The 104,464-nt window shown below is 43.3% G+C and overlaps 17 protein-coding genes across 23 annotated transcripts; 5 read left to right on the top strand and 12 right to left on the bottom strand.

Moving 5' to 3' along the window:
* Window positions 1-9,480: 9,480 nt before the first annotated feature.
* On the bottom strand, window positions 9,481-17,832 carry LOC136944786 (RNA-binding protein 5-like). 2 transcript variants are annotated; one of them, XM_067238690.1, is made up of 25 exons: window positions 17,542-17,832; window positions 16,998-17,040; window positions 16,717-16,885; window positions 16,436-16,591; window positions 16,257-16,326; window positions 15,770-15,843; window positions 14,910-14,993; window positions 14,610-14,670; window positions 14,120-14,188; window positions 13,865-14,025; window positions 13,670-13,767; window positions 13,431-13,518; window positions 13,260-13,328; window positions 13,112-13,178; window positions 12,882-12,985; window positions 12,645-12,783; window positions 12,406-12,497; window positions 12,107-12,310; window positions 11,801-11,944; window positions 11,543-11,623; window positions 11,275-11,463; window positions 11,001-11,075; window positions 10,809-10,912; window positions 10,255-10,384; window positions 9,481-10,006 (listed from the first exon to the last, which is right to left on the bottom strand). In XM_067238690.1, exons 2-25 carry the CDS (start codon window positions 17,012-17,014, stop codon window positions 9,881-9,883), a joined length of 2,571 nt encoding a protein of 856 aa, XP_067094791.1. In that variant the 5' UTR covers window positions 17,015-17,040; window positions 17,542-17,832; the 3' UTR covers window positions 9,481-9,880. The 2 variants fall into 2 exon arrangements, with proteins under 2 accessions (XP_067094791.1, XP_067094797.1); XM_067238696.1 differs by having other exon boundaries at window positions 12,645-12,780.
* Window positions 17,833-18,073: 241 nt separating this feature from the next.
* Window positions 18,074-20,007, bottom strand: brk1 (BRICK1 subunit of SCAR/WAVE actin nucleating complex). Its single transcript, XM_067240948.1, has 3 exons — window positions 19,825-20,007; window positions 18,872-18,954; window positions 18,074-18,794 (listed from the first exon to the last, which is right to left on the bottom strand). Exons 1-3 carry the CDS (start codon window positions 19,940-19,942, stop codon window positions 18,768-18,770), a joined length of 228 nt encoding a protein of 75 aa, XP_067097049.1. The 5' UTR covers window positions 19,943-20,007; the 3' UTR covers window positions 18,074-18,767.
* A 2,285-nt stretch (window positions 20,008-22,292) lies between these two features.
* necap2 (NECAP endocytosis associated 2) lies at window positions 22,293-25,012 on the top strand. Its single transcript, XM_067235192.1, has 8 exons — window positions 22,293-22,460; window positions 23,191-23,291; window positions 23,423-23,527; window positions 23,692-23,773; window positions 23,872-23,980; window positions 24,092-24,236; window positions 24,382-24,469; window positions 24,830-25,012. The coding sequence occupies exons 1-8, from the start codon at window positions 22,366-22,368 to the stop codon at window positions 24,870-24,872; spliced, it is 768 nt and encodes a 255-aa protein (XP_067091293.1). The 5' UTR covers window positions 22,293-22,365; the 3' UTR covers window positions 24,873-25,012.
* A 3,691-nt stretch (window positions 25,013-28,703) lies between these two features.
* On the top strand, window positions 28,704-44,105 carry LOC136941936 (rootletin-like). Its single transcript, XM_067234614.1, has 36 exons — window positions 28,704-28,822; window positions 28,932-29,077; window positions 30,099-30,287; window positions 30,547-30,630; window positions 30,708-30,808; window positions 31,034-31,199; window positions 31,323-31,429; window positions 31,517-31,744; window positions 31,928-32,018; window positions 32,104-32,190; window positions 32,286-32,495; window positions 32,770-32,969; window positions 33,255-33,437; window positions 33,621-33,765; window positions 33,848-33,994; window positions 34,104-34,334; window positions 34,538-34,731; window positions 34,847-34,974; window positions 35,174-35,343; window positions 35,523-35,702; window positions 35,953-36,087; window positions 36,224-36,367; window positions 36,508-36,746; window positions 36,863-37,022; window positions 37,185-37,352; window positions 37,569-38,004; window positions 38,096-38,253; window positions 38,450-38,570; window positions 38,894-39,057; window positions 40,042-40,257; window positions 40,370-40,594; window positions 40,680-40,829; window positions 41,157-41,357; window positions 41,507-41,638; window positions 42,912-43,085; window positions 43,350-44,105. The coding sequence occupies exons 2-36, from the start codon at window positions 28,943-28,945 to the stop codon at window positions 43,434-43,436; spliced, it is 5,886 nt and encodes a 1,961-aa protein (XP_067090715.1). The 5' UTR covers window positions 28,704-28,822; window positions 28,932-28,942; the 3' UTR covers window positions 43,437-44,105.
* Window positions 44,106-44,327: 222 nt separating this feature from the next.
* mfap2 (microfibril associated protein 2) lies at window positions 44,328-48,883 on the bottom strand. 3 transcript variants are annotated; one of them, XM_067239026.1, is made up of 9 exons: window positions 48,822-48,883; window positions 46,918-46,984; window positions 46,725-46,772; window positions 46,186-46,212; window positions 45,929-45,994; window positions 45,749-45,784; window positions 45,553-45,640; window positions 45,378-45,451; window positions 44,328-45,239 (listed from the first exon to the last, which is right to left on the bottom strand). In XM_067239026.1, the coding sequence occupies exons 2-9, from the start codon at window positions 46,946-46,948 to the stop codon at window positions 45,136-45,138; spliced, it is 474 nt and encodes a 157-aa protein (XP_067095127.1). In that variant the 5' UTR covers window positions 46,949-46,984; window positions 48,822-48,883; the 3' UTR covers window positions 44,328-45,135. The 3 variants fall into 3 exon arrangements, with proteins under 3 accessions (XP_067095127.1, XP_067095136.1, XP_067095146.1); XM_067239035.1 differs by having other exon boundaries at window positions 48,827-48,831; XM_067239045.1 differs by lacking the exon at window positions 46,186-46,212.
* A 937-nt stretch (window positions 48,884-49,820) lies between these two features.
* Window positions 49,821-53,342, bottom strand: sdhb (succinate dehydrogenase complex, subunit B, iron sulfur (Ip)). The gene is made up of 8 exons (XM_067233788.1): window positions 53,231-53,342; window positions 52,479-52,612; window positions 51,563-51,648; window positions 51,208-51,344; window positions 50,884-51,000; window positions 50,694-50,795; window positions 50,495-50,617; window positions 49,821-50,370 (listed from the first exon to the last, which is right to left on the bottom strand). The coding sequence occupies exons 1-8, from the start codon at window positions 53,300-53,302 to the stop codon at window positions 50,290-50,292; spliced, it is 852 nt and encodes a 283-aa protein (XP_067089889.1). The 5' UTR covers window positions 53,303-53,342; the 3' UTR covers window positions 49,821-50,289.
* Window positions 53,343-53,623: 281 nt separating this feature from the next.
* Window positions 53,624-55,198, top strand: mrpl20 (mitochondrial ribosomal protein L20). Its single transcript, XM_067241823.1, has 4 exons — window positions 53,624-53,829; window positions 54,087-54,197; window positions 54,385-54,462; window positions 54,696-55,198. Exons 1-4 carry the CDS (start codon window positions 53,743-53,745, stop codon window positions 54,867-54,869), a joined length of 450 nt encoding a protein of 149 aa, XP_067097924.1. The 5' UTR covers window positions 53,624-53,742; the 3' UTR covers window positions 54,870-55,198.
* A 338-nt stretch (window positions 55,199-55,536) lies between these two features.
* On the top strand, window positions 55,537-61,603 carry atad3 (ATPase family AAA domain containing 3). The gene is made up of 16 exons (XM_067232573.1): window positions 55,537-55,809; window positions 56,347-56,423; window positions 56,576-56,677; window positions 56,898-56,957; window positions 57,044-57,113; window positions 57,225-57,390; window positions 57,490-57,559; window positions 57,663-57,818; window positions 57,972-58,028; window positions 58,238-58,363; window positions 58,583-58,707; window positions 58,860-58,911; window positions 59,040-59,110; window positions 59,209-59,376; window positions 60,241-60,349; window positions 60,756-61,603. Exons 1-16 carry the CDS (start codon window positions 55,611-55,613, stop codon window positions 61,266-61,268), a joined length of 2,121 nt encoding a protein of 706 aa, XP_067088674.1. The 5' UTR covers window positions 55,537-55,610; the 3' UTR covers window positions 61,269-61,603.
* A 915-nt stretch (window positions 61,604-62,518) lies between these two features.
* tmem240b (transmembrane protein 240b) lies at window positions 62,519-65,435 on the bottom strand. Its single transcript, XM_067232597.1, is given in 8 exon segments — window positions 62,519-62,693; window positions 63,254-63,263; window positions 63,265-63,300; window positions 63,302-63,345; window positions 63,348-63,440; window positions 63,443-63,462; window positions 64,977-65,083; window positions 65,300-65,435. Coding segments are annotated over 8 exon segments (519 nt in total). The 5' UTR covers window positions 65,354-65,435; the 3' UTR covers window positions 62,519-62,538.
* Window positions 65,436-66,421: 986 nt separating this feature from the next.
* Window positions 66,422-70,400, bottom strand: ssu72 (SSU72 homolog, RNA polymerase II CTD phosphatase). The gene is made up of 5 exons (XM_067232584.1): window positions 70,150-70,400; window positions 69,032-69,175; window positions 67,763-67,902; window positions 67,506-67,624; window positions 66,422-67,302 (listed from the first exon to the last, which is right to left on the bottom strand). The coding sequence occupies exons 1-5, from the start codon at window positions 70,227-70,229 to the stop codon at window positions 67,201-67,203; spliced, it is 585 nt and encodes a 194-aa protein (XP_067088685.1). The 5' UTR covers window positions 70,230-70,400; the 3' UTR covers window positions 66,422-67,200.
* A 269-nt stretch (window positions 70,401-70,669) lies between these two features.
* fndc10 (fibronectin type III domain containing 10) lies at window positions 70,670-72,175 on the bottom strand. Its single transcript, XM_067244084.1, has one exon. The coding sequence runs from the start codon at window positions 72,079-72,081 to the stop codon at window positions 71,350-71,352; it is 732 nt and encodes a 243-aa protein (XP_067100185.1). The 5' UTR covers window positions 72,082-72,175; the 3' UTR covers window positions 70,670-71,349.
* A 2,789-nt stretch (window positions 72,176-74,964) lies between these two features.
* On the top strand, window positions 74,965-76,200 carry ora4 (olfactory receptor class A related 4). Its single transcript, XM_067252614.1, has 2 exons — window positions 74,965-75,051; window positions 75,205-76,200. Exons 1-2 carry the CDS (start codon window positions 74,965-74,967, stop codon window positions 76,198-76,200), a joined length of 1,083 nt encoding a protein of 360 aa, XP_067108715.1.
* Window positions 76,201-76,500: 300 nt separating this feature from the next.
* On the bottom strand, window positions 76,501-78,777 carry LOC136957376 (olfactory receptor class A-like protein 4). The gene is given in 5 exon segments (XM_067251675.1): window positions 76,501-76,719; window positions 76,853-77,098; window positions 77,267-77,545; window positions 78,459-78,726; window positions 78,728-78,777. Coding segments are annotated over 5 exon segments (1,062 nt in total).
* Window positions 78,778-80,749: 1,972 nt separating this feature from the next.
* LOC136956384 (olfactory receptor class A-like protein 4) lies at window positions 80,750-84,473 on the bottom strand. The gene is given in 5 exon segments (XM_067250652.1): window positions 80,750-80,968; window positions 81,102-81,347; window positions 81,516-81,779; window positions 84,155-84,422; window positions 84,424-84,473. Coding segments are annotated over 5 exon segments (1,047 nt in total).
* Window positions 84,474-86,125: 1,652 nt separating this feature from the next.
* LOC136955490 (olfactory receptor class A-like protein 4) lies at window positions 86,126-88,200 on the bottom strand. Its single transcript, XM_067249551.1, has 4 exons — window positions 87,898-88,200; window positions 87,259-87,522; window positions 86,893-87,147; window positions 86,126-86,564 (listed from the first exon to the last, which is right to left on the bottom strand). Exons 1-4 carry the CDS (start codon window positions 88,198-88,200, stop codon window positions 86,352-86,354), a joined length of 1,035 nt encoding a protein of 344 aa, XP_067105652.1. The 3' UTR covers window positions 86,126-86,351.
* Window positions 88,201-88,717: 517 nt separating this feature from the next.
* Window positions 88,718-91,960, bottom strand: LOC136943332 (cyclin-L1-like). 3 transcript variants are annotated; one of them, XM_067236610.1, is made up of 11 exons: window positions 91,681-91,959; window positions 91,336-91,410; window positions 91,077-91,186; window positions 90,747-90,870; window positions 90,495-90,559; window positions 90,269-90,368; window positions 89,765-90,026; window positions 89,573-89,610; window positions 89,520-89,536; window positions 89,293-89,358; window positions 88,718-89,072 (listed from the first exon to the last, which is right to left on the bottom strand). In XM_067236610.1, exons 1-11 carry the CDS (start codon window positions 91,903-91,905, stop codon window positions 88,898-88,900), a joined length of 1,257 nt encoding a protein of 418 aa, XP_067092711.1. In that variant the 5' UTR covers window positions 91,906-91,959; the 3' UTR covers window positions 88,718-88,897. The 3 variants fall into 3 exon arrangements, with proteins under 3 accessions (XP_067092711.1, XP_067092727.1, XP_067092718.1); XM_067236626.1 differs by having other exon boundaries at window positions 89,520-89,610; window positions 91,681-91,960; XM_067236617.1 differs by lacking the exon at window positions 91,336-91,410 and having other exon boundaries at window positions 89,520-89,610.
* Window positions 91,961-93,679: 1,719 nt separating this feature from the next.
* Window positions 93,680-99,938, bottom strand: LOC136945577 (von Willebrand factor A domain-containing protein 1-like). Of its 2 annotated transcripts, XM_067239494.1 has the most exons (7): window positions 99,894-99,937; window positions 99,515-99,590; window positions 96,678-97,223; window positions 96,059-96,355; window positions 95,510-95,785; window positions 95,022-95,303; window positions 93,680-94,763 (listed from the first exon to the last, which is right to left on the bottom strand). In XM_067239494.1, the coding sequence occupies exons 2-7, from the start codon at window positions 99,552-99,554 to the stop codon at window positions 94,744-94,746; spliced, it is 1,461 nt and encodes a 486-aa protein (XP_067095595.1). In that variant the 5' UTR covers window positions 99,555-99,590; window positions 99,894-99,937; the 3' UTR covers window positions 93,680-94,743. The 2 variants fall into 2 exon arrangements, with proteins under 2 accessions (XP_067095595.1, XP_067095585.1); XM_067239484.1 differs by having other exon boundaries at window positions 99,515-99,938.
* Between the last annotated feature and the right edge of the window lie 4,526 nt (window positions 99,939-104,464).

Genomic DNA, 104,464 nt, shown 5'->3' with positions numbered 1-104,464 from the left:
CTTGGTTAACTAAAAGGATCATTTGGCTACTGATCTTGATCTCGACTCTTCAAGGTTTTTAGTCTCGTCCATTCTAATATCTGTTTCGACAAAGCAAGCTGCCATATGACTGCATGACTGACATTGACGCAAAGTGCCCTGTCAAAATAGAGTAAAATTACACCCAATGGTGGTCTCATTCTTCTCAAATATCGTATCCCATTTCATTGTCAAATTCACGGACATGGATTATTCCTGTTCGGGGCGGAATGATGCAGCCACATGCAATGACCTGCTTTGAAACCAAGCCAGTGATGCCGTGCAAAAAGGTACACGGACTCGCCTACACACCGTTTCTGAGTCATAGACTAAACTATTTATGAGACAGCCTGCGTTCTGATGTCACACTGCTCGAGGTATCGTTTCTCTTCTCGTTCTCACGTTCTACCTGCCCGCTCGTGATATACCTATCCAGTTTGCAGCCCTTGTAATTCACTCCCATTCCCACTAGCTTCATATTATTGCGTATTCGGGGTTCCATTTATACTACTATCGGAAAACCATACATTTTTCATTAGACACGTTGCTTTCAATGTTGCATTATCCGAACTATACCCCACTATAAACACCTGAAGCAAAAATATGACACGTTGCTTTCAATGTTGCATTATCCGAACTTTACCCCACTATAAACACCTGAAGCAAAAATATGACAACGTTTTGCCATAAGGTATAGACACCAACACCACAGTCAACCGAACAAGTCTCAGTGACCTTTGTGATTTACATAGCTGAGACTCAATATCCTTTGAAATGGAAGAGAGCTGAGAACATTTCAACTCTGGAATCCATACACTCAGCATCTGCTCAGTGTAGGCCCAGTGGGAAATTCCTGCCCTGGAAGGAAGGGCCAGAGAGTCAAACGGCAGGACCACGCAGAGTTCATAGGTCATTTTAGGAACCAAACAGATGGAGACCAATTCCACGGTTATGCTACAATACAGACAGTAACACAGCAAGGTAATGGGTATGGACTGAAGATGTTTGTAAGCACATCTTTTGGGATTTACAGTAAATGCAGTGGTTCTGGTATTTTGATCATAAAACTTGTGACATCTCACATTTGAGAAGAACAGCTTTATTTTTATTTTCATGAATTATGTGTAAGAGGGAACAGGTACAAATCACTGTATGTGATCAGTATTTGTAATAAAAATGGCAGGTAGAATCTTCATTTTCAAACTAAGCTCTCAATTTGGTAATAACTTACAAGTAGAGCTGACATTGCCAATCTCAGTTTTTTCAGCCAAGTAATTATTCAATTGATAAAACCGATGCTACGAGTAGATAGGTGGATTTACCCAGCAAATGTAGTACTTTCAGATAGTGTTCTTGTATGAAAATGGTCTTAGAATCCAATTCCTGTTCATTTGAACTAAGTAACACATTTTCTTATACAACACATAATTGATCCTCTTTAAAGGAAAGTGTGGTAGATCTGACATAACATTGTAGTTCATCTTCAGGTAATTACATCACTTTAATTCAGTGCACGCACTCTATGATATACAAGGCCTGACTTCAATCCACACTTTTGTCAGCCTGTAAGGTCTCTGGGGAGACCTCTGTTCCATGAGACAGAAGCCTCTCTCCAGCAGACTGGAGGTTGCGGACAAGGGGCCTTCCTTCAGTTCTCTGCCCATGATGGCCCTACATCCATCCATATAATGAGGGAAAGAGGAAGAAAGGATCTCCTCACAGATCGCTTCACTCATTCAGTCTGTTGTGCTGAGTTCTGCTAGATTCTATAGCAGCTAGAAGATGTTACCATCAAACTCAATTAAGGTCAGTGTCATACAGAAGGCCCCCCTGGTTTCATCATTTGGGAGAGAGATGCACTGACCACTGTCAACACAAACGACACGGTACCCATTCAATATATGAGATCCCGGGAGGACTATTTCATGTGGTTATTCAAAATATCTATATTTCATGAGCTAAATACCATTCTTATCAAAATTCTATTTTCACCTGAGTTGGTTTCTGAAATTATTCTTGAATAGAATAATTCCACTTCAGTGACTAGATTATGGTGCAGAATATGCAATGCTATGGAAACTGAGTGTAGCCAGTGACTCATTAAAGCCTTGTGAGTGGTGGGGAATCTGAGAGCAGCAAACACTGAGAAAACTTGACATGCTGCTCTTGGGATGAGTGAGTCAGACCCTGTAGGTGTTTCTGAGGGAAATGATGGTGTTCTGCCTGGTTGGTAAGGGTCATTAAATGATGGTCTGCTGCCTGGTTGGTAAGGGTCATTAAATGCAAGATACATCTGCATTCATGTAAACCGGTGCAGATTATATTTTATGTGAAGGGTTGATCACAGACATGCATCATGCTTCCTGAGGATGTCTCAAACTCATTTACATTTAGCAGACGCTCTTATCCAGAGCAACTTACAGTAAGTACAGGGACATTCCCCCAAGGCAAGTAGGGTGAAGTGCCTTGCCCAAGGACACAACATCATTTGGCACGGCCAGGAATCGAACTGGCAACCTTCAGATTACTAGCCTGAATCCCTAACCGCTCAGCCACCTGACACCCCCAGTGATTTACCACTGTTGTCATTAAGGGGGGTTTATAAGGGACACTGACACACATTTTCAGAATAGTTTCTGATGGTTTATGTGCTAAAGTGTGTTGACTACCCTGTACCAAGACAGCGTATGACATTCTGAGATGGGTCCATCCTTTTCTTTCTGATCCTGTTGTTTCCCTGTGACATTAATGCACACATTAGTTTTTCTCATGGTATAAGGGACACCTTCACATTAACTCTTTGCTATAGACCCTCCAGTAGGTTTTTATTAGTTTAGTGATAAAGCTCCTTGCAATAACACATCAATCAGACTTAGAATGTGGAGTCATCTGAGTCATCACGCATCAGCTATAACAGAATGACATCCATAAGATCGCTGTTGTGTTAATGTGCCATGAATGCTTCTTCAGTATGTTAATCTTGGATTTAGAAAGAGACATTTGTACACTAGTAGAGAAATTACATGATACAATTTAGAAGATGATGATTATGGAGGCAAGTCTATCTATGATTTGTTTAATGGCAGTGAAAAAGTAGGATACAACCATGTTATGGCCTGGTGGATGATTTCAAACTATTTTCTAAACACTACTACAGCTTCTCTGTCATCTCAATTTGATCAATGCACCGTAAATGCTGTCAAGTGTCACAATCATCATTTTGTGAGAATGGATTTCTGCATGAATCGTCAATGAACTTTCCTCCAGATATTGTATATCAATACAAAGCAATTGAAGTAGTAGACAGTACTTATGGCTGTTACATAATACAGCACCAGCCAGCCATAGTAATCAGCAGAGCCTCTAAAGCATTTATCAACAGGAGACATCTGTCATTCCACTGAAGTGCTGTTTGTTATTTCCTCCAGACTTCAATCATCAGAGAAAGTTTTCACAGAACAAGTTCAGAGAGCACCCCTCTCACACACATAAACACTCATAGAGGGACCACCTGCCCCCGCCCCTCTCAGGCCAGCAGAGAACCTGCGCCACGGTTAACAAACGCTCTGCTGGATACAAAGAACCCCTGAGCATTGTTCCTCTCCGCGGGAGGAATTCCATGAAGGGAGCAGCCAGGTGGCTCTCAAGAGAGAGAGCAGACATGGGGACAAGGGCCTAACAAGGAGAAAGGTGGGGGTGGAAGTAAAACTGAACATAAATAGACATTTTGAAAGAGAGGATTGTGGACATTAAACATCAGACATACTTGTTTTGTTGTGTATAGTGCACAATATAGCCAAATATTCTCAAATCTGTTTACGTGTTAATAGACATGAGAATTGCCTATTTCCTTGCATCGGGCTAACTCTGTGACCCTGCTATGGAACTGTATGGATTGATGGAGCCCACCCCGCTGACGTGTCGTCCAGTGGGTTTTTCACAGTGTTCTGCTGAGGGTTCTGAGCCCAGTGGGCTGTGTGAGTAGAATGTCTGCAGACTGAACACTCAACTCAACCCTGCCAACAACAACTGATGGGGGCAGCAGCAGGAATGCTGGGAAGCGACGGGACAGGGAATGGAGAGATAACGGGCAGCTTTACAAAGACACACCAGCTGAAATCTCTAAGATAAGAGAATAGCTTTTATTGACTTGGGATGTAATTGTGGAAATAACTTGATTTTGTTAACGACCGACTTTCCAAACACACAAATGTCTTTAGTCCATACTCCTGTATCGACAGTATACGTACTGTCCTGGAAATTATGTCCCCCTGAGCCATGAGTGATTTTATTTATATTTAGTTTAAAATAACTACCATAACTACCATAATGTCAATTTGATTGAATACTATTCCAGGTCATTCAGTTTACATATGAACTGAAAAATGGAACAGAAACCTTTGAAACTACAAATAATTCCCAGACTGGGCGTAGTCCACCTTGAGTAGTGGAGTTGTTGTGTGTAAACAGAGGAAGACAATACATGGAAAGGACACTGATCTTAAAAGGAACAACAGCAACATGAAGACAGTTGCAGTCAGCACAATACAATTAGAGCAGCGTCTGCTGCAGTAGCCCTTGGCCTTGTGCTTTAATCAGCAGTCGAAGTAAGATGTTACTTAATTGGTCTAGAATTAGAATGTGACTTCAATAAGCTCCTGAATAAACACTTAGCATCCTTCAATAAAAGCCTCATTGGAAATGTCACTGCTGAATGTTAAAATGATCATGAACCTGCATGAAGAACCATTAAAGGTTACTGTCATTTCATTCAATGTGCATCCAAGGGATGCACATTGAATATCTGAAACTTTCCCATGAAACAGTGTACAGTAAATCTACCTGGAATGTCCACAACAACAAAACATAATGAACCAAAGGCATGACAGGAGAAAACACCCCGTGGCTGTTTTTTAGGAAAAACAGATGAAGAATAGACACATTTCTGAATCATGATATGAGTACAAAATTTCATAAAAGCTCCAAAGCCTTTTTAAATGGATATGTGCATTGCACTGTATGTTCATTTAGAAGTAATTGGAATCCGATGCTTTTTGTTTAGACAGCTGGCCAGACTAGTAGAAAACTGGCCTGCATGACCAGTTTGGTTACTTCTTTTTTCAGAACTTCTATGTGAGAATATTTTTCGTTTAAGTATTTTCAAATGAAGACAATGTTAAATTGCAAAAAATCCCTTAGCTTTCCAGTTGTCCACTGTAGACATTGCTCACGAAATGTATCATACAGTATATTGTGGAAAATACTTACAATATAACATTACCTAATACCAAACTTTTTTCTGTGGCTTTCCACCCTGAATCCCGGCCTTCAGAGCCTTGCAGGTCTGTCCTCCTAGTGGAGCAGGAGACAGGCAGGGATTCAGGAGGAGTCACACCACAACACCAGGGATCATCCCTATATTATTGATACAGATTTACATCACAGCCACAAATCAGGATAAAGCTGTAACTGATGCTTCTTAGGTAACATTTCAAGGACTGGAAGTAAATGGCACATTTGCCACTAGCAGAATGACAGAACTAGACATGTCCATTTATGACTTGACTGACACACTACCAAGAACAAGTCACAAATCCCCTGTTCAGCTTGGACCTCAGTCAGACACACACTACTGGGGTGACAGATTTGTGGAGTGTGACTGTGCTCTGACAGGATCTGACAGCCAAGTAGATGTAGCCATTTCACACACAAGTCTGTGAGAAGATATAGGCTATAGGAATGAGGATGCATAAACATTCTTAAACTCTTGATTGTTAAAATCACTTATTTTGAAAATCTGGACAAACAGTAAAACATGAAAAGTAAAATCTTGACAACATTTATTTATCCCCTCTTGGAAACATACACTACATAGATCAGTTTAAGTCATGCGGAATTATTACAACTGGCACGATGACTGTTTTGCTGTTATGTTAAAGGCCTAGTACACTGACATATTTTAGTAAGTTGATCCAGTGCCAGATTGACAACTGTCAGTATACTTGCATGGACTCTCAAGTAGTCATAGGCCCATTTCATTCAGTACTGAAGCAGTAATCAACATGCAGTTCAAAGCTGGCCAGCAATTGTAAGAGAACTGTCAGTTAATCTGTGGGGGCTTGGTCATCAGTTTAATTTAGAGAGCCAGGAGACTCCGAGCAGCTTGAACTGCCAGACCATTCAGTCACACGCAACCTGATGTGGCAGTATGAAAGCTGGTGCTAGTGGCTGTGTGGGTAAGTACATCTCAATTTTTCCCCTTTGATAAATAAATGAAAGCGACAAAAAACTACACTAATTTGCTGCTGCTGTAAAGGAATGTGTGGGTTTTACCGCCCGCCACGGGTTTAGTCTAATCCACACAATCCAGCCCACCCTGTGTTCAACCAGGTCACTGATGAATAGGTAGAGTGGGAAGGGAGAGGGGAGGGTGTTGGTCTGGAAATATTAGGTGCACTTTTATGTTGTAGAAAACCACGTCTGTGCTGCATCATAAAGGCAGAAGTATGAAAAACTACAGTGATGTTTTGTCATTAGATTATGAGTCTCCTACTGTCACAGTGGAGAGAAGGGGTCACTTCACATTTGACACTGTGTCATATCAGCACCAGAGCCAACTAAAGTCTGAACTTTAGCCAATTATCTTATGTAAGAATACAATTATCCATCAGGAAAAAAAGAAATAAATGATTAAAAAAAAGATTCACTCATGAAAATCTGTTTGGATGCGACTAATACTGATACTGCCCCCTGGTGATGAAAATAAAATGAAGCTTCCTGAATGACAGGCCAGGGTTTAGAGATACGCAATATACAAAATCCACTGCACTTGTAAGAATGCATAACATCTACAACTGCATTTTATCCAGTGTTAGAGTATATGGAATTCAGTATTCCATAAGGCCTATTGCTGCAGACCTCAGAGGAAGGAAGTGATAGAACTGTAGTGGGCGTTGGGAGAGAGCAGGGACTGAGCCACCCCGTCTTGGTCACCTGTTCCTCTGGCGGTAAAGGATGAGGAGGATAGGTCCATGACAGCAACAGGGACCGGGTCATTCTCTCCACCAGCCCTCCACCACCAGGCCCTCCAACAGATCCGCTGCCTGCCCCCTCCTCCCCCCCAGGCCTCCAGTTTCCTCCTCAGCAGATACAGGTTCCACACCAGGAAGTGACAGGCAGGCAGGCAGACCAGAGAAAACCCCAGGATACACAGAGACGCAAGAAGGGGGCGCCCTCCAAAATCCAGCATCTTGTAGATGTATGGTTGCCCACTGAGGTTGGTGCACCCTGCCAGCCAATAGGTTACAACAAACAGGATGTAGAGACAGCCAATGAGGAGCTGATAGAGGTAGTGGGCCAGATGGACAGGCGCGGCCGAAAGGAGGTGGTCCAGGAGGGCCTGGGCGGAATTCCCAGCATGCATATTGAGGTTGAAGGCAGAGAGTGGGTGATGCTCTATGGGGTAGTCGAAGCTCCAATAAAGAAAGGAGACAGTGAGGGAGAAGGTACAAGAAAGGCTGTAAAGAATCCACTGCAGTCTCAGCAAGGCACTGAGGTGAGGGGGAAGGAGGACAACACAAAGGGACTCTTCCGGGCTTCCAGGTTCTCTACCAAACCCTATGAAATAATAGCAGGTAATATATCATCAGTATCATTCATGATATAGTTTGAACCACATGATGGGATGGTGCATTTATGTCAAAGACCAACATTGCCCTCATACCTTAAGGATGTCGTATTGATCTAATGGATTGATAAAGGGAGTCTGAGGTTGGTTCACAGCATTTTCTAATGCATGTTTATTTCTGCATCTGCCACCTACCTTCACAGCGGTTCTGTGTGTGGTTCCTGCCACAGCGTCTGACCATAACTGTAACATACAGAAGGTTACAGCAAGCCACCAGGTGGTAGATACCTAAGAGGCAGTAGGTAAGGTGGCTGAAAAAGATTAGCCACTTAGGTGTGAGGAACAGCAGGCTGGAATATAAACACCATGCCAGGGTGTACAGCAAAATGGAGAGTCTATAAAGCATCCAGACCAATGGAGGGATGTTCCACTGTGAGAGAAAGAGAGATGGATAGATGGAGATAATGAGTCACATTCTCACAGTCTGCACCTGCATTTGACAGATTCAAGCCTAGCTGGAGAGTAGCATGGTTCAATAGTGAAGAATACTTTGAAAAGTTGAATGGATGACACCAGTGTGTGTGTGTGTGTGTGTGTATACACCTGAGGTTGGAGCAAGAGTTCAGGCCTAACAAGAGAGAGGCGGAGCTTCGTTATTTTGAGTTCCTTCTTAAACTCTTCCAACCAGCATCGTGCCCAATTCAAACCCATGTGAATAGATGGTTGCAGCTAGTACTAAAAGAAAAGACTTCTCAAAATCTGTGTTTCATCATCAGCTTCAGTCCAACCAACCACAAGTTTACAACCCAGGAGCTGGCACTGCATGGACAAAAATAGGTTTACTTCAGGCGTCATGTTAACTAAATTACCCATCATTCAACTCTCATGACTTGACCCAAGTTGAGAGACGACCCACTGTTAGAAATTACTTCACATTCTTGCCACATTTGCTAATAAGATAATTTGATCGAGCAGTAAAACACTTACTGGAGCCCAATTCAATAAATCAGAATGGTGCAAAGTATTTTCCTTTCATTCTATTTCCTTCATTACTCCCTACACAATTTACAAAAATGATTGTTTAGGTATAAGCTATGAGCTGTGCCCTAAGTTAGTTGGAAATTAATCATCTAAGGCTGTTGGGCAAATACGTATGCAACTTAACAAAACTAATTAAACCGCAAATCCATAGCTACCCAAGCTTAAACTAAGACTTTGACTCAAGTAAAGGTCTAACTCTAGACTCAAGTAAGATTTTTAACAAGGCATCTCTACTTTTACTCAAGTATGATTAATGGGTACTCCTTTCACCACACATTCCATTTAAATGCACTTCACAACTGTGTACATGTAATCTATAAACAATATACTGCTGGCACTCCGATGAAACCCTCAAACTCATTTAATAAACAGTATACCTGCTACTTTCCAAAGTTATATTTAAAAAAAGTTGCAAATAAGTCCATCTGGAATGGATAGATTCCAGATTTCAATTAATTCAATATCAGATCTTACCTGTTTTTGCACAAAGGAAGCAGGAAAGATGCAGGTAGATACTGCAAGTTGTGAGGATAGTTGTGAGGATAGTTGTGAGGATAGTTGTGAGGATAGATGCCGTAACGTCTAGATCCGTCTCAGATACGGCACAGAAATACTTGGCGCCTTCCTTTTAGTCTGCTTACCAGAGCACGCCTTCTTAAAGCATACCTCTCTAACAAACACAAACGCACGAATCCATAGCAGAAATGAATGTATCATGAAACATCACCTCATTTGTGGTTCTGTGGGGAGTGGCTTGACGATGGTGTGGAACACCAATTAAGGACTTTCAAATGTAAAACAAACAAACTGTCAAGTTTTATTGATGTTTTATTTTATCTCTCAAAGACAAACACAGCAGAGTCACACCATTCCTATTCTGTACAACAACAAAAACTATACACACTGTACATTCTCATGTAAAAAAAAAAAGCATGACACATTCGTACTATATGTCATGAATAGTTTGGCCTAGGAACAGATCTGTCAGATACCTTCAACATCAGTTTCTCGACCCACTAACCCCCCCCCCCCCCCCAACCCAAATCTGGAGCTTTTCATTAACCAAAAATATACCGAATTGGTGGATATTCAATTATAACGAAACATCTGTAATAAACACAAGGCAGCAGTAAATTATATTCAATAAACGATGTATCTCGTATTGTTCAAATTGTGAAAAAGCAGGTACATGGTTTACTCTATTTCAGTAAAGCGTGCAAACATGGCTTTGCGAACAGCATCCTTGTAGGTGTCAGATGCTGAGAGTTCATAGGAGCTTCCTTTGATGCCCAAGCCTGTACCCTTTGTCCTTAATGAGGCCTGCGGAGGAGGGGGAGAGAGAGAGAGAGAGAGAGGAGGAGAAAGGGGGAAAGAAAGGTAGATGTTTATTGAAGCAGACAGACTGGGTAGAGTTATGCTTCAGGTAGCTCTGCTAATTGGGCTTCTTCACAAAGTGAGCGTGCATGCTTGCATCTGTCAGGAGGAGCCTGGGGAGCTGTGGTGGGATCACACCACACCAACAACACCGTCTCCAGGTGACATGTGTTCCTGGATCTGGGCTGACTCACCGAGATGGGCGCTGTGATGCCCTGCTGGTTGCGCCCCAGACCCTTGCCCTCCTGCCAGCCCATGGCCTGCAGCATCTTGTTGCCGATGTTGTCACTCGTGAGGCCATCTTTCGTGGGCTGCTCATAGTTCCTGTGAGGGAGGGCAGAGGGGATGATGAGTGTCCTGGAACTACTGGTATGTTGCAGGGTCAAATAAAGGGAAGGTCTAAAAATGCTCTTCAAAAAGCAGGGTAGGTAAGTTTGATGAAACTCGTCATTTTGGCTTGAGTTTGAAAATATAAAACCCAAAACGCATGTACTGACTAGTGTTTATTACAGTCCTGTGACGGCCACAGATACCAGGTGTATTCTATTTTACTGTCAGAGCATTTGATTTATTGATTGCCATCAGGATGTGTCATATCAGAAGTTTATTTAATCAAATATGACAGAAAGTGCTTCTAAAAAACATGCCCTACCCTGCTTTTAACCTGTTTAACCTGTTCAATTTCCCCATGGGGATATGTAGTACCTATCTATCCATACAAAACTATTTTTAATGGTTGAAGACTCACACAGTTGGGGTGGGAGGCTGATAGAATTTCTTCTTCTTCGGTGCTGGAGGTTCAGGAACTCCATATTTTTCCCTTCGTTCAGCAGCCCTGTCTCGATACTTCAGCTTATATCGGGAAAAAAAAGAATTTTAATTAGAAGACATCTATATTCAAGTAATCTACACATTTTACAATTCATCAAAGTGCTAATACCTCCGTCTCCTTCCTCTCCAATTCCTCAAGTTCCGCCTCTGATAGTTTAGATCGTCTGTGAATTTCCATGTTTTGCTAAAAATAAATGAACAAGAACATTATGGGTTAAGGTATCGCATCTTTGGTTCAATTCCATTCACAAGTCATTTTCACATCTTCGAGAATACACTGTACTTTCTCACCTTGCGCTAAAGGGACAATTCTGGCCCCATGAGCAGATGGCTAGGCCAAAAATACACAGTGACTCAGTGAGCCTGCCGTTTGGCCATCCTACCTTGTGCAAGTCAGAGAGCTGTTGGTGGCGCAGCAAGGCCTCTTTGTTGGGGAACTGTCGTCGGCAGAGCAGGCAGGCCATCTTGTTCCAGTCCATCAGCTTGTCACTTCCTTCCTCAGACCGCTCAAAGGACGCCGCCGCTGCCTCCTCTGGGTCACTGTCCCCACTGTAGGCTGCCACCAGGCCACTCTGAAACACGCATCACATCAAACCTCTCCTCCAAGCACCCCCTCCTACTGACCCAGTGCTGTCTGAGCCAACAACTCACCTTGGCTGGGATCACCAGTTCTGCACTCTTCACCTGCTCAGGGGGCAGCATCAGGGGCTGGGCCTCAAACCCTGCACCATGCTGCCAGAGGAAAACACACAGGCTCAGGTACTGCTCCACCTATCCCTTTTAAACACTCAAACCTCGCTTTAAAATATACCACAGGACTCATACTGATCGTCATCATAACCTATGATAAAACACTCGCAACTCACAATGACACGGGGAATTCCATGAACAAATGAAAGGAGTAGATACCTTCTCGAACAGTGTGAAGCCAGCGTCGGCCGCAGCAGACTCCCTCTTCTCCTCCTCCCTGCCCTGCAAGGTCTGGAAGCCGCTCTTGAAGCTCTCCTTCTGCTTGTTCAGACTCTTTGCCCAGCGCTCCATATCTTTAGCAATCTGGAATTAGATGGGGGAAACAGATATTACAGTCATCTCAACTAAGAAAGCTAGTTGTCATAATTGATCTGCATGGAAATGATCATTCATGACACATTGGTACACACTGAACCCTGGGTTGGCCCAATACATCCACAGGGGGTCAATCTTCAATCCCTGTACCTGCTGTGCAGACTTGCTCTTGGGCTTGTCCTTCTTCTCCTTGGCCTCTTTCCCAGGTGTGGTGGAGGCCTGCGCTGTGGAGCTGGAGGCAGCAGCCTGCTCTGAGCTGCCCTCTGCTGGGGCTGCTGCTGCTGGGGCAGGGACGTACGCCTGCTGCTCACTGTCCCAGTACAGGTACTGCTGGGTCTGGGAGTTGTAGTAGTACTACAGCAAACACACAGGGACAATCAGTCAGGTCATGCTCTTTGACGGAGCAGAAGTGACGAGGGGAGGGGGGGGGTGGTAGCGGGTCTTCCTACCTGGCTGTTGGAATCATAGTACAGACCAGTCTGTGGGTCATAGTAGTACCCTGACGCCTCATCATACTGGTAGGTAGAGATGTCAGGAACAACTGGGAGGTGAAGGAGAAGAGAAGCGGCGTGAGTGGCTGCTGACTGTCGGGAGCACGTCCCCCTCCACCCATGTCTCAAGGTGCTGGGAGTGTGTTACAGCCCAAACAGCAGCCCGGCCCTCTACCCAGTGACGAGCTCCATCCTACCGTGGGTTTTGTCAGTGGGAGCAGCGCTGGGAGCAGCGCTGGCAGCCGCAGAGGGTGCAGCCGTACCCAGGGCTGAGGAGGGAACCAGGACTGCTGCCTGGTGGGCCACGTCTAGGTGACCTAGCAGCGGGTGAGACTGCTCGGGAAGACAAGAGAGGAACAAGAGTCATTTGGTACGTGCGACCATGCATGTATGCAGGGGACAGGTGTGCGTCAAGGTTTGCTACCCAAGGTTACCTGCAGCGCTGTCTGAGTGAGGATGTGAGGCTGGTAGACTTGGGCGGTCTGGGACACGACCACCCCTGCGGCTGAAGGGATCAGAGTCTTCACTCCTGGGGCAGCTGCCGAGAGAGACCGGGCCAACTGATCACTTGTCACACCACTGACATCCAATTTAGAATTGTTTTCTCAATCAATTATTATTGCTCCAGTTATTTCATGTTGTGGAGTAGGATTCTCAATCTAACCTCCTAATATTCCGTCCCCAAGAGAAGTAGTGGCCAGTCCTTCCAGCTGGGGCCACGGCTGGTAGTTCTGCCAACACATGCAACACTCAGTAAACACGGACAGTCTGATTCAATTGATTAGTATGTTGATGGGCCTCCTGCCACTGACCTGTGTGTACTGCCTGTAGCCCTCCTGCAGGGCGCCATACTCTGTGGTTGCACCCAGTCCCTGCTGAAGCTGAAGGACAAGGGAGCAGGGTGTATTAGGAGAGAGAGAGAAAGCAAGAGAGAACAAACCAAAGGACACATGAACAGAGCAGCAGCAGGAACGCTGCAGTACCTGGCTGGAGGACCACTGGGCAGCAGCGATGGCGGTGCTCGCAACAGAGAAGGCACTGACTCTGCTCCCATCTGGCGTCAACAGGTCTCTGACGGGGGGGGACGCCAAACACAATCACTTGTATATGTAGAATGAGTTACTCATAGACACCATTTCTTAGCATGTAGGATCACGCAATTATGGGATGAACCCAAAGGGAGACAGCAATAAAAAAAGGCCTGATTATTCGGATGACTCACTTCCTGGCACTCTTGGCGTAGTCTACACCTATGGTCTTCCCATCCAGTTTGAGAGGAGGCTGTAGGCCCTGGAGAATGGTGAGAAGCTGGGAGGCCTCCTGCAATGGAAAACATCAGCCAGTGCATCAGCCACCACACCTTCCCCAGTAACCTCAGTACCAGTGACCAGTGAGGAGATATGGAGTAACAACATACTAGTGGAGAAGAGAGCTGCACGAAGGCAAAGCCTCGGTTCTGTCCGGTCTGCTTGTCTTTGATGAGACGGATGTTGCCGGCAGAAAGGTGGGCGTAGGGAGCCAGCATGGTCAGGATAGCCTCAACGCTGCTCAGGGGGGCGATGTTCCTCAGAATGATAGCTGTCGAAGACAAGGACAGTCAAATGAATCCTACTGTTGTCCGACTTATCCATTCGATTGGGTTGGTTTTGAAAAGCTACTTTTTTAGACTCACTGTCTCCATAGAAATCTCCGGTGTGTTGAGGCTCTGTGTTGACACCACTGGGACCAGCAGACTCTCCCTCTAGAAAACACAGCACATCACCATCAGGGTGGATCCTCAGCTAGTATGGCCAGGGGCCCAGCCTCTGGACTCTCACACCAACTGTTTGGAACATGTAGTGCAGGAACGTTGTCCCAAACCAGCCCCTAAGACCTAAGTGGGTTAGGTTTGGGTTCTAAATAGCAGCAATCATCTAAAAGGGTATTGGAGCTAATGCTACACTTCTACTCAGAATTATAGTAGTACACATGTTAGGACAATGTTAGAACTTTATTTGAAACAGAGCCCCAGTCGGGGGAGTATTAAAGGAATAACGCGGTACATGTTCTGAAGGGTACAGTGCATATTACCATCACCCTTACGTCTCATGTGGCTTCTCTTGCTGCAGGGTGCCACATAGGGGGTGCAAGTCCACATGGGGGTGGGGGGGGGCTACACTCACCAACTTTGACTGCTCCACACCTGAAGCACTTCAGCCTCTTCCGGAAATTGTACAGGCCGCACTGCAAGCAACCGGTCACATTGTTTTTATTCAGTTGCATGTAACTAAAAAAGGTCAAATCTGCAACTTGGGTAAAGCTGTCTGCCAGAGAGGCAGTCTGAGGGCCATGTCTTCAAAGTAAATAGAATCTCTGGATACCCATATGTTCACAAACACAGATTATACCTCCTGGTGTTGAAACTCAGCTTTTTGGCCGTACAAAATAGTGGTTCTCAGAGGCTGTTGGGAAGGCATACTTACAGAGTTGCACAGCCAGTTTTCAAACTTGTGTTTCCGATTGCTGTAGTGACAGGCTATGCTCTTCCCCTGGATCTCCAACTGGTTCTGTAAGGGATCAAACAAAACCAGTTATTTCAGCCCTCCAAATGCACACAGCCACACGGGCTGGTGAGGTCCTGATACTATCCCACCCCATGAGAGCAGGGTAGGACAATGAGTGGCTAGGCTCACACTCACTTAGGCAGAGCACCTCAGAGAATACAGGGGACAGGTGAGGGAGAGAAAGAGAGTGAGATACAGGGAGATATAGCAAGAGAAAGAGATCAATAGGTATGTGGGAGTGAGTATGTATGCGCTCAAGAGGACTCTAGCAGTGTGTCGGACCGGAGTGCTGCCAGCCCGTCCTTGACCCATCCCCTCGTCTTCGGACATTAAGGTGGAGGTGTGAGATGGGCCAAGAGACAGAGCTGGAGCAGTGTGTGCTATGAAACACTGGGGCAGCCATGGCTAAACATGACACTCAGACACTCAGAACCTGTTAGCACCTACACTCTAAATTAAATGGAAATTCCTCTACTTGAAAAATCCTATTTTAGGTTTAAGATAGGTTGTCTTGAATAACATTTTATGCCCCATTTTTTGACTAAATACTTAAGACGCTTAATAATATTATTTTCGGCTTAATAAGTTCTGAATGCTTTCCTCGACAAGCTATGGTAGTTATACAACGATTTACTACCTGAGATTTACTTAAACTTCTCTATGCAGCACCCTTAGCAAAATGTTATTAATACAGCAAATAAAGCTCAAATGGGCAGTCTCAGTTATTTCGGGCTCTGAACTCCTGGAGAGAGTCTAGACTTTGTGATTGTTGAAGCAACCTGATTGGTCTCCATCCATCGGGTAGCATCTTGCAAGTGATAAAACTCCACGAAGGCGAAACCTCGGCTTATACCTAGAGACAGCATTCAAATATAGACGGGAGGTGTGTTAGTCAGAATGCTATGGAACAACATTTAAACTCTCTGTCACAGTCTTCTGCAGAGATCATGATAGGTGAAACAGTGGGGGGGACTCTTTGAAGAGGTTGGAAGGGGAGTGGGGGTGCCCTTTACTATAACATGAAAGGCCTCAGATGATTGATTGGCTGTCAATTATTTACACAAAAGGTCAGATACATATCCTTACCTGATTTCAGCAGCTATACTCTGATAATATTGACAGAGTAAAAACACTGTGCAAAAAGACCAATTATGGTTTATCTGCTATGGTAATGTAAATGGTATTTGAGACACTAGTTGAGGGAGGTCAGGATTGTTGGATGTAGAGTGTGGGGCCAAGTTTAAGGCCCCACTGACAAACCCTCACCTGTTCTCTTCTTCATCAGACGGATGTCCACAGGCTGGGGTCCCTGCAGCTGCTCGAGGGCTACCCGGATCTGAAACACATGAGACAAGTCTTTCAGAACTGTTCCGTAACTTGAAATGAAGCCCACTGGTTGTCATTATTGGTGTTGCTGATTTACAGCTACCCATAGGAATCCTTACATCCTCCTCTATGACGTTGAGAGACAGGCCCCTGAGCATGATAGTTTTGCTCTCCTCCTCCTGCTCCATCCTGTAGTCGGGGTCCTGGTCCTGGTAATCACCATCAGAGTGATAACCATCTTCCGATCTGTCACTGTTATGTCGCTTTCTCCCCCTCTGCAGGATCAAGTTATAATGCAATCAACTCAAGAGGACTTTAAACTTTACATCAGAAACCCTCTTTCAAGATGGCTTAGTGGGAGTGTAATTGGCTTAATTAGAATTTGATTCCTGGCATGCACCTCTGGGCTTTCTCTGTCTCTGCGATCTTCATATCGATCTCTTTGTCTCTCATCTCCCCAGCGCCGATCATAGTCCCTTTCTGGGTCTCTGTCCCGTCTCTCACGCCACTCTGAGTCCTCGCGACCCCCATCAGAACCATATCTCCCGCTACGTTCACTGCGACCTAATCTGTTGGCAAAAACCGAACCCAGACATGAAAGATTACACAAAGACAGTAAAAAAGTTTCTATATAAATAGTTTTAGAAAGTTACATTTCAATGCCACGAGGGAACCCTATACCTTTTATCTGCTCCCATGGTAAAGTGTTGGGAAGTTTGCAGTACTGTGGAAGAGTAGGCCTCAGCGTTAAACAATGTTAAGCATGTCATATATAGCTATAGCCTATATAAAACACCAAATTATTTTAGCTAATTGCATGCTAGAGTAAAGGTTACACCTGCAACAACTGTGGACAACACACACAACTCAGACGAGCTTGTCTGGACTGAAGACAATGTACTAGGCTAGGCTATTGGCTAGCTAATCACCTATGTGGCTAGCCTCCTAGCCATCTCTTCATTACACAATTTCAAATGTCAAACGTAAAACCAAATTTTAAATGGCTACCTGGTTACCTAATAATTGAGTATACTGCCAAACTAGTTCATACAAGTCAGATAACTAAGTAGCTAAAATAATTGTTAGAGCTAGTTTTATGGTAGCTAGCCTCGTCCCTGTCAGTATGGCGTAATAAGCTAGCTCGACTCCAGACAGCAACTGTGGTACTACTACTAGTAGTACTAGCTATCAAACGTTAGCCCCTTGCTACGTAAGCGTTAAATACCTTTTCACTCCAAATTTGGCCACACTCGTCAAAAGATACACGAACGCTGCAAACGATAATGGCCTAGATTCGTCTATATTATTCCTCCAACTCAGTTCATCATATAGTGTTGATCCCCTAGGTGACTCGCTAAAGTGGGGCTGTTGTTGTGTCTGATTAAAGATGGCGATGTTTACGACGAGGGACGCCCTTGCAGCGGCTGCTTCTTCTCGGCTTCTTCTTCAAATTTGCTTTGCAATTCTGCTGCCGTCAACATACTAGTTAGCTATCCTCGGCTGCCAATGTCAATGACTTCCACTTTTGTGGGTTTTAGTTTTAAAGAAGATTACGAGCAATACATGTTTTTCTGACTAGTAACGCATTTGCGCACTGTAGGCCTACCAGTTTAAGAAACAGTCAAATATTTTCTTATATTGATAATAGGCCTATGGTGATGGATCGATGTGGATGTCACGTGTTGACGCTCAAACGTGCACAGCACAACAAGCATGCACAAATTCAAATACCTTGAAAAAGCCTCATACAAAGTATATGAATTTTAAAATAAGTTTATTACATTTGGAGGAAAAAAAACACCTGAAAATACAATTATTTTACAAGCACACACGGAGGGGACAGATAAGCAGAATATCCACAGTTCAAGAGCTGACTAAAAGATTTGGCACTTCCTCTCCCTGTGGCCCACATTATCTTTAAACTGTTAAGAGGAAGGGTATCTGTTCATGGATTGTATGACATAGTTGCTTCACAATATTAGATGGAAAACCTCACATAATCACTTAAGCATGAACTGAATGGTGACCCCAAACGTTGCTATAAGATCGTATGAGTTTCATATATATACTTTTTTATAGACGTCTCATGTAGTTATGTTCATTTATGATAACATTACAGTAAGTACAGTCTCACTGTCCAAATTAAAAGACTTGACATACAATAGAAATTAAAGTTAACACCGTTGTATTGTTTTATACCTAAATGCGTGCCTGAATTTGTTATTTATAATTAATAGGCTATTGAAACTATTAGGCTATATAATGTTCACCATCCAGTTGCCGTGGCCCCAAAGATTCATTCAAGAATGCGAGGAGGTGTTGCGTGGTTTGACAGCATACAAAACTGTAAAAATACATAGTTAAAAAAGGATAAACATTATGGAAGTGGACACATGTAGGCGGCAATCCTCTGTCAGGCCACGAACACCCAGTCCATCACGACATCTTGATTTAGGTCAAAGTCTCTCCCTTTGTGACCTAAACAAACATGACATTGTTAAACACTGACACTACCAATTTTTCCCACAAAAGACTACACACTTAAATATACTTACCCTGGCCTCAATGTACTCAATTCTCCTTTCCAGTGCAGTCAACTTTTCATTCAGAGTGGCCAAACGGGACCGGCAGGACATATCTAAAGGAATTTAAATAAATAAAAAACACATTATTGTCTGACCTTTGTAAACGAGTACAGTACTGTACATTCTAAACGTCAGTTTGCACATGAAAAGCAACAAATAGCCCTGTACGTTGCTAGTAGGATATACCTATTACTGATTATGATAGTCTTTTAAGCTGTATAGCTATCTTACGGTTATTTTACAGTATGAGAGCTAGTGACTGCAAAAATAGTTGCTTCTGTTATGTGATGCCTGGTCCAGACATTTGCCCAGACAGTAGCAGCCCCTCCCAACCAGCTAGCCGGCGATCTAGTTCCCAATTATGAAATTCGCAAATCACCACGACAGACACATTCTTAAAAACAGTAGGCTGGATCAATTCCATTTATAATTCTAAAAAGGTCTATTTGTGATTTCCTTTCTAAGGAATTATATCTACTCAATGCAAAAAATGAATACTAGAGCACTACGAAGAGTTTGGGTTAGATTGATTATGTAGCACACTGCTGCGGGGCACTACAATATCCCCATCAAATACAAGCTCCCGACTAACACAACTCGGCGGTGTACCGCGGGGTTGGTCCAGCAATTCGTCAGTGAGCCCACTAAGCGAGCATGCTAACGGCAAGCTACATAAACTGTCCACGCTACGCTAGTTGTTTAGATGTTGGATTGACAGCATATATGTTCGATATACCTAAATTAAAATATCAAAACCCAAACTAAAACCACGTTAACAGCTAACTGCCTAAGGAAACCATATGTTGAAACAGTATTAGCTGGCTACTTACTGTACAGTAGTTAGCGACTTAGCCGAGCGAATAGGCCGCTCGCATACTGTACTAGTATAGCAATACAGAAATATGATGATGATAGATACTTGCCAAAAGAATTGAGAAAATCTGCTATTTTCTTGATGCTGCTAGTGATAACTTCAATATATTCTCGATTTGCCCAATCCTGGTGGATCTCTCTCTGAACAGGATCTTCCTGGCCTGCCATTGTCGCTAGCTAGAGGGTGTATGTAGCTAGCTATGTTTTATTTTTCTGAAGATGCTGCTTCTGTATTTAGTCAACCCCACCTCAATTCCCATTGATTGACCTGCAGATGGCAGCAAACACCACTAGAACTTCTAGGGGGAGGCCAAAATGGTAAACGTTCCAAAAATGTTTTGAGAAATCATGTAGGCCTAAAATAACGTTTTATAATAAATTAATAAAATATACCGCCTAGGCTAGTTTTAAATAATTTCATTAGGCTCTAGATACGTTTTATCCAGTTGGATACACTTAGGCCATATAGTCAAGTTAGCAGTGGCGATTTTAGACCCTTTTTAGGGGCGCTCAATAAAAAAATAAACATTATTATTGTTTATTATCATTTGATGCTGGTAGTTCATGAAGAAAGGGAAATCCTTATTTTTTTCATTCAATATTTTGCATAATAATAAATAAATGTATTAATTGTTATCCAGTGAAATTAGGGATTTATTAGCAAGGAGGTTTAACACTTTTGGCACTGTATTCATGTTGTATTCTAATTGGGGGCTGAGCACCCCTAAAGGTCTGATCCTAGAATCGCCCCTGCAAGTTAATCATATCTGGCCTTATGTTTTGGCCTACACATCTCCACGTTCCATCATGATTGCAAGCGTTTGAGTGTTGACAACATTCTAATATCTTTTTTTATTTTTTAGTATTTTGAGTTGCCTTCATAGAATATAACAAAGAGCATATTTTTTTAAATTCTGAACATGTAATTTGTTACATTTAATACATTAGAGTGTACCCTGCTTCTTACATTTACATTTATTCATTTAGCAGACGCTTTTATCCAAAGCGACTTCCAAGAGAGAGCTTTACAAAGTGCATAGGTCACTGATAATAACAACAAGATAGCCACAAAAACATTGCGAGTAGCCAAAACATGAAGCACATATTGTGAACAACCAAAATAAGTGCCAAAGGAAAGAACCATAAGAGCATGTAGTTAAACAAGTTACAATTAAACAACATGAACCGCTATAAGTGCAAGTGTACCTGTAGAAAAAAAAACAAACAAGTAACAATAATAAAAACAATATATCACAGCGAGTACAAAAATTTAAATCATTTACCACTAACCACAAGAGCAACAAGTCTCTAAGCAAGAGTCATTGTGATCCTTGAGGAAACTAACATCGGGTCAAGCGAACCATTCCTAAGTACCGTTGTACTCCCGGAACAAGTGCGTCTTGAGCCTTCTTGAGCCTTCTTGTCCAGCACAAGGTGTTTTATCTTGTCTGCTGACGACATGAAACAATGCTCACTTCTCAGGCAGTGGCTGAGTTCACTTGTGATGTCCTAAGGGTCAAATGACCTGGCTGTCACTATGCATTACTGACACATATTGCATTACTTTTACTGGAATGATACCAACATTAAAAAAGGGGAAAAATCAGCTGTTCCTATTTCCATGAAAACTGTACACCACAAGCTGTGCACTGCAAAAACGCATGAGAAAAATGTATTATGCTGCAGGTGATTTCTGATACAGAGTCCATAAAGGGGCTGTAGATGAAGAATTTACATTTCATAAATACGACAAACATTCAATAGCCTACTTCTATATAATAATTTGGTGAGGACAGGGATGTCTGCTGAGCTGGAAAGTGAGCCGTATGATTGGTGGTAGAGATATTATATATGACTTGGTCAAGCAGATTAGCTGTTGAGCTTATTAGTTTGCCTTCTGTGTCTACAACTGTTGAATTTACATATTGTGATAGGCTTCTCTAGGTGGAAGCTATAGCTGAACTGTTCTGTTTCAATACTAATATATGTATTTTTATTGGGGGTGGTCTCCCCATGAATACGTTTTTATTATGGCATATGACACTATTTTTCCAATGTCGTTATCTGTTACGTTTCCATGGGTTATAAATAAAATGTGTCCCATAATGTAGGCTAGTAGTCTATTAGCATTTTAAGGTACACACTAAAGAAAGAAAATGCGATTAACGTAAATGAATAAATAATAATAATTGGACATAACGCTAGACATTTTTTAAAAACAGCTAAAAACTTACCTTTTTACCAAAGCATTTAACAAATTTTATCTCAGAAGGGTTTTACTACTTTTATTAGTTATATTATTGTTTTCTATTTTAATTATTACTTTTATCACTTGTATTATTGTTTTTATTGATTCTATGTAAAGCACCTTGAGCTGCAATTCCTGTATGAAATGTGCTATATAAATAAAGTATTATATTATAAAGGAACTTTCTAGTCTAGTTTGCGAAGGCTTTAGTATTTTCAAGCCGTGAAATGACACAACGATTGTCCTTATAATTCTTACCAGAGGGGCGCTCTGACACGGGTCAATGTGGGTGTTCAGGTTTTACAGACCAGTTTAGTCAACAATTAGTTTTACACTTGTTAAAATGGCAGAGGAAAGCGGATACGAATCGATTGTCTGTGTAAAGCCAGAGGTCCATGTGTACAGAATTCCGCCCCGCGCCACTAACCGCGGTTATCGGTATGTTGTCGACATAGCTTTAGACAAGGTGGTTTTCCCAAAACTTTTTTCTCGGTGTTTAGTTTGCCTACTGTGCTAGCTGAATGCCAGTTTAACTCAATGCTATGGAAGGATCCGGGAAGAGCTGATATAACTAGCCAGCTAATATTAAGTTGCAGTAATAGTGTCTGAGCCTGTTTGCAACTCCGGCTGGATGCTTGCTGCTGCATCATCATTTCTAGTTTTACTATCTAGGCTAGGCTAGCAGCTAGCACCAACTTAAATTGCTAGACTAGCTTCGTAGCTAGAAATGTCACCTGTTGCTCAGCACTGTCCAGTGAACTGATACTAGATATCTTGCTAACCAGCTACACTAACGTAGTGTTAGCTAAAACGATGTCAAGTTTTTACAGTATTTTTTTAACGGGCCATGGTAGCTTATGTTAGTCACTTATGTGACATTTATTTTGGGCTGTTGGCTAATGTGATACCACTACTAGTGGCTAAGTGTTCAGCCAGAGATTGCTCGCTTTGCTGAACTTACTGTAGTAGTGTAGGATTAGCAGTAGGGATAGCAACGGGCAGAAGTTACATAATATTACTGAAAGAGAAAACGGGTCTGTACTTTTTGATGTTATGCAATAGCCCGATCAAGGAGACCCAGTGCATGCCAATTTACGATACAATGACGCTTAGATACTGATTCACCAACACTAGGTGATATTGTAGAGTAATTTGGTTACATTTTTAGGGCTGCAGACTGGAAGTTGGATGAGCCTTCATGGAGCGGTCGAATGAAAATTATCGCAAAAGACAAGGTGTGCTTCATCAGGCTGGAGGACAAAAACTCAGGTAACCACTACAACTTCAAGTCGTGTCTCTTTATTATGGGTCAGTACAAATCTGTGGCCATTGACAGAGTCAAATCATTTTTGGGACTTATCTTATGGAAACTGAAATTAACATAACAATTGTTTTTTCAGGAGAGCTGTTTGCCCAAGCCACCGTGGACACGTATCCTGGAGTTGCAGTAGAAGCGGTCACTGACTCCAGCCGGTATTTTGTTGTGCGGATACAGGATGATACTGGTAAGTCACAGAAAGACAAGTTTAACATGAAGTTCAGTGTACCACTTTAACAACACAGTAGCAAACGCATAGGAAACCTCTTAGAACACCTCTACCTGATAAATACACCTCAAACGTTGCCTAGAGCATACCTCTTTCAAGTCATTGTGTTTTGTTTACAAAAGGACGTCATGCGTTTATTGGCCTGGGGTTTGCTGATCGCGGGGACTCCTTTGACTTCAATGTGGCTTTGCAAGACCACTTTAAGTGAGTCAGCTTCCTGATCCAACTTTGGTTTGGTGTGTGCAATATCATGGTGCTGTGTATGCTTTATTCAACGCCACAGATTTATTTTTCTTCTTCAGATGGGTGAAACAGGAAGGGGAACTGGCAAAACAGGAAGCTTCCCAGAGCACGGCACCCAAACTGGACCTGGGCTTCAAAGAGGGCCAGACCATAAAGATTTGCATTGGGGTATGCATTATACTCATTTAAGATGGTTACAGCCAAACAGACATGGGTTGGGTAGAGAGAAAGGGTTCTCCATCCATTTAATCTAATGTATAAATGGTTTTGGGGTTTCAGAACATTAAGAAGAAGGATGGAGGTGCAGCCAAGTCACGGCCCATGGCTGGTGGCCTCCTGCCCCCTCCACCAGGGTCTAAGGGTGGAAGCATCCTACCCCCTTCTGGAGACCAACCGTCTGCTCCAGATGAACAAACTAACACTGGTGGGTTCATTGGTTCAGCATATACTGTATGGATCAGCTGGAATAAGACTAAATCTCTGCACTGGACACACAACCCTCTGTTACTGCAAAAACATGGTAATAATGTAAATGCTCTAACTGTTCTACTCATTCTGTTTCGTTTCAGCATCTTCTCTGTTAGATTTCATTGCCCCTGTCCCAGCAGCCCAGCCCACCCCTGACTTGTGGGGTGACTTCACAGCAGCTGGCTCCAGGTCAGTCTGGAAATTGAGCGATCATGTTATCCAGTATTGATCTAAAAGGATTTCACAAGAAAGATGCTTCCAGTACAGTACCAAATTTAAAAAGCTGTCACGTAACTGACACACAGTGTTGTCATGGCTCTGCTAGAAGCACACAAAATGTGAATCACCATTTAGTAAACTACAACAAAAAACTTGACATTTAATCAAATCTCATTATGGATTTGATATCAATGAAGCTGAAAGCATTTATATTTTCTTCTGAAATCGACATAGAGACTTAAGGATTTCATTGGTATTTCATTTAAGTTTGAATCCCTGATGTGACATCATTAATTATACTCCTTATTGTCTCCATTTCCCTTTTCACAGCTCCAGTCAAGACACTGTCAAATCAGGATGGGTGCAGTTTTAGTTGGGAAGGACCACAAACACACACACACACACACACACACACCACAAACATGCACACTCAGGCTCCTTACATTCCCTGGATAGATTTATTATGGCAATCGGCATGTTAGTGACTGACTGGTTGCTTGAATCGAGGTGATGCATAACATGCACTCTGCTGCTCATCCAGTAAAGATTCAAACTATCACAAAATCAAGAACCGACCATCATATATTTACACTCTTGTTTTAGATACTTTTAGAAACTATCTATGCAGTCCCAAGTGACCCCTCAGTTTGTGATTGATCAAGTATTGATAACCATGTTATTTGTAATCATTCATTTGTTTCTAAGGGTTCTGTTCCCTTAATGTACATCTCCCTGTAGACCTATGGGTATAGCTAAAGGACATTGATACCACTGTCACTTTGGCCAGGTGAAAATGTACATTCCTTGTCGATGACACCTTGTCAAAAGGGTTTCTTCGTTGTCTCTGTCTAACTAGTTCCACTTTATATCACAAAACTGGATCCACTACTTCTTCTACTTGTTATTTTCTTGCTTGTTGTTTAATCACCTGTTTGTCTATCATACTCTGGAAATGTACTCTTCCTGATTAGTGAAACTTATACATCATCTCAACATATCAGTCTGAATAACTAAGTGCTAATGACATTCTTTATGCCACCTATCAACTAGCCTATAGTAAAAATTGTTTCCATGTTTTTTGTGTGTTTTGATGTACTGTTTGGAATTTTGGTCTTTTGTCAATCTCTTCCGTCAAACCCTTGTCCTGGTTATGAAAACCCTTTGATTTATGATTTTAGGGAAATTCTACAGGTTAATATATTATATTGGGTTTCTGTAGTATCAATGTCAGTCTATCAAATCATTTTTAGGTCATTGTGATTCATTTTGAGAAACCAACTGGTCCCAGGCTTATTTGTGTCTTTTGTTTTGTTTACAGTACATGCCTTTCAGATGCCTCCTGTCAGTTTTATTCCAAATGTTCTGCTATATATTTTGTTTCTATACATTAACTCTAGTGCCTTTCAAATTTAATTCATTGAAGTTTTCTTTTGATTTGAAACAAGTGCCTTCTACCTACAATAATTGTATAAAATGTAAAGCAAAACTTCTTGTAAATAAAACATTTGATGTTAAAATGATTCTGCTTTTATTTGAGAAGAGAGCCATACATGCAAGGCTATTGTAATAGAATGGGTAGGTAGAACGTAAGTCTGTGTGTCTGGTCTCCATGGCTCTGTTTGTTTGTCAGGATAACGTAGATGGGACAAACCCAAGCGTCCACTGCACTTGTTTTGTGTCAGTGCCCAAGAGGAGGGAGTTTCTTCCTGAAGTAGGTTGGGATAATTGACTAAATTGTCATTTAAACTGGAGAATACCTCTGCTGTCATTTCAGGAGACAGCAGTGTATATTGTAGACTATAGGTATCATGCACAGCTGACGGATAAACATTTGTTAATTGTCAATTTTGATTATTCGTTTTCGTCAAACTTAAAAGCTCTATATAATTTAAGGTTGAAATGTTTATTGTTATGTACTTATAAGTGTTCCAATTGCATTTGTCACTATGGTGTAATGTAGTGAGGTCCAAGCGCTTGTTGGTCCCTCCCCGGAAAAGGCTATGTACAAATTGAATAGCGAATCCACGGCTGCGCCTTGCATGGCACCTTTTTCTGAAAATATTTTGAACCAGCAGCAGCAGCCGTCGTTATTATTACAGAATAGACATGATGGAACTGGCGCAAATGCAAGTCTGCATTTATCTGAGGTGAGATTCTGTGTAAAGGCTATGATGTTTAAAAACGATTCTCTGAGAATTCGAAGGAAGTGCGCAACCTACCATCCTTCAAATCACAGTAGAAAGTAGTGTTTCCTTTTTCCTTTTGCTGTTCTCGATCGGCATGGGAACTATCAAAACCAATAACGTTGCTTGGATGTTTTTTGTTGGCATCTCTTGACAATCATGAGCCGGCTGTTGAAGTGTGCTAGCGTCACGTCTGTAGCCTATGTGGCTATAGAAGTGCACAAAATCAGCGGTGGCTATAAAGATAAACGTTAAAGCCTTTTAAAAGGGAAAAATCTAAAGTTGTAGGCCATCGTCACGTTCATTTCTGCTTTGGTTCAATCTGTCTCTGTTTACTTTTTGCCGCTCATCACCCCGCTCTGCAACAATGTTTCAAACTTTGAGGGATTGTTGACTGGGCGTGTCCGTGGTTGAGGTCTCATTGTGGCTATTGTCACTTTACAGTAAACCATTAATCAATCCCTTCCCTGCATCGTCTCATGTCAGACAATGAGATTGTCCCTTATAGTGGCAAATAATGTAACCTATCGGGCCTAGGCTACAATAAATAATTGTGGCTGTACACCGGCAATCTGGATTGGTAAAAAACTGCAAAATCTGTTAAACCTGTGTCGACGGTGAACTGGGTTTCATGAAAATCTGCAATTGACATAGGCTACCTCTCCCTTTGCATTCATGTTACCATGGAAACCTTTGGTTTCAGCATTGAAGTGGCTGAGATGGACACTCTTGCCTTGTAAAAGATCTGAGCAAATTCCAGTCAGTAATTCTTGTCAATGGTATTGTAGGCTTACATACTTTTCAAATATAGGTGTGACAGTGACATGGATTTCATGGGTTATAGCCTAAAGTTAAATGAAGTGATGCAAATTTAGAATTCAAATATAGGCCTACCTATACTCCTGAATGATGTGAATCCCAGTCCTTTATATGCTTAACTACATGCACATGAAAAAGTAATACTTCTGAAAGCTTAAATGAACAGAAAACTTTGCCTTTCATTGGGCTATATTCCCCATTTCAAGAATAGGCCTATAGCCTAGACTACATGTAAATCACTGTGCTACGGGTTCTAACCATCCAATTAAATCCAAAGTAAAAGAATGCGCAGTGAAAGTAAGCAGCGAGAGTGAAAGGGAAGGAGGGAGGGAGGGAGGAGAGTGGGGGGTAAATCTGCTAATCCTCCTTGTCCTCAATCTCTGCCTTGACAGTCCAGGAGAGAAGTGACCGAGCAAGACGCGCAGTTAATAAACTGGAAGATAAGCTAGATTCGCCCAAACTATCAAAAACTGGACTTTAAGTGTCTATAACGTGGAATCCTGTTTTTTTTTAATCAAATGCTTTTGAAACAGGGTAACGCTCGTGCCCTTTTAATTGCTATTTCAACCGACGGTTAATCCAATTTCTGAACGCTAGCTGTGCAAGGAAGGAACGTGGAGTTTGGCATCGCGTCCCTCTCAGCTGAATTTTCAATGAGCGCCACAGAGAATTCCACCGAGGATTCCAAATTGGAATCTGTCATACAGGTGATGATGTCGGTGTTTCCTTCCTTTGATGTCAGACAAAATAAAGTAGAATATACCCGCTTGTCTTCAGTTATATGTGATCATTGTTTATTCTTGTAAAAATAAGTGTAATGGGTTCCTAAACACTGTTTTAGGGATGTTGTGTCTTTTGACTTGTGTATAGGTGTGTTTGCTGTGAGTGTGAAATTAGGGTTCCATACTGTTCAAAAAAGTGTCATGGGTGACTGCTGAGACACCACCTGGTCTCCTGGCAGCAAATACAGCCCCAGCACCTAGCTGAGTTTGTGCTACCAAATAGTTAGAGGCCTACATGTGCACATATACTATACTGTAATATACTATATTTCTTGAGAAAGATTGCAGTGCTTTCTGAAACGGAGCTACAGCGTTTTGTTTGCACACTTGCCTTACATATTTTTTTTCATACATTCAAGTGTCCATAACAGCTGTTATCATGTTCTTCTATTTCTCTCTCTCTTTGTCTCAGAGGCTGGAGGAGAGCGTCCTGTCTGAGGAGAAGAGGCTGACAGTTCGAGGCTCCTCCCCAGACGGCCCACCCACGTGTCTACCTGCACGGGTCAGAGAAATTGTCACCAAAAACCTCAACGATAACTGTGAGTGTTCAGCCATCTTGGTTAGCTACTCTTAGAATAAGACGGTCTGAATACGAGTGTTTATGTGAGTGTGTCAGTGTCCATCTTTCTTTCCTCCTGCCTGTTACAGCAGCAGGGGCCATGTCCTCAGTCATGTCCCTCCAGGAGGAGAACCGAGTCCTGCAGGGTGAGCTGGGAAGGCTGGAGGACCTGCTAGCCCACAGCAGGGCAGACCGAGATGAGCTGGCCATCAAGTACAGTGCCATCAGCGAGAGGGTGAGAGATAAAGACAGGCGGGAAAATATGGGACAACAGTACTAACTGTGTGGAGAAAGACATGGGTTCACAGGACAAATGGGAAATAACATGAACATGAATGGAGAGGTATGAGTACGTAAATAAATCAAATCAACATTTATTTGTATAGCCCTTTTTACACGCAAGCATGTCACAGAGGACAAATAAGCTGGCTCATAGCTGTTTAATAGTTGAGCAACCTTTGTGGTCTGGAATCTTTATGCTTAAGGTGTAATGGTTGGAGTTGCAATAAACCACACCGACTTTCAAAGACATATTTGATGTGTATATAGTGAATAGCAAGGCACTATTTTCCTTATTTCCCTTTTAGTATTTCCTTTGTCTGTTCTGGGTGAGATTTGTCTGTCTCCCTGGTTACAGGGTCTGGAGTGGCATGTTGCTATGGCATTTGTCACCCATGGTGATTGTAAACAGGGGCCTCGGTAGGGAGAAGAGGGGGTCTGGGAGGGTATACAAATCTGAAAGCTTCTGCAAAAAGAATAGCTGTGCTTATGACACCGAAACTATCTGACAAAATACCTTTATTTTTTATGAATCCATATAAATAATAATCTATTTACAATGCAGATTCATTACATTAAGGAACTCAAAAGTATACCTTTTATAAAATAATAAAGTTTTTGGCATATGTTAATTAGAAATTTACATGCACTGCTTTCTGGGTTACATGCAGAGCTTTATGTGGGACTATTCTTTGTTCTGACAGGCCTACCTGGCGACATGGTAATGTTCTTTTCTTGATTTTGCCATGGAGATTCCCTTAACAATGCTTGACAATCAGAAAGAGGGCTCTTCAACATGAACATGTTATCTGTTTTTGAAACATGCCCATTGGCAGCACCTACAGGATTCAACGATAATGTTATGGATTGTCTTGGCTCTTGTCCTTGCATGTATTCTCCATGAATGGTTTTTAATACTCAAGTGAGTGTTAGTTGGTTAGTTCTCACTAAGTCCCTGCACTGTGCCCTGGGCACAGCTGGAACAGACTCTACGTCTGGAGACAGGTGAGGAGCAGGATTCACCCGAGTCTCGCAGCCTTGCTCAGCAGAATGTGGACCTGCGCAGACGTCTGGACGAGGAGCAGGCGGCCTACAAGCGCAAGCTCACCGCTTACCAGGAGGGGCAGCAGAGGCAGGCTCAGCTAGTGCAGAAACTTCAGGCTAAGGTACCCAGAATACCTCATTTTCTATTCAGCCTGGTTCCCCTTGTTGATGGAGGCTTTACTTGTTGAGCTGTGGACCGGTTGGTCTGTTGACTACAAGTTTACCCTGTGAATCTCTGATCATTATGTGAAGAGCTTGATGTATGGGTCTGATTATGGAACAAAAGCTTCATAAAGCTTCAAAGTTGGCCTTTAGTTATTCCCATTTATCTTGACATTGTAAAATGTTCATTGTGACCACTCTTCTGTCTGCTGGTCTCAGGTGTTGCAGTACAAGAAGAGATGTGGGGATCTTGAGCAGACACTGTTGGAGAGGTCCTCAGAGCTCGAGCAGCACAGACTAAGTGTAAGTGTTGCTCTCCATCACAATAGAACTACAGTGTCACTGAAATTTGAATTAACCATGGATTGACCTCCACTTAGGGACGCTGTGATTTGTCAAGCAACAATCGCCATGGAGGAGAGGATGATCCAGGTAGCGACCTGGAAAATGCTCTTATCCGATTGGAAGAGGAACAGCAAAGGCAAGTATTTAATCCAAACTGGTGCAAAGAATATCAGATGCAATCGAAAAAAAATTTACAGGTTACTGTACATGTACAGGTTACTGCGGTCTGGTTTATTGACATCATTGCTAGGAGAACTTGTTTGACCTGTAGAACCAAGAGCATTGAAAGGTTTTCTGGGTCATTAAATAGCCCTCCATTCTCTTAGTTTGTTATAAGACTTGACTTGATTTGCCTCTTCAGAAGCAGCAGTCTTTCAGCGGTGAATGCCATGTTGAGAGAGCAGCTGGAGCAGGCAGGGTTGGCCAATGATGCGCTCAGCCAAGACCTTCGCAGGCTCACTGTTGATTGGACCAAAGCCAGGGAGGAGCTGGAGCAGAGGGAGTCCGATTGGAGGAGAGAGGAAGAGGTGGGGAATTTGATTAAGAAGAGGAGTTCTTCCATTAAATACATCAAATAAAAAGCAATTTAAGGATCATACCAGTTGACAGTCTCCTTGTTATACCTGACCATTAGTCTCTGTCACTTTCAGTCTTTTCACAGTTATTTCAGCAGTGAGCACAGTAGGCTACTGTCACTATGGCGACAGGTGGTGGGCTTCCGAAGGCATGTGTGTGAGCTGAAGAGTGCCACAGAGAGGTTTGAGCAACACTGTTAGGCGATACATGCTACTTCCACCCTGACGTGGACTTCCTGTAACGTGTGCACTTTGCTGTGGCCCCTCAGGGACCTGTCCGACATGCGCAACGAGCTGGCCAGGACGTCTCAGTCGGCACAGTCGGCATGCACCGGCCTCAACGCCTCGCTGCGAAGCCGGGAGGGAGGGGCTGCTCTGACGCTGGAGCGTGAGACGGCGCTGCGGGCACAGCTGGAGCTGCAGCTGAGAGAACGCGTGGCGGAGATGATGAGCCTGCAGACCAGGACAGACTCGGAGAGGGCGGAGCTTAACGCCAGGTCAGCAAGGGACGAGGGTTTACGGGTCTTTCAGTCTCGTCTGTCTGTTAGTTTCGGGTGCACTTTATTCTTGATAGTTCCTCATTTCCATTTCGTAGCACTAAGAGTGCTCAACGAAATGGTCGACACGAGGTGCTTATTGGTTTGTCGTCGTGTGTTTTAATGTCGTATATGTGTCATCAGGTTTTCAGATGCGGTGCGGGAGGCAGAGAGGATGAAAGGACAACTGGAGGATAAAGACAGAGACTTGGTCACTCTGACCAGGAGGCTGGAGGTGAGACTCTGGCCGCTGACCCCAGCTAAGATATGTCCTCAAGACCCTCAACATCTGACTCTGTTTTGGTCTAACTGCATTACAGGAGCAGAGTGGCAATGATGAGTCCGACCTGCAGGTGATGAGAACCCACACGGACACTCTGCTGGACACACTGAGGGATATTGCCCAGGTAGAAATAGCACACTCACACACACACACACACACACACACACATGCAGACACACACTCACATGAGTAAATCCATTCCCAACAACCTCTCCCCAGTCCGTCCTGTCAGACGGAGACTCGTCCTCAGAAGCAGATCAGGACAGCAGGGGAGCCCCCATGTTGGCCCTACTCCGAGGCTCCTCCCCACATCGCTCCTCATCTCCACGGCGATCCTCCTCCCCATCACGTACCTCGTGGGTGCCCCTCCCAGAGGCTAGCCTGTCCGCTCTGCGCTCGGCAGTGAGCAGCAGACAGCTCCAACTGCAGGTAATGGACCCTCTCAGTTCAGTAGCAAAACTGGATTTAACTCTGTCTTCTGTCAAGCACTGACTGATGTATACTTTGCACACTGTACTTTGGTGCACATTTCCATCAGAATACACCTGCAGTGCAATAATATCCATCGGTCATATTCACCACAACAACCTGTCGTGCACTTCCCCTTTCCCCAGGCACATTATAGGGGCATTGTGACAAAGATGTACGAGGTCTTTTTCCACAATTTTGTACATTTGTACACTTGGCATGGTGTGTTGCGCAGGATCTGCGAGGGCGCCTGACGAGCGTGCAGTCCTCGGTGCAGCAGCTCCGCAGGCAGCTGACTGAGGCCGAGTCCTCCAGGCGAGAGCTGGAGCAGCGCAGCCAGGCCCTGCAGGGAGAGAGGGATGCTGCCCAGAGAGAGAAGGACACCATGCAGAGGGACAGGGACAGGCTGAAACAGGACAGAGATGCCCTTGCCAGGTAGGTAAACCATGCAGGGCAGAATTAGGCAGGCTGGTTGCTGATTGATCCATGGGGGTTTCCTGGTTAAAAATCAACTTGGAGAACCCTTGTACTCAATATTAGTGGAGACGGAGGACTGGTTCTAATAATGTTTTACCTCAAAGCAATTAAACACAACCCCTCACACACAAACACTCACGGTAGTTAATGATTTCTTACATCACAACCCATTCATGTCATTTTCAAATCAACCTGTGTTCCTGTTTACCTCCTAATCGTGTCTTCCTGTTCTTCCTGTGGCAGTGAGAGGGCCAGTTTGGAGAGGGCAGCTCAGGCAGCCCAGAGCCAGGCTCAGGCCCTGCAGATGGACTGTGAGAGACTACAACTGTCTGTGACCTCGGCCCTGAGAGAGAGAGACCGTGAGAAGGAGGAGAAGCAAGCCATCAGCCAGGAGAGAGACCGAGCCAAGGCAGAGACGGAGCGAGTGTGAGTGGAGGAGTTGTGGGAAGAGGGGGAGGAGAGAGGGTAAGGCAGAGTAAAGAGCGAGGGATCAAATGAAAGGGGTTGAGAAGAAGGTTCTAGAGCTTCTGTGAAAGAACGGAAGATGATGGAGTAACGGTGTGGAAAATACTCTTCAGTGATCTTCCTCTCTCCCCATCCCCATCCCAGTCAGAAGCAGTGGGAGCAGAGTGAGTGCCGTGCCTCGGCCCAGCGCGGGGAGCTGTCCTCAGTGAGGGAGACTCACCAGCAGTGGGAGGTGGAGAAGCAGCTTCTGGAGGGAGAAAGGACCCAGCTTACAGAGGCTCTGGCTCGGGTTAGAAAAACATCCGCCCTTCTATTACGTGGTTTTTATTATCCATCCTGTATTTAAAGCCTGTGTCCCCCCTCTCTTTCAGGCTGAAAGCAGTAATGCAGAGCTCTCGCTGCTGGTCAACAAACTCCGGTCCGAGGAGGCCGCCCTCAGGGACTCTCTGTCAAAGATGGGCAGCATGAACGAGGGCCTGGCCCAGGACAAGACCGACCTCAACACAATCATCAGTCAGGTGAGACACCAGCAGCAGCTCTCTGTGTGTGTGGCTGTGTTGGTATGTGTTGAGTTTACTAGGCCTTGGAGCGTGGGTGTAAGTCTGGTATCTCCTTGTATTTGATCAGCTGGAGGAGGAGAAAGCTCATCTGTGTGCTCAGAAACGGGAGGCAGAGCAAGAGAAGCTGACAATTAGAGATGAGCTGGTCCGATTGGAGCAGGACCGACTAGAGCTGGACTCCGCCCGTCTCTCTCTTTACCAATCGCTGCAGGACACTGAGATGAGCAAGGTGGGGATAGAGGCTGAGCTTCAGACCCTCAGGGCTGAAAGAGTCAAGCTTCAGGACAAAGTCACTCAGGTAGGCATGCATCCGTACTCTACTGACCTGTCTCTTCATCTCAATACCTTGTCTTGATCTACAGGTGTTAGCCGTGAATATTTATACATTTTAATTCAAAAATGGACAGAGTTGTAGCAATGGTTGTACTAGTTCTGAATGACACACTACTGTACTGCATACACCTTTCTCTCCCTGCTGACCTCTGACCCCCTGACTGACAGCTGTGTGGGGAGGTGAGCTCCCTCAGCGCTGAGCTGGGCCTTGCTCGTGGCGAGGAGCAACGGCAGGGAGTAGCCTTGGAGGAGGTGGGGCGGGGTCGGGCGGAACTGACCAGGGAGAAGGCGGGGCTAGTCGTTCAGCTGACTGCATCGGAGAGAGAGAATGCAATTCTGACAGAGGAACTAGCTGCATTCAGGTCAGACTGTGTGTGTGTATGCGGGCACACTTTTGAGTGGGAATGTTTACAGACATTTGTGGGTGTGTATGTGAGTGTGCGTCGGTCGTTAACCTGTGTTCCCATCCCCGGGCAGGTCTGAGCGGGAGGCGCTGGAGACCAGCCTGTTTGAGGTGCAGCAGCAGCTGGTTCAGCTGGAGTCTCGGAGGGAGCAGCTGGAGAGTGAGAACCAGACCTTCAGGCTCCGCACCGAGAGCTCCACCGGTAAAACACACATCTGGCTGAAGGAAAAACGTGAAAACAATTGAATCTGGCCATCAATTAGAACATGTTTCATGAGCTGAGATAGATTAACTTAACATGTAGTTGGACAGAAAGCGAGTTTGGAGAGTGGTTGATTGAGGGTTCATTGCTAGGCTGCTATGGTGTAGTGTAACGGTCTCTGTCCCTGGTGACTGTGCAGCTGAGCTGCGGCGGGTGCGTTCGGAGGGAGAGAACGCGTTAGCCCGCAGTGAGAGGGAGAGAGAGGCTCTCGCTCAGGCCCTCAGCACCACTCAGCTGGAGGCCCAGCAGAACTTGCGCAATGCCATATCTGACCACCAGGATGAACTGGAGAAACTGGCCGCTGAGAAGGTGAGAGAGGCCACAGCTACCCCACTCTCATGCTAGCTACCATATCGGTTGCTATTCAAACATCTCAGTAGTGCATAGGGTTCAGCTTCAAGGATTTGATGGGACATAAATCCCCTCTGTCTGGTTCTGTTCCAGTATTGACTCTAATGACTGAGTATTATGTTTATGTTTGTATATAGGAGGCCCTCCGCTGCAGTCTGGTGAGTGAACAGGAGGCAGTGCTGAGGAGGTTGAGGCAGGAGGCAGAGGAGCAGCTCCTCAGAGCGGAGAGAGAAGGGGAGGAGCTGAGGGATGAGGTCCGGAGTGTGCAGCACGACAGAGACCAGAGTCTTCTCCAGGCCGAGACAGAGAAGCAACAGGTGAGCGACCTGACTCATGCTCCATGGTGAGTCCTGGTAGGGATCTGGGACTGGAAATAGGCGGAGGCCAATACAAGGAAGAGCAGATAAGACTACCTTTTATTAAAGGTAGTGAAATGTAAACATGGTGTGGCACCAAAATCCCCTGTGTACCTGTTCCTGCTGTGTTGGTTTAAACCTGCTCCACCCTGAGACCTTCTCTGGCTCTTCTACCAGCTGTTTCTAAAGGACTTCTCTCTTCCTGTCTTAGGCGCTGTCTCTAAAGGAGGCCGAGAAGGCAGCTCTGTCTGAGAAACTGTGCACCCTGCAGGCCGAGCTGGCCACTGCTGGGCTGGAGATGGAGAGACTGGCCAGAGAGTCAGCCCACTACAAAGACCTGGAGAGGGTAAATAAGAGCACCGACTTCTGTTCGATGGTTACTCATTCATTCAAACCTATTCTATAGTATACTGATATTTCTTGCTGCTTAGATTGAACATTTCCCCCTTTCACTCCCCTGACCCCTCTCACTCCTTCTTCAGGCCACAGTGGCAGCTCTGAACGTCGAGTTACAGGAACTTCGCTCCCAGCTGGAGGATGCAGCCAGCCTGCATGAGCGAGAGCTGCACAGGCTGCAGGAGAGCTGCACAGACCTGCAGACCCGCGCTGACGCCGCCCTCAAAGAGGTGAGGCAGGGTCGGAGGCCGAGAGCTAGCGATGAGGGAGCAAATTCAATAAGAGATCCATTTCTTGTACATTCAGAAATACGATTTGATGTGTGAAATCACCTGGTAGTTTACCCCACTTCCCCCTCCCTGCCCTCCAGTTGGAAGAGTGCAGAGCCTCCCTAACAGCCAGCGAGGAGAGTCGTGACCAGTTGAGGAGGGACATGCTGGAGATGGAGAGGCGTCTCAACCAAACACGTGACACCGGGGAGGGCTACAGAAGGGATGGGGTGGAGTTACATCGCACCCTCGATGATGTCACCAAAGAAAAGGATACTCTCAGCCAATCAAACAGACAGTTGAGGGAGACATTGAGAAGTGCTGAAATGGAGAGAATCAGGTAGAATATGGCAACGCCTATCTGACTTAATCGTACATTTTAATTTCATACTACGTGGCAGCTGTCTGTGTGCGAATTAGAAAAATGTGCGGGTGTGTTTTGTGTGTGTGTGTCAGTGTGAAGCGGCAGTGTGAGGAGAAAGAGCAGCGTGTGGCCGTGCTGGAGGAGAGCCTGGCAGCTACTCAGAGGGAGGTGGTGGAGCTGCGCAGCTGCCTGAGGGAGGTGGAGAAGTCCCGCCTGGAGGCCCGCAGAGAGCTGCAGGAGCTCCGCAGACAGGTCCGCCACCACCAGGCTTCCACTGGACAAGACATTTGCTAGCAACATACCTTAGCTAGTATCTTGTCAACATTTATGCTGGATGTAATCAAGTGGGGAAATGACCACTTCCTCAGTTAAACATGACCTACAAGGGTTTCTAAAGGTCCCTCCCTCCCTCAGGTGAAGGTGTTGGATGGAGAGAAGGAGCAGAAGGGGAGGGAGGTGGCAGAGCTGCAGATCCGCCTCTCCCTGGAGGAACAGAGAGAGGAGGAGAGAGGGAGGGACATCTTCTCTCTCAAGCAGAGGCTGACTGAAGCAGACACAGTCAGGAACTGCATCAAGAAGGAGGTGAGGATAGAGGGATGGATGGTTGGAGGTTCGAAGGGGGAAGAAATGATAAGGCAGAGCGGATGGAGCCAAGTATTAATATGAAAGTGGTCAGCACTTTATAAACATGAGTATCTTTACTTCTACTTGAGTGAAGGATGTGTGTACTTTTGCCATCTCTGCTCCCTCTCGCCCAACCTCTAAACCTGTCTTCCTCCTCTCCTCTCCTGCCCTCAGCTGTCTGTCCTCCAGCGGCGCCTGGCAGACTCGGAGTCAGGCTGGCGGGGCTGTGAGAGGGAGCTCACCGCCCAGCTGCAGGAAGCTCGTGGATGTGAGAAGAAGCTGCAAGATGAGGCCAGGAACTTGTCCCTGCGTGCCCAGACAGCCCAGGACTCAGCGGCCCAGTCCAGCCTGCAGCTCAGCGAGGCCCAGGGTCGCCTGGCAGCCACCGAGGCAGAGCAGGCCCGGGCCGAGGCCGGCCGCAGGGAGCTGGAGTTCAGGCTGGGCAGCCTGCAGTCGGCGTTGACCCGCACGCTGGGCATAGGGGCAGGTGGCAGGGGCAGCACAGGTGGTGGCAGGGGTAGGAGTCCGGGAGGTAGCTCACCGTCTCCCAGCAGTATGGCCCGTCACCGTAGCCTCTCACCCATGCGGAGCTCATTGACACCTCCCAAAGGTGAGGGGGATACACAAGTGCACAATGGGAAATATTAGTCATACTAAACACACTTGCTATATCCGTCAAGTCCTTTTCCTGTTTGTGCCAGATTTCCGGGGAAGTACCCCTGACAATGCCCTGGGTTTGAGACCTCTCTCTCCGGAGAAGGGGGACACCCCCATGCCTTTGCCAGAGTTGGACCCAGAGACCTTGCGCTGTGGCCTCCGAGACTTCCTCCAGGAGTTGCGTGACGCACAGAGAGACAGGGTAACAGCACATCGCAGGGCACAGCGATACAAATAACATGTCATATCATCTCATGTATATTCTGTACGTCCGGTTTATCCCCATAGCACACGATGAAACATACAACAATCGATTAACGTATACCCCTCTCTGATCCACATGTAGTTCTCGGTAATCTGTTTTCAGGTAATCCATGCACTGTGTGGCTGTTTTGCAGGATGACGCTCGCTGCCAGCTGGGGGCGCTACAGCGGGAAATAGAGGAGGTGACAGCGGAGCGAGAAGCAGCTCAAAACCGTCTGGTTCAGATCCACAACTCCCTCCAGGAGTGCCAGGAGGGTGAGCAGTGTGCTCATGCAGACATTTACATTTAGTCATTTTATTAACATTTAGTCATTTAGCAGATGCTCTTATCCAGAGCGACTTACAGTAAGTACAGGGACATTCCCCCCGAGGCAAGTAGGGTGAAGTGCCTTGCCCAAGGACACACCGTCAATTTTTCACGAACCGGCAACCTTCTGATTACTAGCCCAATTCCCTAACCGCTCAGCCACCTGACTCTCATACATGGTAGTAAACACAATTGGCCGTGCAACAGCACACATACAAACACACACTCACAAACTGCCACCTGCCATTTAGCTGTCATGACTGTTCCCAAGGTAAGCGAGGCGTGGACGGCCGTCTGAGCTCCACCCAGGCCATGCTGCAGCAGCAGGAGGACGCTGTGCGGAGGGGGGAGAGGGAGAGGAGGGCTCTGGCTGACAGGGTCAAGGAGCTGGAGAGATCCCTGCAAGCCACTGACACTGAGAAGAAACACACTCAGGTACAGACAAACACTCAGGTACAGACAAACACTCAGGTAGAGACAAACACTCAGGTACAGACAAACACTCAGGTACAGACAAACACTCAGGTACAGACAAACACTCAGGTACAGACAAACACTCAGGTACAGACAAACACTCAGGTACAGACAAACACATTACAGCAGATGAGACAGCCTGACTGACACACCTACCATACCACAGACATACCACAGACTCTACTGCTCTGTACTGAAGAGTGATGTGCCAACATTGCCATATGCTGACTCTGAGGGTGACCTCATGGGGGAGTGACAAAGCTGCTGGGGATTGTCACAACAACAGATGCCACCTAAACAATTTGTTGTTTCCATGTCATATGTCCTGGCAAAGCAACACTCCATATGTCCAGTCTCCTAATGCCAGTCTTCAGGCCACCTTCAGAAACAGTTTGCATAGCAGACAGCAGAGGGAGCATAGGCACAAGGAGGATAGCTGGATGAGGGGAAGGAAGGAACAAGAAAAAAGGTTTGTAGAATAAGAGGGAAGAGAAAAGACAGCTAAAAGAAAGAGTTAGCTATGTAGAAGGATTTATGAGAATTTAAAAAATTAACGTTTTTGGAAGGGAGTCAGGAGAAGCAAATAAGAGAGACAAAGGGGAAAGTGAGAGCGAGGTATAAGTTTCAAGCCAGCTGTCTCCATTTGTGTTTTCTATCAGTCTGGTCTCTTTGAGAATGTACTTGTGGAATGTCTGTGTTTGCCTGTCTGCTGCTAAGGCCTGAGGTTCAAGATGATTCCTGAGGTCCTTTTCATTAGACAGACCATGTGTTCACTGTCAGTGGGTCAGTTTACAACATACAAACATTACTGCAACAATGTACCTTGAGATCTATCTCTTTATCTCCTTCCTCCTATCTCAACCTATTAGCCCTTACTTATACCGTCCTATTTTTCTACATCCTGTCTTCTATCTCCTCTCCTCCCCTCCACCTCTCGCCCTCCAGGACCAGCTGAGTAAGCAGCGTGCCTGTGAGGTGCGCCTGGAGGCTGAGCGCAGGCGTCTGAGGGAGGCTCTGGAGGCTGCAGAGGCCCGGGCCACAAGGTTGGAGCTGGGCAGGCGCAGCCTGGAGGGGGAGCTGGGACGGGTGAGGCTCAGCCTCGGGGATAGGGAGGCGGAGACCCAGGCCACCCAGGACAGACACGACTCCCTGTTCAAACAGGTTCGGTATAGAACTGATAAAGCACAGATGCACTCTGTACAGTATCAGGAAGACAATATGTCAAGTGAGTGGAAAGTTCGTTTTTCATCCAAACTGTAATTGTATATCCCAGGTGGCCGAGGGGGAGAGCCGTGTTTCCTCGCTTCTAAGAGAGGTGGAAAAACTTAGCCAGGCCCTGTCTAAAGCCCAGGAAGGAGAGACCTCTCTCCGGGAGAAGAACCAGACCCTCAGCCAGAGTCTTCAGGAAGCCACTGCAGCCCACAGCACCACCCAGGGGCGCCTGGCGGCAGTGCAGAAATCTCAGTGCTTGGCAGAGCAGGACAGGAGACAGCTGCAGGTAGGTGGAGGATGGAAGTGGGCACAAAGAGAGAGTCTTTTGTCGTAGTTGTGCTTAAGTATGAAGACAGAACCTCTGTGTTCAGGAGGTTCTGGATGAGGTGCGGTCAGCCATGACAGAGGGGAAGAAGAACATGACGGTCCTTACTGAGCGTGTGCACAGCCTGCAGAGTGATCTGAGTCAGAGCGAGCTGAGACGAGGAGAGCTGGAGGCGGAGCTGGCCCACACCCAAGAGGTGAGGGATGGGAGGGATCGGGAAAAGCAGTGGATTCAATGTCAAGACTGTTCAAGAGACTGTGACCTATACTGCAGATCGTCCTAAAGGATTTGTGAGATCTGGGGGAATCGAACAGGTGTGAGCAATGTGATTTTGACTCCAACTGGAACTGTCTGTAGAAGACAAGTTTATGGCTTTGGTCCAGATTAGTTCAAATAAGGACCTCACTCATAGATAATGCACTAAAATAGAGTAACTCATGCATACCGTTATAATGATAAATACATTATTAACCTCTACCCTCTCACTCATGTCTGATGCCTTCTCCCTCTGTCTACCCCCCAGGCTTTGCGTCTGCGCTCCGCCAGTCTGTCAGAGACCCAGCGCAGTGCCCAGTCCGCCCAGACGGAGCGGGCGTCAGCCGAGGAGAGACTGCGAGGGCTCCAGAGGGCCGTGGCCATGCTCGAAACGGAGAAGAGAGACGCAGAACGACAGGCTGTCCGTCTGGAGAAGGACAAGAATGCCTTGAGGAGCACACTGGATAAGGTTAGCATAGGGAACGTTCAACGCCTTGAGTCTGGAGAAAACCACGGCCAGTAAGCACCTGCATTAGCACACACACGTGTGGTTTAATGTAGACCAATATACTGCTGTTTAGGTCTGTGTGTGTGTGTGTGACGGTCTCTGTTCGATAGGTGGAGCGCCAGAAGCTGAAGACAGAGGAGGGCAGCATGCGTCTGTCTGCAGAGAAAAGCCGCTTGGACCGATCCCTCAACACCACAGAGCAGGAGCTGCAGGATGCTCAGAGACAGATAGCTCTGCTGGAGGTAGGCTGCAGGACAGGCACAGGCACAGCAACAGCTCTGCCACAGCAGGCTGCAGGACAGAGACACAGCCTTGGTACAGGACGGCTTAGTGGTTTATGGGTCGTGTGGTGTTGTGTGGTGACTGATGAATGCGTTGCTGTCGAGTGTGTTTTCTCAGCTGTTATTGTGATTTACGCTACAGAGGTGTGAAGGGATAGGGCTTGTTAATCACCTAGGTTCAGCTATATCTCAGTTCTCTTTCTTGGGGACTGTAGAGAAGGAGTGTCATCATTTTCAGGTGTTTGCTAGAATGATTTTGAGTTTTGAGGTACCATTTTGTGCCCCTTTATAATTTTACTTTGAAACCACACATAACAAAACCTATTTACCTTAATGATTGGTTGAATCTGGAAGTCCACATTTTTTTAACTGGCTGCCTTGAGAAAAGGAGGAGCTCGTTATTGTGAAAATGAATGTGTTTGGTGAGTGTCTGCTTGTTTTCTGTTTTAGCAGACAAGGCTAGTTTGTGCTTGATAGCTGTAGCTAGAAAGTCACCATTCGAATTTGCTTAGTGAGACAGTGCCTTAGCTTTTGATTATTGTACATTCTTTTGTATTTATTTCACCCCCCTCAAGACTCAGTCTTATTAGTGTTTGAGCTCAGGGATGTCCATGTGTAAGAGGGTTGGGTTCAGCTGTGAAATGGCCATAGCCTGGGGGCTCTGGGCTCTTGGTACATCTGCTGCTAGTTAGACCGCTTAACATGAGGGAGTTTAGAGAAGTTTAGATCTGAGCCCTGGTTGTTTCTCTTACCGTTGCAGTGTAAACATGTTTTGTAAGAATATACAACAGACGACATCTGGAATATTCGATTGACGCAAAACTGTCAAGGAATTGTATTCATTGAATACTTTGACCTTGTTGTGTATGTATTTATGTGTACGTTCATGTCTGCAACCATGGAATAAATCCAACGACACACACTTCTTCATTGACCAACAATGGAAACTGATATCTAAGCTTAAAGAGTGTATTAGTTGAGACTGCTATATTCACCCTGAGCAATGTGGATACAGACTGGAGGTGGACTGTTTGTTATAGAAACAGTAGTACTAGTCATCTTTGAGCCAATGGTGCCCCACATGCTATTGACAATGACCTCAGCAACTATATTGCAACTGTATCTATATATTGTATGTTAAAGCTGGTTGACCAGGGTTACAAAGTGACAACTGTGAACAATTGTGCAATCTGTACTTTAGTGTGTTTTGTTTGTGTGTATGCTTCATGACTAGGCCCAGCTGGCCGAAATGGAGCAATCCCACAGTGTGAGCGAGAGCTTGGCCCGGCAGCGTGAGGAGGCCCAGCGTGAGGCAGAGAGGCTGAGGCTGGCCCACAAGGAGGCTGAGAAGACCCTGGCCGCCAGGGAGAGAGCACACCGCCACAGGGTCAAAGGCCTGGAGGAGCAGGTCTGTGTGAGACAGAGGGTTTGGCCCACGGAACATTCTTAGTGTGTTCTGGACCATATATAATCTGTGCTTTTTATGGTCACGGTGTTGAAGGTCAACAACGGTTTAATGTCTGTTCTTCAATAGCTGCCCCCCTCCCACCCCGGTGTATATGCTTTAGTTCGAAAGAATGACTGTCCAACTTTACCTTTAATTTGTTCGGAGGAATCATCGTGATTCGTCTTGTATGACACTAATTTCCTAATTCATTTCCTAATTCCCAAGGTGTCCACTCTAAAGGAGCAGCTGCAGCAAGAGATGAGGCGACGACAGCCCTCCCTGCCCCCCTCCGTAATGTCTGGGGGGAACTGAATAGCACCCCCTATCTCTGAGGACCAATAACTGCAAACATGCTTAGAGAAGCAGTAATTGCAACAATGACTTTGCAGCTCTCCTCCTACTCAGGGAGAAACTTCAGACACCACAAGATCCAGATAGGCTCTGAACCGAGGCCTGCTTCAGGAATCATGGAGTGACATCCACAGATATGCCAGTCCAGGGTTGAATTCTCTTCCCTCGAATCCACTTACAAAGAGAATGAGTTTTGGAATCAGTGACAGCACCAGGCAACTCATGAAACAACTATTTAAAGGAACTTTACTGTCCCCACTATTTCCTAGAATGTGATTTTATTGATTGTCAGGGCCAGTAGGTAGACACTGATGCATAAATAACACATTAAGGGACTAAATTAGACCATGTGTTATGTACAAACATATGTACTGTGTGTGTGCACAATGTTTTAGAAGATTTATACTGATAATGCTACTAACATAGGTATTACTGTCAAACAGATGTAGACTTATCTACAATGGAAATGTATGGATATATAATTTATAAAAAGTCTGTATAATACATAGTTTAAGTACTGTGTTATGAAATGTACACCATCCAACACCAGTACACCTCATTTGCAAAGGGATTGTGTATGAGGGAATGGTCATACGTTTTAACTTGTATATCATACTTAAATAAATTTGGCCTCCATATGAGGGTTTGTCCTGTGATTCATCTAGCTTCAAAACTTTCTTCAATGTTGTCATTTTTTATTTAACATCTGAAGATCTCGATGACTTAACTTCACATGTAAGCTCTACAAGCCATCTGTGTGACAGTATCTTCTCCAGGCAACATAGAATAAGGACACCAATCCAGCCCATATGCAGGATTCAAACACCAGGATGTTTCACACAGAGACACGGCTGTGGTAAAAAATCAAAACAATTATTTTATTTTCTTCGTCTTTATAATGAGAGGTGTTAGAAAGCAGTGGTACAGAAAAAAAAATCTGTGAGCTGCCTTTTCAGAGCACTTCTAGACACTGATATGTGAAACTACACGTTTTCTGCCAGGTAGTCTTATAGCTGTGTGAAGGTTGTAATGAACTCACCAGATATGCCTCTGAGTGTTCGCCATTCCTCAAAGTAGGGAAACGTGTGATTATTACTGATTGAGTATTGATTATACTTTTATTGTCAGTGTGCAGTGGCTGACATTTGACGTTTTACCTTACTAAAGGTTGGTCAAGACCATCACTGCTTTGCAACAGAGGTACAGTAAAAAAAAATACATACAAACATCCAACAACAACAAAGAACAGTACAGAATATAAAATGGCAAAAAAAATGGCAGTCTTATGTGAATATCTGACTGTGCTGCTTTTCATAGCACCAGTGTGATACTGTTTTAATAGTACCAGTGAAATTAAACAGTCATTAAGTTCCTGTGGAGTATATATATTTCTATCCATACACTTACGTACTACAAATTTGATGTTTCGTTATTTATATAATTCTGAAGAGAAAATAGATGAAAAAGTGAAAGAAACAAACAGGGCCTCTTTGGTTTAGAAAGAGATGTGGAACACTGAGTTTTAACTCAAGAGGGAGAGACAAGTAGGGAAGAAGGTAAGGATGAAAGGCGGGAAGGAATGGTTAAGATGGGTAGAAGAGAGAGTGGAAGTTGGCGATGTGGCAGTATCTGGGCTGATGCTGTCGATCTCCTCAGTCTTCTAGCAGCCACCACAGCTCTTCCCACAGCTGCTTCCCAGAGACCCACACTGGCCACTCACCGCCGCTACGCCACACCGGGAGAACTGGTCACGGCACAGGTCAGCTACACTCAGAGAGGAGAGAAGGAGACAGCTGACCAAATGTGCTCTATAAGCATGCAACCACTACTTATCACGTGCAAACTATACACTTTCTGAGTTCATATATTGATAAACCTACACAAGGATATTGGGCATCTCACCTCTGAGTAGCTCTTCATGTGCACACACAGTCCTCACACACACCTCTTTGTTGATAACGTACACCCGTCGCAAGCTGAAAAAGAAGACTTGTCTTACGCAGTGCTGCGACAGTATGAGTGTGAATGAACTCATAAGTGTCTGGTTGATGGTCTGTTATTATTAGTTGTAGCTTACCTGTAGAAGCAGAGACTGTTCAGGCATTGTTTACATGGCTTGTGAACAGAGTAAAGTCTGGTACAGGGGTACTGCTCTTCTCTGCAATCTAGACAACATGAACTAACTTAGGGCAACAGTAGGCTACAAGAACATTCCAAGTACTATTTACAGGAGAATGTATGTATCTATTTCCCAATTTGTTTGTTTTTCTTACCCAGTGGGCCAGGCTCAGTGGGCTCTGTCTCAGCATCTGAAACACAGCAATGAATGTCACAAAATTGAAGATGCAGTCAACTCACAATGACTCACACACTGTGAATCTGACAGTGTGAGCTACAGTACAGAGGAACTCCGCAGGTCCAAATGTGGAGCCGAACAGTTGAAGATGGCATACCAGACTGTCCGGGAACAGACAGTGGGTCTATAGGGACCTGCCTCTGGTTCACATCGGCAGTATTCCCTAAGGGTATAGGAGGGGAAGGACAAGGAAGGTATGTAGAGGATCAACAGAGGAGAGATGAAAAGAGATGAAAATAAGCCATTAGACAGTATCTTGATTACCTGAAGTCCCCTAATGGAAAAAAAGTAGGGCAACGAAAATATAGTTTTTAGTACGATAAAAGAAGTGGTTTTTTTTTAAGGGGTCCTTACCCTGGATGTAATCTGGATCATCATAGTCTGTTAAAAATGATAACACTATATATTAATGAGACTTTCTCTGACTAGAATGGTGTCATGGATAATTTGATAAGTCATGCCTGCGATGACTTAAACAGAGAGGCATGACAAATGGCATGTAACAACCACATCACACTTGGTTGCAGCACAGTGGGGGTGTCCCATAAATTTCTGCTCCAAATAAGAGGGACCACATGGTTTCAAACTGAGAGTGGGAATGAAAGAGGATGCAGGTGCTTGACTTGTTCAGATATTCTTACTAATTCACTAGCGTAGTTCTTATTTGAGCATTTCTGTTACTTTGGTAACAGTTTTCATCTTCAAAAGGGAGATGCCTGGCAGAAAGCAAACATTGCACGGACGTGAAATGGGGATAAGAAGACCTGATACTAATTCAGTACAAATAGTTTTTTTCTAGACACAGATTAGGCCTTGTTTTAGCACAGTCAATCATTTTTAGAGTGCATGTGTAAACAGGAATCCAGTGAGACATATATTGTAACAAAACTCACCCAAAAACGGGAAGGTGTTGGGAATGTAGAGCTGGGCTAGCAGAAGAGCTGTTGAGGTTCATAAAAAAAATAAGGCAAAAAGTAGATCTGTAAGACTTTATGCATGATGTGCTGAGAGGACCTATGGATCTCTGTTTATCTGTACTGTATGCAGCGATGTTGTGTAAGTGGTGTATGTTGTTGTCTTAGTCACCTGGCATGCAAAGCAGAAGGATGACTCTCATGGTCACTCTCTGTATGGAGGAAGACTGACACTGGCACTGAGGACAGATCAATTAGTTTTAGTGACAGTGTCAGCATTTTACAATGGGACAGTGCTGGTATAAGTTACAAGTCAAGAGTTACTTAGATTTCACTATTCCTGTCTGTCTGTTTGTCTCTATCTTACCTCACTTCTCCTCCTCTTCTCCAGACTCTTTTTGTCCTCCCTCAACTCTCTCCCTTACCCTCCCTCTCTCCCGTACCCTCCCTCTCTCATGCCCATCTTTCACCCCTCCTCCTTTACTCTCCCTCTCTATCTTTTCTCCTACTCCTACATCTCCTACTTCTCTCTCTCTCACTCTCTGCCCTCCTTGACCTCTCCTCCGCAACTCTCGCTCTTTACCTGACCCCCCCACCCCCGGCCTCAAACAGTCAAGGGGAGGAAGTGAAAAGGTTGAAAAGGTCTTCCTTAACAATCCCTCTGGGTTTCTACTTTGCTCCGTTCCACTGTGAAAGAAACTTCTGCAGTAGAAAAAGTCAGGGCTGCATTCCAGGAAAAGAACCACTGAATGCCCCCCCCCGCCACACACACACACACACACACAGACACACACACACTGAGACACACTTCTTTCTCTCTTTCTCTCCATTTTCTCTATTTCTTTCTCCACATCTCTAATTTCCGTTCTGACGCTCTCTGTTGTAATTTCCTTGAATCCCCCTCCCCCTCCCCTCTCTCTCCCTTACTGTTTCTCTCTACAAAGCAGTTCTTGCCATGTTGAATTAGTACTGTGTGGTCACTCATTGTGAACTCTTTTTAACTAAACTTTAAAGTTAGATCAAATGTAATAATTGAAAACATTGTTTCTTTTCTGAAAAGTCAAGAACATTTTGCATTAAAAAGTGACCTAATTATAAGTAAAAGTGATATTTTCAACCAGTTATTGGCCTCTCTCCTAGTTGAATAATGAATAGCTCCTCCCTTTTTGCCAAACTGGACTCAACAATCTACACTGTGAGCTACTCCAGAAATCACCAAATAGCGTTTTTAACAACACTTTTTTTTTGCTGTTCTTTTTGTGAATGTACAAATACATATGTGAGTATAAATCATGTATGCCTGTCTTCAATGCACAACGTGTATGTATCATACTACCAAGTGTGCCTGCTCCTGTATGTGTGTATACAGACATTCCTCTTGTGCATCACAGTGGCTATTGGAAACCATATGTTTTCACAGCACACATCTGGGAGCTATTACCCCCCCCCCTCCCCCCTCCCAACCCACTACCCATTCCACACACACTTTCCCCATCGGCCCCCACCAGTTTTGTCTTTCTTCTCCCCAGCCATCCCTGACCCCCCCCCCCCCTACCAAAAACACTGGGGACTGGGAACAATGACACAATGACGCAGCCTTTCCTCTTCTACCAATACAATTAAAGGTTTGTTTTCTAAAATCATTGAATCTCTCTTACCAAGCTCCCTGCCCACAAAGCAACCATGCATGCCCTCTCTCATTATTTTAATGAAAAATTGGCCAGCCCTTCTCTATTGTACTTCAATTACCCCAGGCTATAACTCCACCTCCTGGACTATATTACCATATTGTCCCCCACCTCCAACTCCCCTGACAATAGACCACATGTCAAACTTAAGTGCCAACACAAATACACCAGTCACAATAATGCCATTCATTCGTAGATGATTTTTCTTATAGAAAAGTTTTTTAATTGTGAAATACCATAGGCTACTAGCCGGATGTCAGATCTCAACAATTGATTTACATAGCCATCTATAAACTTATTAAGACAACTTCTGATAGTAGGTCTGTTGATTGTACGCATTTTTACACCATATGGGATTTTAATCAAATAGGTTTTAAATTTCGCTTACCTAACTTTTCCTCACTTTGAACCGACGATCCAGTTCATGCGTTTGCTCCGTCTTTTGCACGTTTGCACCGTCAGACCGAGCGCCACATTGTACCACCCCGCCTCCCTTGTCCCCTCCCCGAATCCCAGCCAGCGACGACCCCCATCCACCACAGACTGCATTCTTGCCTATGTAGCTTTACCTCACTGTCACAACTTATGTACAGTGCAACGTAAATTACAAAGACTGAAAGAAGAATGAATAATAACAATAATAAAACGTAATAAATACGTTTTTACTAACTGACTGAGCAATTGCATCTAGTATACAAACATTGAACAAACATGAATTTCCCCATTCTGAACAGTCTCGTTACTATAGATCAGAATAAGAATTCGGTTTATTTGCCATGTATGTTACACAAACACGGAATTTACTGTGGCAGGAAGGTGCAGACAATAAACATATACGGATCTAACCCTTAAATTAAGTAAAAAAGTACAATAGTTAAACTAATTCTAAGAACTGAACAATTAAAAAATACAAAAATAAATAAATAATAGATATAAGAATAATCATCATTTTCTTTTAGCTGTGTAATGGCAATTAACTTAAATTCCAGACAGTGAATGACCATCTACATCTTTTAAGGTCATACCCTCAACATATTTGATGAAATCTTTTGAGAGGCTGACATCTAGAGGACATACCGATGAACATTGCACCTGTCTAACACGCGGTTGGTCCTGGGTGGGTCGACAAAACGTGTCTTTTTTTGGTGATTATCAACATTTTCTTAATCTGTGTGGTCATGTTTTGGCTCAGCTGTGTACACTTTAATGCAATATATTTTCTGAACAGTCAATAACACAATGCGGTATAGGTTTCATTTTTCATTGTAATGTATTTTGCATGCATTGCATTTTGAAATTACATTCTCAGTTATTTAAAAATTCTCTCCCACCTACATCTGAAAACAAACCTATGCCCATGACACAATGAGACAGACAAGGCAACAAATCGTTGGCATGACAGTCATGTATTTATTATATATTCAAACAAAGACTGCCATTACTATATTATATAAGTAGAGCATAATCATACACATTTTTGATGTCCGTGAACCCACATCACTCTCTGAACTTAAACACACACACGCAAACATCCACACACACAACCAAACAATGGCCATGAACCAAGGAATGCGCCTTTCATTTCAAATTCTGCAGGTCATGTCTCAAAAACACACAAGCATTCACTTTCACACACAACAACGAACACACACCATAAACCATACACACTGTCAAATCAATGACAGGCAACGTCCCCTATTTCCCTCCGAGTCCAGTGTCCCTAGTGCTGGAGTGCAGTGGTGTTGAGTTGACAGGTGTGCAGGCCCACCAGACCTCACTGGGCTTCTCCTTCATGAATTAAGAGCATAATTTAAAGAAGCAAAGGATGGGGTGAGTCAAGGATGGCGAGCCTGCATCTAGACAGCAGCAGATTTCTTCTCCTTGTAGGTGGCCATCATCTTTTTAATCTCTGCTATTGCCTTGCCAGGGTTCAGGCCCTAGAATAGGACAGAGGAATAGAGTGTCACAAGCAGGATTAGGTTAGAGTGGTACAGTGAGACCATAGGGGACCGTAGTGCCATGTCTGTCCCAGTTCACACAGGAGGGGCTAGGTGGCTGTACCTTGGGGCAGGTCTTAGTGCAGTTCATGATGGTGTGACAGCGGTAGAGGGAGAAGGGATCCTGGAGCTTGGACAGACGCTCCTCCGTGAACTCGTCTCTCGAGTCGATCATCCAGCGGTAGGCCTGGAAAACGAGAGGGGCAGCATGACCGAAAACTGACATACTGTATGGTCTCACACACACACACACGTCAACACACCTGCATGAGGACAGCAGGTCCCAGGTACTTGTCTCCGTTCCACCAGTAGCTGGGACAGCTTGTACTGCAGCATGCACACAGGATACATTCATAAAGCCCATCCTGTAAGAGAGCAAATGAAAGGCGTCCTTTAAAAGGGGAAGACGCGAGGAGTTCCCTTTGCAGTGAGATTGTATTTTCTATACGGTACCAGTTTTTGTCTGTCATCCACTGTCTGCAAGTACTGCTCCTTCCCTTCATTGGCCTCGTCCTTTTTCTTTAGGTAAGGTTCAATAGACTTGTACTGGGCATAGAAGTTGCTCATGTCCTGCGGCCAGAAGACACGAGTGCGTTAACAAGCTAACCCAGCATCTCAAGTAACAACAAAAAAAGAACCGCAGGATTGAAATGAAGACAATGCTAGTGGTTTACAGCCCTCCTGCGTCCCTGGTCTATAGTCTCAAGTACAGGACTAACAGATTATAGATAGTCTGGGGTAAGAGAAGGGGCTGCTGGGAGAGATGATGATACTCACAGGCACCAGGTCCTTCACCACATACATGTGAGGCAGAGGGTAGATCTTGGAGACCTTGCTGGTGTTGGTGTCAATCTTGTTTAGACAGGCCAGTGTGTTGCCCCCATTGATGTTCATTGCACAGGATCCACAAATACCTGCAGAAACACAAAAATAGACACAAAGTGTTACTAGACACCAACACAACTATACTATGACAACACGGTGAGTGCTGAAGCTACCGGACCTTGCACTGATTTATTTAGAATCAACTTGATGTTTTCCCTGTTTTACTGCTGTGAAATCAATGGAGTTTCAGTTCAAGGAATTCCTTGTCAGAACTGTCCACGATGGCATTTGTGGCTGAATGACTCACCTTCTCTGCAGGAGCGGCGGAAGGTCAGTGTGGAATCCATCTCATTCTTGATCTTGATGAGAGCATCAAGGACCATGGGCCCACAGCTGCGTATAGAAGAAACCGGAGTCAGAAAGAGTTTTAGCCTTTTGTTTCGCATTCAACATATCCATACTGTACAGCTATAAAGGGAACACATAGAAAGTTGTGCCAGTTTTTTTTTTTTTGTCATTAAGCAGAAACTCTTATCCAAAGCAACTTACAGTAAGTACAGGGACATTCCCCCCGAGGCAAGTTGGGTGAAGTGCCTTGCCCAAGGACACAACGTCATTTGCACGGACGGAATCAAACCGGCAACCTTCTGATTACTAGCCCGATTCCCTAACCGCTCAGCCATCTGATGCCCAGCATGACACAGTACAATCCCACACACAGTATACAGACATGGTGGATCAGTGACCAGAGCTGAATCAGTCCCTCAGAGTCCTAATGCAGTCAGTGCAGGGACTGAAGAGCTCATTAGAGGGTCAGATGGGAGGAGAACTAGGAAACTGTCCAGAATGTGTCAGAGGCCTCGGTCTTAAGTATAGCTGAAGGGTGTTCCTTGAACACCCCAGAACACACTGTACTTTGATTAAGCCAAAGTTAATGCCCTGAGTCACAGAAGCGGTGTGCTCTTGAACCAAAGCGAGAAGCAAAACAACCATACCACAATTCTCTCCTCCAGAAACAGGACACCCCATTTCTATTCTTGGTGGACGGGTATTTACTCATTACAGACACCAGGGGCAGAGGTCAAAATATTGCACAACTCATTCAGGTGTACAAAGCAAAGGTCTAACAGTGTTAATTAGGACAAAGTCCTAATGAAATACATACAGTATATAGGCTAATATAACAAAACTCATGTAGACCATAGATGCTGTACTCTACTCACGTGTTGAGGTCAATTTCATAGGTTTGCATGCGAGGTTTATCTCCTGTTGTGTCTGGGTCCCAGCGATACACCTGGAACTTCTTGATTCTGGGCTGAGAGGCTGGGGCAGCAGCTGTCTGAGCATACCTGACCGCCTGACAAGAGGGGTGGGAGGGATACAGGACATTTGAAAGATTGTCTTTTGTTGTGAATTATAATAAATCCCTACTGTGTGCTTTATTGACAGATGTTGTGTTTACCTACCCTTTACCTAGCTGTCTATCCTGCTGTCAATACCAGCTCCTACTCAATAAAGGGAGTTCAGATTCAAGTAGAGGCTAACATTCTACTTTGTTGTGTTGGTGACACCTGTCAGGTCAGCAATGTTAGCTAGATAGCTAGAGTAGCCTAGCAGTATCTACCATGAGCTAAGGTAGCTTTCATCTGCCTAGTAACGATGTTAAAGAGTGAATATTCAAATATACATTTATAGCGTTACATGTATGAATATGATCCTGACAACATGGACTTTGACGTTAATTAAGCAAACTACTTTAGAAAATAAATCCAACTCCTAATAGGTTGACACATGAGGAATTTCCCTAATACACAACTATCTAGCTAGCACTAAGCTAGCGAAGTAGCTAGCTACTACGTAATATATCTGCCTCGCTATCAAGAAGAATTTCTAGTGCTCGTTGAGTGACAATTTCACCCAGGGCATTGTTTAAATGAAGCTATATGGATTTAGTTGTTATCAATAAGAAACATACCACCATTCCAACAGAGGAACGGATAGCCACAGCACCGCATCTGCCCAAGGACGTTAGACCAACAACCGACATCTTGAAGTTTCTGACCTCTTGCTAGGGTTTCCGCTATCCCAGTATCCTCTGCGAGAGCCGGGTTATTACGTCAGTAAACACTGATATAAGGGATGCATTCCATTTCAGAGGGTTGTACCCTTGTCTGTGTATATTTGCATTTATTATTCACATATTGATGATACATTCTACTTATGAATATATTTTTATGTTTTTATAGATATAGTTTTGCGGTTGATACCATTTATATTGTTTTAGTTTTAGCCAAATAAGTCAACGAAGACACTAAGAGCAAGGGACTTCTTGAAGGGAATTGGTCCGAAAACAAACCCAGCGCACACTCATTCTGGAGCACGCATGACATCTCGTTTGGATCTGGATTAAGGTCACATAATCCAGAGAGTTTGGTAAAGGGAGTTGGGATCAGAATTTGTATAGCATCGAATTAGTCAAAGACAGCGATGGTATTTTTGACATTGTCGAATTGGATCCGAAATCGTGGACCTGATAGATACTGGAAGGTTCAAGAAGTTCTCAAAAATGCACGGGTAGGACAAGCTAGCAGCTGGCTAACAACTAGGATAAATAGGCACATAGCTGAACTTGTTGTAGCTATTTGGATGGTACCAGATGTCATGAGATTTGGCAAACAATCACATAAAACGTTAGCTTGCTATTTTATAGAATCAACCTTTATAGCATGTGTTAAACAAAATAATGCTTGCGTTTAATGTTTTGACGCCATACCGTCATGTGGGCAAATGTGTGTATTCTTGTATTTATTATGTGTGTGCTTTCCCACTAGCATTTCAGAGGGAGAAAAAACCGATGCTACAGTCTGGCTGTACGGGCAGTGAGAAGGGCTTTTGTCTACGCCACCAAGGCTCGCAAAGCTAAAAGACGCAACATGCGATCGGTAAGAACTAATGTTAACACCACAATATAAGCATAGTTATTCTACAAGAGCACATGCGCAACAAGGACAAGGAAGAGTGCGCGAACGCAATACATTTGCGAGGTCGTTTTGTACTTGCACATAGGCCTACTAGTAATGGAAACTTCTCTCTCTCTCTCTTTCGCTCTCTCTTTCTCTCTCTCTCTAGCTCTGGATCTCGCGCATTGCTGCAGCATCTCGGGAGCATGGCATGAAGTATCCTGTCCTTATGCACAACCTGGTGAAGGTCAGTATGTCTTTATCACCCGCCCAGGATCCCTAATTCCTGCTGGGATTTTGATGTATGATGTAATATAACGTCTCATTATTTTAGAATTGTCATGCCATCAACCCAATTTGTCCTCTTCAAACATCAATAAAGCAATAAATATACCTTAAGCATACAGTAGCATGACACATGACATTTCATAAACCTTTTCCCCTACTCAGAGTGGTTGTGTTTTGTTGACCCTCTTACAGAGCAGTGTCCCGGTGAATCGGCGTGTTCTTAGTGATCTGGCCATCACAGAGCCTCGGTCATTCCTCTCTCTGGCAAAGCTGGCCAGAATGCGACAACAGGAAGGGTTCAGATCAGCTTTGGGTGATGGCAAAGAGCCTCCTGGCATCTTCTCACGTGTTGTTTTACTACAATGATTTTGCCACAACCTTAAATACCGCACATGGATCTCAGTAACATTTGGTGATTACCACCATTTTTCCTTGTCTAACCAACCTAGTAACTATTCGCTGTCATCTCTCATAAATCCTCTTTGAACCATGACATCAAGATGGATGATTGTGACTGTAATGTCTGTACCACATGTGTTATCTATTTAGGGATGAAATGATGCTCTTCTGACTGAGTGACAGACCAGACCCTTGTTTGCAATGCCTTTGTCTTTATGTACATATGTGTCAATTGTCTACTTTAATTGTTATGTTGAAAAACAATTATGTGAAAGGTAATTAAACATTTTGCTATATTTGGCCTCCTGTTTTCGAATAAAACATGTTATGATGTACATAGTGAGATTTAATATGTTAGAGACCTTTATATTACAAAGCATATGTCAAGTAATTCAATATTTTTTTATGATGCATAGACCTAATACTCTTTGCTAATATTAAGGATGCATGTGATTCGGTTACCGTACTTCCTGAAGAGGTGTGGCTACATGATGACCTCTACAAAGTTAAGCCAATGAGAGGCTGGCGTTTTTCTTGGTAACCAATCCCCATCAGTTTCAGAAAAAAACGTTGGTCCATTCTGCACTTGCGCAAAGTAGCAGCATGACAAGCGTGTCTGAAGCGTCGTAGTGACAAGCAGGCACAGCAGCACGAACCGCATCCCCACAACCGGCATTTCCGAAGAGTTCGTCACCCGTTTACAGTAAGATGTCCTGGCTGTTCGGCCTTAACAAGGGGCAGCCCGAGGCGCCCCCTGAGTTCCCCGGTCCGCCGCCACCACCTCCACCGGCTGGTGGGTCCGGTGGTGGCTCCACAGGCGGTGATAAACCCAAGGACAAATGGAGCAACTTCGATCCAACGGGGTTGGAGCGAGCGGCCCAGGCTGCCAAGGATCTGGACAAGTCCCGTAAGTGTCTTTCATATCAGGTCCATAATTAAACGGAGCATTTAGACGAAATTCCAAGGATATTATGAAGCAGTCACGTGAAGATGCTTTCATCGCATGGCGCTAGCTGTACTAGCCGCTAGCTTTCAATCTAATTAGCTAGCTAGCAAATACTACTGATGCAACGTCTAATCTTTAGCGAACTGCCAATAAGACTGTAGGTGAAACTGAATGAAAGTCAATGTTTGGCCGTTTTAGGATTTGCTAAAATCTGAATTGACTGTGAGTCTGTCCATGGTTCATTCAAGGTGAAGGGTTCAAAGGTCATCTGTTGGCTAGCCAGTGGAATGAAATAATGACATGAACTTGCATCACTCACAATTAGTCTTTTGTTAACTTATGTAGAAAATATGTATTTACACAATTCACAGGTTTTTTATGCAGTGCCAATGAAGCATTGTCAGTTGCAATAAATCTATCGCCTAATCACACTGTTATATACAAAAATGGAAATTGACAAACATATTTTCTATCTTCTTCATTCTCTCTTCATTCCAGGCCATGCCAAAGAAGCTCTGGAGTTGGCACGCATGCAGGAACAGAGTGTTCATATGGAACACCAAACCAAAATAAAGGTACTGCATAGCCTAATGCCTGTGGTACAATGTTAGTTAAGTGCAGTGTTCTGGGAGATAAAAAAACTACCAGTGGTCACTGGTTGCTAACTTCTAGGTATGGTACAATACTGGTTTGTCTTCATTTACTATACCATATCTGTCTGTGGCAGGAGTACGAGGCAGCACTGGAGCAACTGAAGGGGGATCAAATCCGCATCCAAGGAGAGGAGAGGAGGAAAACTGTGAATGAGGAGACCAAACAACATCAGTCGGTGAGAGGGTAGCATCAGAGCAAGTGTTTGGTGAGCAGTCCAGATGTTGTGTGTAGCAGCTGCTGAATTGCCAGACCAGTGGAAGCCTCTCCATATGTGCTGTACATAGGATGAAAATAAAATACACACATTTGGAACAAACTGTATTTTATAAGATTTGCCAGTAGGAGGTTCTGTTTGTATTACAATGGTAACCCATGTCTTCTCTGTTCCCTCTCAGAGAGCCCAGTACCAAGACAGGCTAGCCAGACAGAGGTACGAGGATCAGCTCAGGCAACAGGTAATCACTTGCTTGGACTTGTAAACCCAGTCCTATGCAGGCCCAATGTCAAAGGCAGATATAGAGTGTGTCTGTATCTTCCTCAGCAAACCATAAATGAAGAAAACCTCCGCAGACAGGAAGAGTCTGTACAGAAGCAGGAAGCCATGAGAAAAGGTACTGACTCACCACACAACTGATGAGAGTCCTCGGTCAGTGTTGGGTTAGGTGCAGTATATATCTGTTCCAGATGGACTTATTAACTGATGTATTCCATCCTGCTTCCAGCAACAATTGAGCATGAGATGAATCTGAGGCACAAAAACGAGCTTCTGCGTGTGGAAGCGGAGTCTAGAGCAAGGGGTCGCGTGGAGCGGGAGAACGCTGATATTATCCGTGAGCAGATCCGCCTGAAGGCAGCAGAACACAGGCAGACCGTTCTGGAAACTATACGGTAAGACGTACCATCATGCTGCCGCACCTCCAATTACAACACAGTGAGATATACTGAAGTAGTGTGTGGAGACCTGATTGTGTGATTGTTTCACCTCAGAACTGCAGGTGCTGTGTTTGGAGAAGGATTTCGAGCTTTTGTGTCTGACTGGGATAAAGTGACAGCTACGGTGAGACCCTCCTTGACGTTACAGTTTCCAAGGAGATGCACTATATCATTAAAAAAATTAAATGTTGCATGTCTCTGAATGTTGTGTTATCCCTTTCCACCAGGTGGCAGGACTGACCCTTCTGGCCGTGGGCGTGTACACAGCCCGGAACGCCACGGGGGTGGCAGGGCGATACATTGAGGCTCGGCTTGGCAAGCCCTCATTGGTCAGAGAGACGTCCCGCATCACTGTGGGGGAGGCGATTAAGCACCCCGTAAAGGTTAGTATGGAGGTGCCACAGTGTGCTTTTCCATCTCTTGAGTAAATTATGCTTTTTGTATTTCTACAAAATATAATTACACTTGTTACGTTTGCAATAGATCACAAATTGTTGTGAAGTAGTGGGTCAATTTGATTCCTTCTCTCCTCCCAGGTGACAAAGCGCTTGACAAGCAAGCCTCAGGATGCCCTGGAGGGAGTAGTGCTCAGTGTAAGTACTCAACACAGTCACATTTAAGAGGCTGCAACCTGAAGTACAGCCAGCCATAATGTACTTCTTACAGTTATGTGTTTATTGAAATTATCCTACACCTTTGCATCAGAGGCAGACCAGTGAAATATTCTGTACTGTAAAAACTCGTGAGAACGCCATCTTGTTAGAGATTGGATGAAAGGAAGGATGTAAACCTCTCTTCTCAGCCAACTCTGGAGGAGCGTGTACGTGACATTGCCATAGCAACCAGGAACACGAGGCAGAACCGTGGCCTGTACCGTAACATCCTAATGTACGGACCTCCTGGCACTGGAAAGACCCTTTTTGCCAAGGTAGGACCTGCACAGCTGGCCACTGTTGAACTCAGTGCAAGTCTAAGTCAAATCAAACATTTATTTCACAAACATTAGTGGGTTGGGTGACAAATAGAATATTCTTGATATTCATGTTTTTGGTTTACCTTTAGACAGGCTTTCTTTGTATGAAGGTAGGATTAGTCATGGTTTTTGTATGTGCTGACAATTGTTTTGTGTCTTTTTTGTTCTGAGTAGAAGCTGGCAATGCATTCTGGGATGGACTATGCCATTATGACAGGTGGTGATGTGGCGCCTATGGGCCGTGAGGGCGTCACTGCTATGCACAAAGTGTTTGACTGGGCCAACACAACTCGCCGTGGGTATGGTTCCCTCATTCAGTGACTGTATTAAGTACAGTTTTATATGACAGACCATGCTGTGAGAGTACCATTTGATCATCTGTACACATGTCCTACACGATAGTCCAACTTAAATGACCATGTTTGAGCCATGTTCTTTCTCCTCTGTTCAGCCTGCTGCTCTTTGTTGATGAAGCTGATGCATTCCTTCGCAAGAGATCCACTGTAAGTCTTGGTGTCATGGTATACTGGACAGGAGACGGCAGCAACAAAAATGTCTGTCTTAGACTTTTTCTTACCATCTTACACTTTTAGTTTTCTTTAGACTTCTTTCTTTTTCGTTCTGTATGCAGGAGAAGATCAGTGAAGACCTTAGAGCAACTCTGAATGCATTCCTTTACCGCACTGGAGAGCAGAGCAACAAGTCAGTCCCCATGACGTCCTACTCTCGTAAACTACAAGCACACCTTGGGATACTATATTACCCATAACATCCTGCTCTTACCTTCTCTCCCCACTCAGGTTTATGCTAGTACTGGCCAGTAATCAGCCAGAGCAGTTTGACTGGGCGATCAACGACCGTATCGACGAGATAGTCAACTTCGCCCTTCCGGGCCTTGAGGAAAGGGAGAGGCTGGTGCGACTGTACTTTGACAAATACGTGCTGGAGCCAGCCACCGGGGGGAGACAGTGAGTCACATAGGACATACCTTCACCAGCAATACAACACTGCAGCCCAGGTTTAAATAGGCCACTCGCACAAGCAGGCACACAGAGGAATAAATAATGAAACCAGTGATGGTTGATGGCGAGGACCGTATCTAGTAATTAGATATGTTCAAAAATATACAAATACAAGCACAATCTAATTGCTAAAGTGCTTTATAGGCTACAGTCACACAAACATACAGGTAAGGGAAACTCTTTAGGTATCCAGGAGTGCCCAGGAGTGCCCTACCCCCCTCTGCGGTCTGGTACTCCTTCGCTAATGGCTGCAGGGTCTGTTATGATCGGATCAAGGACCTTGAAGAGCAGGTGGCCGTGTGACAGCCTGCCTGCTGGCTGCATGTGGAGGTCAGCCAGCCATGCTGCTGAGTCACTAATTACACTGGGGCTCTGAGGGGGCAAGGAGCTGGAAACTGCGCGGCAGGGGGCCAAACACACACACACATTGGACCAGGGGGAAACACCTCTCTAAGAGGTTTTAGCAACGGCTATCCAGACTCATTACAGTTATCATAATCCTAATGGATGTTAGTGAGAAGCTTATGGAACCAGCACCTAATTTACATTTAGTCATTTAGCAGACGCTCTTATCCAGAGCGACTTACAGTAAGTACAGGGACACTTCCCCTGAGGCAAGTAGGGTGAACGTGCCTTGCCCAAGGGCACAACCTCAATTGGCACAGCCGAGAATCGAACCGCCAACCTTCTGATTACTTGCCCGATTCCCTAACTGCTCAGCCACCTGACTCCCACTCTTATCTTCTTTCTCTGTCTGTTGTCTCGGTCTATCTCATTCTCCTTCTGTGTCTTTCTTCCTGTTCTCTGCAGGAGAATGAAGCTGGCACAGTTTGACTATGGGCTGAAGTGTTCTGAGATTGCCAAACTGGCAGAGGGCATGTCCGGCAGAGAGATCTCCAAACTGGGCGTGGCCTGGCAGGTCAGAGTTTAATACATACTTACATTCTAATGCATCATCTTGTGAATGCACAGTGTATGACGTCATCTCAGTGCACCTTTAATTACATTTACATTTAGTCATTTAGCAGACGCTCTTATCCAGAGCTTGTAATACATTAATACAGTAATACAGTAATACAGTAATACATTGTGAGAGGAGCCTGTGTTGAAGATTCTTGTGAGAGATTTATAGTAGATAGATGTTTCATAACACTGACTTCAGGTGATTTCTCTTTTTAAGACCAATTTATTTCTCCTTCTGTATAGAGATCTATGACTAGTTGTAACATCTGACATTGTCTTGTTAAAGATATCATCTGTATCCATAATGCCCATCTCTCCATGTGGGGTAATAATACTACATGGCATGTCATTTCTACCTTTAGGCTGCAGCATACTCATCAGAGGACGGTGTCCTTACGGAGGCCATGATTGATGCCCGGGTGGAGGACTCCATCAAACAGCACCTCCAGAAGATGAACTGGCTGCACAGAGACGAGGCTGCTGCAGAGGTCATACCTGGCCAGACCGGGGCAGCGGACGCTGGGGCTGGGATAGGTTTCACACTGCCCAAGGGACAGCCTGCCCAGGCTCAGGAGGTCCTGGCTCCTGTCCTGGAGGCAGAGAAAGTGGAAGCCCCTGTTTCTTTGGAGGAAGTGCAGCTGAATTCAATCCTTCCTGTAACAGATAGTGCCGTGGTTCCGGCCAAGGGGGGAGGTACAGGGGAGGGGGGGACTGTCCAGGCTAAAGTAGAGAGTGTCCAAGCAGAGGACATTTTACAGACCCAAGGGGAGGGGCTAGAGAGTAAAGCCCAGAATGAAGCCCCTCCCCTTGAGAGAGAGGCAGGGAAGGAGGGTGATGCCAAATCTACGCCATCAAAAGATGGGACTCCGGTTTAAGATGAGGAAACTGTCTGGAATTGCTGCGGTTGATGCCTCCTGTTCCTCAGTGTGTGTAGTCTGTATGAACGTCTGTCTGTCCGGCTGGCTCTGGCTTCCAGAGCAGAGAGTGCTGAAGAGACACTAGCTAGCATTTCATAAAACAATTATGCAGAAACTGAAGAGCAGTTCTAATATATTACATATTTAAAGATTCTGGAAATGTACTTTATACGGGTACCTTTTGTCTGTAATTGTAGAAATGTAAGAGATGCACTGTAAGAGATGACTACTGACATGAAGTGTTATGGAGATGGCTGTGTTTTTTTTATAAACAGTAAAATAATCGATATTTCTTACAACAGTTGATCTTTGTGATTCATTATGTATAAAATGTTATGGAACACAAGGCAGACCACACATTGGTCTCTCTTTAGATATATTTACATTACATTAAGACAGATTAATTGCACAAACAAGTTTAGATGTAGGATAGGTATTAAGCCATAGTGCATGATGAGGTAGAATTTAAACAGTGCAATGACTTTGTAAAACTCCACTGGCAGCTTTAACGAAACAGACATTTTCCTCTCAACAGCAATGTCTGGATGGAAAGACAGGCACAAGACTGGGCTAGGTGGACTCAGACTATATTTCACAGTAATAAGAGTTACTCACTTCTACACTGTTATGCCAAGGACACATATCATCGTAGCTGGTTCTTATGTCCTTGACATGGCACTGTATGAATGAGGGTTGTGTTGGTAACTAAACACTACATAGGCAGTGGGAAAGCTGTTAAAGCCACCATGGTGCACCTGATTTTCATTTGAGCACCGTTTTATGAACTTTAAAATGAGTAGACCCCAGTTAGAATTAATAGAGGTTATACTCTAACACCCTACCCAAATCAAATCCCAGGTAACATTTCAAACTACATTATGAACATGCCACAACATAAAGACACATAGCATATCACGCTCAGGCTAAATAAATATGTCTTCAATTATTTTGCAAAAAAGCATTCCCAATTATTATTATTTATTGGAATCCTGGAAATTGAATGTGCTCCAATACCACCAGGAGAATAAAATCAGTGGTGCCAGTCGAAAAGATGCCTCTTAAAACCAAGCATGGTGGATGGAATCTTGAAGTCAGTTTAGCTGCCCTCTAAGTTTAAAGTCTTTAAAATTGAGTATAAAATGTCAAATTAATTCATTTTCAATTCTGAAGTGTTTATACCTCAGTATAAACAATTATACAGGCTCAGATATCCAGTTCTACTAGTCTTTTATAAGTGTCTTGGGCTGTTATGGCCATTGTGATACACCTTCTGTTTGATGTGGACTGTGCTCGCTGTAGAGTCCTCCAGTTGCCGGAGGTGGACCCGTCTGCGTACGTCTCTAAGGTTACAAAATCGGGGAACCCAGGACCAGGACAACCCATCTAGACACCAGTGGGAAGAATACAACAGCATATCATTAAAAGGAGAGTATTCAACACATGTAACCCATCCTATACTTCAAATGACACATCTTAGACCTTAGAGTTTACAGTTAAAATAGACAGGGAAAGAATGGGTAGAGCAGAGACAGAGCATTTACAAAGGAATAACCTATGGATGTTAATACTTTCCAACAGTCTTACAAGACCATCCTACCTTTGGAGCAAACCTGTGTGTGTGTGGTGTGTGTGTGTGTACACACACACACACACACACACACCCCACCACAATGAAAAGAGATAGAGCCAGAAATGAGTCATACCTGCACCTTCCTGCCAACCACCCCCACTCTTTCCTAAAGTACAAGTAGCTACAGCTTAGAATGTGCTTACCTCAACACCAATTTCCTACACAGCCAAAACACTGGAATACTGAAAACACAAGACAACCAAGCTGCACTGCATATGTATATTTAGGATCTCCCTCTGTGCAACCATTTCTTTTTTTGGCTGGTGCTCAGGATCCTATATGATATTGGAGTTTGTGCTTTGTGTGGACTCACCACTGTGGTGGCTGCTTGGACTTCCAGCCCCGCAGGGCAGAGTGCAGCGATGCCATCCAGCCACATCAAGGCCCAGCTCAGACAGAAGCCAGGAGAAGACCCAGCATCATGTCCATCTGCTTGGATACACTGTCACTGACACGATAGTTCTCCGCTGAGTCCACCAGGGACTGGTCCCCATCATAGGAACAACATGGTGTACATGGTGCCTGTAGTAAGGAGGAAGTGACCAGGGAGAGAGAGAGAGAGAGAGAGAGAGAGAGAGAGAGAGAGAGAGAGAGAGAGAGAGAGAGAGAGAGAGAGAGAGAGAGAGAGAGAGAGAGAGAGAGAGAGAGAGAGAGAGAGAGAGAGAGAGAGAGAGAGAGAGAGAGAGAGAGAGAGAGTGAGTGGGGTAACATACTGGTGAGGGAATTCAGGTCAGGTTGAGATATATATATAGAATGAGGAATGGGGAATACGGTCTATAGGGACACATACAATTACATCTAGGGTCTAATTAAATGTACTGCATGTATATATGCGTGTATAGCATGTGTGTGCGTGTGATATAGGCTACTGCTATATAGGGGGGGGGGGGGGGGGGGGGGGGAACACAGCTGCTGCTGGAGGGAAGCACAGGAAACGCATCACTAAACAGCTGGCCTCTGAGCCCCATGGGAAGCAGAGAGGGGGAAGTCAACCTGTACTACTCTCCACTAGGCTCCAGGCAGATCTGTCCTATACTCAACAGAAACTCCGCGGAGAAAAGGGGGTAGAAGAGGGAGCAGTGGTGAGAACATTCTAAGAGAGAAATGTGACACACATAAGTGAGAGGGAGGGGTGTAAATAAGGGAGGGTAAGTCCAACCAAGTGAAAACTGAAGAGGGTTAGCATAGGAATGAGTGTGTGAAAGAATGAGATCTTGCTTACCAGAAGAATGTCTATTGTGCCCTTTCTGCCTTTATTATTTTATGATAGAGATGGTGTTTGGAGAGGACAGGGGATGTGGGAAGAGAGAGTGGATGCGGTGAGGGGCCTCAGCCTACATGGTGCACGCATTAGTCCGGTGAGCTACCAGGGCACCCCTAAGAATGTGTCTTGGACAATAAAGTTGGATTGGTTGCACTCAATGTCTAATCACCTGAATCACATACTGTCAGCAAGTCACACCTTGTTGGTGATAGTAAGGATGTAAGACTCACTACAAAAAAATCACGCACGTCATTTGTTACCATTCAAATAACATTGTGTTTAATGGGATGTGTTTCAAATGATTCTATGACAAGACAACGTGATTAGATGGTAGCCTATCCTTTCAAATTGGGGAGAGATGTAATGCCAACATTCACTTTAACGAGTGTCTTGAGCTGAAAAGGCACAATTATGCCAGATTCCATGTGTAGCCTCTTCTATTATTATTTATATTAGTTGAAGGACGTAGGCCTACGTGTTAAAGTTGACACCATGCTGTCAGTCTTGGGTATCTTAATAAAATATGAATGAGCGCCGAAGGACAGTGGGAGAAAAACCGCCTCGGTAGTGTCAGCACATAAACATGTTCTATTTTTTCTCTTATTCCTTATAAATGAATCATATTAGTTTTTTTTATATAGCTTATTTTAATTACAAGGGACACATATATAAATTCTCTCCAGAACATGTTCTGCCCTATAGCTAAGGGTTTAATGACAAATGGACTTAAGTTCGTAGAATGTAGACTCATAAAGACAGTTATTTAGCCTACCTCCCACAGTTGCAACGACATATGCGGTCTTCCCCTCGCAAATGTGGTATGATATAGTTGTGAAAGCGGTCCAGAAGCGCGTTCATGTCAGTTAGACACGCCACAGCCTGAAAATAACCACCGAAGTCAGATGGGACAGAATCAACAATTAATATCAACGTGTATCCTCAGAAAGGCGGCTGTCGCCAAACATAGACAAATATTTGTTCATCAAGGTTTCACAAAAAAATATCCCCACGTTTAAGAGGCTACTGAAGACAAAATAGTTTTGGGTGCGAAGAAATAGGCCGTTCTGTGCAGGTGAGAGAACGTGTTCTTCTTACCACAACAAAGGTAGCCCCCAAAATCCTCAAGATCATGGTGGTTGTTGATCGCATAAACTTCTTGTGCTCTACTCAGCAAAGGCTCTCGCCGCTCAGGTACGTATGGATGCAAAAAGCACCGACACGCTCGCCTCGCCCACCCAAATTTCGTTTTTCAGCGACATGATAAACAGCTGTTTCTTTGACCGATGGCTGTGTGACGAGTATCCGTTGAATGCTATTCCACAGCATGCGTTAAAAATATGACATTTGCACTAGCCTCTCCGTGATGCTGTGATTATCGTTGCACGTAACAGGAGCACAAAAGAAAAATGGCAGGACGAGGTCGGATTCCGTGAGCTATAGTACCAACCACACCAGGCTGTCCTTACCTGACAGGAAACACCATATTATGTATGCTCATCTAGTGACTTTAACAATCAGGTAGTCTACCAGAAACTTGATCCAGTATCTTTTTCACTCACTCACTCACTCACTCACTCACTCTCTCTCTCTCTCTCTCTCTCACTCATTCACCCAAACCCCACCCTGTTTCTCACAGATATTCAATCTCCTGGTTAGGGTCAAGGCTACTGTCACCACCCAATTACTTAAATGCGACATCCATCACTGCAAAGAAAGTACGAGCAAGATGAACGAGGACTGAGTGGATTGAACCACAGTAATGCAAGCCTGATAAGACCATGGTGAGTAACCTTCCAAGTTAGGTAGTCCCAGTAGCACTTTACCAGTATTTGCAGTAATTACATACTTTGTCTTGAATGGCCAAGGTTGTATCCATTCAAGTCGCTGATTTGGGGTGGGACTCATCACTATAAAATATCTCAAGCTTGCATCTGTAAGGGTCTCTTGCTTTGCAGACCACAGAGGATTTGACAAATGGTTCATTTAGATTGTCTAACAATTTATCATATTATCCTCCATCTCTGACATACTAAATGACATGTGCTAATTGCATTGCTGATTGATATAGTCATACTAAGTCAATTTAAAAACTTACACACTCATAACATTATACAGGACAAATAGCCAGGGATAAAAGGCTTTTTCATACTGATATTGCAGATGTTGCTAATATATTGTCCATGGATCCTCTATTAAGTCATAATAAATACATTGATGAAATGTTTCCCTAGAGTATTTTATTCCTTTACTAGATTCCTATTATGTACATACAGAAATTCAGGCACTCTTGAGTTTGCAAATTATTACATGTTTTCATTCCTTTACATTTACAAAAGAAACAAATATTCTACGCCCTGAAATATAGCAAACTGGAGTTAAATATGAATCAATACATAATATATGAAAACATAGTGGGAGGAGAAATGAGAACCCTGTGGTCTCTTGGTTTGGTTATTCATTATTATACCCCTATTCAGTTTAATTCCTGCTGTACTATATCACTGACACCGTCAGTCAGGACATTCACCCTAAAACATCATTCTGATCCCATAAAAACACTTCTCAATCAAGCAGAAGTAAAAAGGGTCAAATCATACGTAATCAATGAGGAATATCGACTCATTCTTCAAAAATGAACTCAAAATCAAATAGGATCAGTATGCACAACTTAGAAAACATCCTACCCCTTTTTGATCAAAGGGGGAATAGATTCGGTTCAGCATATCAAATGGGGGCTTGTTGATTCTGAGGAGAAATAGGTCAGTGGTTTCACTGTAAGGGAGGGGGGGACGACAGTGAGCGGACCGTGGCCATGTCAAGGAGTAAACAGAGGTGCTAGAGTGATGAGCCCTCTGAGAAAGGGAGCTTTTGCTTCTGCTGTTGGCGATCCCCACCAACAGCAGAATTGGTTTACAGTATCATGTTTGCTTATTTAAGTGATGTGTGAAGGGGCATAGAGGTGACGTGTGTGTGTCGTCAGGTGTGGGGGGGCAGCATCAGTAGAAACAGACAGTGTGGAGGAAAGGCCTGTTGCTTTTGTCCTCAAACTCCTGCAGCAGCTCATCCATCTCGTTCTCCATGTCATCGGTGTGTTGAATCTGACAGGGGGATGGATCAAGAGGTCAAATATTGAGAATTCCCCAACGAGGATTTACAACCAAGCAAAAAAGAATGTTTCCATCTTAGACTCAGAACCTGTGATCAAACGTCACAAGGCATTTAAAAATCACACACAATTCCAATGCACTTCAGCATGCGTCTATGTTAGCAACAGCTAGTAGCGATAAGTTGGGACACTTACACACTGACACAGCTCACAGATCAGGAAGGCCCCCAGGGTGGCCTCCTCGTGGTTGTCCTGGATGTCCACATTGATGACATGAACCGGCTGGAGGGTCTCCTGCTCTCGTGAGTTCAGGTCTGGAGGGGTGGTATCAAATGCAAGTTCAAATGCAAAGACCTACATCATATTATGGTTTAATGCATCCTAGTTCTCCCAACTGCAAGTGAAGCATGTTTTAAGTACTCCCCTTGAATACATAGGGAAGAAATCCTCACCTTCTAACACTTGGTCGTACACCCTCTCTTCACAGGTGATGACCAGGTCAAACTGGTCCTTGCAGTTCTGGAAGCGCTCTGGCCGTGACTTAATGCGTTTGTTGCGGTCCAGCATGTGCAGAATTCCGTTCTGTGTGTATCTGAGGTGTTGGAAGGGTCAAGGAACAAAACAGAAACAGGGAACATATCCCAAGAACTAAGGAATAAATATAACCATCTTGTTCCTTCACGGAAAAACACTACCACCAACATGCAAACAGTGGAGCTGTGAAGCATGTATAGGATGCACTGGAAAAAAAGTACCAGATACACATTGAAATGTGAAAATCAAATTATAAAAATAAAACTTATAAAAACAAATCGATCAGTCTTCTATAAAATGTTTTTCCCCCCACAAATTTCATTCAAATGGTGTGCATGTGGTATGCAACATAGACCTCTAGTGGACAAAGCATGAATTATATTAAGATCTTAAGCCTCCATTTGCTTGTGTGTGCGTGATAAAGCTCATGACAAATATGCAAGACAGGAGACACTTCACATCCAACCCAAATGGTTGTGTTGCACTGCAAATTACACACACCGTGAGAAATATTCTAGTTTCGATAATCAGAAGCTCTGAAGCAATCTGTAGCATCACTTGTAGTTTTGAAGACTTCCCAAAAAGTTAGTGAGGGTAAGCAACCAGAAACATTTATTTTCCTTCTATTTATTGAACATATGCAGATTAAAACTGAAAGCTATGCATTATTTGCTTTTGCATAGATATTGTGCCAGTAATCTGATTAATTAAGACAAGCCTTTTCTTCCCAAATGTGTTGGGAGACTGACTCTGCATTGCACATTTCCTGTAGACTAAAGATATCTGAAAAACTTTACATTAACAAATTGGTTTACTGAGGACCAGATCAATGTTAACATTTACCGGATTTTGTTACTTCATGTTGATAAACAGCTCCATGGAAATACCACTTCAAAAAAGAATTGCTCACCTGTTACCACTAGTAGTTGGACACTAATGAGTAGAGGAAGAGGCAGACCTATAGGCAAACCTACAGTTTAACTCACCATGGCAACTTGCTAAAACAGTTGTTACATCCCCCCCTCCTGGACAGTTACACAAAACTGCGTACCACGTACACAAGTCTGGATAACTTCAGGCATGTTTTACTTAATTCATTTATCCACCTCAACACTTTTGCTAAGAATAGTACGTTTTTGTGCATGTATGCGTGTAAGTGAGCGTGCATGTTTGAGTGCCGGGGATACAGTTCCTTGTCCTTGCGGACCAAGTCGTTGTACATCTGTTCATATGTGGTTTTGAAGTCATACACATTGGGCTTATCCGGGGCTGGACCAGGTAGCTTCACATGAGACCCCGTCCCAAATGAGCGTACATCAAAGCCCCGCTTACTGCAAAGACAGGAAGAAACACAGCCAAGAGATGAGTTAGAAAAAAATACAAACTTAGCAACAACCTTCCACTCAAAAGCAATCACTCAGCAAACCTCTTGTATGGGCTGTTTCACACAGTATTACCTGAAGAGAATTTTTGATACGTTTTAAAATTCACAAGCTTTTTTTCTGGTGCAGTAGGCCTATGTTTAACACTGAAGAGCATTGGATCAAGGTATCAGTCATGCTGAAGTGTGATACGCTCTGTATTGTTTTAACCACAACCACACAAGTTTTGTTGAGTTGAATTATTCGTCACAAGTTAGCTACCACTTTTCTTTGTAACCAGAGCTAGTTGTGCATCCTATGGAAATAAAAACTAAAACAAATGTATTCTAGTGTACACAATGGCCATTAACTTCTGGTTTTGAATGGAAAATGCAAAGTCCCTTTATTTCGTCCCTCCCTGCCCCACTGTTGGAGATTGTTAGCAAATGAAAAATACTATAAAAAAAAAAGAGTAGGCAATGTAGCCTATGTGACTTGTGGATCCGTTGAACAGGAAAGACGTTCCAGGTCGCCTACATGGCAGTCGCGCTGTAGTTTGTTGCGAAAAAGGTATGACGTTTATCTTCAGCTCTGCCCAGCTTTGTTGAGCGAAATGTAGGCGAACTAGAACATCCTCCATGTTAGCTGAGATGTCCAGTAAAACAAATTTCGTTGTTGCAAGGCATGGGCTCGGGCAGGCAGAGCATCTAGTTTGACTTGTTTTTAAGGCCAACTACATCAGCTCAAGATAATCTAACATTAGTTAGCTAGCCATCATGACTCATGAATTGCGTCGGTCCGTGAATAGATTCTGGGCCCCTTGCACAGAAGGTAGAGGAGCTGTCAGCCTGTTCTGAAAGCTGAATGCCAGCTCGACGGCTAATGACGGTTTGATAGCTTCGTGGTAGGGCGTCGTAGTCGAATTTTTGTCTTCCGAGTGTTACCTGAGAATGTTGTGAGCTTCCATGCTGCGGTTCTGGTTGCTCGAGCACACAACCGCCACGCGAAGCGGGTGGCTCGGCATTGCGACTCTTCTGAATGAACTAGCTGTCGATTATTTGCCTTTTAATTTAGTATCAACCTCAAACTATCTTAACAATTTCTTGAGAAAGCCCTCGATATAGCTAGATTAACAGACTGCGCAGCACACAGATCTTTGTCTACGCAGGGTTGAGGTCTCTCCTTCTCCTAGCTACGAGAAAATGGCGAATGGACTATTCAGAATAATTCAGCTGATGTCATGTGGGGGCAGGGCGTAGTCTTCACATTAGCTTGACGTCACACAAACGTGTATTTCCTAATTCCTATGAAAATCAACACAAAGAATTTACAATTAATATTTCTCATTGAAATATATTTCCCTATTTATTTTTCCTGAGTAATATCTGATAAATAGCACACTAGCACATATTGCCTCTAAAAAACGCACACGACATGAATTGAAAGATTCTTTATTCACTGCACTTGTGGGGTTTCTAAAGATTATTTTTTTGCAGACTGGATGCCAACGTATCTTGATATTGTCAATTACATGATTATCAACACATAATAACAGCCAAGAATATCCGGCTAAGGCAGTATGACAATCATATTGTGTGCGGGTGCATCTTTGAGATGGATCTTTCTAAAATGTTGGATCATATGATGTCTGTATATCTTTCTTCACTCTAGGTTAAAACCATACCCGCATGGTGTAGTTAGCTATTGCTGAACATTTGTAAAATGTTTACGGTAAAGATACTTAAATAAATATGACTAAAGAGGATGTTTAAATAATACACACACAAAACACAGTTCTTGAAACATTATATTGGAACCTTACACAATGAAATGTTGTGTTTGTAATTTCTAAGTAAACTGTGATTGACCTAAAATTATTCAGATCCGATTTTGTAGTGTTTGAGGTGTGGTGAAACATAGATCTGAGATCTGTATAGGTGTGGAAGTGTCAGACGAAGATTTCCTTGTCTCAGGCCAGACAGAAGAAGTCTGTAGAAGCCAAGACATAACCATGACTATGTGATGTGATATATAGGATGCAATCTGTGTGTAATATTACAATGCAATGAGGGTGTTAATTTTTTACGTGTGACTTTTTATTTCATGCAGTGTATACTTTATGTACAGTACAATGCATAATAACCTCAATGTCGAGAGTGTGTTTGATATGTTGAGTGTGTGTGCTGTGTAGTGGGGCTCATAATGTTCTCAGTGATGTATGCCACTAGCAAGCAGATGATGACCAGCATTACGCAGATGGCTCCTCCCACTGTTGTCATGGCAATCACTATGTCTTGCATCCCAGAGGGAGTTATGGTGAACTCCACGCAGTCTCTCTGATTTCTCCTCTGGACCGGGCCTGGGGAGAGAGCCATGGAGGGCAGAGGATGCAGACAGATACGGTAGGGGACATTCTCATGCAACTCATTCAGCAAAAAGTCTCTGCAGCCTGATCCAAGATGGACACCAGTACACTCAAACTGGGTGTAGCTCCCGTTCCACCAGCAGCTGAGCTCAAACCCACTTTTTGGGGTCGGTTGTACACTCAAAAGCATCTTTCGTTGAGCGGTCAGAGTTTTCCTCGCCTCCCCCGAGGCTCCTCTCTGTCTCTCCACTTTCGGTTGTGTAGTTTCAGTATCTTGTTTTTCTCTGTCATGTCCAACCATGTTCTCTTTAGTTTTCCCATGAACCTCTGCTATAGAACTGCCATGTGTCCATTGTAGCAGTACACTGCCATTTGTCATAACGTTGGCCATTAAGGACCCTTCTTGTGACCTCACAGTCCGACAGTCATGCTGACACTTGAACTCAAACTGTGTGTGCCTGAAACACAACTGCCCTCCGATGCCCCCCTCCATCATGCGGTAGGCACACATCGGTGCCGCTCCAATGTCAATGCTCCATCCTGTTCGGCCTTGTAGTCGGCTTGGCCTCCCAGATATCACAGTGGTAGTGCGAGTGTTGCCTCTGCTAGTGTTGGCTGAGGACATGCCATTCACTTGGCCCTCCTGGAGCTTAGTTGTGGTCACATTTTCATTTATGTAATTACCCAGGTTCGTGTTTTTGCCCTTGCTGAAGGAGTTAATACTGATGTCAAGCTGCCTCGACCAGTTTGGAGACACACCCCTGTTCCTCTTGCTTCCCACCTCTGGTGTTGCTGATGCTGGGGATGGTAGCTCATCCCTGCCGCCGCGAGTCTGTCTGGAATCCCCGATTGTCTCGCGACATATACAAAGCAGCATTACCCAGAGGGCGAGCAGCATTGGTCGTGGTAGCTCAGTCATTTCTCTCCGTTATGCAGGTGCACTCAGTTTACATCGAGTTTTGACATGATTAGCAGAATTGCTTGATTTGAAAGCGAACCAAATAGAACGTATGAAAAGATACAGTTGTAGCTTAGCCTACATCACAGCGAGCTTTGGAAGCCCTGGAACTCCATGCAATTCTTCCCAATGCGAGATAGGGCTGTCTGCGACAAAAATAAATAGAAACAATTAAACTAATATTCGGGCGGTTGTTGCCATAATGTTACAGGGAGACCATTTTTTTTACCAGTGGCTCTTTTACATTATGCGTCTCTGTTTACAGACATAAGAGCTACTTAGGTCAAGTTGGTTAAGAATACGAAGGTAGGCTTTTGGTGCAGTTATGTAACTTACGCGACTGGGGTTGTTCAAAGGCGGTGGACAAGGCGATGATCCAGTTTCCTTTACGTTTGTCACATTTTGTTTTCCTGTCTGGCAACCGTTGACGGCTGTCGTGTGTCCGCACGTTTTTTTAAATTATTTTTTTTAGCCTAGTCGTCAATTAGGCTACATGACTCATCCTGTTCTTCTTGTAAGTCACCACTCCAATTTCTTTACCCCAAAAAAGACAACTATTTCAGTCATTTTCATCGGTTCATCTATTAATTGGGCCTTCCCGAGCACCCAGCTTTCAGCTTCTTCGTCTAGGCTTGCCTACTACTTTCCACTCATATCGTGCGTCAACGATTTTCAGAGTGAGGGTACAATGTTTAACATCATTTTTAAACGGATAATCATCCAAAGGCATTTTATTTCGCAATGCCTCTAACTTATTTAACAAACTTAACACATTTTGAAATGTATCAGGCAACTAAATATGGTATAACCTCATACCTTTCCAAGTCCAAACGAAACAAAATCTGAATTAAATCACTCAATTGTCTGACGTGCCACTCGATAAAAATGGTCTAAACTGATATAAAAGGAGGAAACATTGAGCTTTACTAATAAGCCTACAGCGGCCCCATGTGGTTATTTGGCCGATATTATTTTACCAGTGTACTATACAATCCACTTCAGACTTTCATCAGCCTCTGCCTTTAATTTTGGTTCTTCAGTTAGATCACCCTTCCTGACCTTAAGTCACCTCTTTAGAGTTAAGGAATTAAATGTTAAACCAAGACTTACTGGGCAGAACAGTTCAGTGTTCTGTCACGAATGAGGTTATTTGTTTTTATTATACCAGAAGGCACAAAAAAAATACATCAAAGGTTACTAAGGGTGGTTACCTCAAAGTACTTAAAGTGACAGGAGAAAGGCAAAAAAGGTTCATAAACAAAAATTTAAGTTATGCCTATTTCTCAATAGCAGGATATACAAAAAGGTACTTTGGGCTAAAAGTACAAATACTTGCTTTGTTTCTATGAACATTGAATAAGAATATGAAATTTCGGTTTTGCCTTTGTAATTTTATTTTTAGTAATTCATTTCATAATATGGATAATAAATTAGAACTAGAGATCAAACCTTTTATATAAAACAAAATATAATTTGCTTTTAATCAAGAGCATTTAAAATTAACTTTACAGCTCTTTATATACATTACGTACTTTGCTGTAGTTCTTTGAACTCAGCAGTTCTTATCTTCTAAGAACTGCTGAGTTAATAAACTACAGCCAATTACTCAATGGTCATCAGGAGCAATGAACCCGTCTGTAAGGGCAAAAATTGGCAAGCCAATTTAGAAAAATTGCCTAGGGAAATGAGAGTTCTAGGTGTGATCACTAATAAGTGTTCAATCAGCATCAGTGGGAATTTTTTAATAAGTCTCTGGAGGTGTCTTCTTAGAGTTGATGAGTAAACATGTCAAATTATGATTTTCCTGATCTGAACTCTGTATGTCACTCAGTGATGAGTCAGTGTTGATGAAGGGGGACATAACCACGATTTAAGTTTGAAAGATTTATACACCCACAAACACATACACATTGGTGGGCATGCTTGTGTGTCCGTGCGTACACAAACACACACTTGGTCTGCAGAGATATGCATACAATACAAAGCTGCTAAAATAAAATAAAAACTGTTTATAAATGATAGATGATGAATGAAAGATCATTAATGACTCCACGTGTTGAAAGTAATAAGATCCATGTAAATACAAGAACATTTTTGTGGGGGCAACTCAATGTGTTTGCTGCTGGTCACGGTTGTGGAAACATCTTCATACCAATCAGATCCACATGATTATTATTGGATCAAATTTGCCCTAAACTTGTTCAGCAAAATTTAGGTGCTAAGTTAAATGAACCATTATATTTGTGCAAATCAGAGTCTATAAAACAGAGCACCAAATACAGGACAGTGGCATCGGCACAATGGACATGGAGGTGTTGTGGTAAAACAGTAGGAGCTATTACAAACATAAACCTATACCCAAACAAACACACAGATACACAGACACACCCGTATACATGAGATGAACAACAGAAACACTTTGCTGAAGAGGACGTGATGTCAGAAGTTCTCACTCTAGATGCCATCCTGTTTGGGGTGCTTGTCTTCACAGGCATCCTGGGAAACATACTGGTCATTCATGTGGTGAGGGGAAAATGTTCTACAGTCATCTTGCATGAAGACATTGACTTTGTTAAACAGACAAGGGATCATGTTTTTTTCTGCCAAAGAAGTTGGATATACAGAGTCTTTACGGGTATGATGTTATCTCTGTCTTTCTCTCTCTCTCTGTCTCAGGTATTCAAGTCAGCTGCTGAAAGTCGGTCTCATTGGCTTCCTCCATCAGACACCATCTTGGTGCACCTGTCCCTCGCCAACCTCTTGACTTCCCTTTTCCGTACCGTGCCCATCTTTGTGTCTGACCTGGGCCTGGAAGTTACCCTTGCCCCTGGCTGGTGCCGCTTCTTCATGCTGCTGTGGGTATGGTGGCGGGCTGTGGGTTGCTGGGTCACCCTGGCCCTCAGTACCTTCCACTACTCCACACTGAAACGCAGTCACATGTCCATGGGCGCACTGGCGCAGAAACGGGAGAGGAATCGGGTGTGGATAGCCCTGGGGCTGGTGTGGGGTGCAAACCTGGCCTTCTCCCTGCCAGCACTGGTCTATACCACCCACGTCCATGGCAATGCCACGGTGGAGCTGATGGTGATCAGCTGCACCACCCGGCCCTTGCTTGGCTGCGTCTGGGAGTTCCCTACCATAGAGCAGGGCACTGCCTTTGCTTCCGCTTCTCTAGCCTTTAACGAGGTATTGCCTTTGCTCCTGATGATATCCACCAATCTGGCTACTTTACATGCCCTGTACAAGCACATCCGGGCAGTCACCTCCGGGGGCGAGGCGGAGGGCGCTAAGCCGGGCGACCTAGACAAACATGTGGCCAGTGAACGTAAGGCAGGTCATGTGATCATGTCACTCGTATCACTGTTTGTGGTGTGCTGGGCTCTGCAGGTTGCTGCGGTGACCTATTACAACCACGACAGGGGTCGCCATGCAGAACAGCTGTTGACTGTGGCCCATTTCTCTGCCTCACTGTTTGTGGGCTTTAGTCCCATGGTGGTGGCCCTGGGACATGGTAAGCTGAGAAAGAGAATCATAGGAATGTTCAAGGAGTGGGGTGATGTGGTCAAATGTCGACAACGGGACACAGCTGAGAAAGAGATCAAAGCTTCAGAGACTACTGGGAAAAAGGTGAAACCAACTGTTCTTGTTGTTCAAAATAAGTTATCATTGTAGCACAAGTGGCAAAGGAAATGTACGACTGGTAAACACATGTAACTAGATGAGTGTGTAAATGAATAAGTATTGTTTTATATGTGATTAAACATCATTTGTAATGTCAGTATCTGACTCTTAATTGACAACCTTTTAGGTGATCCTGAAGTTCTGATAATTTGTTTTAGATTAGATTTGTACGTTCTCAATAAAGAACCACAAACAGACAGTCAAGAAGTAGGCTAAATATGTTTATATAATTTAGCATTGACATCCCAGTAACATTATCCCCTGTAAGGGTGAGCACACTATGTGGTTCTGTCAGTGAATCAGAACAGACTTTATGAACGACCGTAGCCCCTTGTGACCTACAGCCAACACGATGGGTGACAAGGCAATGAAGGTTGTGTTGGCGAAACGAGCTATGACCAGCAGGACCATAGAGGAGTTGCCTGTAGAACGGCTGTAGTTATAGTAGTTGACTGAGATTATGCTGGTCCCCCAGGATGAAATGAAGAGCACGGTGAGAGCTACAATGACCTAGAAAGCGAAGAAAGAGGTAGAGGAGAGTGATTAGATGAGGAAGAAGAAGAGAGAGGGAGCAAACAGAGGAGGAGAGAAGAAAAGTGAGAGTGAAGTGTTCACGAAGAGAACCATCCAATTTATGCACAACCTTAGCTGCTCTCTTCTCGGCTGGCACCCTCTTCTTGGTGTGAGCGTTCAGGGTTGAGGTGGATGCCCTGCCACGGGAGTAGAGTGTGTAGAGGGAGCCCAGGTTGGTGATGGCCATGAGGATGATGGGAATAATCTCATGGATCACCATGGAGGTGGTGGCATAGGCCAGTCCACTAAATGAGGAGTGGAAGTTCCACACACAGCCCAGCAGGGGTCGTGTGGTGCTGCTGATCAGCATTAGCGTCTGACAGGAGAGGAGACAAGTGAATAGAACAACGTTCAGAAAAGAGTACATGCAGGACAAGGTGGCCAAAGAAAATAATGAAAGGAAACCAAGTTTTTCACAAAACCCACATAATGGGCTTGTTATGTACCATCTACCACTGTCTGACTGTTCTGGTGTCGGTCTTACCTCTGTGCTGTTCTGGTCTCCACTGGTGGAGAACACATAAGCAGGGATGGAGAAGATGTAGTTGAGGAACCAGATAGAGCTCAGACTCAGCAGTAAGGATTTGGGAACTCCGTGCTGCAGACCGATGTGTCCTGTGGAAGGAGACAGGCGACGTAGGGTCTGGAAGTGGAAGGCGCTGAGGTAGAATGTGGACCACACGTTGGCGGATCGAAGCCACACCCACACCCCCATGAGGAGTTGACAACATACCTTGGAAGAGTATCCCCCAGGAGAGTATAGCTGGAGAATATTGAAAGTGGGTTAAGACTGTAAGTGAATGTGGATTTCTTCGTTTTTTGTAACCGCCACTACGGCCCTTAAGAGGATACTGTTTTTATTGAAATGTTAATAACTCAAGTTACATGAACCATACATTTTTGCAAAGTAGCAAATTTTTCATGTTAAATCACAAAGCTCTATAAGCATAGATACATGTTTTTGTACAAATGTGCAGTATATCTATATATTTACACATACAGACACATTCAAACATACTCGTGCACAATGCCCGTGAGGACAGAATTGGTAGAAAGGGAAAAACAAAGATAACATCCAACAGGTGTTTGTTGTGGTGTCTGTCATCAGAACGAAGAATAGGTTACAGTAGGAATGCATTTACAATAAATGAATGAATACTAAGACAAAATAAATGATATGAACAGATGTTATGGCAATAGCTGATCTGCTGATTGTGATTAACAAGCCTGTAGGAAATTCAATATTTTCCACACCATGAATCCCTTATGTTCAAATCTATGATCTATATACTGTGAGACCTGACACATAAAATAATGCAGTTTCTGTAATTCCATCTGATGTTAGTGTTTTTATGACATTGTGCTATGATTGACTAAATGTTCCTGTTGAAAGAGAACATGGGTTAGCTTTTTGGTAGACATGGTGTATTGTTTAGTGTTTTTTTGTGTTATGAAAATTAGTGTTGGAGTTTAGTTTACAATGTTTGATGTTGAGCATGAAATTAACCATTTGCCAATTGTGTGTTGTAGGTGTGTTGGTGCGTTATGAGTTTAGGAAAATTGTTAGAAGTATTGAAAAATTGTCATAGCGATTGTCAAAACCGGTAATATCTCTGGCTCACCCAGACCAACATCATCCTCGCCACAGTTTTCATTCCCAGTCCCAGCCCCCCTACCTCTAGTCCCAGGTCTGAGATGACGAGCAGTACGTTCCTCACCAGGGACACCATCAGGTTGGACAGAGCCATGTTTATCATAATGATGTCCGAGTTACGCCCTCCACGTGTGTTTTTCAACACACTCTTGCCAATCACAGAAATCACTGTGGTATTTCCCATGATGCCCAGCAGTACAAGGATGATGTACAGTGTGGTCTGGAAGGTGGAAACATTGGCACGCAGCCCCATACCCGCAGCTTTCAATTGATGCTCCTCCACCATCCTTAGCCAGAATGCAACTCAGACAGAACACTTTAGTGTCCAAGCATCTAGTCATGCTTGCATTTTGATTAAAACAGACAGTTTTTAAATAACTGAATATCTAGAACAGCTAGTAGCTTTTAGTCCTGATGTGAATCTTTTCACAGATATCTTATCATACATACACTCTAATATAAGCCTTCTCATCATAATATCTAACCCTAAAGTGATCTGAGTGCTCCCTAAACTTTGTGTGTAGTTAGTTTAGTTGGACGTTCCCTTACCTGTCTTGCATTTACAAGCCCTACCTCTTAAAGTAAAATCACCATGGACATTACCAGATCATAACGTCTACTTTGAGTGACAATAAAGAGGTCCCTGGTCCACATGCTACGTCAGAGCTGCTGTTCACTAAGGGGACTGGGGGTTCTTCACTGGGGGAATAGAGAGCTGTGTTTGCATGTTTATAGAACACAAGAGATTAACCACCAAGACTAATTGAAACGCTGTGAAAAGCTTTTTTTGTAGCTTGATTTACAAAATACCTGCCTCAGACAGTGACTTGTGTTTGTACCTTTAATCACTTGAAACTTTAACAAAACTGGCACTTGAGACTTTATTAATATCCACCAAACATGACACAGGGTTATAAACTTGTTCCCTGACTTAATGTTCTACAACACATTTAATTCCCTATGACCATAACAGTAATTTTCACTATTTGAAATCTACAATTAGGGACATGCAATAAGATAGATTTTGGATTCCATACAGGAATTGTGTTCTAGAGTTTAGAAAGTAATACGTAATATGCATAAATACATGTAATTATCTTACATGTATTTATTTATTCTTTATCAGAGGCATAGGTTTGTTTTCAGATATAGCTGGGACAGTATTTTTTTAATAACTGAGAATGCGTCCTTTAAATAGAATTCTTGGTAAAACATGGGGGGGACAGACTTACTGTTACAGATATTGTAACCTACATTCATTCTGTTATATAATCCTAGGTGGATCGAATAGCTTCCATTATTCTGATATTTAATTGCTACTGTTGTTTGTATTATATGTGGTACCTCTGTATTTTACTTGTTCTGTAATTGTATAAATGGTATTACCTGAACACTTGCATTTCATTTGGGATCAATAAAGGGAATGGAAATGAATTGAGTCAGATATTAGTAACTTATGCATAGGGTTCTCAGTGCCAAAGGGGCCCCTGATAATTCTACCTCAACCCAAACACGTTTTTCAACCTGCTACTAGACTAGTTACGAAAGGAATGTAACTCCCTCACTGATACAGTGAAGACAAAAAGAACATTTACGATAAAGAAATGTTAAAGGTATCTGGCCTACATACATTGTTTCAGTTGAAGAAATTAAATGTTAGAATTAAATTATCTTTACAAGTAATAACTTTACATTTCACATTTATTTGTTTGGTAATTTGACAACATTGAACTTGGTCAGCTTAATAATCTTCAAAACAGAAATGTATGTGTGCTGCAGAAAAACACAAATAAGTAAATGGGTTTTGTTGCAGAGACCAGAATCAACACAAAACATTTTGATAGAGGGAGAAAAATGTCAGAACTCATTCAACGTTATCATCTGACGGTGTATAGAGAAGGACAGAAGGTCGACAACGGGACACAGCTGAGAAAGAGATCAAAGCTTCAGAGACTACTGGGAAAAAGGTGAAACCAACTGTTCTTGTTGTTCAAAATAAGTTATCATTGTAGCACAAGTGGCAAAGGAAATGTACGACTGGTAAACACATGTAACTAGATGAGTGTGTAAATGAAATGGTATTGTTTTATATGTGATTACACATCATTTGTAATGTCAGTATCTGACTCTTAATTGACAACCTTTTAGGTGATCCTGAAGTTCTGATTTTTTTTTTTTTGATTAGATTTGTACGTTCTCAATAAAGAACCACAAACAGACAGTCAAGAAGTAGGCTAAATATGTTTATATAATTTAGCATTGACATCCCAGTAACATTATCCCCTGTAAGGGTGAGCACACTATGTGGTTCTGTCAGTGAATCAGAACAGACTTTATGAACGACCGTAGCCCCCTGTGACCTACAGCCAACACGATGGGTGACAAGGCAATGAAGGTTGTGTTGGCGAAACGAGCTATGACCAGCAGGACCATAGAGGAGTTGCCTGTAGAACGGCTGTAGTTATAGTAGTTGACTGAGATTATGCTGGTCCCCCAGGATGAAATGAAGAGCACGGTGAGAGCTACAATGACCTAGAAAGAGAAGAAAGAGGTAGAGGAGAGTGATTAGATGAGGAAGAAGAAGAGAGAGGGAGCAAACAGAGGAGGAGAGAAGAAAAGTGAGAGTGAAGTGTTCACGAAGAGAACCATCCAATTTATGCACAACCTTAGCTGCTCTCTTCTCGGCTGGCACCCTCTTCTTGGTGGGAGCATTCAGGGTTGAGGTGGATGCCCTGCCATGGGAGTAGAGTGTGTAGAGGGAGCCCAGGTTGGTGATGGCCATCAGAATGATGGGAATAATCTCATGGATCACCATGGAGGTGGTGGCATAGGCCAGTCCACTAAATGAGGAGTGGAAGTTCCACACACAGCCCAGCAGGGGGCGTGTGGTGCTGCTGATCAGCATTAGCGTCTGACAGGAGAGGAGACAAGTGAATAGAACAACGTTCAGAAAAGAGTACATGCAGGACAAGGTGGCCAAAGAAAATAATGAAAGGAAACCAAGTTTTTCACAAAACCCACATAATGGGCTTGTTATGTACCATCTACCACTGTCTGACTGTTCTGGTGTCGGTCTTACCTCTGTGCTGTTCTGGTCTCCCCTGGTGGAGAACACATGAGCAGGGATGGAGTAGATGTAGTTGAGGAACCAGATAGAGCTCAGACTCAGCAGTAAGGATTTGGGAACTCCGTGCTGCAGACCGATGTGTCCTGTGGAAGGAGCCAGGCGACGTAGGGTCTGGAAGTGGAAGGCGCTGAGGTAGAATGTGGACCACACGTTGGCGGATCGAAGCCACACCCACACCCCCATGAGGAGTTGACAACATAACTTGGAAGAGTATAGCTGGAGAAGATTGAAAGTGGGTTAAGACTGTAAGTGAATGTGGATTTCTTCGTTTTTTGTAACCGCCACTACGGCCCTTAAGAGGATACTGTTTTTATTGAAATGTTAATAACTCAAGTTACATGAACCATACATTTTTGCAAAGTAGCAAATGTTTCATGTTAAATCACAAAGCTCTATAAGCATAGATACATGTTTTTGTACAAATGTACAGTATATCTATATATTTACTCATACAGACACATTCAAACATACTCGTGCACAATGCCCGTGAGGACAGAATTGGTAGAAAGGGAAAAACAAATATAACATCCAACAGGTGTTTGTTGTGGTGTCTGTCATCAGAACGAAGAATAGGTTACAGTAGGAATGCATTTACAGTAAATGAATGAATACTAAGACAAAATAAATGATATGAACAGATGTTGTGGCAATAGCTGATCTGCTGATTGTGATTAACAAGCCTGTAGGAAATTCAATATTTTCCACACCATGAATCCCTTATGTTCAAAACATACAACAGTGCATTCATCATAACTTGGAGGTTATAAAAAGGATCAGTTCATTTGTGCAGTAAGCCTGGCTGTGGACATACTGTATAAATTAGTGTGTGAGTTTGAGTTTTTATTTGTGTGTAATCAAATCAAAACTTGTTTGTCACATATTTATCATTGTGTACAAAATGCAGTGATATGCTTTGTGTGTGCAATGTGTGTGCATGTAGGCATTATGTCATTTATTTTTCATCCATCCAATATTCCAACCAACATTCTGTATCTTTTTTCTTCAACTGTATTCGAAAATATCCAAGGCTAACCTCAAAATAGGCCACTTCCCTCAAATCCCAACACCCTTACAGTATTTTACAATCGCTGTGACAATTTTTTCAATACTTTTAACAAGTTTCCTAAACTCTTGACACAGTTAGCACAACATCCATCTGTGTTGGCTATATAATTACAGTAACACATTTCTTGTTGCTTTAACACAAAATGGCTAGAGTAAACACAAATTTAAAATGCTTGAACTTATTTTACACACAAGCTCAACCAAGACCAAAACTATCGATTTTTACTGCCCAATTTACCAATGCTTTCACATTTTTTTGTCAGAACAGATAATAACATCATGTTCAAAACCTAACTTATAGGCTAAAGTCAAAGTGAACAGCTGTTCATATTGTGAATTGAAACACAAATATATCCCCTGTATTTTATTCCATTGCTACTGAGAAACAGCTGGTTGAAGTTATGCAAACAAATCACAGCTGATTCCCAACTAGGAAACACTCATGTGTTTCAATCACATGACCATATGGTATACAGACTGTAAAAGAGGACCTCTTTGGGATGATCTTGTGTGAAAAAAAACAATATAGAGCAACATGAAGAAAGTAAGAATAATGCCTGCACGAGGGAGAGGAAGACAAGTACCAGGACAAGGGAGAGGGCGAGGCCCGAGGGAGAGGAGTTAGAATGCATGGTGGCGCTCGGAGAAAGGTCAGAGCTAGGGTAACTGATGAAATAATGTAAATGGCAGCTATATTGCATATTTCTTGCAATAATGTCCTGTTGCAAATGACGCCTTTACTGCAGCAATTATTGTTTATTGTTTAGTCATTTAGCAGACGTTCTTATCCAGAGAGACTTACGGTAAGTACAGGGACATTCCCCCGAGGCAAGTAGGGTGAAGTGCTTTGCCCAAGGACACAACGTCTTTTTGGCATGGCATCGAACCGGCAACCTTCTGATTGGTAGCCCGATTCCCTAACCGCACAGCCATCTGACTCCCCTCTATGTTTCTGCCTTCTTTTTTTCTATACAGTAACCGTACATTCTATAAACCTACTCTGAAATGGGTCATTCATTTTTTGTTCTGAATTTCTGCAGCAAAAGAAACAAAATGCATGCATTTACTAAACCTAACAAAACAAAAATGTAGAGGCTTCAAAAGAAACTGCATTGCAAAAAACAATCTATGATCTATATAATGTGAGACCTGACACATAAAATAATGCAGTTTCTGTAATTCCATCTGATGTTAGTGTTTTTATGACATTGTGCTATGATTGACTAAATGTTCCTGTTGAAAGAGAACATGTGTTAGCTTTTTGGTAGACATGGTGTATTGTTTAGTGTATTTTTGTGTTATGAAAATTAGTGTTGGAGTTTAGTTTACAATGTTTGATTTTGAGCATGAAATTAACCATTTGCCAATTGTGTGTTGTAGGTGTGTTGGTGCATTATGAGTTTAGGAAAATTGTTAGAAGTATTGAAAAATTGTCATAGCGATTGTCAAAACCGGTAATATCTCTGGCTCACCCAGACCAACATCATCCTCGCCACAGTTTTCATTCCCAGTCCCAGCCCCCCTACCTCTAGTCCCAGGTCTGAGATGACGAGCAGTACGTTCCTCACCAGGGACACCATCAGGTTGGACAGAGCCATGTTTATCAGAATGATGTCCGAGTTACGCCCTCCACCTGTGTTTTTCAACACACTCTTGCCAATCACAGAAATCACTGTGGTATTTCCCATGATGCCCAGCAGTACAAGGATGATGTACAGTGTGGTCTGGAAGGTGGACACATTGGCACGCAGCCCCATACCCGCAGCTTTCAATTGATGCTCCTCCACCATCCTTAGCCAGAATGCAACTCAGACAGAACACTTTAGTGTCCAAGCATCTAGTCATGCTTGCATTTTGATTAAAACAGACAGTTTTTAAATAACTGAATATCTAGAACAGCTAGTAGCTTTTAGTCCTGATGTGAATCTTTTCACAGATATGTTATCATACATACACTCTAATATAAGCCTTCTCATCATAATATCTAACCCTAAAGTGATCTGAGTGCTCCCTAAACTTTGTATGTAGTTAGTTTAGTTGGACGTTCCCTTACCTGTCTTGCATTAACAAGCCCTACCTCTTAAAGTAAAATCACCATGGACATTACCAGATCATAACGTCTACTTTGAGTGACAATAAAGAGGTCCCTGGTCCACATGCTACGTCAGAGCTGCTGTTCACTAAGGGGACTGGGGGTTCTTCACTGGGGGAATAGAGAGCTGTGTTTGCATGTTTATAGAACACAAGAGATTAACCACCAAGACTAATTGAAACGCTGTGAAAAGCTTTTTTTGTAGCTTGATTTACAAAATACCTGCCTCAGACAGTGACTTGTGTTTGTAGGTTTGGATGAAATACCTGCCTCAGACAGTGACTTGTGTTTGTACCTTTAATCACTTGAAACTTTAACAAAACTGGCACTTGAAACTTTATTAATATCCACCAAACATGACACAGGGTTATAAACTTGTTCCCTGACTTAATGTTTACATTTACATTTAGTCATTTAGCAGACGCTCTTATCCAGAGCGACTTATAGTAAGTACAGGGACATACCCCCCGAGGCAAGTAGGGTGAAATGCCTTGCCCAAGGACACAACGTAATTTTGGCACGGCCGGGAATCGAACTGGCAACCTTCTGAGTACTAGCCCGCTTCCCTAACCGCTCAGCCACCTGACTCCCTTGAATATCTTGAACATATGTTCTATATGTTCTAGATATTCAATATCCCTTGTTCTACAACACATTTAATTCCCTATGACCATAACAGTAATTTTCACTATTTTAAATCTACAATTAGGGACATGCAATAAGATAGATTTTGGATTCCATACAGGAATTGTGTTCTAGAGTTTAGAAAGTAATATGTAATATGCATAAATACATGTAATTATCTTACATGTATTTATTTATTCTTTATCAGAGGCATAGGTTTGTTTTCAGATATAGCTGGGACAGTATTTTTTTAATAACTGAGAATGCGTCCTTTAAATAGAATTCTTGGTAAAACATGGGGGGGACAGATTTACAGTTACAGATATTGTAACCTACATTCATTCTGTTATATAATCCTAGGTGGATCGAATAGCTTCCATTATTCTGATATTTAATTGCTACTGTTGTTTGTATTATATGTGGTACCTCTGTATTTAACTTGTTCTGTAATTGTATAAATGGTATTACCTGAACACTTGCATTTCATTTGGGATCAATAAAGGGAATGGTAATGAATTGAGTCAGATATTAGTAACTTATGCATAGGGTTCTCAGTGCCAAAGGGGCCCCTGATAATTCTACCTCAACCCAAACACGTTTTTCAACCTGCTACTAGACTAGTTACGAAAGAATGTAACTCCCTCACTGATACAATGAAGACAAAAAGAACATTTACGATAAAGAAATATTAAAGGTATCTGGCCTACATACATTGTTTCAGTTGAAGAAATTAAATGTTAGAATTAAATTATCTTTACAAGTAATAACTTTACATTTCACATTTATTTGTTTGGTAATTTGACAACATTGAACTTGGTCAGCTTAATAATCTTCAAAACAGAAATGTATGTGTGCTGCAGAAAAACACAAATAAGTAAATGGGTTTTGTTGCAGAGACCGGAATCAACACAAAACATTTTGATAGAGGGAGAAAAATGTCAGAACTCATTCAATGTTATCATCTGACGGTGTATAGAGAAGGACAGAAGGCTGAAGTGTAAGATCTGTCAGTGAGTCAGCACAGACTTGATGAATGACCGTAGACCCCGATGACCTACAGCCAACACCATGGGTGACAAGGCAATGAAGATTATGTTAGCGAAGCGAGCTATGACCAGCAGGAATTCAGAGGATGAGCCGCGGTTGTAGTTGAAGTAGTTGACTGAGATTATGCTTGTCCCCCAGGATACAATGAAGAGCATGATCAGAGCTAGAATCACCTGGATAGACGGGAGAGGAAGAGAAGGGTTTAAAAAACATTGAGGGGAGAGAGGAATGCACATGGAAGGAGAAAAGAGAAGGAGAAAGGGAGGGACAATAAAACAATTATGAAATACAAAAGAGAAGAAGAGAGGGATGAATAGAAGTGGAAGGATGGAGATGTTGAAGATGGGAGATGAGATATCTGCAAACTGGTTTATTGCTAATCTACTCATGGTGAGGTTTATATTGTTCAAACTAGAGAGAAGAAAGAAGTTGTAAGAAAGTGTGAATTTTGAATGCTCACTTCATGTTTATCGTGCACACATTCTCCTCCTTGACACCTACCTTGGCGGCTCTCTTCTCAGCCGGCACCCTCTTGATGATGGGGGCGATCTGGGCTTGATTGGAGGATTTGCGTGTCCTGACATGGGAGTAGAGTGTGTAGAGGGAGCCCAGGTTGGTGATGGCCATGAGGATGATCGGCACAATCTCATGGATCACCATGGAGGTGGTGGCATAGGCCAGTCCACTATAAGCAGAGGGGAAGTCCCACACACAGCCCAGCAGAGGGCGTGTGGTGCTGCTCACCATCATCAGTGTCTGACGGAGAAAGAAGAGAAGTGAGAATACCACAATCAAACAACATTACATACGATAGACAGGGTAAGTGAATGATATGGGGATTTCTGATAGTTCCGGTATGAGTCTTACCTCTGTGCTGTTCTGGTCTCCCCTGGTGGAGAACACATGAGCAGGGATGGAGTAGATGTAGTTGAGGAACCAGATAAGGCTCAGACTCAGCAGTAAGGATTTGGGAGCTCCACGCTGCAGACCGATGTGTCCTGTGGAAGGAGCCAGGCGACGTAGGGTCTGGAAGTGGAAGGCGCTGAGGTAGAATGTGGACCACACGTTGGCCGATCGAAGCCACACCCACACCCCCATGAGGAGTTGACAAAACTTTTTGGAGGAGTATAGCTGTAAGAGATGAGAGGTGGTTTTAAGTGAGTCTTCATGAGTGTGTCATTGACTGTCCCAAAATTCTGATAGATTTGTTGTAGGTTAATGTGCCATTGTAGAAGTAATTATCAGGATTTCTACAAATAGCAATTTAACACTAGTAATAGTTAAGAATTATGCTTTACCAATGTCCAGATATAGTTCTTAAGGTTTCTTAAGCATCATTAATTTCTCAATTCCTAAATCTCAGATCCCCAATCTCCCAAATCCAAGGTCTCCATGTCTAACAGTCTTTTACTTTCTCCCAGTCTACCTTTGCTCCAGAACCCAAATCCCTTCAAACCCCAAACTCATCTTTTCCACAACTTTCATTCACAGTCCCAACCATCCTACCTCCAGTCCCAGGTCTGAGATGACTAGCAGAGAGTTCCTCAATATTGACACCAGCAGGTTGGACAGAGCCATGTTTATCAAGATGATGTCTGAGTTACGACCTCCGCCAGGGTCTGTGAAAAGACTCCTGCCAATCACAGCAATCACAAAAGTGTTTCCCGTAATGCCCCATGTCACCAGGAGGATGTAAAAGGCTGTTTGAATGGGGGACACTATGACACGAAGCCCCATTCCCACAGGCTCCAACTCAGACATCCTGTTAGTTTGAATACAATTCTGACAATTCAGCGTCCATATACACATCCTCTAGAAGAACTTGTAGTTTTTAGTCCAAATAAGAAACCCTGCACATACAGCTCAGCATAGTCTATATGCATTCTCATCAAAGACAACCCTGAAAAGGATTTCTCAACAATACCTGCCATACAAATAGGACCTTCCCACTTTAGTCTGACGTTAACATGACAGCAACCGCCAGAAGAAAAAAAAAAAATCACCATGGACACTGAGATCATAACATCTACCTTGAGTGACAGTAGGGTGTATCCCTGGTGGTCCAAGCTCTGCTAGGTCAGAGCTACTGTACACCGAGGGGACTGGGGAAATAGAGGATTGACTAGTTGAGTACGCACATTGATAGACCACAAGAGACCTACCTACCAAGACTAATTGAAACATTCTTCCTATACAGCTATTAACACCTTAGGGGGTAGAACTGTTTTTGAAGGTAATGGTAAATATATAAACTTTTGCTACTTTTGCCGCTACTTTACTCTCCTACAGGTTTCTGAAAGTGTTTCAAAACTCACCAAACAAGACATTGTCTAAAAAACATTTTTATTCCAAAATATTGTTCAGCTTTGGTCTATGATCGCAGAGCATAGTTTCCCAAATCACCATGAAATGAAGACAATGTACAAAAGTGAAGTATTTGATAAAACTAAGAAATAAGGCTTTGTATTTGGTCCATGATTTGTTATTCCATGTCACCATGTGAAGGTCATCTTCTGTGTGAGAATTCATCCTTCCTTCCTCGTCCGCGCTCTCTCCTTCGCTCCCTTTCTCGCTCTCTTTCTCGTTTCCGATCTCTGTCTCGATCCCTCTCTTGAGTTAGTTGTTTTTTCCGTTGAATGGGAGAGATGGAGCGTGAGGTAGACGACACGCTACGACTGCGTCTGAAAAGGACAGAAGACACAAAAACATGAACATGGGTTTGTTGCCTAGCAACTTGTCTACAATCCAGTATCTGCTGGTATTTACTGGTTCATTTTAACAACAATGAGATGGGACTCCCAGAACTACCAAGACATACCACAGATTTGCCACAGATACCTGTCTGTTTGTGGGAGTTGCAAACAGCTAGAAACTATTGAGTTCCAAGTAGTTCCGCCTTACCTGCGCCTCGGAGGGGTGATGGAATGAGTCTCTCTTCTTTCATCACTTCGACTCACTTTTGTCTTCCTGTAAGAGTGGAGGAGAAAAAAGACGGAAAACAATACTAATATTTTATCACAATTTTAAGTAACATTCACATTTAATAAAAGAAAGGCATGACAAATACAAAATGTCTTTCAGTCATCAATTTTAAACAGGGTTCTCCAAATAATCTCTACAGGACATACCCATCTCCATTAGTGAGTTTTCGGCATACATTTTTTAGGGCAAGCTGAGACAGCGAAGACTCTTTATTAGGCTGTGCTACAGCAGGGGACACTTAAGGGGAAGGCGAGAGAGTCAAGACAAAGGATGAGAGGTAACCATCAGTCAACAAGTTAGGATCAAACATCAACATTATTCTATACCCAAAATTATTGGACAAGATGTAAGAATCCTTAGGAAAAGACACCAAGGAAGCTTTGTATTTTACCTGCTTTGGAGGAAGGAGAGAAGCTTGAGGGGATGTCCAGGGTCGGTGTGCCCACAGCCAACAGTGACACCCCCTCACACAATTTGGCCTTGGCAGCTAGGGCATCTAGGGCCTGTCGACACTCATCCACCTGCTGGAGAAGGCTGGGGAAGGAGACAGGTGGCAGGGAATAGAGCCTCATAATCCGCCCGCAGATCTCCCTGAGGTCCTCCTCTGATGCCCCAAACAACAAGAACCACGGGGGCTGGTCCGGCATTGGAATCTGCAGTTGTGATTTTAAGAAAAGAGCATAATTCACAGATCTATGCGTTTGTAGAATACAAATGTGTAGATTTGAGTGAAAACCAACACTTCTGTTTACCATTGCAGATCTTGGATCTGATGAGATCTTATATGACTGTATTGGTGAGTGTGGTGTGTGCACGAGTAAGTGACAGTCAATTGAATTCTGAGTACAGTATGTTCAAGACTACCATGTGCTCCAGTTGTACAAGTTAGGCCTACCTGTAGGGATCTAGCCGACAGGTAGATACAAGCACAGGCTACAGTCTCAGCACTGAACCTTAGAAACACATCTGTCCTCAAACTGTCATTCATGTAGTTCCTGGGGAGAACAAAGATAAATGTACAAATATTTTATTTCCAATATGATATACAACATATTCAGTAAATCTTTCAATATGGAAAACAAAATTAAAACACAAATCAAACACCAAATTAAATCCCAAACCAGGCAGTCTGAACTAGCTTGGTATCCTTCTCACACTCCAGGACCTGGAGGTACATGACGATAATCTGGAACAAGAGCACATCAAATATTTTTGATATCAGTGCATGAGACCTGACAAGCAGTAGCTTTTTATTTTATTTTATTATTATTTTATTTTTTTACACAATCAAACATTAACATGATGCAAAGGAAATACCTCATATTTCATTCATCTAAATTTGAGAGAAAATGAAGGAGTTTGGTGGAGCTTGCCTTGTGAGGGTGTTTAACATGTACACAGAAGCCCAGCTCCTTCAGCACTCGTCTCTCTGCTTTGATCACCTGGGCCTTCATACTGATGTAGCCAGCATCCAAAGGCATGGGTACCCGAGTCCTCCTGAAGCAAGGGACACACAGGGTTACACGATATCGGAACATTTAGTATCTAAAACTGAATCAAAATCTCAAATGTGTCCGCAATCCCTTGTTATGTCCTATATGGAAATTCTCATCCAATGTGATTTGAAAATGAAACAACTCAACAGACTTGGGTGGAGGGGAAGAGACGAGAGAAGTTTACATTTAGTCTTAAGAGAGTCTTACTTTCCACTTTTGCTGTGCTTTAAATGGTGAAACACATTGAGTACATCTCGAACCCTTCGTGGTTCCTCTTCAATCTTTGAAGCCAAGTGGACACACGCCATAGCAACCATCTAAAAAGGGATTAGAAAGAAGAGGACAGGTAAAATGTAATGCATATGGAGATTAAGCAAAAATGTTGTTGTTAATGACAAAAAAGCACCACAAAACAGAGAAGTGTTTGCACAGTACGACGACTGGAGAACTCCAGGGTGTATTATACCTCTGCACAGTGACGGACAAATGACTTGCAATAGTAGAATCTCTGAAAGAGGATTTGACCCGTGGCCATGGCTACCTGTGGGCATAGCGTTCATCCAATCACAATTAAACCCGCTCTGGCAGCACATCATGAACTTAATCTTGTTAGCTAGCTACAATGTTGGCTAACTACTAGCTAGGCTAGCAAGCAAGCTAATGTTTCAGGCCATGTTTCTCAAACGGAAATGTTAAAAATACTTTGTAAGGAGTGAGTTGGCTACCATGACGTTTTTGCCAGACATCTTTCTTGTTACAAATTATTTCTAGATGATCAAGTGCCTAATTCACAAGATAGTTAGCCACCAACCTGCGGGAGTCTCAGCAGTATCCCTGCGGCCTGGATCATCTCGCATCCCCGTATTCGAAGCTGCTCTTCTGTGTCCGGGGAAAGGCCATGTTCAGCAGACGGACTTTTATGTAGTCGTTCCGGTGGCAAAAGACAGTTGTCTAAAGTCAGCGTTACTCCCGAGTATACTTTATCTCCTACAAGGATTCCCTCCCCGGGAATTCTCATATCAATCGTCGGTTGCATTTCCACGCAAGACCGAGGCTGTCTATGGCCGCGGCCTAGGCAGTCCTGCCTGCAACAACCCCTTCTCCAATTGGTTGACACGTATATATACGCGTCACCTTATTGTTCACAACGCCTGTGATTGGGTGCTTTGGACTTTAAATCTTTAAGAAAAGATTTAAGGCGCACTAGTGTTATGTTAAATTAATTATAGTTTTTCTACATTAGTTGTAATTCTATTAAGGATATTTTTCAGATGATCGTTTCATCATATGTATAATGACTACATTTATTTGGGTATTTTTTATTTAACCCTTTGATACACAACATGGGTCTAAAGTGACCCGGGAGAGTTAACATTTTCTATATCTTCGCAATTTTTTTTTTTAATCATTCAGTATTCCAGGTATTCCTCAATTAACTTGTTTTTGGTCATCACAAGTCCTTATTTTCTGACGGTTCATTCCCAGTAACTTTGTCACCAGAGATGAGCAGTGTGTGCCATACATGCCCAGCAAGCCAGCAAAATGTGGAATTAAAATATTCTGGATGTGCGCTGTGAGGGTCCCATATGTGGTAGACTGAGTGTTCTACCCTTCCAGTGTCCCTCTGACTGGAAAGCTTATTGACAAAAACCTGAACATTGTGGGGACTCTTCACCAGAACAAGCCGAACATAGGAGTCACAAAGACATCCAAATGAAGGGAGATGCCAAGTTCCACATTTTTTCATGGTCATGTTGCCATTTAATTTGGATTCAATGGCAACATGACTAGTGAGCTATGTGCTGAAGAAGGGAAAGGCTGTTGTCCTTCTGAGCACCATGCATGATGGCAAAGCAGTGGATGACAACCATTTTGTGATCCAGTACTGTAACAAAATAAAATCAGGAGTGGACACAATGGATCAGATAGTTTGCACCTACTCATGTAAGTGGAGAACACAGAGTTGTCTGGCACAATGTGCTGGATGTTGCCACCCTCAATGCCTACACTAACTTTTACAACAACACCATGATTAACTGGGTGGTGTGACCAAGCAGCAGTTCATCAAGGAGCTAGACAAGGACCTTGTCATGCCACATAAGAGGCGCATGAAGGCCAAGTCACAGCTCCAAAAGTATATTAAAGAGGTGATGGAAAGATGTGGAGTAAAAACTAAATGCAACTACCACCCAGCCACAAGGAGAGCTCTTATCATCAAACTTTATGAAGCTGAGGATATCCTCAAATCTCTTTAGCCCCATGGTGGCTTTATACATTGGATTTTGCAATTGGATCCAAAAACTCTCCCGCAAGGCCACATTTAGGCTCTTGTCCTCCCCTGCAAGGAGGATCAAACTGATAGAGGCCATGAATTCCTGTTTGATGCTTCTACACTCTTTCCCTTTTGTTGCTGCAGCTCTTCATCTCAAAGTTGTTGCATTTCAGAACCTCCTCAATGATGCTGTCACTGATGAACATCTCCCAACCTAAAAACAGCAGGGTTGAGCTGTGAAATGTGTAACAGGTGAATAACTATTCACAGTAAATATGTTCCAAATTGCAAATATCCAAAGTTTCTATCAAATTCCATAGTGAATCCATATGGGTCATTTTAGACCCATGTCTATAAAATTTATGTAGTACCACAAAAAGTTTTTTGCTCAGAATGTAAGAAAGACAACAATTAAAATGATGATTTGTGATACTCAAAAACAAAATAAAGGAATAATTGGATTATTAAATAATGAAATGAATTGATTTTTAAAGATATAGCAAAGAAACACTCAGCCATACATGAAATGTCATAGGAAATGAATGCGGGTCATTTTAGACCCATGTTGTGCATTAAAGGGGGTAAGCATAGCTTGTGTATCAAAGGGTTAAGTTGTGCACTTATTGTAATGCACTTTATTCTAATATTCATTATGGGTTGGCAAAAATAATAGCTTTTACAGGTCTATTTGTGTTTCACGTACACACAGTGCAGTAATATTTCTGTCACTCATTGATAGATTAATATAGTAACCAAATCAAAATGATATGATATAATTGAAAACCTTAAACTAGACTACCATCTTAGTTAACACTTTGATTAAACACAATAGTGTATATTCAGTAAATCATGATCTTAATGCTTAGTAATCAATTCCTTAAAAACGACAATCACACTACTTACATTACAACAAACAACTATAGTGCTTTCCTATTAATGAAGCAAACTCAATTAGTTCTGATGTTAATCAGTCTAACTTCTGGTATTACAACAAAATGTTAAAGTTTACATTACTGTTAACTTGAATAATGGTCATGATCTTAAAAAATGACATACCCTACCTCAATGGCCTAATAACAGCCTGCAATAGATACATTTTCCACTAGATGACACTATGACCAAGCAAGCCAAGTTGGCGAACAGTTGACTTGTACATCAATCTATGACTTTGCCTTGTACTACTGAGTTTTATTTACATAAGTATGTTTGATACTATGCATGTTTTTACATGTTGCTTCAATATGTATTTTTTTCTCTTTACCCATTGCAAACAATGTCATGCTTGGACTGTGGATCATGCTTGATTGACAAAGCAAAGCAAGACATACATTTAAAATGACATATTTTTCAATGCATGATCCATCCATTATGCTCAGATCTCCACTGTAGAATCTTGTTGCAGAAACCACAGCTTAGTGTGAGCTCATCTTAATCAAGAAGACCTCCATTTGATGATCCACTTTACATGTTGTTGTGAGTCAGAGTGGTTTGATGAGGTGAGTTAAAAACTCCATGATAGTACTGTGTTGGTATTAAAGCACTTAAAATGCAGAAAAAGGCAGATTTATCCCATTCACTCCATTCCTTAATTGCTGTAGAATTTTATTGATTGCCCCTGTAAGCTGTCAAAGACAAAGAAAGAATGATGTACAGTATTATAATATATAGTGAGCACCAAAAGACTTTGAATATTAACATATTCTTTGTCATGTTTTACATTAGCAACATATTATCTGTCCCAGCAGTTCTGGATGACAGGATACAATGACATGACTTGCAGTCTCTTTAATTTGAAATTACTGTATGTCAAATTAATTGCTTATAGCAATTTTAGTAAAACACACACACTATATTCAATTATTTATTATTGGTAGACCAACCTGTGTGTGTATGTGTTGTACAGCACAACCCATTCCCTCGGCCTGAGTTGTAAACAGGGGAAACACACACTCTAGTGCTGGGGGCCAGGCGTGTGAGGCTTGCAGAGAAGGAGCCAGGGGGCAGGTAAAGGGTGGAGGATGCTAGAGGGGAGGAGCTCTGAGTATCACTCTTCTGCCAGTTCAGCCAGTAGCCCCTAAGCCCCTCCTCCTGGCAATGCCATTCGACTTGCACCGTGTCACGGCCCACTGGGATCAGCTGGAGGTCATTCAAGGCAGGACGCACTGAGACAGGCAGGACAGGTAAAGATCACAATGGGAAATAAAGTCGTGACCCTTTTAAGAAAAGCTAAATAAAGAGGAAAATGACTAGCAATAGGAACCTGAAAAATTCCAAATATGGGTTCACAAACTATGAACACAATTATTTGACAAAACATTTAAATCAACAAGATTCCTCCTGAACCCCAAACCCACAGACAGAATCGTACTTTCCTGCGTGCAGATCCTGGCAGACATAGCCTTCTCTGTGCCAGTAGAGTACAGGGCACTGACTGTGACCAAGTACTGAGTGCCAGGCTGCAGGCCAGTGAGCAGGGTGGAGTTAATATCTCCACGTAGGCTCACTATCTGAACCTGTCCGCTGGGAATGGCTCCATACTCCACCCTGTACCTCTGGATTCTGTTAGGCTGCAGGGGACCCCAGCTCACACGCACCCGGTCAAGACCAGACTCTGACACCAAGACCACTGCAGGGCTCAACACGTCTGGAGGAGGAAGAGAGGAGGGAGGAAGGAAGGAAGAACAAGAAGATAACAGAATTGATCAAATAATAATTACTTTGTCTGATGTGTCTTTGCCTGAGATTGAGATGAGGTTTTCCTTTGAATTTTCCAGCTTCGGCTGGACGAAACTCATTCTATTATGCTGAAGTCTTTATACTCTTTTATTTAAAATGTATTTTCATCAAACATTTATCCAACCCCTTCAATGCTACATTTCTATTGCTCCCTCCCTGGCCCAATTATTTTGTCTCTCACCTGGCAGGGTGGTGAAGCTGACGGTGAGTGTGTTGAGGTACTCTTGGTTGTATTCAGGGGTCAGAAAGGCTGCGTAGGTGGTTTCTGGATGCAAGTTGGTCAGCTCCACCCAGCTGCTGTCCCCTGGGAGGTACTGGCTGCTGGCATCGTCCTGGGGGTCTCCACCTTCTGCCTTCCCTACAGGGGTGTACCGGAGATGGTAGTAGCCCGTACTGGTGCTCAGGACAGGGCGCCACTGCAGCACAGCCCTACTGGAGGTTACCTGGGTGACTAGAAGTCGCTCAGCACGTATAAGCTCTGAGATAGAAAAATATAGAAAGGGTAAAAGACAGAGAAAGGGTGCAAGGAGATGTACTACTCAGTGGTGGGTGAGAATCACACTTATTCCACAGGCCTTCTGAAAATCACACATCTGTCTAAAAATAGTTTAGTCTGACAGCTCTCTCAGTAGCCATACTAGCTGTTGTCTCACCCCAAGAGTGGCTATGCTGCTGATACAAATGATCTCTTTTACTACAGATTTATTTCCAGCCAACCAGTTTTTTTTTTTTTACTACAATTATTTTCATCCTTGTGAATACAAAACTGATTCTGAAAACACACATACACACACACACACCAATTATGGCCTCCCTCAGGTCGTCAGTAATGATGCTGATGTCATCAATGTCTACAAAGTGGAGGTGAGACTCAATTGGCGGAGTCACAGAGTTCCGGAGCACCTGGTAGTTCCCGTGTCCCGTAGAGACAGCCAGCACAACCACACCTTCTCTCCTTAACTCTGCCATTAGTTTGTTTACATTTCCAGGCTGGACTCCATCCGTTAACCACAACAGCACCTTAGGAAGCTTTGTTTCTCCCCCAGCCTTGGTGAGCACCCCCTGGACCTGTCGAAGGGCAGCCTCTGTGTTGGTGTCTCCCTGCAGCTGCCTGGTCCTCAGTAGGGCCCCCTGTAGGTCAGTCTGGGAATTGTAGGCATCCAGGCCAAACTCTAGGTGTGGCTCTGTGCCCACCTGCAGAAGCCCCACCCTTACGTGGCCATATCCCAGAGAAAAGGGCCGGAGAAGCTCGGACAGGAAGTGAAGCAGGCGCAAGAATTCATAGGATGACACACTTCCTGAGGAGTCCAACAAGAGCAGGATGTCCCCTTCACAGCAGTTCAACACTGAGAGAGAAAGGGAGAGAGAAAGAGAAAGAGAGAGAAGGAGAAAGATAGAGAGGGGAGTGTCATTCTATCAAGTTTTTCATCTGCAATCACACTTCTGTCTATTGCTGGTGCATGCTATTCACTGGTTCATGTTATTCAGTGGTTCATGCTTTCAAATGCTATTCACTGTTAACATTATTAGCTACTTGTGTCACCTATGTGCCTCCCTGTGTGTGTTAAATTGTTTTGTAAATTGTTTTAAGCATATGTGTATTAATCCTGTGTGTCACCTGCGGTAAATTGTTTTGTACATACACGTGCACTACCCCAGGATTTAACCGTGTTTTATAAACCGTTCGAAAGGATATAAAAACAGGGTCCAAGAGAAAGGGAACAAGGGAAATTGTGTATGTGTTTATTGCATAGGGAGTCAGGTGGCTGAGCGGTGAGGGAGTCGGGCTAGTAATCTGAAGGTTGCCAGTTCGATTCCCGGCCGTGCCAAATGACATTGTGTCCTTGGGCAAGGCACTTCACCCTACTTGCCTCGGGGGAATGTCCCTGTACTTACTGTAAGTCGCTCTGGATAAGAGCGTCTGCTAAATGTAAATATATAATATATATATATATATAAATATATTGCATATTTGTTGTATTCTACTCTGCTCTTTTTTTTCATCTCGCATGCTGCAATGTCGCAATTTCCCCTTGGGGATTAATAAAGTACCTAATACTAACCTACTACAAAAACTGGAGGTTGGATGTAATACAAAACATGTGGAATATGCATGCGAAATATGGAGATAACTGACAATACCAAAAAATTGTGTGACAGAGAAAGTGAAGGAAAACACAAAAGGAGAAAAAGACAAACAGAACATTGTGTCTCATTGGAAGCTGGTTGCTCATTGATGAATGCATTACAGTAGTCACTGGACTTCACACCTAATTTCTTAGAAACAATTGAGCTCCATTTTCTCTTGCAGCCATTACCATACGCTTTTTTCTAGTAAACACAAAATAGCTCCTCTACTTGAAGGAGGAAAACACACATTCAGTCAGATATGCAGTCAGCAAGAACTGCTACTAGCATCTAAAGTTATCCTGGGCAGCCATTAAACAGCATCTATTTTTAAAGCTGAACTGGAGTGTTCCATTGCAACTATTTATTCTATTCTTCCATGACCAGTAATAGCAGGTATATAACGCCTGCAGGTGTTTTGCAGGAAGTCTCATGACCTCACTGTACTAGCATGTTTCGTGCCAAGATGCACTGACATGCTCAACTGTACTAACAATACAAAAATGCACTAATCCTAATCTGTACAGAAAATAATGCAATACCTCCTCATGCTAACTCCACTCCTCATTTCAGTTCAGAATATGCAGAAACCATGACCTTTATAATCTCACTTTCTAGCCCTTCTTCCTCTCATTTTCCTCACCAATGCAGGCTGGAGGGGCTAAAAAGTAACCATGGTCCCAAACAATACATTACATTTATAAACCGCTAGAAAGCAGTGGAAAAATAGGGACCAAGAGAAAGTTATAGAGGGAAAACGGCAATTAAGGGAAGAGGCAAACAGCTTAAACGCTGATGTTAATGACTTACACAGACTGATAAAGGCAAAATGTAGGTAAGGAGAAAGAGAGAGCCTTAACAAAGTTAACCTTTCTAAAGTTTTTTAAGACAAAAGAATGGGGCGATGTCGATGGAATGTTCCTCGGTTCCCTTTCTGCATTCCAAAGCAGGAAAGGTGGATGAGTGAGAATGGGATGTGTGTGCGAGAGAGACAAATCAATTTTGGACAGTACCAATTTTTTATGCATGAATCCAAACGTTGAATGTTAATTAGTTGGCTGAGTATCACTAAGTTAAGTTTGAGAAAGTTACTTGCCTAATATTACAGCCAGATACAGTTTGGTTTTCAAAGTATTTGCTGCTGCCAGCACAGGAATAACGACAAAACAATGTGATCACGTACTAAATTATATAAAGTAAAGCAACCATCAAATACATTTGCCTGATATGTTCTATGCAAAACGCCACGTCAACGAATGTAACAGTAGACATTACAACTTAAATTGGAGGATATAACTTAGTAATAAAGTGTTGTTGAAGACTACTCGAGACATAAGTAAATTAATATGGGTTGGTTGTAGGCCAATTGGTCGGACTGTCTTAAACGTCTTCATAAATGTCAGTTGCCTAATTTAGATATTTCCAAGTTGTATTTACACATAATCTCCTTAGATTTAGGCTATTTGTAACCTAAAGGCGAATTATTCTAAACAGGCCTTTGAAGACTCACCTGTGTCAGGTCCAGAAACGTGTGCGTTGCCTGGTCGCATCAAAGCACCAAGGACCAGGTAGGCAAATCGGATCCACTCCATTACAGAAAGTAAACGGACACAAAAGTATATATGTTGCTCATCATTATCAGTAGCATTAATTGAGATATTCCTGCGTCCGTGGCACTTAAGTCCATTACATTTTTCCGTGATATTTTACGTCCCAAAAACAGTCCCAGCGGTTCAGATACAGCCAAGATATAGTCTACTGACCAAACTTTCAGCCCAGATACATATATTTAACCCACTATCAGAAAGTCTACGAACTGAACTGAACCACTCAGTAGTTACATTTCGTGGACTATAATTTTGTGTGGCACCTGCCTCCTTCGCATTTACCTGAGATTCAATCCTCCTGCTCTCACTGACGCAACTAGCAGTCGCTACGGATAAAACGAGTTTACTTTCAACTTCGCAGTAGCCTACTCTTTCCTCCAAATATTTCCATACCCTATTGTCCTTTCTTGTCTCCAAATTCCTTGACAGCCTCCTCCCCTTGCAAGAGTTTCGGCGTCACTTTAGCTTTTGCTGGACTTCGGACTCTGTCGCTTGCAGAGAGAGGTAATATTTTATTTTGTTTCAAATTATTATGTGTTTGTGAGAGAGAGAAGCTATGCTTTATCTCTTCTCTGTATCTTTTTCATCTGCTCTTAATAATTAGTGCTGTCCTTGGGGGACAGAGGAAATTAGACTTTCAGTCAGAGATATAGGAAGGATAGAAAGAGCTGGCCCTTACTTGGAAATTCTTTTCTTATTTCACCCCTAAGAACATGGTGTATCATAGTGTAAAAGAGGGGGTTGATTAGAATGACATACCTATATTTCACACCTCCATGCTTGACCAACCACACACAGACTTAGCTCCCATCAGAAGCATGAAGGCGATGGTATGCAGAATACAGTCTGATGTGAGGGCTTTCAATAGGCCCCTTAATCGGACAATCGGCATACCATCCATCAATTCCCATTGTGAGTGCACCATAAAAACATTTTTTAAACAAGTTTGCAGAACTCGTAGATAGCAGTGCTCACATGGACATTAAAGGCGGCTTGCTGATGAGCTCTCTCCCTCTCCCCCTCTCTCGCTTGCCCTCTCCCTCTCTGCAGTCCTGATTAACTTTTAGATTAACGTGCTGTCATCCTCCTGGGCACTGCTGTTGGATGGACACATGAGCAGTGGATTCATCTCCTGCAGAGGCTCAGTGACACTTGATGGTTTGAGTCACTGTCTCCTGTTTGACAAAGGTAGAGGATTCAGCTGAGGCTTTGAGGATTATTATTCCAAAGCATTGTGGTCTTCCATTTAGTTTTATATGACTTTACTGGAAACACCATCTCATATGCAAATGTTCACAGATTCAGTTATGCTTTCGGACATTTTAATTTCCATCAGTTGACACTGGACACACGTTTTGTCTCATTTTCCCGCTGTTAAACTTTCCATATATACAGGATATGCTATCAAATGTCGACTGACTGGCACAGCCCTCAATGACTGATATGTACAAAACCTTGTAAAAGTCAAGGGGAAACAGCTAATCATTGGTTAGAGGCAATGCCTTTCAAAGCAGTATTGTAGGACGTTATGGGAGGATAGGGTTGGCAACTTCCTTCTTACTTTTCATGGCTTAGCCACCTTTGAGATGGTACCTGTCAGAGCTTGCAATGTTCTCAAGCCCTCCCCACCCTACTGAGGCTCAGCTATAGATGAAGAGAATGGAAATTCCCATGAAGAAGAAGATAATGCCTGTAATGTTGATGTGTACAGTGTTGCTGGAATGTTCATGTGGTGTGTGATAGATAAAGAGTCAGTGAATGCTTACAATTATGTTTAAGGCTATAGGTGTTATCTATGGATTTGCACATACAAGGAACAGGATAACCAACATTTGTGGACATCATGCTATGCAATGCAGTAAGATGTGGGTGACTATAACTATAAAACCTGTTAACAACTGACTGCATAACTGGATTACATTGAAACTGAGAAAGAAAAAGTAGGAAGGGAGTGAGTAAGCAACAGAGAGTCAGTTGTGTGCAAGCAGCAACTCTTTGGTATTTCAAGAGCTTTGGAATCACCATGCTGTCCTGATACATAGAGGGGTTTTGTATTGGAACATGGAAAATCCTGAAGTGTCACAGTGGAAAGATGACTGGCCACTCCAGTAGACAAGGCTCCCATTGACAAAATCAAACCACAATGACAACCTATCACACAAACACTAACCATGTTTAAATGTCAAAGGTGTCAGATTATCAGTCTTTTTCTACATCTGGCCTTACTGTAAACACAATAACTATTGTGGAATGGAGACAAGGGATGGCCTTTATGGTGCTTCCAGTGACAGTTAACCTCCATGAAAGTAATGGCTGCTCCCTCGGCTGCAGAGAGTCATCTGGGTCAGCCTTCCAGGTATCCACACTCCTCAGTGGACTCTTGCACATGCTGTCCTTCTCCTACTAGCTGGCTGATGTGGTTATGGATGTGACAGATGATAAGAAGGCTGCTGGTGCTATGGAGACGTTTAGGCAGCAGGTCCGCCACTGAAGCCGTGTGTTTACTTTTAGCTGGAATTTATCTGTTTTGAACTCAATTTCTAGTCATATAAATGAGATAGGTTCCATTGGAAAAAGAGATTAAATGCTACTCCATAGGCCTGCAAAAGCAGGGGTAGAGGGAAGAGTGACAGGGAGTGGGAGAGAGAATCAGAGGGAGGAGGGACTGAGTGGCGTTCCCCTGACGTAATGTAGACCTGTGAAGTCAGCCTAGCAGATGGGTGATTGGCAATGGGGAAAAAACAGAGCAGAGGAGGACAGAAAGAATGGAATGCTCTGATGAAATGTATGTGTCACACAAAACAATGTGGGATTGTTGACATTTGTCATTCTGTTGTATTTACTGTGACCTTTGGTGAAGGGTACAAAGAACATGAAGTTGACTTTCTGGGTTCTTTTCATAACTAGTTTGCTAGTATACTTTCTATTCAGAGTCTCCTTTGGTGTTTTTAAACAGTAGCCACCTACAGTTTGCAGAGAGATTAAAGCAGAATGAACAGACCAATATTTAGTATATTGAGGAAGTCCTTTTGGAAAGGTCCCTCGTGTGTGAGTGCAATGTAGTTCACATTATTTTGAGCTATTTTACTGCCTTAAACTGAAACATGTATACTTTATACATTGTACTTACATTATTTGCATGTTTCATTACATATACTTAGACATTTATTTTAATATTGAATAGTAGGACTTAATCCATCCATATTATTACTATCAATTTCAATAAAGATGTCCTGTGTAATTACAAAAGATCTTTGTTGACCTCGGGAGACAAGGCTGCAACAGGGCAGATTAATTTATTGTAGGTGGGCATTTATCAAAAGCAGTTATCTGGAAAACATCCCAGAGAGATTTCTGTGTGGGTGTCAGGGGAGTAGTTAATTTAGTGCAAACCATGATCATTAATACATGATGGACTAGCTACTTCCTATTCCGATTTCCCATTCCAGTGTGCTCTAAACAGGCAGGCTCTCTATAGATAAAGCAGACAACTGTTTACTTCCCAAGCTGAATTTCAACTAGGTACAGATGCAGCTGCACATGAACGAATCAAATCAATTTCTGTCATTTTCATGCTGAGCACCCTCGAAACCCTCTCCTGTTTTCTGCCATTCTCATACATATAAAAAGTACCTAGTTTGGTCCATCAATATAAACTCTCTCTCACTCACACACACGCAGTCACACACACACACACACACACACACACACACACACACACACACGCACACACACATGCACATGTGCACACACACATACAAACACAGACAAATACACAATCAAAAGCTGCCTAGCAATGTTTTATAAGTCTTGTACAAAATATAATGAGACAACACACCAGCCACATCACCATCAATAATAAAACGACTCCCAGCACTGTCCATAAAATGAATCAATGAAGGATCAGGAGCTTTCCAATTTCTGCTTACCAAATCTTCTTTTAACTGCTTTGTCATGGTGTGCAAGACCTGATGGAGGCAAGCAGCCAATCACAAGAAAGAATGACAGACAGTACACCTACGCCATCCGGTGACCTATGAAGCACAGCCGGAGGTGTGTAAACACTATCAAATTCTGAGCACTGAAGACAACAGGAGAGCAGTTAATTGTGATTAGCTTGAAATGCTAATCGTATCTCAATTCTCTGGGTAGTTATTGTGCCTTTGGTTGCTATGGGTGTTGGTTGTTCTCAACCCAGAGAACCACGTAAGGAACACAAAAGCTGGTGTTAACACTCCAGCTTTTGGTCAGTAAATAAATAGGTCAGTCTGACCTATTTATTTACTCTCCACCCGAGCCAGTGGACAAGTCATGATGTCAGAGGCCAGGGAATGATGGAATGTATTACAGGAGGCCGGTAACCCGGCCACTGGGCTGTTGAGCGAGAGACAAACATGGTCCCTGTCCTCCCTCCCTTCCCTTCCCTCCCCTTATTGTTTCATGCTGTCTATCGTTCCTCAAGCCCAATTCCCTGGTCAGAGACATCTGTTCAGTTTAAGCTTTCTAGTTCACACACAGCCATTCTTTAAAAAATCTTTCAGGCTGCATTACTGTCGCTGTGCTTCCTCACGCTGGTTGTTCATGGCGTTCACTAGTTCAGACAGCGTGTTCATTTGTTTCATGCTTTAGAGTCTCATGCCTTCTTTTACATCGGTGAATTGTGCCTGTACATGCAAGAGGGCATTCGTGTTATGACTCCTCTCAGCAGAAGCCTAAACAAGCAGCAATTAAACTACAAAAACACTTTTACAGACACAGCGACAATGTTCTACAGTACAACGTGTACAAATAAATGACTCGTTGTTGGGTTTATATGTAAAAGGTCCAGTATGTAATTTAGTTGTAGTGCATAG

Source organism: Osmerus mordax, chromosome 1 (assembly GCF_038355195.1).
Source record: "Osmerus mordax isolate fOsmMor3 chromosome 1, fOsmMor3.pri, whole genome shotgun sequence".
Lineage (NCBI taxonomy): Eukaryota > Metazoa > Chordata > Actinopteri > Osmeriformes > Osmeridae > Osmerus > Osmerus mordax.
The sequence above is the reverse complement of the archived record's forward strand: the minus strand, read 5'-3'. Positions and strand labels throughout refer to the sequence as shown.

Coding starts and splice junctions, on each gene's coding strand:
- LOC136943332 (XM_067236626.1), bottom strand. CDS start 91,905: ATGCAACCGACGATTGATATGAGAATTCCCGGGGAGGGAATCCTTGTA. Junction 90,871..91,076: donor AAGCACAGCAAAAGTGGAAA/GTAAGACTCTCT, acceptor CCCTTGCTTCAG/GAGGACTCGGGTACCCATGC. Junction 89,359..89,519: donor AAACTCACTAATGGAGATGG/GTATGTCCTGTA, acceptor CCACTCTTACAG/GAAGACAAAAGTGAGTCGAA.
- mrpl20 (XM_067241823.1), top strand. CDS start 53,743: ATGGTATTTTTGACATTGTCGAATTGGATCCGAAATCGTGGACCTGAT. Junction 53,830..54,086: donor AAGTTCTCAAAAATGCACGG/GTAGGACAAGCT, acceptor CTTTCCCACTAG/CATTTCAGAGGGAGAAAAAA. Junction 54,463..54,695: donor TTATGCACAACCTGGTGAAG/GTCAGTATGTCT, acceptor ACCCTCTTACAG/AGCAGTGTCCCGGTGAATCG.
- atad3 (XM_067232573.1), top strand. CDS start 55,611: ATGTCCTGGCTGTTCGGCCTTAACAAGGGGCAGCCCGAGGCGCCCCCT. Junction 57,819..57,971: donor CGATTAAGCACCCCGTAAAG/GTTAGTATGGAG, acceptor CTCTCCTCCCAG/GTGACAAAGCGCTTGACAAG. Junction 58,364..58,582: donor GAAAGACCCTTTTTGCCAAG/GTAGGACCTGCA, acceptor TGTTCTGAGTAG/AAGCTGGCAATGCATTCTGG.
- LOC136944786 (XM_067238690.1), bottom strand. Junction 16,327..16,435: donor TCAACGTCATAGAGGAGGAT/GTAAGGATTCCT, acceptor CATGTGTTTCAG/ATCCGGGTAGCCCTCGAGCA. Junction 15,844..16,256: donor TCTGATGAAGAAGAGAACAG/GTGAGGGTTTGT, acceptor TGCTGTCTCTAG/GTATAAGCCGAGGTTTCGCC.
- fndc10 (XM_067244084.1), bottom strand. CDS start 72,081: ATGTGTGCCTACCGCATGATGGAGGGGGGCATCGGAGGGCAGTTGTGT.
- ora4 (XM_067252614.1), top strand. CDS start 74,965: ATGTCAGAAGTTCTCACTCTAGATGCCATCCTGTTTGGGGTGCTTGTC. Junction 75,052..75,204: donor ACATACTGGTCATTCATGTG/GTGAGGGGAAAA, acceptor TCTCTGTCTCAG/GTATTCAAGTCAGCTGCTGA.
- LOC136941936 (XM_067234614.1), top strand. CDS start 28,943: ATGTCCTCAGTCATGTCCCTCCAGGAGGAGAACCGAGTCCTGCAGGGT. Junction 30,288..30,546: donor TGCAGAAACTTCAGGCTAAG/GTACCCAGAATA, acceptor TGCTGGTCTCAG/GTGTTGCAGTACAAGAAGAG. Junction 40,830..41,156: donor AGCTGGCCCACACCCAAGAG/GTGAGGGATGGG, acceptor TCTACCCCCCAG/GCTTTGCGTCTGCGCTCCGC.
- brk1 (XM_067240948.1), bottom strand. CDS start 19,942: ATGGCAGGCCAGGAAGATCCTGTTCAGAGAGAGATCCACCAGGATTGG. Junction 18,955..19,824: donor AGATTTTCTCAATTCTTTTG/GCAAGTATCTAT, acceptor AAATTCCTTTAG/ATATGTCCTGCCGGTCCCGT. Junction 18,795..18,871: donor TTGAGTACATTGAGGCCAGG/GTAAGTATATTT, acceptor ATGTTTGTTTAG/GTCACAAAGGGAGAGACTTT.
- ssu72 (XM_067232584.1), bottom strand. CDS start 70,229: ATGCCGAGCCACCCGCTTCGCGTGGCGGTTGTGTGCTCGAGCAACCAG. Junction 69,176..70,149: donor GAAGCTCACAACATTCTCAG/GTAACACTCGGA, acceptor CTGTCTTTGCAG/TAAGCGGGGCTTTGATGTAC. Junction 67,303..67,505: donor TCTGTGAGCTGTGTCAGTGT/GTAAGTGTCCCA, acceptor TCCCCCTGTCAG/ATTCAACACACCGATGACAT.
- LOC136955490 (XM_067249551.1), bottom strand. CDS start 88,200: ATGTGTATATGGACGCTGAATTGTCAGAATTGTATTCAAACTAACAGG. Junction 87,523..87,897: donor TCTCAGACCTGGGACTGGAG/GTAGGATGGTTG, acceptor CATCTCTTACAG/CTATACTCCTCCAAAAAGTT. Junction 87,148..87,258: donor GAGACCAGAACAGCACAGAG/GTAAGACTCATA, acceptor TTTCTCCGTCAG/ACACTGATGATGGTGAGCAG.
- mfap2 (XM_067239026.1), bottom strand. CDS start 46,948: ATGAGAGTCATCCTTCTGCTTTGCATGCCAG. Junction 46,213..46,724: donor CAACACCTTCCCGTTTTTGG/GTGAGTTTTGTT, acceptor CATTTTTAACAG/ACTATGATGATCCAGATTAC. Junction 45,240..45,377: donor ACATGAAGAGCTACTCAGAG/GTGAGATGCCCA, acceptor CTCTGAGTGTAG/CTGACCTGTGCCGTGACCAG.
- LOC136945577 (XM_067239484.1), bottom strand. CDS start 99,596: ATGGAGTGGATCCGATTTGCCTACCTGGTCCTTGGTGCTTTGATGCGA. Junction 96,356..96,677: donor CCTGAGGGAGGCCATAATTG/GTGTGTGTGTGT, acceptor TTTCTATCTCAG/AGCTTATACGTGCTGAGCGA. Junction 95,786..96,058: donor CAGCTTCACCACCCTGCCAG/GTGAGAGACAAA, acceptor TTCCTCCTCCAG/ACGTGTTGAGCCCTGCAGTG.
- sdhb (XM_067233788.1), bottom strand. CDS start 53,302: ATGTCGGTTGTTGGTCTAACGTCCTTGGGCAGATGCGGTGCTGTGGCT. Junction 51,345..51,562: donor CCGCCGCTCCTGCAGAGAAG/GTGAGTCATTCA, acceptor GTGTTTCTGCAG/GTATTTGTGGATCCTGTGCA. Junction 50,371..50,494: donor GCACTAAGACCTGCCCCAAG/GTACAGCCACCT, acceptor GTCCTATTCTAG/GGCCTGAACCCTGGCAAGGC.
- necap2 (XM_067235192.1), top strand. CDS start 22,366: ATGGCAGAGGAAAGCGGATACGAATCGATTGTCTGTGTAAAGCCAGAG. Junction 23,528..23,691: donor GCGGATACAGGATGATACTG/GTAAGTCACAGA, acceptor TGTTTACAAAAG/GACGTCATGCGTTTATTGGC. Junction 24,470..24,829: donor TTCACAGCAGCTGGCTCCAG/GTCAGTCTGGAA, acceptor CCCTTTTCACAG/CTCCAGTCAAGACACTGTCA.